Source organism: Bactrocera tryoni, chromosome 2 (assembly GCF_016617805.1).
Source record: "Bactrocera tryoni isolate S06 chromosome 2, CSIRO_BtryS06_freeze2, whole genome shotgun sequence".
NCBI classification, from domain to species: domain Eukaryota; kingdom Metazoa; phylum Arthropoda; class Insecta; order Diptera; family Tephritidae; genus Bactrocera; species Bactrocera tryoni.
In genome coordinates, this window is record NC_052500.1 from 3177775 (window position 1) to 3321953 (window position 144179).

Below are 144179 nucleotides of genomic sequence, written 5' to 3' on the forward strand. Positions count from 1 at the left end.
GATGCGCAAGCAGCCGCGTTGCTGGTGACGATGATGGTGGCGATGATGACGATGTCGCTATTGCAGTTGCTGTTGTTGCATGAGCTTTGCTGTCGTTGTCGGCGGTTGGCGCGCTGCCACGCCACACACAAAGTCACAGAGTTATCACGCGCGCGGTAATATAGGCGAAATTACCGAAAGCCAAAGCAGAAAAATCAATTCGGCAAAAACAATAACAGCGACAATGACTATTACAGTAAACACGCACGCACACACATACACAGCTATGAGGCAGCAGTTAAAAGCAAATGCGCGTATGCGCGTAAAGGCGCACGGACAGACAGTTGTTGCAACGTCTCGAATTAGCCAAAGGTGTAGGCCGTGCAGCGGCATCAAATTCCCAGCAGGACCCTTGTCGAACCACAGATAAAACAAGATATTCGCATCGAGTCAACGCGCCGCGCCGCACCACGCTTTTGTAGTCGGCAATTGACGCGTGCGAACGCAAGGCTGCGCTGCTGAACATGATCAGCCGGTTGAGCGTGCGCTTGGGGACATCGGATATGCGCTCGTCGGCCCTGGAGCCGCGCCGTGTGCAGCAGACCCGTTTAAGGATATTGCGGTGAAGCAGCTGTTTGCGGTTGCATTCATTACGCAAACGCTCTGTCAATATTTGACATTCATATAAAGTTATGTTTGCTTGTATGTATGTTGGGGACACGCTTAGCCATTTGGTGGCACATCATTAAAAAACTTATGGCTCTTCTTACTTTCATAGATCGCATTTCTTCGTAGTATGTGAGAATAGAAATGCTTTAGTGCGATTATGAATGGAAAATTGGTGCTGCAGATTATCTTGAGCTCTGTTGCGCTTCGGGTAGTTACCGAAGTGGTAAGGAGAAGCGGTATTCTGCTTGAAAATCAGGCTCGACAAGAAGCCGCGCGCTGATATTGGCTTTTGGCTGATGTGAGTTGGCTGGGAAGTGTTTCAAAAAATTTATGATTTTATTTCTGAGTATCTAAAAGTAAAGTGATGAAAATTAGTCGGGCCTCTGCGAATATCAGTTACCTATTGGTTACTGATTCAACGAACCCTTCGGCATATACTAGTACCATGAATCGTTCAGAAGTCTCCGCGAGCTTGGAATAATATAATTTCTTTTTTTATATTTGATCAAAAAATGGCTATCGTGTAAATTATGCTTTGCGTCTTTAAAGAAATCTATGGATGGTTATAAAAACCAAGCCTACACCAAAACATATTAGGTAGTCGAGAAAGTCTTTTCGCATTTTCTCAATAGATGTCGTAGCAGTCGTCTATCTCCAGTGCTACCAATCACATTGTGTCATACCATATGGTGTTGGAAAGGTGAGATTTAATTTTAAGCTTCATTTAACCAAAATCATAATCGGAGAAGTCGAAAAAAAGTTAGAGCTGTTCATGAATGAGTGAAAATAATGAAGAAATTCTCTATATTTTAAAATTTTTGTATAAAAAAGGAAAGAATGCCACGCAAGCCACCAATGAAATTTGTGAAGTTTACGGAGACGATGCTGCATCAGTTCGGGTAGCAAAACAATGGTTCGCTAGCTTTCGTTCTCGAAATTTCGATGTGAAAGATGCACCACCTGGTCGACCTATCGTTGAAAAACTCGATGAAATTATGGAAAAGATTTACTAGGACCACACTTAAGCAGCCATGACATCGCTAAGGAACATTCATCAGCAAACGGTTTTGAATCATTTAAGAAAGCACATGACATGAACTGTCTGTGAAAAATTTAATGGACCGAATTAACATCTGCGATTCTTTGCTGAAACGAAATGAAATCGAACCATTTCTGAAGCGAATGGTAACAGGAGACGAAAAGTGGATCAAATACGACAATAAAGTGTCAAAAAGATCATGATTCAAGCGTGGTGAAGCTCAACAAATGTTTACAAAGCCAGGATTGACGCCTCGAAAGGTTATGCCGAGTGTTTGTTTTTATTGGAAAGGAATCAACCACTAGGAGCTGCTTCAGCCTAGTCGAACGATTGATTCTACATTTTACTGGCTACAACTGATGAGATTGAAGCAAGCAATCGAAAAAAAATGGCCAAAACTGATCAACACTAAGGGCTCCGTCTTCAATCAGGACAACGCAAGACCACACACATTTTTGATGACTCCGCAAAAACTGGGAGAGCTTGGCTGGGAAGTTTTGATGCATCGACCATGTAGCCCTGACCTTGAAACATCGGTCTACCATTTATTTCGGTCAATGCAGAACTCCGGCAATGGGGTAAAGTCGACTTCAAGAGAAGCCTATGAAAATTACTTGTTGCAGTTTTTCGCCGAGAAACCAGAAAACTTTTTCATTGATGGTATAATGTCTCTAGCGGAAAAAAGGTAAAAAATGGTCGACCAAAATGGTACATATTGGGTTCATTAAAGTTCATTATAAATATAAAAAAATAAGTTGAAGAAGAAATACCAAAAGACTTTTTTGACTACCCAAAAAAATGTTTCCTCTATTTGCTCAAAAATTCTATCTTATATCCTACTTTATATCAGGTAAGTTACATCAGATCATTTGGGTTCGTACTCTTCCATATCTTTGACTACGAGCAAGCTACCTTATCGTACATTTTTTAGGGCGTCAAACACATCAAATTTAACGCCGAATTCTCCCGCAATTAATTTATTTTCTATTTGTGGCCGCAAGCGAAACATATAATACATATAATAAACAAAATAAAACACAATGAAAACATTAAGTTTCGATTCACTTGCTGAATTGTTGTGGAGTTTGTGCTCAATCGCTGTCGAATTGTGTTGATAAAGTTCCCAGAAAAGGCCATTACCACCTTTCTACACTTTCTAGATGCGAAGCGCATTTTCCATGACTCTTTTATTTATTGCCAATGCGTTGTTTTTATTGTTTTTGCCATGTATAACGCGCTTGGTGGGGGCGAATTGTTGTGATTTCGTACATGGAAATCCATTGTTGTACGCCAAGAAACAAATTGTTGACTAAGCATGAAAATAATGACACAGCACATTCCGCAGATTCAATACAACACAGCACACCGCGCAACACCACACCACAACACACTACAACAACACACAGCAACACAATACGCCAAAAGAGCAGCGGAGCCAAGCACAACTTGCTGGCGCGCTCAAACCATGGCCAAGTGGTCATTGATAGGTGGTATAATCGCAGCCGCAATTGCAAGTATCACTGCCATATCGCGTGCACACACACACTAGTACATGTGTAGAGACCGCAACTCAGAGCCAAACAAGCGAGCAAAACAGCCTGCCATCGATCTATCCATCCATCGACGCATCCACCGCTCGACGAATGGATCCTCGCCGGTGATGAGTACTCGATAATCACAAAAGCGTAGCTACGGACACAGCGATCGACAGCCACTCAGCATGGGTCCGCGCTCTCAATGGACATTCATAAATTAGTGAGATTGCAGATTATTGCGCTGCTGAGTCGCACATACAGCACAAACAAACAGAAACAACACACACATGCCTATACCCATAACGAAATGTGTGGACTCATATGACGTGTGTGTGTGTAGCATGCGAAATTATGTGTGTGTGTTGGTGCTACCTTAGCAATCAGAATTGGCCGCGGCGGCAGCCCTGCGCACGCAACCGACAAAGCGTGGGCGGTAGGTGGCAGCAGGGCGCGGTGTTATGCATAATATTTTTTCAATATCAATTTATTTGTGCTGAATTGTTGTCGCCGCTCGTCCCGCTACCATGAGCGGTGAGCGCTTTGGCGATGGCAGTGATAAGCCGTCAAATATCAACATCAACATCAATAAATGCAATAACAACAATGGTAATAACATCAAAGTCAGCAGCTACAACAACAATAGAAAGATAACAATATAAACGATAGCGATAAGCTCAAGTTTACAGCTCTTGAATGAGTCATTGTAACATTGGCTGAGTAGTTTCGCATTACTAATACAGGGTGTTGCTTAAGAGACAAATTTAACCTTAAGATTAGTAACAGAACTGCATAGAGCGTCGACGCTGCGAACAAACTTCCACGCAATGTAATCTTCTGTCTAAATTTTCTCATATCTGAGCGTCCAGAAGGAAGCCCAGCATCGACATTAGTTTACACTTAATATGGATATGACAAAGAGGCGTAAGGAAAGCTTTTTCTGTTTTCGCCACGAACTTCTTCTTCTTCTTTATTGGCGTAGACAACGCTAGCATGGTTATAGCCGAGTTTACAACAACGCTTTTCGTTTCTTCTTTTCGCAAATTGGCAACAATTCGAGATACCAAGAGCGGCCAGGTCCTTCTCCACTTGATTTCTCCAACGATGTAAAGGTTTTTCTCTTCCTCTGCTTTCCCCGGCGGGTACAGCGTCGAATACTTTCAGAGCTGGAGTATTCGTCCATTCGGACGACATGACCTAGTCAGCGTAGCAGCGTCCATGGCTCTGCACCATATAGCAGCTCGGGAATAATGAGTGACTTATAGAGTTTGGTCATTGTACGTCGAGAGAGGATTTTACTTCTCAATTGCCTACTCAGTTATAAGTAGCCCCTGTTGGCAAAAGTTATTCTGCGTTGGATTACGAGGCTTACATTTTTGTTTGTGTTAATACTGGTTCCAAGATAGACGAAATTATCTACGACTTCGAAGTTATAACTGTCAACAGTGAAGTGGGAGCCAAGTCGATACTGCGACGACCGTTTGTTTGAAGACAGAAGATATTCCATCTTGCCCTCGTTCACAACCAGACTCATTTGCTTCGCTTCCTTATTCAGTCTGGAGAAAACAGAACTAACGGCGCGGATGTCGAGGCCAATGATATCAATATCAGATATATCAACATAAAGGCAGCGTGATGTCAAAAGCAGCTTTAAAATCGACGTAGAGGTGGTATGTGCCGATCGTCTTTTCGCAGGTCTTAACCACGAACTAGAGTTTTAAATGATTGTGTTTCTCATCACCATCAAGAATGCAAGTCTAAATATAAATATTTCCAAAGCAAGAAAGTGAAATACAACCCTGTATATGACTCACAAAATCAAGTTCCTTTCTTTGGAAACAAGCTAAAGATAATTTCTATAAAACTCGTAGGCATGACTACAGCGCTGCATGTCGGGCTGCCGAACTTGACGCATTTTTGATGTTTTGGACAATGATTAATAATCAAGCAATCATCTTGAGAATCATATGCTTTGACGCGCAAACTTACTCCAAGAATTGGCTGAAGAAAGTGGACAACTGCAGCTACACGAGCAAGCCGGCAAAGACAGTTCGTTTGCCGCCACGAGCCGCCGTAACGGTCGACAGCAGAGCAAGCAACATCTCAACTGAACTCTACTTTACGCTGAGGATTGATCGTTTGAGTGATTATACAGCGTCAATCGTCAATGATGTTCCATGTACACCACAAGGGAATATAATTCTGGTGCTGCCTCCGTTGCAGCGGTCACAATAGGGCAAAGAGAAGCTACGTCATGGTTGCATGTAGCATGCGGCAATAAAAGCGGCAGCCGCAACAGTAAAAATAATAAAATATAAATGCGAATTACAGAAATCACAGTGAAGGCAGCAGCGTCAACGGCAGCGGCAGCAACAAGCGTACCGCCCCTAATCAGCCTGCATCACTTTGTGTGCCTGCAACATATTGATGATGCGCTGCTTGGTGTATGTGTGTGTTGTTGGCTTTTGAAGGGCTCTAAACGGAGGGCGGTCTAAAGGCCTACCGCTGCAACAATGACGCGAAGTGATCGCGTTACTCGGCGTTACGCTGCGATGATTGCTCGAAAATCGTTGAGGAATGTTGTTGCGCCACGCAGCGCGCTGCGCGTTGTGGCACGTCGCTTAAACACAACTACTTAAGTACCTAAAACTAACCGAAAATAAGTGAAACCCTTTTCTGCGTCGCTTCCTGGAATGCATTTAAGCTTTTAGAACCTTTCGGTAAGGGACTCCTTCACGCGCCTGTCGTTCATCATATCGGCTACACTTGATGGCAGCCGCCATGTGCCCAAATGGGCTGCGCTTCGAGTGAAATGGCGCATCATTGCGAGACTGCTGGATTGAAGTCCTTTGTGTTTATTACTCTGTGAAGTTGCGCGACCAAACAAAAAAAAATATTGACCGTATTCGGCGGCCAAGCGAGGCGCAGGCGTGAGAGCCTCACCATTTAATGGTGTGGCAGGCAAATTGGTGCTATTAGCGGCGGCCGAATTAAATGCCGCACAATGTGTTCCGCGCATGAGATTGGCAAACTTTCGACAGACGCCACTGCTAAATTTCCTGCGAAAAGAATCGATGTAAAGAAGAGTCTATTTATGGCGAAAAGTCTGAAATATTTGGTTAACTCACGTTATTCTTTACAGAATCTGGTCGCCTGCAAAGGAATACTCATTTATTTCTATACCCTGACCAGAATTTATATCTAAATGATCAGCGTGACAAGCTGTCTTCTTCGTCTGTCTGTCTTTATACAGGGTTTGTCCGGAAAGTAATAGGACTGAGTCGATTTAAAAATTTTATTGAACCAATCGTGACAGTTCTTAAAAAAACTTTCAAACTAGGCTCCCTCTGCGTCAATGCAGCGCTGCCAGCACGATTTCCAAGCATTGAAGGCGTCACGGAAGGCATTCTTCGGAATAGCCTTGAGAGCCAAGGTTGCCTTTTATCGGCAAAGAAAGAAAGAAGTTCGGGGGTGAGCCACATCTGGGCTGTAGGGCGACTGCGAAAGCGTAGGTATGGCGGCCTTGGTTAGGTAGCTGTTCACAAGAAAGGCGGTGTGAGCCGGGGCGTTGTCTTGGTGCAACTTCCGATCAACTGCGATGGTTTGTCGGACCCGATTTACCCTTCGTTTGAGTCTCTTGAGGACTTCCACGTAAAACTTGGCGTTAACGGTTTGTTCAGGAGAAACAAATTAATGGTGGACGATGCCTTTGACGTCAAAAAAGACAATGAAGGCATTTGCTCTTTCATCAGCGACCTCTTCCCGGCTCTCCAAAAAGACCTGGCGCCACCGAAAAACACCACTTCTTGCTAAAGCAACATCTGGGTAAGCCTGCTTGATCATATCAAACGTCTTCGCCGCAGATTTACCGAGTTTCACACAGAATTTAATCGCGTGCCTCGGCTGTTTTTGTCCTGACTCTCCAGGTGCTCGGAGACAACTAACCAGCCGCTAGCTCGTTAGCTAGGAACGCCCTCTACCGAATCCAGACGGGGCGCGCATGCTCCGAATTACAGTCGCGGCGGAAGAAAATTTGTCCTATTACTTTCCGGGCAAACCCTGTAAATTAGTTGATCTTTGTTGGCTAAGAATATATTAAAATTAAGAAGTGAATTTAGTTGACGAAATGGAAATATATTTCCACTTAAATCTTCAATACAAAAGACTTGTATGTAAGTTTATTCTGAGAAACGTTGCCTTAATCGCCCTGGCCAGTTCTTTTGTGCCCCTCAAATGCAATGATCCACACACTATCAGCCTCAATAATCTTCACATATAGATCGTTAATTTTCCCCACAATCAAAAAGGAAAAACTATGCGTCGAGCAGTCAAACTGGTCGTCTAGTAGTCTCGCCCTCTCCAAAAAGGACTACAGAATGTGTCGCGCTTCCAGCGAATCAAAGAAGGACACTTAATAAAATGATAAATCTAAAGTGGTTACAACAAACAACATTTTCTAATGACTATTTGTGTAAAGGCCCCAGCTACCAGGTGCTGCTCAACAACCGTGCAATGGTGTCAAAAGTATTTTCGAATTACGCCGCTGGCAGCAGCAGAAAGCCATAAAGGCGAAGAATAGAAAACGCTTCTTTCTCAACGATTGGTTGCGCCATAAAAATAACAAAAAGGACATTTATAAAAAATGAATAACCGAATTCCAGTAACAAATAATATCAATAATAATATGTAATAAAAGGCATACGTAAAATACAAAAAAGAACAAAAAACAACAAAAACGCTGACACCGTACAGAATTTCCTTGAAGCTCTTTGTCCTCACATTCAATATGCTTCATTTTCGTCCGATTACACGCAATTTTCTCACACGCTATCGAACCCCACTCACACACGAGAGCATTAGAAACACATTTTCAATTGGGCATTCGGTGCGCGTTCGACGCATTGCTCCTGGTAGTCCTGTGCGGGGCCACATTAGCGCACAATTGGATTCGAATTGACTTCTGTGTTGTTAATTTCTCGCTGCCAAGCATAAACTACGAAATTAATTGTCCTTTTGTTGCGCCCGTACCCATTGTGGGTGCATGCAACAAAAGTAAAAAAGCGACAACAACAACACAACACTAACAAAACTGACAATAACGGCAAGCGCATGCACAACAAATGGTTGCAATCTCTTCAATGGCATTGTGAGTGGCACTATATAATGCACTTTGGCTGTTTTGTTGTTGTTGTACTCGTTTTAGTTTGGTGTTTTCCTTTAGCAGTTTGAAGTGGACACTCAAAGGTGAAGAGGTGCGCATGTCAGGCGCTTTGTACTCACATTGCAACAAGTTGATATATGTGTGTACCGAAGCCGCTGAATGTGTATGCATGTGTGTGTGTTGGTGTTGGTGTGATCGATGCGCAGCGATAGATAGGCGATCGATGGTTCCATGGCTTGATTGTGCGATCGACATCGCAGCCATTGTGTCTCGTTGCATGCAAGTGATGTTATTGTTATTTTATTATTTCGTTTTTGTTACATTGCCCGCTGCTGTTGTTGTTGTTTGTTGTTTTTGTTGTGTGCATTCAAGTGGTTGGATAATCCATTGTTAACATCGTTTTAGCCAAAAAATGTTTGGTCATTTAAGCCGTTAAGTTGAAAGGAAATCGATTGATGGCATTTGTATACGAAAAGGATTAAGGTGTAATCAATTCTGGTGAAAATAAACGCAGCTAAGTGCATGCGAATGACTCACAGCTGGCTAGGAGACGTCGTGCCGAAGCGTAGGGGGATGAGTATTTGATAAAAGCACCTTTTCTGTGACTAAATAGTTCGTGTTTTCGCTGCTTTTGGCTTTTTTCGCAGCTGAGAGGGTTAGGTGAGCAATGAGGTGATAAGAATATTAATTAAGGTGGATTTAACTCGATTTTATTTAAATTGAAGGTATCCAGCCACTTATTTTTATTGGTTTTGTGGAGGCATTTTACTTGGTTATGCTCATTATTACTGTTATCACCTTGCTTCTCCTCATTGGATTTATGATAAAAAGCCATCATCTTGTGATAAGTTGCCTTTCTTTGTCATTCGCTCTTCCTAACACACTACAGCAGGGTCTTGAAGACCTTATAAAATGTGTATATAAATGATCATCATAATGAGCTGTGTCGTTTTAACCATGTACGTCTGTCTGACCGTCTCCCTGTATGAGGTTTACACAAGGTCGGCCATTTTGAATGTTAAGTTAATTTTACAGCTGCTTTGCTTGAACGCGTTTTGGTTCGTCTTCGATTTTTGCTAATTCCAAAATTGTGTTGATATTGCTTAGGATGTTGGACTCAGTCCACGACAATGTGATAGCAACGGTGGCAAACTTCATCTAAAGGACGCAGGACCTACAGACTAATTTCCGACATACATTCGTGGATAGAGAGACAACATGAGGACCTGGATTTCCACCTGACCCAAATACTCAGTGCCCATGGGTGCTTTAGAAGCTACTTTTACAAGTATCGGCATGACTTTAGTCCATATTGTTCAGCGTTTACAGAGTATTTAGGAGACTCTGAACACGTACTCTATCATTGTCCTAGGTTTTCAAGTAAAAGAAAGAAGCTTTAAACCCAAATTAAAGGTCTCACGGTGAAAAATTTGACTGCACTTACGAGTATGTGCGGTCTTCTGTAAAATGGATATTTGTCAGTGAAGCGGCAGTGCTAATTGTGAAAAGATTGAGACATTTACAACAGATTAGGCTTCAGTCAGTTCGTACAATAGAGGAGACTTAAATGTCTTCTTCTCTCCCATGAAGTAATATTTTGTCCAGTGGTTCTGTGGGAGAGACAAGAGATGGGGAGTAGGTTAGGTTTAGCAGATTAAAGATCGCACTCCAGCCTTCGGTGCCTCTTCCTACTTTAAAAACAAAGAAAAAGCCACGGTATTCCTTGGACATGGCCCCTAGGACTCTTTTGTTCCCAAAACTGAATAGGCTGCGATTGAGGAGATAAAAACTTCATCGAAGGAGGAGCTAAAATAAATCACAAAAATTACATTTAAAGTGCTTTGAGGATTGGAAAAAACGTTAACAGAAGTTTAGTATACCTCGAGGTGATTACTTTGGAGGGATTTGAAGGGACAAAATATATACATATTCATTAATAAAGAAAAACTCACGTAAGAAATAAAAAATTCTTTATACTTTTTGAACAAACCTCATATATAGACAAACTTGTCACACATTTTTTGAGATATCGATCTGAAATTATGCATCTATTTCTCTCCCAGAAGCTGCTTATTTGGTGGAAACCGCCGATATCGGACCAATACACCCTTCATACATTTGTATTTTTTTCATTTGAGGACATATGATCATGAAATTTGACACGAGTTATTGTCTAAAACAATGATGCGATCGCCGGAAAAAATATTTGGATCGGATTGTTAAAGCATATATGTACATAGCGGACCGATTAAAATCAAGTTATTGTAAGGAATTATTTGCTCTTATATGGGTATGCAAACGAAGTTAAGGTTTTCTAATGTATGCATAACAAAAAATATGTCCTATAAATGATTTTATCGAAAGCGTATTGGTTTACAAGATGTCGAGGACAATTCTGGATATCCTGGACTTGAACTTGAAGGCAGACGACTTTAAATTGTTATTCAATAAAAGAATGTTGGAATCAAAAATGAAAAAATAATAATTTTTGAAATTCTTTTTTCATAGCTCACTAAATTTATTGTTCAAAGAATGTGCCAACAAACAAACCTGACTCCATCAAAACTGAATTAAAATGTTACATATAATTATGTATGTCTGTACACATTGAAATATATACATATGTATGTAAATTGGTACATAAATGGGCAAAGATATACTAAATTCATTAAAAAGACAAAACGTTCATATATAATTGTGAACCCACGCACATGCGCATACATACCGACGTGTATATAAACACCATATGACAGCTTTGTGGCACACACACACAAGAAGCGCACAGCTCCGCCGCAAGAAGGATACATGAGAACGAAGTATATTAACTTGTATGTAGAAATTGTAAAAATTGCAGTCAAGCAAAATTTAATGCAAGGAATTCGGGTTATTAGCGCCAAAGGATTTTCTCATGGTTTAAAAATACTCAACGTGCGACAAAATTCGCCCGCGGCCAAATGCACAACAAAGCACAGAACAGCTCAGCACAGCACAGCGCAGCGCAGAAAACGTTACACGCGGCAAGTTGCACATCTTGTGCTGCTGGTTGCATGCGCCGCGCACAGCACTTCAACAAAACGAAAACAACAAGAAAACGAAAATAAATTAAAATAAACTACTAAAAGACGAATAAAAGGAAAATTTAAATAAAATAAAAACGCAAAAAGCAGAAAATCATCAGATTGTGGCCGCCACCGACCCGGGCTGGCGAATGTTGCAGCCACGCTCGCCGCGGCAGTGGCAGTGCAGGCTGATTACTGATCACTTATTTGTGTATATGCACACACACACACACACTTGCATGTTAATCGCTTGCCAGAGTGAGCTTGCGGTTGGGCAAGGGGTTGCGGGGGAAGGCGCGGATTGCGTGTTTTACGATGGCCAACCAAATGCCTTTGCGGCGTGGAGGCCAACGAACAACGCTAATCAACAACAACAACAACTACAATAATAATAAATAAATAAAAGAAACAACGGCAGTACCGGCAACAACAACAACAACAACGGCTAGTAAAATTTAATATTAACTTGATAAATATTTTGAGCTTCGCAGTTAGCAACGGCCTGTGCGTTCCACCTACTACAGCAACAACAACAGCAACGACTTTCGAGTAGCAACAACGGCAGCCATACTGAACATGGAAGTCAAAGTCGTTGTCGTTGTCGCTGCCGCTGTCCGCTTCCAACAGCAAGCCACCACTTCACGGCCGCACCGTCTGTCCGTCCGTCCGTTCCATCACACCGTCGTCAACTGATTGCCTGCCCCGTTTGCATACCTGACTGCTGCCGGCCAGCCTGATTGCCCAAAACTATGCTAGCCAGCCCCTGGAGATTAGCTGGCACCTCGGCGATGCCACTTCGGCAGCCACATCCAACAACATGACGACTAACCGCGCTCCGTGTATACAATGTCTGCGTGTGTGTGTGTGTATGTGCGTCAGGCTTAGGTGGGTGGGCAAAGGGGCTGGGCTGCATTTGGTCCAGGGTAGGTAAAAGGTAGTCAATACTGATGTTATTCTTCTTGTTGTTGTGGTTGTAGTTGCTGATGTTTATGCTGTTATTGGTGCAACAATATGGCCCTGACTGCCGCCGTATGCCAATTGCCGTGGCTGCTGCGTGATTTCATGTCCGCTGATTACACCTCCTTTACCAGTCTTCGCATACATTCAGACGTGTGTGTGTATGTGTGTGAGTACATATGCGCACTTATGTTTGTAGGTCTGAGCGTATATTTTTCGTAACGAATGCAAAAGTATTTAATAAATTCACAACACGGCATCACCATCAACGCACCCGTCCCCCACCTGCGCCCTTTCAACCAACGCCCGCTACTCCTTCGCAGCCCCTCCACCGTTCGGGGTCACTAATTCGCGCATTGCTGCCTCATTGGCCGCGTTCAATTCGCGCACATTCGCCAGCTTTATTGGTCTGCCGCTGTTGTTGTTGCTTTATTGCTGCTGTAGCGGTTGCGGTGGCGGCTGCTTGCCGCTTGCTGCTTGTAGTGCTGCCAACCGACCATCAGCCATCAGCCACCAGCAGCCAGCAACCAGCATCGGGTGTTTATTACGTATTGTAAAGCGCCTAAGTGAGGTAGGTGCCTTATGCTAGCCGCGTTGTTGCTGTTGTTGTGTTGGCATGTTTTACAAGCGTTTCCCAGGCAGGCGAGTCGGCCCAGCTGTAGCCCCGGCTACATGACTGGTGGTGTCTGCAAATATTTTTGTGAATTATTACCTTCGTATATTTTTACCAAGTCCAGCTTTGGCGAGAAGTCAAATTGGTCGGCACACGCTCCAGGGCACACGCCATTTCCCACGGAGGAGCAATCCCAGTGAACTTACGGCGTCGCGCAGAAACGCCACAACGTTCAGCTGCCGTGATTGCCTGCTCCTGCTGCTGCTGCTGCTGTTGTTGTTGTGATTTTTGTTGTTCTCTGACAAATGAAATGCAATGATCAAATGCCGACTGCATATATGCCGGGATCGCGCCGACCAACTGAACAGCTGAGCAGCGAGTTTCGCTTGACAGTGGCGATTGAGCGCGGGGGGCGGGCCGCGGCCAGTGGTGGCAGGTGGCAGCTGGCAGATCAATTAGGTGTAAAGTCTGAAAATTCTCACTATTTTTTTAGTGCTGTCATAAATGTGTAAAGTGTGTTATGACGTTGTTGTTGTTCCTACTAGCATTGCCTGGTCCTACCGTCGAGCTTTTACTTCCTACCATATCCATGTGAATTTACCTTAAATATGCATGGACAAGTGTATTTACGTGTACGTTATTTGAATGCGCTTTGACTGCTGTGCAAGTCTCACCCTAATGCTAATGGCGTTCGTGATGTGCTTGAAAGTTCTACCTCTTTTTGCTTTGAAGGTGTACGTATGTTTCTATGAAGATTTTCTTAATCGATTGTTGTATTACTTATAGAATTCTCTAAGAAAAGGGTTTAGCGTTCTAAGTTCCTTACTAGAGTTCTAATTTCCTTAATAGTCCATTAGTGCATCCTTCAGTGGTGTTTAGTTGTCAAGTTTTTACAGAATTTACATTTTTCAAAGACCTGAGCACAGACCAAATTTGGTGTAGGTCTTTAAAGAGAATAAAAAATTAAATCTGATAAAAAATCAGACTTGGATTCTCTTGAAAAAGCTAATATTTGCTTAACTTATTATTCGATAACGATGCAAAGCGTGATTCAATTCGAGGTTCACTACTTTTTTAAACGAAAAAACACAGAAACTTCAAAGTTATTTATTTAGTGTTTATTATTATTCGAAAGAACATTCTTTGGCATTTATTTTTGAAGATTTTCTCTTTGAAATATTGGTCGCAACTACGTCTCAGATGTTCCATCCATTGAAACCAATTTTCGATGACTCGATCGAATATTTCGACTGATAACTGGCGAATGACACGCGTGATGTATTGCTCCAAGACCTAAATCGAAGGGGAATTGCTCGCATAGACTTTAGACTTTGTACATTCCCATAGGAGAAAGTATAACGATGTGATATCACACAAACTTGATGGCCAATCGACCAGCCCAAAACGTGAAATTATCTGCTCACGAAGTATTCTCTCAATAAATCCATTGATTGATGCGATGTGTGGGAAGTGGCACCGTCTTGTTGAAACCAAAAGTCGCCGACGGCCATTGACGGCTATTTTCTCACCGACATCATTTTTGAAGAAATATGGACCGATGATTCCCCCGGACCACATACTACCTACCACCTAACCGTTGTTTTTTCTGGATGAAATGCCAGTACTTAAATCTCTTTAGGTTGTTCTTCGTCATAAATCTAAAAATTTTGCTTGTTTACATATCCATTGAGACAGAAATGGACCTCAACACTGAACAAAATTTGGCTCAAAAACGTCGGATCTTCTCAGAACTTTTCAAAAGCCCATAGAGCGAAGATGTCGCTTGGGAAGGTCGAGCGGCTTCAGTTCTTGCACAAATTGTATTTTATACACTTTTAATTTAAGATCTCGACGTAAAATGTGCCAAGTCGTTCCATACGTTTGTCAGAGTTGCTGTGGACGGCGCCAAATCAACTCTCCACGGTCTTCGTGGGTCTGAAGATGGTTGATCGAGTTGCGAATAGTATGCTCAGTACGCCGAATAAGTTGACCATAAGTTGAGCGAAGTGCGCGAAGTCTTCCCATACTTAGATCAATTTATTATTATTTATTATTTCCAATTAGAATAATTCGAATTGCTGAACAAGCAGGTGATTATTTGCCAAGCCCTTTTTCAAAAATTCTTTAGTTAAGATGGCCTTAAGATCACACAATTCTCGTCAAACTTTTCTTTTTTCTTAAAGTCTCAAAAAAATGTTCAGTATGGATATATGTACATATATAACACGTGCAGTCATTGTTGATTTTGCAAAATGAAAATCTATCCACGATAAACTTGAAGGATTTTTCAACAGTCTTATAAAGTGTTCCTCATTTTTATTAAAGTTTAAAACATTTTAATATGTTATAGTATCTTTAAAGAGTTACAGGGATATTAGATGAAGAAAAAACAAAAAAGTAAAAATTGCATTTTCATCAGAAGTATTTGCAAAAAATGCAAATTTGGTGAAACCCATATAACCCCTTAAACGGTTCGCGAATTACTAATATCCGATCTGGTCTAATTGATTTACGGTCCAAAGTGGTTAAGTCGTCTGAGAACAGCATGAATAAATTGTGTATCTTTGAAAAAATCAAGGTTTTACCCTATCCTTTCAACAGGCGTCCACTACTGGGATTTAAAAATCGTTTATTATTTATTTGAAAATTGAATTGGAGCCCAAATTTAATAGCGAAGCTATTGTTGCTTTAATCACTACGGCTAAAATTGTACTTGAAAAATTATACACAATACTATATAAAAATATGTTTGTACCATATACAAGTTGTGGCACATATGTATATAAAAAAATATGTAATAAAACGAAATATTAACAAATAATAATGAAAAAGAGAACATTCAACCGTTATCAACTTTGACAGTAGAATAACAATCGCCATGAACGCAGATTTTGAAAGACAACACTTAAAAGTAAAAACTGCTTGAAAATCTGTTTCAAATATTCAATCAAGGCAGCACAAAGCTGAAAGCATGAATGGCGGACATCTATCTCATAGATAAAAACAAAAAAACAAAAACAAATAACAGCTTCGAGGCATGTGTACAAAGCGGCAATGAATTCATTCAGTTAAATGGATTATTACATACGCACAAGTCTATGTATATGAATACATATACATATGATTAGTATGTGCAGCAAAAAATATAATACAGTAATGCCTCTATCTAATGTACCCAGATATTAATAATAAGTTCCAAAAAAATAAAAATAAATATTCTGAATAGAGCGCTGTTTTATATATTTTTGTAAGTGCTGTGTTGTTGTAACTACGAAATTTTTACAAAAATATATCCCATGAGGTGTTGTGATATCAATATTTAACCTAAGCCTCAACGATGTTTGCTCTCAATTTTTTTATAAAGGGCTTCACTTTATCAAACTATATATATGTATTAATATACATATACAATATGTCTATGTAGAAATCTGCGTGTGTTGGCTAGCCTTAAAATTGAAGCTTCCAGCAACTGTCTATACGTTAAAACCGAAAAATTAATTATCAATTTTTAAAGCGCGCATGCTTACATAACTAAATATGTCTGTTCGTAGAGCATTCATAAATATATCAACTTTCATATACACACAGCAAAACATATACACTACGAATATATTTCGAAGATACATATTTAGACACACACATACAACTTAATATATAAAAATGTAAGGAAGGGTTAAGTTTAGGTATAACCGAACGTCTTATACTCTTGCAACTTGCAAAAATCAAAGTCTGAGAAATTTCTTCAGGTAAATATGGGAGTTCTGACCCGATTTTATCTATTTTTGTCATACTATTCATAAGCCACATACTAAAAAACGTTCCCTGGGTTTCATTAAAGTACCTCACATACTATCACCGATCATATGGAGTAAAGTCACCTGGAAGTTTGAAAATTCTGATATTAATTATATAGGGGCTAGATGCTGTTCACGTCCAATTTTATCAAGTTTAGACACAATTTCGGAGGTAAATTCCACTCTCGACGAAAAAAAACCAAACTCTATAGGTCACTTATTATTCCCATCCTGCTATGTGGTGCAGAGGCATGGACGACGATTACATTTAATAAGTTGACGTTACGAGTTTTCGAGAGAAAGGTTCTGCAGAAGGTTTATGATTCTTCATGCATTAGCCACGGCGAATACCGCATTCGATTGAACGATAAGCCGTATGAGACATACGACGACATTGACATAACGAAAACACTCCAGCTCTGAAAGTACTCGACGCAGTACCCGCCGGGGGAAGTACAAAAAGAGGAAGACCTCAACTCCATCGGAAAGACTGGGTGTAGAAAGAGATTGCTTCGCTTGAAATCTCCAATTAGGCCACATTGCGAAAAGAAGAAACGACTGGCGCGCTGTTGTTAACTCGGCCATAACCGCGTAAGCGGTGTCTACGCCAGTAAAAAAGAGGAATATCATTCATATATATATAAAACCTTATATTTACAACAGTTAGGTGAATAAAACTATATACTCTGTAGCAACATGTTGCAAGAGTATAAACAAAAACACACATTATATATACAAGTAGTATATGCATTCCACAACGCTTGTCTCACAGGTGGGCCACAAATTTCAGCGAATCCAGCGCTGAGCCACACTCCAATGAGCACTCCAAAGCAAACTTAACTAAACGAAACAATGCCAATTGATTACATTGATCGATTGATTTCAGCGCTTATTGTCCAAACGAAAAAAACACACACACACACAAAATATAAAAAACAATAACAAACGCAGGCAGCGGACGTGTTGAGGAGTGAGTAAAAAGTGTTGAGTTGAGGCATTTTCGGTGAACGTTTGGCGTTTCTGATGCAGCCCCAACTGCGATGCTCCAAGCGAGGGCGAAACACTTCAGCGCGCCTTTTGTTGTCATTCGATAATGACTGTGATGGCGGCGCGCGGTTTGCGGCTGCTCGTCTGCGGAAACCAAAGCTCGCTCCGGCACTCATTCACTCGATGGCTTCCACCCACACGCACGCGCACACACACATGTGCGGTTGGATTTGAATGTTTGCTTAACTGCAGCACGTCGATTTTCTAATGAATTATGAGTGGAGAAAATTGAAATTGGTGCTGCGTCAAGTAGCGACGCGATTTAAGCATAAATGTCGAACGATTTTTCAAAATTTTGGGTGGTAATTTTTGTATTTTTTTGCTGTAATTCTGATGAGCTTTTGTTTTTATGAAGGAACTCTCGACAGATTCAATTTGAAGTCAACGAGCATTTAGCCACGTCCGTCTGTGTGTCTATACGTGTTTAGTCTTCAGATTTTGAGATATCTAATTGAAATTTTTGCACACTTTCTTTTCTCTCAAAAGAGACGCCCTTTTACCAATAACGGTCGATTATGAGATATAGCTGCTCTCAAGTCTCTCTATTCTCGAAATTTGGTAATGTTTACTGTAGCGCTGTAATTTCCGAGAAATTTTTCAGATCGAACCACTATGCATATAAGTAAGTTAAGGTTAGTTTAAGAGATTGATCTTAAGAGGGATCGTTCTTTTGTGCTGAATGAAAACTCCTATATACTCGATCATAAGATCCGTACAAATCCTTTCAGCGTATTACAAATTTGGCCGAATGTAAGACTACCGATATGTTTCAGCTTCAGTCTTACAACGGCTGGCTTAAAGTGGAGAAATTATGGGGATACTGTCATACACAACAACAACTTTGACAAGTAGCGTCTAACAAGATATTTACCTTACCAGAGTAATACCTATTGAACAGTACTCGGTAAAAACGCCTACAATTGCAGCTATATAAACTTTTGTCAGGCAAGTAGTTCAGTAGATTTCCTGCGTTCTAGTCTAAGCCAAAGAAATGTCGCATTTGCACGAGAACCCATCAGTGGCTGTTAAGCGAGGTTCATTGGTCCAGTGCAAGAACTCAAGACGCCAATTGAGATCCAACTCAGTAGGATTTTGAAGTGAGCGGTGCAATGGGGTCTCTTCTGGTTAGCTCAACGGTTTTACAGTTGCCAGCGAAACCGACCAAGTCTGACCAGTCTGATAGTGAAGTAGCTTGAAGCTTTTTCTAGTATTTCTAGAAGAAACACTCCTTAAGCGCCCAGTTAGCGACTAAGCGCTAGTATAGCCGCTCTGTTGTTGGAGCTTAAGTTCACCTCAGTGAAAGGGGCTGCACTTCATAACAGTAAGGTAGATGATTTTTGGTTGTGTGAGTAAAGGTTAGTTCGAAGTAGAAAGTGCTTTACTTAGTACCTCCAGTTCATGTTTAAGATCACGGTTTTGCGTGTTCCAGCATTTTCGGACATTTTAAGTAGAAGTTTATGTGTTCCAAGTTCACTTTTACTACAAACATCACTGTTCTCCAAGCACTTCTTAAGCACTTTCATAAGTGTGTCGTGCTCATCTGTGTATTCTTCCAACGACATATTTACACCTTGCCACCTGGCCACCTCGGTAATGCCGGCAGTCTTTCATTATTTCACTTATTTAAGTTAACAAATTATTTTCAATTGATTTCACGTACGATCAGCACACGAACATGCTTCGTTTTACGAGTAACACGTCCGCATGCCAACAAACACCGCAATGTGCCAAAGTTGTTGTAACTATTATTGATGCTACTATTGCGGGTAGCATTGTAGTTGTTGCTGTTGGCATTGGTATTCATTGCTCATGTCGCTCAGCGCTCATTGTTGTAGCATTGTTGAAGTATTGTTGCCACAACGTGCTGTACTGGCGTTGGCAGACGCGCATGTTGCTGTAGTTGTTGTTGTTGGTGTTGCTGTCATTGCTGCTGGAGCGCTGTAGCGCTGGCACTGTTGTTGATTAACCCCTGGCTGGGAACATTTAATGTGTAATAACGATTTGTAGCAACATGGAAATATGTTGAAATTCCTCGTAGCCGAATCATTAATCATAAAAGTTGTGCGCGCTAGGTGTAGGTGTAGCTATGGATGCACAAGCCGACGCACGTTTGTATGTTTTTGTGTATATAGTTATGCGTGTGAATTTCCACGTTTTACTTCTGCTTTTTCCCAACAACTTGCCGTTTACACGCCACAAAATGCACAAAAGCGAATTGATAAACCGAAGCATCAACTATTATGCGTTGTTGTTGTTGGTATTGCTGTTCGTGTATATATTTTATTAGTTAGTTTTTTTGGTTTCATCATAAACGCTTTGTTTACTCTATTTGAGGGCAGTCTGCCGCAACCACCAACATAGTGCAACCACAACAACAACAGCGCACATCAAATGAAGAAATGGAAAGAAAAAAGAAAACCAAAAACGAGCATAACAATATTTCATCCGATAAATGGGATAATATAGACTGTTTGTTTCTCCCAAAGCCTGCCAACATTGTGTTCATTGAAGAAGTGCCTCAGCGCAAGTATTTGGAGAGTTAAGTAAACAGATCAATTGCGTCTGCATTGCCTTCGTTCTCATTCCCAATCGTAACATTATAATTATGACATTTTTTTCGATTTTAAGTGCACACTTATTGTGCGCCCCTGTCCCCCGTCTACCACCGGCGCGCATACATTGCGGGCAACTTTATCTGCGATAGTGCTCAGCACCCTTTTTTGCTGCATTTGCTGGGCCATTGTGGGTTCTCATGTCCCAATATCCCAGCAACACGCAGACAATTTAATTAAACCGACTAACGTCTCATTTATGTCGCCACTCGCGTCTTGCCTTTGTCACCAAAAGTGTTAAGAAAGCGATCAAGCCATGGCGCAGCTGCAGTTTGCGGGGCGCCCGGGGGGGAAAGAGATAATTGTGGCGCATCTGTAGCATTGAATACGTCGTAATAAGTCGCATTGTATGCGCGCATGCGCTTGTGTGCATGTGTGTGCGCCTGCTGTGCGCTCGCCTATCGATCAGCTGACCACCGGCGCAGCAAGCGCATTAAAATGTCACAGCGCGCACACAAAATACACATTTCACGATACTTAGTCGTTGGCAATTGATAGCGAGGCGATGCGCGTTGACATTGACAGCTTACGTTTGTATATAATATGTATGTCTGTATGTTAGTGGACTAAGTAGACAGAGTTGCCATGTTTGGGTAAAAAGTGGGTATCAGAAATTCAGGGTACTTCAAAACCTGGGATGAATTTTTCACATAAATTTTTAGGTTATGTGAAAAAAGCCCGTAAACAAATATACATAGATCTTTTCGCTACCTATAACATTACCATACAGGGTTTGTCCGGTTTTCATCGAGGGGGAGGGGAAAAAAAGTCCGGGGGCCATTTCTGGGCTGCAGAGCGGCTGCGGAAGCGTTGGGATGCCGACTTTGGTTAGGTATCTAGTAACAAGAAAGGCGGTGTGAGCCGGTGCGTTGTCGTGATGCAACTGCCAATCGGCTGCGATGTCTTGTCGGACCCAATTGACCTTTCATTTGAGTCTCTTGAGGACTTCCACGTAAAACTTGGCGTTAACGGTTTGTCCAAGAGGAACAAATTCATGGTGCCTCTGATGTCAAAATAGGCAATGATCATCGTTTTCACTTTGGATTTGCTCATTCATCAGCGACCACTTCCCAGCCCTTCAAAAAGTTCAGGTGTCACCGAAACACAGCACTTCTTGCTAAAGCAATATTTGGGTAAGCCTCCTTGATCATATCAAACGTCTCTGTCGCAGATATACCGAGTTTTACACAGAATTAATTGCGTACTTTTCCTCTAACGAACGCTGTATTTTCGGCTTACACCACTCACAGAAACACGTCGCGCGAAAATGTTTGTCCTGATTCTCCGGGTGTCCGGAAACAGCTGATCAGCCGTTCATTCGTTAGCTAGGACTGCCTTCTACCGAATCCAGTACCGAAGTACAGTTGCGGCGGAAGAAAATCAGTCCTATTACTTTCATCATCATAGTCATCTTCCCCTTCCAAACACATTTATTTTTAATTACAGCTCAATGGCAACACTGTCGCCACTTTGATCCTCATGGGAAATATGATCTGCATACTTGCTCGTACACGGTAACCGATATGGATACGGTTGACATGTACATGAAGTCAAGGCAAAACAAATAATAAAAGCAACATAAACAAAGCAGATAATTTCAATTAAGTTCTCAGCGCAGGCGCTGACTGATCGACGCATATGTATGTATGTATATGTACTTATGTACACAGGCCAAAGCCGTTGGTCACGGCGGCCGCATGGACCTCCGGCGAGGATGCTGCCACTCCACGCAGCCACACAGCCAGCCGCCAGGCAATTCAACACAGCGCGCTCATATTTAGCTGTTACAAATTTTTCACCTGACGATGCATGCCAGCGATAAGGCGTAGCGCGCACCAGCGGCGTAACGCTTTCGATGCCAAATTGCATCCAAATTGTTTGTGTGTTTGCTGGGAAGCAGAGGGGTAAGGCAATAAGACGGGGTGAGCCAATGTGCCACCACATGCGTGCTATGGGACGCGGCAGCCACACATGCGTATTTCTTTGTGTGTCCATGTGTGTGTGTGCTGGCCGCTAGTGTGATGTCATTAAGGATAGCACTCAGCGTTGGTGCTATTGAAGTGTCGTCAATTAACTCGGCCTCTGATCGGGGCAACTGATAGCGGCGGTCAGGCCGCAGACACCCAAATAGACAAATAGACACAGATAAGACGCACCGCGCGGCAGTGCTATGCCCAGCAGCAGGGAATTGTGGTGTACGTGTGTGAATGTGACAGTCACCAGCGAAACAGGATCGAGTTGTTACTATTTCTTCTTCAATTTTTTTCATTATTTTATGCCTTTTTTATAGTAAAGGTGCATAATTTAGTGATACACATGGAGGTGTCACTCACAAATTGGTCTTTCCTGGAAGCACCCAACACGCCAGAGAACACACGCATGCTGGTAGACAATATGCGAGTTATAACACACACACACATGTGCATAATCGTACATATACTAGGTAGTTTAATGCGTATAAAGTCATAAAATTAAAGGTAATACGAGTACTTAGCGACTGGATTTGGCTGCGGCTCGGCTTTTAACGCTGTCGTTGCAGCGTCCACAGCTCAATAACTCATTGATAAGTGCATTGAAGGTTTTGGGAAAATGTCAGACGAGGTATTTTCTACAACTGATTATTCGTAGAAAAAGTTTACAATAAAAATTCATGCCAGCTATGGCGTTTAAACGCAAATAAATGAGAATGAAAAAGGTTAAAGAGATTTATGTTGCTTTATTAATTAGTTTACACTAACCAGAAGCAGCTGCTTTCTCCTATGGCAACAAGTTTGCGGCTTAGAAGATGCACACCAGTCAATGGTATTGCTTTGGAGGTCCTAATTATTTGAAATCCTTTTGGTAGTCTTTCTGCAGATTGTCGTTTCGAGCGCTTCGCTTAACTTATAATAATGTTTAGTAATCAGAGAGTCGATTCTGCGCCGTCCTCAGCAACTCGGACTGACGTATGGAAGAACTGAAGCCGTTCAACCTTCCCAAGCGATATCACTTTGCTCTATGAGCTCTTGAAAAGTTCCAAGAAGATCCGACGTTTTCGAGCCAAATTTTGTTCAGCCATGATGACCATTTCTGGTTCAATGGGTATGTAAAGAAGCAGACTTGCCGCATTTGGGACGAAGAGCAACTTGAATAGGTTTAAGAGCTGCCACTTCATCCAGAAAAAACAACGGTTTGATGTGGTTTATGGCCGGTGAAATATCACGTTTTTGGCCGGTCGATAGGCCACCAAGATTGTGTTGCTTCGTTTCAGGCCTTGGAGCAAAATTTCACGCTTGTTATTCGCCAGTAATCATTCGAAATGCTCGAACGAGTCATCGCTAAGAGAACTCAACAGATGGACCATCGGAGACGTAGCCCGACCGACATTTGAAACAGATAATCAACGATTTCTTTCTAGTTGGGAAGTGGATATAACGCCTCAACTGATAGTAACTTTCCAAGTTAATGATGAGAGTCTCACTCGAGAATTTTTACTCAATAGCGCTCTCACTTAGTATTCGGTACTCGATATTTAGGAGCTCATATATTTAATGTCTTTTTATGTATCCCATGTTTTCATAATAACACCGAATATTTTTCTAAAAATTATGTCTAAACTGTCACTGAATTACGAATGTACCTATACCTAGGGATGACGTGATTTTGACAGCTCGTGGCGACCATTGTTCGTTTACGGATTTGTGTCAAATTTTCATAATCTCAAGTTTCTCTTTGATGCAACGCCTGGAAAATATCCAAAATTATTACGCAAATTCCCGTTCCTGGAAAAATTTACAAATTCACGTTCGTCCAAAAATCATATTCTCAGATGACACTCATTTCTGTCTTAAAGGTTCTGTCACCAAAAAAACTGGGTTGAGTCAAACCAATCCCGTTACTATCAGTGCCATGCATTATAAAAGCATATTGACCGACTTTTCTTTCCCGGAATTTAATGGAACCGATGAGGGCGATATCAATTTCCAACAAGACGGGGCGCTGCATCGCGTTTCACGTCTAAGCGTGTACACATTGCGCGCAAGGTTTGGCGAATCGTGAATTTTGAGAACTGGCCCAGGAGAATGACCGCTAAAATCATATGATTCAACGGCTCAACATTATGTTCTCTGGGAATATGATAAGCCAAAGCTTTAAGCCAATCAACCCGCAACACTCGAGGAGCTCGAAGGCAATATTCAACGCATTATAGCTGAAATTCCAGCCTAAACGCTGCACCGAGTCATCGAAAATTGGCATAGTGGCCGAATGACCATTTGGCTGTGACCCTTTTTTTCGAATCATACATGGCGTAAAAAGTAAATTCTCGACATAGCAAACAAAACCCAAAACCATTTTGACGAAACTTGAGTATTTTATTTAATTTTAACATCAGGTTGTTGTTGTTGTAGCCGCAGAAAATCTACCTCAAATATTTTCGAGGCCTAGTGCTGGGTTGACAGTACTTGGTCGGATAAATATAATAATAATATCACATTCATAGATCCGACTGTCGTGGGTCTAACATCAGGTCGTTCTCGTTGGTTGACCCTTTACATAAACACACAACCTTCAGTATGAAATTTATAAATAACTGTTATTACAGCAGCATGAAATATGATATTAAAATTTACATACATATGTACTTCATAACAGTGAGTTCACGTACTTATACATATGTGTTGATATGTGTGTCTGCCGCAAATACGGTCGCTTGTTTTATTTTGAATGCAATCGCTTGTCCCGCGCAATTAGCGATGTTGCAACAAAATGTCATGTGCTCATGGGTGGGGCAATGTTCAACTTCGATTTTCAATTTCATAATGCATTTGTCGCATCAAAAACTACAAGTGCAGATATATGTATGTATACATATATGTATGTATGTATAACCGAGTTTGCCTCTAAACAATTTGACTCAATAAATCGAGACATTTGAGTGCATGTGTGAGTATGTGCCTCTTATAACTGTCCGAATTGTCATATTAGTTTGTATTTATGTGTGGTTGCATTAATGGGGAGTGCACTACATACACACATACTTGTACAATATATGGGCTAATGAGGTTATGTCTAACACAAGCACTTGTTGCACATTTTAATGTAAATTCAAAATTGCCAGATTTCGTGTGAATTGAAACAAAGCATCGAGCAGATAACAATTTAAGCTTTTTAGTTACACACGAGTACATATGTATGTATGTAGGTTCCCAGAACTCATACTAAGTTTAACGCTTATGATAATATCACTTCACATGCCATGTGTGTGGCATTCATGGAACCATGTTTACATACATACATATGTATGTTTACTTATGTGCACTCCACACTGCAAAGGATGTATGTGTGTATGTGTGAGCATTTCCGCAATCGAAAGATAGCATTTGTCACTTCGAAGTTTCATTGAGCACTTTATCAATTAAACGGCGAGGTGTGGCGATCGTCGATTCTATATTACAATATTTACCGTTTCAACTGTGCTACACATTCGCTAGTTAACTTGTGCTAGACCTCGAAGCTGCCGCGCGCTGTATTTGCACAGTGATGCGCCTTCGACTGTTCGATTGTCGTTGAATGCGGTTGAATGTCGTCGATTGTCGCGTAAACAGTAGTGAGTCTTCATGAAATGCTTGCTCTAATTGAGATACGTCGTAAACATGTTTTCAAACACGATTTCTCAAGTGAGCACTAGTAGAAGTGGTCGAAGTGTCGGCACTGATAAAAGCTCCCAGCCCTCTATAACAGCGTACAAGCTGTTCAACAGAACTTGACTGGGTGCAAATGTGTCGGCGATCGAAACAAGTGTACTTACAAATGTTGCATAACTCGGTGATAACATTTCTGAGTGCGTACATAGCCACATTACGATATCTGACTGAACGCAGTATATATGAATGAGAATCTTTTTTTAGTAGGTGGTTATCTGCAGAAAAGTTCTCAAGGTATGCAGCACTACATTTTGTACAAATAACTTGGTAAGTAACTATATTTGTAACTTGGAATGTAAACATGTCGTTGATAAGAAATTCTGTGTGGGAATTTTATTTCACAGATTCCTTGAATTTTTCCTTATGTTAGCTTTTCTTAAGAGTTTTCTGATATAGAATGGTTTCTACGATTTTTTACGCATCTATCTTTATTTCGATTTTGATAGATCCGTTTTTGTGGCAGCCATATGCTACGGTCTTCCAATATCGGCGCTTCGGCCAAATAAGAAGTTGCGTAGAGAAAACAGCACTGAGAGACTAGTTCGCATTTATACATAGAGATGTCAAAATTGTTCCAACGTCGAGAAGCACAAAACTTCGCCATTTTTTCCGAGGGCGCGCCAATTGTACATCCAGTTAATTCGCTGCTAATGCAAACAGGTCGCTCTAAAATTGATCTTTCCAATGGATTCGGCGCGCTTGCTTCCGTTGTTCACCCATGGGTCTCGAGTCGAAGGAGATTTGCACTAGATCATCATCTTTCATGCGAACGCGATGACCCAATCAGCCCATTCGTTAGACTTTTAGGCGCTTAACTATACCTTTGTCGCCACAGAGCTCATACAGTTCGTGGTTCAATCTTTTTCGATATTCATCGCTCACGCGCACGGCTCCGAAGATCTTGCGGAAAACAGTTCTCTTGCATGCTCCTAATGCATTCTCATTTCGGATCGTCATCTTCCATATTTCAGCGTCGTTTAATGGGACGGGAATATTGACGCACTTACAGAGCGTAGTTTTTGTTCGTCGAGATCTGGGATCAGGGACCTGCTTCTCAATTGCCAACCGATCCCAAAACTTTGTGCTGGTTCCGAGATATACAAAGCCCTTAACTTGTGTAGCTGCTAACAGCAACATAGTTCTTTAGACACAAAGAAGTTTTGTGTGTAGTCCCTAGTTACTTTTTTCCTGCCCTCGTTTTCCACAAGGCGAACCTCTTTCATTTCTTTTTTTTCTCAATTTTTACGGAGCTGATGGCTGTGCTCAACGAGTTCTTCTTCATCCGTCGCAGCACTGCTCTCGCCATATAGCAGTTTCGAAAAGTTTTCCCTCCACATTTGGCATGTAATCAGTGTGTCTGTTATCAGGTGTCCCTTCATGTCTTTATAGAAGCCGGCCCCAGGCTTGAAACCATTTCTTTGCTGTCTTATTAAGACAAACAACCAACATATTTACCTGCAAATGCTAATACCCTTACATGGATATAGTCATTTCACGTGCAATTAAATGTTCATCATTCCCAAGTGACCATCGGCCAGGTGATATTTCAATTTCCAGAGTTCCATAGTTGAACAAGCTACGACAAATCAATTTCTATGCACAACAAGGCTTTAACTGCATTCAAATTAAAATGTGCGTTGACCATGTTCTGAGGCCTCGAGTGAGAGGTGTTGGTGGTTGGTTGGTTGTGGCCATTTGATGCTGAGCTCGTTGAGGTGGTGGTGTGCGTGAAATTATTTTTATTACTCTTCCAATCGAAACTGGGTGGTCAAATAAATTAGTACGATCTTGTTGAAATTCTTGCTAATTATGTTATCTCGCCATTGTGTGGCATTCAAGGGCACGCACCAGAGGAGCCAGCAACAGCCATGCAGCAGCGTGGCTGCGTTGTGAGGTTGTTGCAATTTTCCAAACGGAGACAACAAATTGCGGAAACGTGCACTCGACAATGTGCTAGAAAACATATTCAGCTATTATTAGTGATGTGTTTGTTGTTGTTGCAGCGATTTTCTTTTATTTGTTTTCATGATTTGTCCTGATTTTAGGGCTGTCACTGGCATTGTTGGATTGAACATGTCATGTCCTTGTTGCATCCGGATTTCTCTATTGCTGCACATGCGCGAACACTCTGCACGTCTGTATGTGAGTATGTTTGTATCTATGTACATATGTATGTAGTTGCAGTCATTAAAGCAACGGGAAACTTGTGTATGGAGATCTCGAGTTGGCATTTGGCATTTGGCTCGCTTTCTGTAGTAGGCATTTACATTATTTGCCAACGTCAATTTCACATTCACACAGACAAACACACATACTCGGGCGCGCGCTCAGCATGCGATGGCCAACAATGAACTTTATTGTCGATCTATTTACGTACAGTTCGTCTGCCGTCCGTCCGAGCGGCCACCCTAGTTGAGCAGCGGAGGTTCTTTGCAACATCCAGCGAAAAGGACTCACCACTCAGACACCATCAATCTCTCGCCTAATCAGGCAGCATCGTTTCATGCCAACGCAGCGATTGACCGCCTAAACGATCGTCGTTGTCCTGTCGTGAGTTACGAGCCGTTCTACTGTTTCTACATGTATCTATTTTTAAAACTATTCAGTTTTGTATGTTTGGCTTCTGCTTGCAACAAAATATAGCTCATCTCCTCCGCCGCCCGCTGTGACTTTCACAAAATATTTTGGTCAGTTGCAATGCGCATGCGCGCTAACTGATTGCCAAATACAACACAACTGAGCGTTTATGGTGTGTGTGTGTACAATTACAACAACACAAACTCATCGGCGCAACAACAATCAAATGAAGGCCCAAACATCAGCAAGAAGTCAACAAGTATTTGAAAACTAATTCCGAACTGAGCAGCAAATAGACCAGCCTCAATTTGGGCACCCTTCTTAGGCACGTTAGGCCAAAGAAAGACCTTTTGACCAACGCAGTCATGCCATCAACCCCGATAGCGCACAGCTAGAGCTTGGACATGTTTTTGGCCAATATTTGCGGGGGAGATATCACGCCGTTCTGGTCAGCAGTTGGTCGGCTCGGTCAATCTTCGGTTGACCGCCTCACCCTCAGCCGCGATCAACCCCCAAAAGAAGACATTTGCCAAATGTAGACAACCTGCGTAGCACGTGATTTGACTTGGCCTCAATTGAGGTAATGGCTGTGACAGCAGGTCCTCATAGACCTTTATTTGGCCATAGGCTTGTGCGTCAAGCCAATCAAACAAAGCGAATGGATGGGCAATCTGTGCGCAAAATAACACATCAAAATTTTGCAAAATAAAGAAAAATATTTACTTTAATTCTTGTTTGGCCTGCCGATAATGGGCCGTATTTTCATGCCCGGTGCAACGCGGTGGGGCGTGTGGTGCGTGCAACAACTCATTCAAATCATAAACAATCGCAAAGATCGTTGATTTCGGCGCAGACGCGCCTTCAGCTATGCACTCGCTTTGTGTCAAAAGAGACATCAGCCGGTTGTTGTGCCAACAATTTGTGTAGCACGGCAGTTACTTGCAACATTCGCTCTTTTTTCATGAATTCATTGTGTCTTTGCGGCATCTTCATTTACATCCAAAATCATTTACATCGAAAAATTGTGGCAAGAAATGTCACGCACTGCGGCTGACCACACTTCTGCACTGGAGCAACAACAGCAACATACAATTTGACAGTATTCATGCAACAAATTTGGCGGCATAACTCTCTTACAGCTGCCACCTCCAGCAGTGTGGCAGACGCAGCAGTAATGGAAATCCTATTTATTAAGCAAACAATTCTGTTTCATATATTTTATATAAAAAAAGCAAAAGGAGGTGTGTCCTGTTTGCAAAATTGCTAATGGCAGGCGATATTCGTTTGCAACCCTCAGAAAAATCGACAAAAATCGTGGCTCATGTAAAAATTATCCTAAGATGGCTAGGTATTCATTTACCTAAATTCTTCACTTGTGAAATAAAATAACATAAATTACTCGACTATTTCTGGCTCCAAAAGGAGAATCTATATTCACTTATACACCCCAAAATGTTCTAATATTTTGAATTTTATTCACCCCTGTACAAATTGAAGTATGTTACTGATAATAAGGCAACCTTTCTCATCGCTCGTTCGCTCTGATCTTCTCTGGCTTTTAGCTTTGATATACCGACATAAGTTCTTCGTTTCCGAAACTAATTTTAGCTCCATTTGTTCTCCGTTAACATCTACCACCTTGAAGCTTAGGTAGGGAGGTAGATAGAGTGGCTGTCTGACGACGTTTTATAATGGATGTCTGTATATCAAAAATGGTTACAATACTTCCCTTAGCCCACATATACTTAATATAAGGCTTTTCGAATTTCCGGGTGAGCTCATACCACATATACATATGTATGTATATAAAGTGAACGAAAACTTGGCCTAGCCCCTATATAACTAACCGGAAATGGGAACAAGTCTTCGACCGGAAATGAAATTATTACGGTACTATACTTCCGGCCCGAAAACCTAACAGGAAGTGATAAACCGGAAACGGATGTAATTTTCATTTCCCTTTATTTAATTTCCGTTTTCTAACATCCGGTCTATAAATATGTACCGTAATCTCAATTCCGATCCGGGTGTTGTGAAACGGAAATAATGACAACAAATGGAAAAGAAATTTACATCCGTTTCCTGTTTATAAGATCCGACCAAATGTCCAAAACGAAAATACGTAAATATAATCTCACTTCCGACCCGGATGTTGTAAAGCGGAATTAAAATTTGCTTCCGTTTCCATTTTGCGACTTCCTATTAGGGTTTGGACCGGAAGTATAGTACCGATTATTTCATTTCCGGCCGGTGACCTGTTCCGACTCTAAATCGGCAAATAAGCCTGCTCACTCCCCATATAACAGTACTGTTCAAAACTACTAAAAGCGCTTTAAATCAATAAATAATTACGCCGGAGATATTAAATTTTAAATCCACATATGTATGTGGACCCCAGTATCCACATATAGTTGACTTCTGACCGAAAATATCGGTCAATGTGGGAGATATACAATTGAAATTTAGACATCCGTATTTCTGGGTATCCAAAATGGATTGAATTGGCGATTGTATATGAGGTGCCTCGATCAAGGCAGTCTTTCAATATTTTTGATGACGCCCTAAGAGACTTTAGTGATTTCAAAAGCGCCTGCTTCTCTGTACATATAAAACTTATTCCTTGTTATGAGCACACACCTAGTCAGAACCAGACGACTTTTTTAATTGCTGTGATCTCCGCTTGGAAGTCAACACAACTTTCCCACCATTCTCTGGAAAGGACATTGGAGACCGAATTTAAATTCAAATATTCGTTGAAACGGACACTAACAAAGTATCGTAGAATGTCCTCTGCTGCGGTCGACCAATAGGGTGTAATCTAGTTAAAAGACCGCGATCCCTTTGACTCTCAACGCAAATCCTTACTCTTTATTAAGCATTTCGTCATATACATATATTGGTTTAGTATGTCGATAAAACAGACTCCGTCTTCTTAATAGCCTATGCGATCTCTTATCCCAAGTAGGACATATGTATCCCTGCTAAGTCTAGTGAAAGAACTTGGAGCCAGCCGAGAACTTCTACAATCAGTTATAATAATTTTTTTCACTATTTAAATTTCGCTTAAAATTTCGCAAGCAATTTTATCTACTCACATACATATGTACATATGTATATAGTATGTAATATTTGCACATAGGCAACTCAGAATGTGTATTCTGTATGCATTAGTAATGAATAGTAATTAAAATTAATCAGCTGCTAATGGGAAAATATATGCAATGTCACGACTGTTGCGAGCGAAAATAAATTAACGCGTGTCATACATATAAATGTGTAAGCGCAGTAGTGCATATCCACATATCCAATATACTTTTATATGTATACACATATGTGAGCGCACACACACTACTGTATAAAGAAAGGCACCGCCATAATCTAATCATGGCGGATATATTGAAGCATTTAGCTTCAAGTCAAGTTAATTTCCAGCCATAAACTTTATAAGCGATTGGCATTTAATTTGAAACAACAAGTGGCTACTGTGGAAGTTTAATCTCAAGTGCCAGCAATCTCTCGGTGATTAATTGAATTTAAAATAATCTATGCTTAATAAGCATAAACCCTGAATGATTAGACATTAGGCATACGTGATTAGATACATATTTTTATTATATAGATATATACCCATAGGCGTGCGATTTCGTAACCACATTCGTTGTTGATAAACGTCACAAAGAAATGAAATATGGGTATGTGTTAATATATAATATGAATGATTATTTATACAGTATTTGATCTAAAAAAAAAAGAACAAACTGAAGATCTTAAAAATTTTGAGCTCGAAGTCAGTTTTATTGTCTTTTTCATAAGTTTTAAATTGAATGAAGATGGCATTATTCCACTTCAAAAATCAAAAATCTTCAGTTTCGTAAAATCCGCAAAGAAATATGCGTATTCTGTCTGAAATTTTGAAAAAATCTATTTTTTTTTTCATTGTTCGATAATTTAGATATTCAAAAACATATTCTTAAAAGAATTCTTCCAAAAGTCAAATTATTTCTGAGGTTTCTGTGTAGTGGCAGTTTATTATTTATCGGTAACGCTGGCTGAAACTTAACAGTTGTATGTTAAGTACTTTTTTCTCGAAAATACTTTTTTCCATGTAATTGCCACAATATCTCAAGTTCTACATAAGCAGCCGATATACTTGAATCACGGCTTGAATATTCTTTAAACATCTCTCTATCACATGAAATATCAAAATATTAAAAATTGAAATTTGTTATAGTGTACATTGTGACAAAAAAGTACCCAGAAATTATATTATTTATTTTATCGCCTTCAAAGCAATCCCCAACAGCTGTCATACACTTATGCCAACGATTTTTCAAGTCTTCGAAACACTTTTCATTAGCACTTTTTGAGATGGCCTTCAACTCCTTCAGCGAATTTTGTTTTCACCCTTCGATCGACTAAAAATTGGCGCCATTGAGCGGCCATTCCAGTTTGAGGAACAAGAAAAAATCACACGCATTCAAATCAGGTGAACACGGTGGTTGGTTGTTGGTATTCATTGAATTGAGGCTGAAAATTGGTCACAATCGTACTCTTTTTGAAAAAAAAATCAGCTTTATCGAGATGAGTTGAACAAGGACGCATTTCATACCAAAAATATCCACCAAAATCATTCGAACGGACTCGCCAGAAATGTCCAGTTTTATTGGCATCTCTCTAACACTTGCCTGACGATTTTCAATCACCATATTGTTCACTTTTTTCATATTTTCATCGGTGGAAGAGGTCGAAGGTTGTCCAGAAAAGAGGCATCAACGATCTCTCGACCATCTTTATAGGCTTTGTACCACTCGTAGGCTGTTATTTTGCTGATAAAAGTGAATCATTGTAAGCCTTTTCTTACATACCCAACTATTCCACACACGAAATTTAGTTGGAAATACAAAATTTGAGACAAATGCTTTGTTGGATATTTTTATCCAATGAAAAATCTCAACACACTACTGATGTGTACTGAGTTAACCAGTCTCTGTAAACAAACTGGCTGACGGATCGCGCTCATATTTGGCATAGTTATTAAGGACAGTTCTACCAACGAATAGGAACAAGTTTTTAGAAGTATCATTTACCCGGGGTATTTAATTACAATTTCTGGGTGCTTTCTTGATCCAATGTATTTCTAAAAAATTCGACAAACTTAAAAAAATAGCGAAAAATCGAAATTTATTTTCTTCAGTTTTGCAGCTTCTTGAGTTAGGGACCCGTACTAATCAAGAATCCATCGTTGTTTTATTTTTCAGATGAACACAAGCGTAGAAATCATCCCGACGAAGACACAGCGTTTTTCCCCTCTCTACTTCAAGGACGCATAACTCAATAAAAAAATTGTCTAAATTCATTTTGTCTGTTTTTCAAATATGTATAAATAAAAAAAATTATAAAAAATATATATAATTACCAATAGCCAAAAAACGCTCAAAATTCGGGCCTCTAGACTAGAATACCACCTTCAGCAGTTGGTTCACAGCAGCCAATGCCAAGAAGACTTTATCTAAAACTTTCTGTATATCCTATTACTTGCTTAAGATGTTAATTATTATGTAATTAATTACAATTATGACACACTTTCCAACCTTGCAAGCCTTCAAATAGAGCGATATTTGGTATTCTAAGTTTAGGATCCCAGAACTATATTTTGATAAACCGAAAATTTTTAAGTAGAATTAGCATGAGTGTCGGTAATAAAATATGGCTACGTTTTTAACTCAGACTTGCTCTCAAATCACGTCTTGCGTTTTAATTTCTAAAATATTAATTTTCAAAAATTTTTCCATATGCCTATAACACGCTCAAATTGAATTCGTTTACTTTTATGCGGACCTGCTTACAAATTTATTAAGCAACTTTGAGGCAAAAGCTATTTAAATTAGACCTGTCTCATAAACGACACCCACAGCCTCCACAAATATGCAGCTACAAACATAAAAATTCAGAACACAACCGAATTTGTTGTCATAAACATGTCACTTATATATATCTATTATTGTTAAATACGATTATATACTTAAATTTATGCAATTTATTCATAATGTACGCCAAACGAACTCGCCAACTCACGCGCTGACCAACTCCCATACAAACACACACAAGCATTCATACATACAAACAAGCGTGTGATATATGCCCAAATAGACGTAGCGAGCTGACAATGAGATCACTGCGTCTTCGAGCGCCGTCGCTTTGTTGCCTAGTGCCACAATTATAAATTATTCAAGCCACCGGCGCACCCAAAACAGCAGCGCGCCCGACTCCGCCGCGTCTGAGGTTGCGCTGTGGTTTTTTATAGTAAAGACCATTAAATAAAAAATGCGTATTTTTCAGATTTCCAAAAACATTATATTATTTGATTTGAATATTTTCAATACATACATACATTTAAGTATAAATAAAGCAGTCTATGAAGCCGTGAAATCGGCGATTTTTTCTAAATTACAACCTACAACTATTAGGTACAGCAAAAACTGGAGAAACAAAAAATTCGCTAATTTATCATATAACAAATTACATACAAACATTTATACAATTTAAATTAAAATAACTTGTACCTACTATAACTGGCCTACGTACATACATACATACATGTATACATGCATACAGTTGCGTGTGTATTCATGTGCATTTGCAAAGGTGCTTGGTGCGGTGTGTTTATCTCTTGCGCCGACGACGATCGCTTGTGTCGAAGACGCTCATAAATTAAGTGAAACGCGCGAAACGGCCTTTCCATAAATACTTTTGCTTTGGCATTTTTACTTTATGTTGTTGTATTTTTATTTTAGTTTAAATAAATCTATGTGGCTAAACCTAAACATTTCTTCATGTTTGTGAGTGTGTGTGTTTGTGATTCACTATGCATTTAACTAATGGTAATGATGACTTGAATTAAGTTGTGTGTATGTGTGTGTGTGTGTTAGTGTCTCCAACCATGAGACAAAACAGCCTCTTTACGGGTCATAACTGGGAACTTTTGTTGTGAACACTGAATGGCCGACAACCTGCAGCGGATCGGGAATCCAGAAGCGCAGTCGCCATGCGGCCCTTTGTCGCCACCGCTCGTCCAGCCGCGGGCTGTGGCCGTCCATGCCGGAACGTAACGCGCCGCCGCCATATATATGTACATGACAAGCCAACTGCCTTCTGTCGCCGCCGCAGCGCTCGTTTGGGAACTTGCAGCCTTCATTGCGAACTTTTCACAGTCGCTGCTGCCGCGCTCTGCTAACTTGCACCAATATCTATTTGCAATTGCTGCGACTGTGACCGTCTACCTGCTCATGATTTCATCAATGCTGAAACCAAGCGCGCGCTTCGGTCGCTGACAGCAATTGATACGCTGCACACCCGAGGCGGAGAGATCAAGTATGGGTGTTGTCGCGGTGCTGCTGGGCGCGGTGTTCAGCGTTGTTGTTGGCACATCATCCGGTGACATGGTCAAGTCACTGCACTTGGCATCGCTGCTGCACTGCTTGATCGCGGCCAATTGCGCCTCGGTATGGCTGTGCAAATGACTGCGCAAGTTGGCGCGCTGATTGAAGCTACGCTGGCAGATGGGGCACTTGTGTGGCGCCTCCTCCAAATGCGTGACCTTATGCACGGCGAGCGTGCGCGACTGGCAGAAACCTTTGCCGCAATCGCTGCACTTGAACGGCTTCTCCTTGGAGTGTATGTAGCGGTGGTCGCGCAAGTGATCCTGTCGCCGGAATGCCTTGCCGCAAATGTCGCACGAATACGGCCGCTCATCGGTGTGTGTACGTTCATGTATGAGCAGGTTGTACGACTTGGTGAAGTGGCGATTGCAGTACTTGCAAATGAACTGCTTCTTTGGGCGGCTGCCGGCACCGGGTGTAGCGCCGGCCAACTTCATGGCCGCGGGCAGGCCGAGGCGTGCGGCGGGATGTAGTGGGTGGAGCGCGGGATAGGGGCGCATATGGGGTGCAGCAGCGCCTGCTGGCATTGCGTGTGGATGCGGTGCGTGCGGGTGCTGGTGGTAGAGCGCGGCACTGCGCAGCCACTGGTTCATGAGCAACGCCTGATGTTGTTGCACCGCGTCGGCGGCCACCGTTGAACCGGGCAAAAATTGCGCCGCATGACCGTAAGCATAGGCGGCAGCGGCTTGTTGCTGCTGATGCTGCTGCTGCTGCATGTGCAACCACAAGCGATGCTGTTGTTGCTGCTGCTGCTGTGCCGCCTGCTGTTGCTGCAATTGTTGTGCTTCTAGCATGGCGGTGGGATAGGTGCGGCGCTGCGGTTGTGGCGGCGGCTGCAACAGTGGCATCTGTGGGTGTTGTTGTTGTTGCAACTGCAGTTGCTGTGACTGCAATTGTTGTTGCTCCATCTCGTAGAGCGTTATGCTGCTCATGTGTGTTGGCTGTTGGTGGCGTGCGCGTGTGTGTTCTTCCGTCGGCGTGTGCGGCGGTGTCAATATGGGCGAAATGCTGCTCTCGCGTTCTTCTTTGATGACCAGGTACTCTGGGGCAAAATCTATTGGGAAAATGGTAAAAATGCTGGATTAGTTATGACGAATAAGGAAAATCAACTATAAAGTAAAGTTATCTGGCAGAAAAGTGGCTGGTGCTGTGTGTATGTTTTGCTCTAATTTCGACTTGCCAAAACAAGGTCTGAAAACGATAGGCTTTCAAAAACTTTTGTTTCAGGCTGTATAGTTTGCCTTGTTTAAAATGATTTATGGTTTTGAGTACTCAGTCACTGAAGCATTCTGCCGTCGGCAAATTAGTTTCATACCAACCACCAAGTTCTGAAAATGTCGGTACTTTGTCACTTAGCCGTCGCTATTTGGAAACTTACCGTGCTCTTTTATGCTTATCTCGTCGTCCACCGTCACGTTGCTCAGTGGCGAAGCCGATCTGGAGGACATATTTGTTTGTATATTCACTTGTTTGGATAAACTCTGGATTTTCTCCGCTTAAATTTTGTTAGCTCACTGAACTTAGTTCTTAAATTTCAAATTTACGTCTTTGCTTTAACGAGTTGATGACGACTCTTGTTGTTTTTATAGAACACTCGACGTCCGCACTTGCTGTCAATGTTACTCGGACAACGTCTCGACTCAAACTGATTTCTGGTTTGGCTGCTCGCGAGCAACTCAATTTCCAAAGGGTCTTTCACTCGACTTCCCAGGCACAAAAGTGGTGCTGACTGTATCTGTATGCGTTCGGCCTGTGTATGTGTGAGCGCGCTCTTAACCTTATCGCACTAACACTTAGCTAGTTCTGTGGTGTGTGTGTGTGTGCGTGACTCGCTGAGCGTAGTTAGTTTGTGTATATGCTGGTGCTAGTTGGCTTCTGATGCAGTGACTTCCGCTTGATGGCTCGCTTACTTGTACGCTGTTTCTTTGGTTTCTGGTGTGTCGTCTGTGGCAACTGCTCCGTTGTTGTGAGTAGCTCGAATGTGACTGTAGCTGCTGCCGCTGTGGCAACTGGTTTTTGAAGCCGTCGATGTGCGGCGCAGGCAAGCGGCAAGCGGTGGCACTATGCATATGTGTGTTCGGCCAAACCGCCACCAGAAAGTAACGCACAACAACAACTTACCCGCTGCCAATGTGGCGGTATGTGTGGCTGTGTGTGTGTTTGCGTATTATATTGCTTTTGTTTGTTCGCAGCTCGCTTTGTCTGTGTGTGTGTGTGTGGGGTGAATTATTTGGAAATGGCTGTTTGGTATACGCCCACCATTAGTGCGCGGTCTGCGATTGGCTATTGCCGCAATGCCTGCTGGGCGCTATTATCGGCGTTGTTGTTGCGTTGCTCACTATCCTGTAGCCGTAGCCTGTTTCGGCTGCCTCTTCTTCAGCTGCTGCTGCCGCTGCCGCCGCTGCTACCACATACACACATTGTACGCATATTTATTTGTTGTTGTTTTCTGTGCTGTGTGCCACCACAGCAGCTAGCGAGCGGAAACTGTTTGCTGACGTTCGGCTTCTGACGCTTCGTTCCTGCCACCAACGCGTCACCGCGCGAACTGCGTTGCTTGCTGGCTGTGGCAAAGGTGGGCCGAAGTGGGTGTGAGGCCATGTGAAGCTGTGATATTCATGCGTGTGTGTGTGTGTAGACAAGCAGGCAGTGCTTCGGCGCTTCTATTGGTCCCACTGGCTCGGCGGTACTTTTTTCTGCGGTCTATTTAATGTGCCTGTGTTGAGGTTTTTTACTCTTATCACCAATAAATGCGATTTTAAGCGCTTTTTGCGCGAATATACATACATACATATGTAAATGTAAACGGTTTTCTTCCATGCATATGCTTGCCTATATACTCGCGCGTTCTCTGGCTTTCTGGATACTTTGTAGTTAATTTAATTTTTTGCTCATTTTAATGGCGTGCCACATGGCACGTAAACTCCCTTCAAAAAATGTAAGCAAGAAACGATTTTAAAGCGTTTAAATAATATTTGGGATACTAAAGCTTATCGATTTTTCGATAAAAAGGAATATCCACCCAAAAAAAAAACTAAAGCAATTTAAATATGAAATCTTTTTATATGGATTTAAGTAGCTTTTAGTTGAAATCAGTTTTTCTAAAGAAAATATAAAATAATATAATAAAATTAAGGTAAAATGATGGAAATACTGGGCAGATCCCATTTTATGATATTATGCTATTAAAACGTCGATTTTCGGGATTAAAAAATAAATAACTCTAATGATTGTTTTGAAAATTTCAGCGTATTTTTATACATTTTCTAGAAATGCACAGTGAAACTGAAACTTCTCGTTCAACTAGAAGATATTCCTTCTGCAATGATCAACGATTAAAAACATCAAAGATTACCAAAATGGCGGCATTTAAAATAAAATTATTTTTACCCCAAATTTTGGTTGTTTTTGGCCTGCCAAAATCAATTCTTGATCAGGTCAAAAACTGATTCAGTCATTATACATAGAATTATATACAGAAAGGGCAGAAAAAAGTACGATGATCCGAACATTTCCTTCTAGTTATCACTGCAACAAAATCGAAAAAGTTGCTTCGAGAAAAACTCGCTTAAAAATAAGGTAATAAAACTAAATGAACTCGACGGCTGCCATTTAAAGGGTTATATTCAGTTGAAAGACCGAAAAAAACCGAATTTTCAAGATTTTTTTTCTAAGAAGACTGTATCTTGAAACTTAGCATTAGTAAAAATATTTATTTGGAAGAGAACTAGAGTTGATCTATGAGAGCTCCTCTCAAAAAAGACGTTTTGCGGTGACCACTATATTTCTGAACTGAATCCTCTGTAATGTAAGTAATAAAGTAATGTTAAATCCAGTAATTAATTGATGGAATACGCAAAATAAAAATATTGATTTTTGACACAAATTTCGGCCAAAAATTATTTATAAAAAATATATATACACTCGTAGCCACGCAAACCTTCCCATTATACTTTCTTAAATTTTTTTTCGGGCTATTTCGTTCGTTCGGGATTTTCTTCAATTTTGTTTTTTTTTATGTTTTTAGTAAGCATAAGTAAACTAAATTATATTATCTAATTATAATTATAGTTTCTAATTTATTTTAATGAGTAAAACACAAAATAGCTTTTCTGTGGTTATACAAAAGCGGCCGATTTTATTGTTTTCAAGTGATAAACCTACTAAACCACGTATTTCAACTAAAAAAAAATAAAATAAGATATAAATTTCAAAGACAGTGTAAATGAAATTAAATAAAAAAATAAAAAATGTTATTCTTTTATCGCATGTCAGTCTCGTATATTTTGAGCTCATTTTGTGAAGCTCACTGTCACTATTCAATTGATTTATATCTATCTATGGCTGAATGTGTTTTGTTTTTAATTTTAAATATTTTTTAATAATAACATGGCATTAACATATTTCTAAATAAAAAATGTCTATACCGCAAAAAGTACCGCTAAAAATGTAGTCAAATATGCATAATACTTGAAAATTTTTAGTGGTAAGGTTTACGTGGCCAAGTGTGTATTTCTCTATGAGAAAATAATTACTAAAAAATACATTTAAGAAGCTCGTGTTAAAATTTGAGACTAATCGATTAAGCCGTTATCGAGTAATATTGCTCAACTTTGAAAACATTATTTTGAGAGAAACGTGCTGGCCGAAGGCCGGAGCTTGTACTTCCAAGCACTCTGAAGCGCCTTTTCAAATTTGCATGTAACTTCGAAAATATTCAATGGAACGATATGAAATCTTCTTTTTGTATTCCTAAATATATTTACATTAAGAAAATAAAATAAAAAAATCGATTTTTTGAAAATTCTAACTGTATATAACCACTTAATGGCTGTAACTCAAAAAATGTTCGAGATATCGATATGAAAATGTTATTTTTAAAGGTATAAACTATAGAAATATGAAAAAAAAACAAAATAAAAAAAATTGATTTTTTCAAAATTTCACAATAAGTGTGTCTGTTAAATATAATATTTTTTTTTTTATTTTTATTTTATTCATTCTCTTAAAAACATAAAAATAAATTATTTCAATAAATTTAGATAACCAAACAAAAGAGTATTATATAATCACCTAAAGAATAAAAACAACAACAAAAAACTTAATGAGTTTCAGCTACCAAAAACCTCTAAACCCCGATGTTATCCTCACAAAATAATGTTTACCGAAGACTGCTAGTGTTACCTGCCTTTAAAGTGTTCTTTCGCCTTAATAGACTTGCGCCAAAATTAAAAAGGAAACAAAGGCAATTTAAGGGAGTTAACTGCTTAACTGCTCAGCAAGCAAAACACGGCTCATAAGAAACATCGGTAACTCTAAGTCTTTCATGTTTCTATGATTTTTATGGGCTACGAAACGCCTCAATTCAGTTTCACGAGCCTTCAACTGTTTTTGTGCACCTTAATTGCTATTTTCACCTTTTGTTGTAAATTTTCATATTTTGTAAACCGAACAGAAACGAGATTATTAATTAAAAAAATACAAAAATAAACATTTTTTATAAATTTCCCAAAGCAAAGGTTTTGCAGGAAACTGCGCAACTCATTTATAGAACAAAGCTGCTTTGTCAAAGCAGCTGCCATAACTTCATCATAAACCTTACTATCTATATGTATACAATGCAAAGAAGTATGTGAAAATGTGTGTACATATGTATATGTATATCCCTGCATGAAGCCAGAAAACTGACTCCATTGCCATCTGCATGTTCGAGCAGCGAATTATTGTCGAGTAAATTGCGCAAACAGGAAAATTGTTTTAAACTTTAAATGTAATTCCATATCGATATGGCAGCGTGCGCACAGCAATAGTCGAAGCATATGTGTTTATGTGTGCGTGACGCCGCACATAACCTTAATTTGCTTTTTCCGGCTGCGGGCGATTTTTCGAAGCTGCCAAACGAAATTCAATATTCCAAGTACAATGCTGACTTTTGCGGCACATAATGTATATGATACACACACACATATGCAAATGTAATGCATAAAACTATGAAAATTTTGCCCGCTAATTGACTTTTGACCCTTGTAAAGTTGCAAAACGCGCAAAGCAAAAACAAAAATCCGCCCTAACCCCATTGCCTCAGCTGGTATGTGTGTGTGGATATGAAGTGCATGTGTTTTTTGTTATTGGCAGCGTACTTTTGGCTGGCTCAGAAATGAAAGCACATTGCCAGTGGCCTTTTGAGCATGTGTGTGTGGAGTTGAGTTAATGATTTGATTATTTCATAATGGAAAAGTTTAAAAGCGAAAGATAATTTCTCCATTATCTCCAAATTGCCGGATTCATTTGCATGATTGCATGATTTGTTGTAGTCAATATGTCACTGCGATTTCATGGAGTTATATGGAGGCATGTGCAAGCACATTTAACTACATACATATTTACTATTTATATATACATACATACATATATTCATAAACCAGAAAGTTTCGCGAAATGTATCACTTCGTTACTGTGAGCTGTGATCTAGCGAAGCATTGCCTATAAATATTGGTCATGTTTGATATTTTAGTGGTAAGCGTGAAATTATAGCCAAAGTTCGGCGAACACAGAAAATATTGATTAATTAAATTCAAAGAAGCCTAGTATTTACTAAGATAATACTTAGACGCTATCTATATATTATTTTTTTTTTATATAATAGAACCTTTTGTGTGAAAATCCACTTCAATCTCCCTCAGAACCCGACTAATTCAAACAAAAAGTAATCATGACGAAATTCAAGAGTGTCTATGTTTCCGTTATCAACTTGGCTGGATAAGCATATCTCACTTTTGTCACCTTCCAAAGCATATTTACATGAAAGTGGTCCTTACCATATATGTAGAACATAGTTATATGAGAACATCAATCCTTCTATAAACAAAGGGCTTTGCCTCTTTCGAATGCTTGAATAAAATCTCGAATGCAGCCTAGAGGTTGCGGTACTGCATTTCAGGGTACTTACAACTCAATTTTAATATTAATATTGGTATAATATTTCTGGAGATCCACTTCGAGGTTCCCTACTTTTTTAAAGAAAAAACACAGAAAGTTCAATGGGGATTTTTTATTATCATTCGAAACAACATTCTTTGGCATTTATTTTTTGCCGACGATCCCTTACAAATATCGGCAGTAGCTACGTCTTAGAAGGTCCATGCGTTGAGGCCAATTTCGATGACTAGTTCGAGCATTTCGACTGGTAACTGGCGAATGACACGCGTGATATTTTGCTCCAAGACCTGAATTGAAGCAAGAATGTCCGCATAGACTTAAGACTTTACATATCCTCACAAGAAAAAGTCTAACGGTATCATATCACACGATCTTAGTGGATATTCTACCGGCCCAAAACGTGAAATTATCTGTGCACCGAAGTGTTCTCTCAATAAAACCATTGATTGAAGCGATATGTGGGAAGTGGCGCTATCTCTTTGAAACCAAATGTCGCCGAGATCAAGAGCTTCAATTTTAAGCATCAAATATGTAGTCGGTTATTGTGGCGCGATAACGGTCGCTGTTAAGGGTTACGTTCTCACCGACATCATTTTTAATAAACTAAATATGGATCGATGATTCCACCGGCCCACAAACCACATCAAACCGTTGATTTTTTGAACGAAATGGCAGCCCTTGAATCCTTCAGATTGCTCTTCGTCTCAAATGCGGCAATTTGGCGTGCTTACATACCCATTGAGCCAGAAATGGGCCTCCTCGCTGTACATAATTTGGCTCGAAAACGGCGGATCTTCTTGGAACTTTTCAAGAGCTCATAGAGCTAAGCGATGTCGCTTGGGAAGGTTGAGCAGTTTCAGCTCTTGTTAAATATAATTATATATTAAAAACGTTAGAAACCACTTATATTCAAGGATTTCATAACTAAATGGAGTCTGCGAGTTAAACTGAGTTTTAGTTTCTCTGTGTCTGCTGTTTCAAGACCAGTTCGCTGTCTTATACGGTATATTTTTTGTTATGTATGCATTTCCCATCTCTTGCACGCTTTTCCCACATTTGGTTACATCAGTCCAGTCACTTTGGAATAATCCTTTCGGTAATATTTGTGTCTACATTTATTTATTTTAAATTATTAGCAAAAACTCTCGCAAGAGTAGCCGAAGTGTTTTGACTTTAAAAGGTCTTATATTTGCAGTTATGCTTAGGCGAGCGAGTCATGTTTACGCGCATCTGAGCACACTTCGGAAATTCCGAAACGGCAGCCGCGGATTAACTTAATGTTATTTACAAATATCATATTGTTCAAGACTCACAGGTATTGTGGCCGTGCGGCAACTTTCATTTGGTTCGGCGAGCGCAGAGAACGGCACACCAGTGTTTGCATAATTGCATATTTACATACATACCTGCCGTCGGTTGGACGGACACACTAAACAAAACTCACTTTACGCACATATGTATATACAAACGCATATGTACTCAAGCATATGTATGGAATTTTTAAATACATAAGTACACTAAAACAGCATGTTAGACGCTTGTTAGCTGAGGCACATGCAGGCGGCATTAACTTTTCAAATTTCCATATTTTTATACGCTAAGCCACCATGCCACCATGCCACACATGTGACAATAGACACTAAAACAACAAATTAAGCGAGCAATAAAAATATTGACCGCGTGTGTTGGGACGCCGCGCTTTGGAAATTATTTTCAAGTCGAGTATGTCTTTGAGCCAAAATATGCAACTACAACAACTTGAAATCCGTTTTTATTCGCAACACGAGCTCTAAGCATAAGCGAATGTAAGAAACAAATTTCCAAATTTCCCTAAAGATTTCAAACGATTATTATAAAGAACTTAGTCCGATTAATGGTAACTCTTTCGAAAAAACTAGGTATCTCTGGAAAGTCCTCACAGCTATAATGTGTTCACCATGGTATTTTCGTAATCAAAATATTGACAAAGATCTCGGTGTTCCTATGGTAAAGAAAAAATTAGAGGACAGCATATGGAACTATAAACGTAAACTCAGTAACCATCCAAATCCATTAGGTGATATATGCTATAGTCCTGTAAAGAGCAACGTATCACCAAAAGGGCTGAACAAGAAGCTTAAGCTTGTATAGTTTTTTTAAGATTTAAGATTATATTACATATTGTTAGGCATTGAACACGCATGTTCAATAAAAAAAAATGTTTTAACAAAAAAAAGCTATGTAAACACTTCTAGCCATTTAAAAATGTCCAAAAGTAGGTATGTAGGTGTAAGTTACAATACACAGTCAGTCAGAAACTGTATATCTTAGAGGCACTGCAAATCGCGAACCTGTTCAAATAATCTCAAATTATATATAAAAAGAGAAGAAGAGACATTTTATATGGATATTTTTTAAGTAATAACCTTCATGGATATGTAAATGGTAATTAAAGTTGGATTAAAATCGCCGTTCTATAAAATGAAGACTATTCAAACTATTATTGTATCGTAAATGAGGTATCTAATTTATCTGTTGACGAGTACGATCTTGAAAATCCAAAATAATGCAAAGACAGAATTATACTCAATGAAAAATAACACTGGTGAACACTTGCTTCAATAGTCTTTTTTCGACAAATCGCGCGTGTGTCGTGTCAAGCTGTCATGTTATTTTTGTTCAGTATTGTTTGGCATTTCATCATGGAAAGCCTTGCGTCTGAACAACGTCTACAAATCATTCTTTATTACGAAAATTCACTTTCTGTAAAGAATGTGCTTCGCGCGCTTCGCTCAACTTATGGTCAACATAATCGGCGTACTGAGCGTACTATTCGCAACACAATCACTCATCTTGAGTAACTCGAGCTGACGTATGGAACAACTTAGCGCATTTTACGTCGAGATCTTAAATTAAAATCGTACAAAATACAGTTCCAAAAGCGATGGAGCCCATTTTTGGCTCAATGAATATGTAAATAAGCAAAATGACGAACGAAGATAAAACTTTTCTTGAGAACAAAAAACTTTAAAAATTTTCAAGTCCTGTAATTTAAAAGCAGAAATATACTAGCATTTAAAATTGCATGAGTGACGCTACTATTAGAGAAATGCAATAAGATTCCTCAGGAGAACGAACTCATCATTGGAAATGTTGCAATGAAGTAATCATAAGTTTTTCTTGCAATGGACCAGAACATAAGCAATTTGTTCTAAATTGTATCTAAAAACTTTTGGGATGAATTCAAAATATTTGAGAAAATTATGAAAAGTTACCATATTATTACTTTTTTCCATAATTACCCATAGTAAGCACTTCTTTGGCATATAATATTGGTAGAATAAAATCAGTGACATACAGACGACTACAACAAAAACACTTCCCGTATATCATAAACATGCCAATGATATATAAAATAGTACATAAGTCTCCTTAAATGTTTCTAAACAAATTTCTACAACTGAAAAGAGACTAAAGGATACTGGAGGCAAGGAACAATCCCCAAAGAGCTTCATGTATAGCTTAGTATAATATAATTGAATTGCAGACATCGAAACTTTACAACTTCTGTTCTTCCTTACGTAATACTGACTATATATCATCGATTTAAAATGATAAACACAGTCAACTTTTCGAATACAGTTTTGCTGTAATATTGGCTTTAAAAAAATTTACAAGGGACTCTTCCAACTTCTATTCAACGCCACCTTCTAAAGTTAAAAAAAAAAGATTGTAGATTTGTTAAGACCAGGAAGGAACACATTTTTCTCTGCTCTTTTCTTAAAGTTCTTAAATGCAAAATCACTCATATTGAAGTAGTTTTTGTTGTAAAGTTCCATGATGAAGGCTAATCATTTCACTCACGATGTAGATGAATCAAGTATTAAGCATAATAGGGATTTAAAGACCAGGAAGTTGCATTAAAATAGTTTCTGACTTAAACTCTCACAAATTGACATGCAAATATTGTTTTAGCCAACAACAGCAGAACTTCACTTGGTCCCTGTACTGAGATCTGAAGAATTATTGCATAAAATAAAATATTCACACAGCAAACTTAATCCTTATGGGGAAGTAATTTTGGCAATTTACACTTGTTACAAAGATAATTGACACAGACACTACTCAAATGAATTTGTTTAAAATCTATTTAAATGAAAAAGCAGGGTTAGTTACAGCATTTATAACTTAGAAACGAAATTTGGCATAAATAATTATAAATACACTCAAATATATATATAGAAATTCAATTAGTCTCAATCACTCCTTTGACCGACAACTAATTTTGACTAAAAAATTATATTTATATTTTTTTCTATTGAAAAAGGATTTTTTCAAAACAACCATACTTTTGCAATTTTGTTAAGTTCATCAACTGCAAGTTCTTCTATATTTCAGAGATGGTCTATATACCCATATACTATATGTACATATAATTGAATATACATATGTAAATATGTGGCATGCCAGGAAATGCCGCGCCGGTAAGTACTTGCTTCCCTCAAAAACTATTTGAGAAATTCTAATGGCAGCAAAACAACACCGATACGAATAAAATTTATTTTCCTAGCAATTGCAGCCTGGATTATTTTTGGTAAAACTTAAATGCTCTGACTTTCCCACTAATTTCCGCAAAACAATTCTTTGACTTGAGAACAAGCAAACTATTCTCCCACTTTTTCGCTTAAGCCGATTTTCGCATTGTTTAACATTTTTTGACATTCGCCAGTCGGCTATTGCTCTAAAGTAGCAAATAGTCAAATGAGTCAATGTCCTTCAAGGACGTTCAGATCGGCAAGGACGCGAATAATATACGGCTATTGATTCGAATCCGCCGTTTGCCATACGGATTAAACAAATAAAGGATCCCTAAAACGATAACGCCTAGTTTTAAAACATAAACTTTAGTCTTGGCAATATGACACTAGCCTAACAAAAGCCACAACAGCACCCGCTTAACTACAAAGTCGCCTTCCGGAAATGTAATCAACGCGTAAAAGGATTAGCGGCAAATTTTCATATGACTGTAGCGAAGACAAGAGCAAAACGATTTCGTCGCGAAATGAAAGCGAAGCCGAATGTTGGTAAAGTGGGCCGTTACAATGGGTGTCAACGTTTGTCGCGCACAATTAAAGGGTTCATCAGGTACCGCGACATGGCATACACGCCTTTTATTCAATTCCTTAAAACAACAAATACGAATAAATATGGAAGAAGCATAAGCCAACGCGTCAGCGAAGACAAACGAAATGAATCTGTGCCATTGAGTGTCCTTGAATCTAAGATTAGGCGTATAGTTGTACTCGCTCAAATACCGTCTGGCTGCTAAGCATTACATGCCAATCGTAAAGCGTAATAAACAGTAAAATGGCGAAACAAACGCGAATCTACCTTTCACTTAATTTTGCGCTGGCTGTTGGGATGAATTGGGGACGCATGCGAAATCGCTAACACAAAGAAGATCTCAGTTTGTAAACGTAATTAGAGTAATCCCTTGGCCTATCCGCAATTCACGCTTAATACTAATTATGGAAGCCAAACCACGCCCCTAATGTAAAACATTGCCGCTGTTTGGACGCGTTCGCATGGTGAATATACGCCAGCGCTTGTATGAGTGCGTGTGTGTGTGGGTAAGGGCAGAGTGTTTATCAGCGAAAGAGGTGGGTATACTCTTTGCTATGCTTTCAGGCACACACACATGCACATTTATATATACTTGTGACATTGCCAGCTTATCAGCGAGGAGCTAGCAAAGCGGTGCCGCCATGGCAAGCTGCAGGAAATGTGTGTGAGTACATACATATGTACATACATCTATATATGTATATAGTATAAAGGAAAGCTTTTGGTGAATGCGCAGGAAAAATGCTAGGAGGCAGCCACATACATATGTATGCACATGCACACTCTTATATACTTTTTTATTGTTTCCGTGCAGCATTGTGCGGTAAATATTTATAATTATTTATTTACAAATATAGCAAATAAGTACAAACACACACACAGCCGCACTCTTATGTGGAAATAGTACGCGCAGTTTTGCATGCCCATATACACCTTATATACATACATACATACACATGCAGGTGTCTACATATGTCACATAAGCACTCTTTCGTTTGTGGCATACTCAAGTGTAAACAACAATAAAAATATGAGTTCGCAAACAGCGGCTTTGACTTTGATAAATTGCCGTTGCGCTTTGATCTTCGCCGCCTACAACAAATACGTCAAAGACAAATATATATAAAAGTGAGTTGTAGTATAACCGCCAAAAGGCGAATGTCGCTTGTTTACTGGTAGACATAAAATTTGATTTGCCAATTGATAAGTTACCGATATTTACTGCAAAGATACCGTTAAAAGCGCTGTCATGAAATGACGCAAAGCGCGGCCGGTCGTGTGATGAGTGGGGCGGGAGGTCGCATATATGTACATAAGTGTATTTATCTAGTGCAAATAAGGGCGCATTGGCGAGATGTGCACTTTTGGCATTATATAATTCGTTCGCCATTTAATCGCATGACTTTCAAGTAGACTTTATGGTAGCAATAATGCCCAGAAATCTTAAAAATAGAATTCTTCGTGAGAAGTGATAATTATTATTACCCTGGAGAGGCCATAAAAGCACTGAAAATGGTGCGGAAAATGGCGTGGTATTCCCACTTAAGATAAACTAAAAAATAATTATTATTACTTGTTATAATATAATGACTAGAATTTTATTAGCGATTCTAAAATTTAAATATAGACAATGCTTTAAATTATTTAAAATTATTACATATGTAAGTAATGCGCCACATGTAAATCGCTAGGAAATGGCAGAATTGCATAATGTTATTTTGGTTTTTATGATTTTTGTATATTATTTATAAATATTTATGTTTTTATTTAGAGGTTTATTGTTTTCCTGAACTCTGCACATTTCATAAAAATCCATGTATACCATATATTATCTAAAAAGTTGGCGTAAATCTTTTTTAAATGTTTGGTAAAAGAAATTTCTTCTGTTTGAGTTCTTAATGTCAGTTGATAATGTTCTAGTCGTTTTTGAAGAACAGGAAAAGATATAGCTCCTGGTGGAATTAACTCGTTCCAATTGCGAGGGTAATTTTCATTTTATGCATTTGATTGGGTTAAGTTAAGAGGTCGTTCCTGAGAGGGATCTCACTTGGACTTCTTAGTAAGCCGTTCCATTGTGATGCCTAAAACCTCCTACATTCCATCATAAGAACCTTACAAATCGACAAAGTGCTTTGAGCCTATCACATATCTTTTCAGAATACTATGTCTTCTGATTCGGCGAAGGAAATACTACCGAGTTGATTGAGTTTCAATCTTGTAAAGGCTGCATAATGGTGGAGAAAGTATTTGAATGCTTCCACCGCCCCCTCTTCCGTAAAACTTTGACAACTAGCTTTGGACAAGATTTTTAGCCATATCGTGTAAATCCCTATTGGACATGGCACATAGTTCAGCAGATCTCATCTCTTTCTACTCTAGGGCAAAATGATATCACAGTCCTACAGAAACTGTGACCAGGCACCCAAATGAGACTGATGATGAACATGCTTGATGCTATTTCTAGTGAGGGCATACATTCCTTGACTATGTAGCTTTGAACTCACAGTTGTCGCTTTGCTGTCGGGGTGAATGCTGAAAGAGGCAGAATGCCCTAAAAAAGGCTGTACTTCGTAGCAGTACGCCCACTGCCACCTTGATAGCAGTCACTTCTGCCTGAAAAACACACCAGGGTCCGGCAGTAAGATAGACGGAGAGCTCTTTACATAAAACTCCCAATCCAACTTTGACTTCTAGCCTCGATCCATCCGTGAAAAACCTTACTGCACATCTACTCCAGCGAGTTCTACCCTACATCTCCCTCGGCGGTATGTGAGCATGAAAAGCCTCCATGAGTGGTCTCTCTCGGCCGGTGATCCAAGTTTTCAGTAATGCAATTGAAGGAAAAGAGAATTTCGGCGGGTCCTTGTTTGGATTCCTTCAAATACTTAGCATCCCTAAGCCTTAGTGAACACACTTTATAGCTATTCCCCAGACGGTAATGTCCACGAGCGGTATTAATTGCTATTGTTGGTGCAGTCGGTAGTGGACCGGAGATGAAAAAGAGAGCCGCTTTTTGTACACGATTAGACTTTTTAGCAAGTGTAGCCTTTTCGAGCACCGTGCACCACATGAATACACCTTAGAACATTAATGTCTTAACTACGGTTTCGTAGAGCCAAAAAACTACCTTTGTGAGGGTCCCCCCCTTTTTTAAGGTGAGCTCACTCTCTCCTCAACATTTAGCTTGCATGGAAGTTTTAGCCCTACGCCTTATCAAAAGGTTAAAAACGCGAGCCTTCGAATAAGCCCTCTATTTGCTATTTGAACTGCACTTAGCCATTCGAGATTTATATTCATTTTCTCAGAGTCGAACGATTTTTAAATTTCTTCGCTGCAATTCGAAAACTTTTAGTCTAAAGGGACTAACTTTGTAAAGATGTAAGATAACCACAAGATAGCCGAACGATCATCAAGCGAATCGCACGTTTGGTTATTGGTCTCAACACGATTTTCATACGAAAATTTTGTTCAACGGTGAAAGTCTCAACCTAAAAAATCGTTACGTTAATAAACAAAATAGTCGCATTTGTACCTTGAAATGTACACCTACAGGTACACAGCTCCGCATGTCCTTATCCGACGCAAGCATAATTAATATTTAGGCATTTATCATTGCCCACTTACTTCAACAATTCGTGCATTAATCGATTGAGCATCGGTGGAAATCAATTTAATTTTCAATATTTTCCATTGTTATGAATGAAATATGTCTGACGATTCCTTTCTACACGCGGGAGTCCCTCCAAGCATTAGTTGCGCTTTTGTTGTGATCTTAAAACTTCAACGCAAACGGCAAGCGGACAAACAAAACGCTTACACATGTAAGTACAAATGGTCGCGAAGCGAACTTCAATGCTTTGGCGGCATCGCACCTTCATTCATAGATCACAGTTGATAAATGACAAGCTCCAGTCCGTTGTGGTCCAGTCGTGCGCGCATCGAGATCGCACACGCTTGGGTGGCAAATGTGTTTAATGCGTTAAATGAGGGCAAATTGATGGTTGCACGGCTAGTTGATGGTTCTACACTCATTTATATATTTATATATATGTATATTTATGTATATATATTTAAATACAAATATAGTCTGTGGCAAGCTATGCGTTGCCGCTGCGGTCAATCAAAACATAGTCGAGTGCAAAGCGCTTGAAATTAATACAAAATCAACGGCGTCGCACACCCATACACATACATACGTACATAATTCAACGCATGTGGCTACAATTCATTTATTTAAGCGATTTTCGCTTTTTGCGATTCGGACGCATTGTGTTGCCGCTTTCAACATTCAAGCCGCCGTTGAGTGGCTTTGTTTCTCCGGCTCTGTTACAATGTCTATTAGTTTTTGTGTTCATACATTTTCAATTAGTCGGTAAAAAATGTGTTTTTGAAAAGCGTTTCGGCTGCGACTTTTGCTATTCACGCTCCGCATGGTGAGCGCGCTCGGCCGATTAACACATTGCCCCCCGGCGTTTTGGCTGCGCACTTCAGCGCACTAATTGTGTGTAGGTGTCAGAGGTGTTTCAGGTGTTGGAGGTGTTGTTGTCAGCGTTGCCGACCGCTGGCACCTTTGAATTTGATAATAATCCATTAAATCGCACCACTAATTGATTCTCATCTAGATATGAGATATGGATAAACACACGTATGTATATGTTTGTGTGCGTGCATGCATAATGTGGCATGGCAGTGAATTGTGTGACTTTAATTAATAAACTATTAATTAACTACGCACACATACATATGCATGAAGCGGCCGTTGTAAGTGAGCGCTTATAGTTTCACATGCCGCTGCACATGCCGCATGTAGTGGCAGCGTCCGCCCTAGCACCCTGTCTTTGCCGGTCACCTTTGGACCCGCTTTGCCTTCGAGCTGTCTTCGGTGAGCCTAATCAACTCACCATGTGAGTCAACGCGTCATTAATTATGTCCATAATTCGGAGAAATTGCCAGCGCGTACGCGCGCTTAGACCAAGGCGCATGTACTTGCACATATATGTACATATGTTTATAACCACCTAAATAAGTGCATATGATCAAACGCGTGTAGTTATGTGTCAGACCGCGCTCGCCATTGTGTCTTCGAATTTCATCGGCAGACACTTTGCTGCCAGAAAAGTGTGAAAATGTGTGCTATAACACGACTACATACACACATACATACTTATATAATATGTGTTTGAGTGCGCATGACATAACTCGCATAACATTTCTGATTTATCACCACAAACACATGCGGCCCACAATTTTCAAATGGGTACCTAATGAGCGCGCTGGCTTCCCGTAGGCTGCAGGACACAACTGTAACATAAAACAAAAACCAACAAAAACCTTCAAAACTGCAGTGCAAGCAAAAATTCAAACGAAAGTGAATTTATTTTTTAATCCTCAAACGAAAAAAACACTAACGCTTGGCATCATTCAACGCCAGTTGCGCAAGCGCCCAAGTGTCAAGTGGATACTTTCGGAAATTGGAGTGCCGTTGTAGCAAGGCACACATATGCACATGTCCTTGCACCACAGTTCCTCGACAAGAGCCCAAACAACACACACACACCCGCATGCGCGCAGGAATGTCCTCGAAAGCGGAGCGCTTGCGGCGCGTATGGGCCGCGCTCCAATTTCACGCTAAATCTTGTGTACATTGTGTTTACTGGGAGGCGCTGCCATAAATTACGTAAATGTTTTGCTATGAACGCATCACACGGCCGCCAAGTGGCCATGAAGTGACGCGCATTCAAGTGAAGTGCAGTGAAGTGGCGCGGTGTTCTGTTGCCGACATTGTGGTGTTGTAATGCGCACTGTGTAAGTCGAGCCGAAATCCTTTGCTGCACTTTGCTACATTTATTACTTCTGGTTTCTTTGAATTGGCTACTTGAGTGTCCGTTCATACGTGCGTATGTGTGTGTGTACGTGTGTCGCAATCATTTGTTTACATTTGAGGCGCGCACTAATTGCAGCAACAACAGCCAGCAGCAATTGACGGTGTTGGAGTTTCTGGCAGCCAAGTCGGCTGCTTCGTTGTCAGCGGCAGAGACTTATCGGCGCATAACGGTGCACTAGTGTATACACACACACTTGCGTCTTGCGCCACATAATTGCCGAGCGGCGCACATGTGTTGACAGACGCGCAGACATTGTGGTACCGACCCAACACGAAGGGGCTGGCGCTCAGCGCGAGTGTTGCACAATGCTCCACTTTGATTTGACGCTGCAATTCGAGCGCGTTTTATTGCATGAAGACTAAAGGCGAGCCCTTTTCTTCGAATTAAAAAAGTGCAGGCAATAAAGTGAAGAGTCTTTAATGTGTCTTACATTCCGATTATTTGGTTTTAAATATTTACATTGTGCATTTATGTAATTGCCTTGCGATGACAGCCAATAAACGGAAAATGTGATTTTTCCATGAAAAATCAGTGAACGCTGACTCTTTGGTCTTTAAGTAAAAATGGAGTCAGCGAAGTCAAGGAGGCTAAGTTCGAACGAGGACTTGTTGATGTAATTAGAATTAAATCTAAAAATTGGAAGGGTGTTATTAGGAGTTGTGACGTTTTAATAGGGCTCTCAAACTAGCAATCCGAAAGTATTTTTGCTCTGATCTTGGAAAGTCATATTCCTCTAACACCCGCCTCTTTGTTGTCCTTCAGTTCAATTTATATGCTTAGGTACAAATTTCATTTGGATTTGGTTTGGTCCTCCTTATTTGTAGTGAAATACTGATTCCTTCACCAAAATGCTTTTTCAGACATAATTTTCCATGGATGTACCTGACGTTGTGCTAGACGCCGCTTCTGGGTGATTCTTACTTTCAGATAGTCCATTTGGTGACAGTACAGCTCCGAATTAAGAGTTTGGCCATTGGGGAGTAGCTTATGGGGGATTGTTCTCTGTCAATCCATCAAATGCATACCAAGATCTTCCTATCCATCAATCCTTGATAATCGAAAAAGAGCTCAAAATCACCGAAATCGAGTCGACGAAACCAAAATTTCGAGTTATTGGCTGTATCAAGACCATAAACACTATTCGCATTTCGTCTTCGAAGAAAGCAACAACACTACACTACAGTACATGCTTAATTGGCCTAATTGTCGACAATTGGCAAATATCTCAATTAAATACCATTAAAGTCTTCTTACACTAACGGCATTTTCAAGGTTCCTGCAAATAGAATAGGCAATTAAGTTGTCACGCTGCAAAACACCGTTAAAGGTGAAAATTCTGTTTGGTTCTAATTTCACCAAATACTAACCGTTATTGAAGGTTCGCTCATTCGAGCGTAACTAACTGTGCAATTACAGTTAAAAGTGGCCAAGAACATAATCTCAGAACGAAGGGAGTCCACAGCGTACGCACACAAACACACTCAAACCAATGCGTAAAAATTTGCGATTTCTACACACTTACACACACCTATACCGCATAGGTGTGTTTTTGCGAGCATTCGCACTTGTGTTGGTAATGTCATTTGTTGGCAAAACAAGATTTAGCGCTACACGCCCGCTGGAGACTAATGCCGTGATTAGCATCTGCGTTGACAAACGCAGCTGGGCGCCCAAGCACACTGAACGCGAACGCGAACCGCCGACTAAACCAGCCAGCATACACATACAAACGCACACAGACGCACTGGAGCACTACAGCGAGCCCACAAATTCGGCGAACCTACGCAGCGCGCGCCTATCACTTTGCACGCCCCATTGCCAAACGCGATGCAAGTAAGTCGACCAAGCGATCTGACAAGCCAAGCCATTACCAGGCCAGCAGGCATAATTATGAAGCATCTTTATCCTCATTGCGACTCCCACTGCGTTTGCTAATGCCCGCACATTCCGCGCGAACACGCTGCGCGCACTTCAGTCGCTGAAGAACGTCGAGCAGCGTTTCCTGCGGTGCATTCCGATAATTCCGATTTTGAGTGCGTTCCGACGCAGAACGGCCAGGACAATAATGTGGGGACAACAAGACATTCACGCGTTCGCTGCCATCGTGTGCTAATGGCCACATTAACGAACCAGCAGCAGGTCCGGCGTAAACACCAACAACAACAGCCACTGCTGCTCACGATGCGCATAAACATTTTTGGCCAAGACGCATCAGCGCGCCTCAATGCTACGCATCAGTCACACTTCCAATTCCTGCAAACTAGAGGTAAATACTTGTAACGGCAGCAACATACTGGAAGCGTAAAGGACGCGCTGTCCGCTGCTCGCACCACCGCCTGCGTTATTAATGATGGAAATTTGAAAATACAGAAGGTCCAATAATTGCACGCTGATTGTAGGCCAAAGCGAACGGTCGCGGCAGCCTGCTGATCAGCTCATCGGCTCATCAGCGCTGGGTGCAGGTCAGCGGCGCGGCAGCGGCAGCGCACTCGAACGCGTGAAATGACATTCTGACTTTGTGTCAGCGAAATAAAAAGCAAAACAAATCGAAGGCTTCCAATTTACGGCGTGACAATCACACACCGTCCTCCGCCAAAGGCGCGCAACACACAATTGCGAGGACATTAGTGCAGTAGGTATGCGCTCTGCTGGGACACTGACAATTGCATTATACAAGGCATTACGGACAATTGTGCATAACAATGCAAAAAACGGTTTTCGAAAACTTCTGCTTTGAGCGCTGAATTTCATAAATGCCATTAAATGATCGTAAATGGCTGTAGCTGCCGTGGCAGGAGTAAAGCGAGTACGGCGCGCTACCAAACTGCATTCAAATATCCGTACAATTGGCTTCCGCGAAGTACATTGGGAGCGCGCTCGCGACTATAGAGCACATCGCACCGGACCATGCACACACACACACTTAGAACAAGGACACGTCGTATAGTTTCCGAATGTTTTATGCCGAAATCGAAAAGTGCGTGAATGCAGCAAAGTCAGGGATACTTGTTGAACAAAAAAAAATTAAATGAGAAAAATAAACTGAAATGAAATAATAGAAATATGAGAAAATTCTAACACAAACAAATTGAAAAGCTACTCTCAAAGTCATTAAAAAGAAATGACGCGACTTCTTGCAAAATACCAGAAACAATAGCGCTAGCTTACTTTTGACGCGCGTCCTGGCAATTCACACTTTAGCACACGAACTGGCCTGTTTGCGCAGCCATGAAACGGCAGTGGCAGCTTCCATTAACTGCACACGCGCCCGACTGTACAGCACCGACTCAAAGGCAGCGACAATCGTTTTGGGATCACTCCCGTCACAAAAACGCATTCAGAAACAAAAAGTGCCGCTCGGGCACAATGCAACACGTGAAAAGTCAAAGTCAGTAAAAGTCACATTATGACCATTCTAATTGCTTTTCCCAAATTCTAAGACTCAATATCTACGTCAAGAGGCTGCAACGTCCACCAACTGAAGATTTAATGCGCGCATGCCTCTTTACATATTGGCAACTCGTATAATTGTCGATACTAGTAACTCCCATTAAGGAAAGGAGTTCAAAATTCTAGACCGAAAACCAGCTGTACCCTCTTCTCGCTATAGAAATTTCAAATATGAGGTTCATACCCTATAACTTTTCCTTTTCAGGACCAGATTTTAATCTTGAGATACCAGTATATCATACTATTAGGTCGTCATTAGTTACTCAAAACCGAAGATACTAAACATTGATACTCTGAAAGAGTTTCTCTAGCATATAGAAATATTGAGAATTTCAACAATAAATTGAAATCAATCTGTGAAAGATAACACGGGTAAGTTTTGGAGGCCGATCACGACAGAGTATATCTTATCTAAAACCTTGCAGATAGATAGATATTTGTTACTGAGGTGTTGCACTGCGACCTAGGGTCTATTTGCCCTCTCCCATACGGTCACCAAGGTCCAGCAACCTGAATAGTTCCAGGAGCCTGCTGAGCGCTACTGAGGTGATGTGATCCCTGTCCATGTAGATGGAACCCAGGACCTTAAGCCTTCTTCTGCAAATTGCTGGACAATCCAGATTCTTTGCAGATAGAAATTAATTGAAGTTTTGCACTTCCATCTATGGTCTACTGTGTCCTCTGCTATTTCACATATGGTCTCAAGGGCCAGCACTTGAACAATTGCAGAAGCTTGCTGGGCGCGATGGAGATTATGTGATACCTGTCCACGTAGCTGTATCCAAGAGCCTTGAGTTTGCTTCTACAAATTTTTAGGCAATTTAGAATCAGTTATTCTGGAGTTTCCGATTCCATGCCACAAAACCGGCAGTTTGCACAAGAGGCTATACCCATGTTGGAAAAGAATTTCTTGAGACCGCAATGCCCAGTATAGAGCGCGACAAGGAAACAGAATATGTCTCGGGGGTGATTGATCACATCTCTAAACCTTACTATAGTGTAACCTTCTAAAAGCAGCTTGGCGTGGCGCACTCCTGTTGCCTGCCGCCAGTACCTTTCTCTTGCCAAGTCCTCCTCTATGCGGGGCTACTCCTGTGTGAGATCTCTTCGCAATGCATGGTTGTGACCACGTCATCCTAGAAGCCGCCGCTGAGCGAACTAGTAAGTCGGCCAGTCCATTGTCGGCTACCTCTTGCCCCGTCACCAAGATTCAGTGTACACGGTTGCAAACTGATAGGTGGTTCAGCCTTTCTATACACTGCTCCATTTATAGCGATTTGAGTTCATAAGATGAGATTGCTCTTAGTGCCGCTTGACTAACGCTGAGTATAGTGATACACGGGTAGCGATAGTTGCGTTGAGGATTAATTTCTGTTTTAAAGCAAAGTCTTCTACATGAAGGATGCTCGGAAAACATCCCAACCAACCTGCTCGACTATGTTGATGCTAACAGAGGAATGTGCCTTCCCATCCTTCCAGCTTCGGAGTGATCTCCGCTATCCAGGTGGCCGTCTTTTCATCCGTATAGTCAACTAGGAGCAGACGTGACCAGAAATAGACACCATGGAATGAACCGGTGTACCGGCAGTCCCTGTATATCTCATCCCTAATGCCATCCTGCAACGTAGTAAGCTCCTCTGACCGTAGTTGCGGGGCAGTACCACCATTCATATGCTTTTCAAGGTCTCCGAATATTTGCGCTGACCGCAGTTAGCTTCTGCGCGTCTCTTAGTTGCCGCAGAAGAGTTGCTGTCCCTGCCCCTGCTTAGAGAGGTGCCTCAGGTATCACTTAAGAGTGGCACCACCCTGCGAGGATCGTCAGGGCCACCGGAACATCTAGCTTCTGGTGTGATGAGCATTTTCCCTTATACCTTATAAGAGTTTATGTTAAAAAATATTTTTTAGATAACCCCGTTAATATATTGTATCCAATTTCGTGTAAAAATACCTGTAACTTTACTTTCTGGACTTTTCTTCAGTATTGGCACTTGGAATCATGTCTCCCAGACCTTACACACTTTCGAAATCTGCGATCCCACTAACCTTAAGTAGTTGCCCATTAGACTTAGTGGTCGTGTTAATCTAATATTGCTCAGCGCTTTTATAAGTCTGCACTAAGCCTTTTTAAGCTCACTGCTTGAAGTTGATAAGCGATAAAAATAAATGTTAAGATCTACAGAAATATCTATAGATATATATTTATTTGTTTAGGAGCACTTATAAGAAATATATAACTTTTTGCGTTTTGCTTAACTACTGGGCAAATACATATAATGGCTCGAGGTACTTCCAATTGAACTGCAGTGCTTGCAAGATAAGCGCTGATAATCTAGAATGCCTCTGTTCAGCGAAGAGCATGCAAAAGCGGCAAAACACTTCGGTAACTGGAGTAACCCTTCAGTGTGAGCACAAAATCCTCCACTTGAAGACGGTAAATGTCGCATACGCCAAGCCACTGAAGAGTCCATGCACGTGCATACGCTTTTCGATAGTTGACTTACAAGGGGACTGCGCCAAGTGCCACTTTTCTGTCCATTGGAGTGGTGACACAACGCTTGGAGCTGCCGTTTGTCGAATCGCGCAGTGCGACAGACGCTTCATGATGAGGCAGCCAGTGGTGACATCATGCCACTGGCCAACGGCTGCGACTTAACTAATGCGCCCGTATATGCAGTTAAATAGCGAATCGCAAGCAAACAGACTATAAACGGCAGTTGACTTTGATTCAACGGCGCACGCACCACGCGTTCTGCTGCCCCTCATGTCCTCGTGTCCATTGCGCTGCACACACTTGCCCTGCTCTCCACCGCTCCATTAGATTTAGTATTCGCCTGCGAACCCTTGTTTGTCTTCTTCATTGTTGGAGTTAATTGAATTCCTTGCTGGCTCGTATGCCGCAGCTGTTTTGATAGCCAGCGCTATCACACACACTCACACACGCGCGCATGCAATTAGCACATTTGTTGCAACAAATGCTGGACAAATAGGGCGCCCGGCATGGGTGCCTAGCACGATGGTACACATTGTTTATGGCACAGTTCGCACACTCGCGTGCAAATTTACGAGCGATTGCCGCATTAATCCTGCCACCAACGGGCCGGTCATGCTGCTGTGGCACTGCTGCCGAATCGGAGGCAAGCCAGCGCGGCCAGAGCGTGCATGCCACAAACAAAGAAGCTGCTCAAACACATTTTCTGCGGAGCGCCGTGCAGGTGGTGCGCGGGTTGGGGAACAAGTTGAATGTAAACATAATCTGTCGGCGTCTATGTCGCCGCCATTCAGGGGAGGGTCGTTAAAGTGGCGTAAATTATACCATCACATCGGCAATGAATCAATGAATGAGGCGTTAACATCGATGTGCGTCTCTGCGCAAACACAACATTAATTAAGCGACAACGCTGGTGGACAAATAACTGGAGTAAAATCAACAACTAGTCAAAGTGAATAATAACATATCACGTATCTATTTTAGTATATCGATATGTATGTGTGTACTATATACATATATCTATATGGTGGACAGTGATGGAGCACAGCAGCAAGCTCGATAGCCCAGCACGACTTCTAAGCAAACAGAATCTGTGAAAATCACTGCGCTTCATTTAGTCTGCCGTTAGAAACACTTGTCATAAAATTGAGATACGAATAGTTGTTTACACTTGGAAATTGAGAAAGCTACAGGGTATGCCCCGCATGCTTTTGGGATGACGTGCTGATTTTCACTTTTGCCTTAAAGGAGTTGACTAGGTTATTGCTAATTTGAAGAAAATATTTATACTAAGATGATGATTTCATGAGCTTTGAAATCGAGGAAGCTTTAAGCTTCAGCGGACGATCTCGAGAGCTTCAAATCTGATATTTGGAGATCACAATAATTTTAAAATTGATAAAAGCTTTAAGCTTCAAAAGAAAGTCACAAAAGCTTTGAAACCGATGTTATTTTTAAGCTTCAAATGATGCTCTTAAGAGGTTCGGAACTTATAAAAGCTTTAAACTTCAAAGAATGATCTCAAGTGCTTCGAAACAAATGTGATCTCTAAAAGCTTTAAAGCTTCAAAAGATGATCTGAAGACTTTCGAAATCGATGTGAGCTTAAACTTCAAATAGAATTTTCGAAAGCTTCGAAAGTGATGTTAGCATTAAACTTCAAAGGATGATCTCAAGCGCTTCGAAACAAATTTGATCTTTAAAAGCTTTAAAGCTTCAAAAGATGATCTGAAGGCTTTCGATGAAGAAATCGATGTAAGCTTAAACTTCAATTGGGGTTTTTGAAAGCTTTGAAACTGGTGTTAGCTTTAAGCTCCAAATGAAGTTCGAAAAAACTTATGTGAGCTTTAAGATAGAATTATTATTTTCGTAGAAATACACATTATAACTAAATTGACTTACATTTATAATCTGATAAAATTTGCCACATTGTAGATGCTCCTTAGATAGTCACATCTAAGAAATCGGAACGAACAAAGTGGCTCATTTCACTATTCTTTCAAAACGAAAACCTTCTCAAAAAAGAATCAGTTTGGTTATGCATTTAAGATGGAAACCTATTCCTCCAAACTTTTCCCGACATCGGACGTTTCTTTCGAAAAGAAAGTCATATAAAGACACTACTTTGATGGCATCTTCCTAAACGCAAAGAATCCTGGAAATCATATAATTTTATTTCAGTGACAGAGGGTAATTCTCTATGTAGTCTTTCCATGATATAACTTAAAACTTGGGCCCAAAGAGGTTCAGATTAGAGAAATATTTTCCTTGATCAGAGAAACTATTTGAAGTGCTCTATGATGCAATATATGATAAGAAATCAGGTTCAATATGAAATGGTGTGAAAATAGTCCGAAATGTATTGAGCTTAGAGCTGAATTCTACAGTTCTTAGAGTAATTTACCCACATTTTTAGGTAAAAAATTTCTTAATCCAATCAGTTGACTACATACACCTTGAATTTTGTCACAAATGCATTTCTTTTTCGAGCTCCCAGTCATCTTTGCATTACGCCAGCTGCATATCAACTCAAAAATAATGCAGAAGACCAAAGGAATTGTTAAAAGCAGACGCTTTCATTTATTGGCTCGGAGCATGGGAAATTGACTTTCGAAATCAATATCTTCCACGCACTCCAGCCATTTTGCGTTACGCCCCTTTCGATTTAATAGCCGATCACTTTAACGATGCGTTAAATGTTTATGCAAATGTTTGCGATAAGCGGAGTGACAGCAACAATAACACCCACACACACACACACACACTCGCACATATTATACAAAAATGATTGAGGAGCGGTGTCCATTAGGATATACTATATGCCACAATTATTCCCCAAAGAGAAACAATTGCAGTTTCAGTAGTGATGACACAGTCACTTAGGCAGCGCACACACATACATACATTAGTCTGTGCATTTGTAGAAATGTGCATTAGACAAGACATGCCTCACGGCAGCCCCACTGCTGCAGTGGTGGATGTGGCAAGTTGCTCCAGCAGCAGCTCCGCGGCGTGAGCAGCGAAACAGCAGTGTTGAATATCATTTGAACGATATGTCAATAAACATGTATGCGCTAGTGTGCATGTGTGTGTGTTTGTGTGAAAATGTGCCGCTTCGCCACTCATGCTTATCTAGTCAGGAGTACATATGAACACATGTAATGCCATTGAAATGAACAAGTGGTCCCAATAATTTCCTTATCACTTTAACTGCGCTCGGCTCTTAGCTTATCTCGTTTGCGCGAAGTGAGGGGGCGTCTGCATGCAGTGGCTGTCAAGTGCATCTGGTGGCAAACGCAATGATTAAGACGACGCTCTGCGCCAACCTACCCATCGTGTCGAGTGTGAATTTTCCAATTTCAATGGTTCGACAAGTTTTCATGAAGATCTGCAGACGCTTCCAATTGTAGTGTGGCATTGATTTCAAGTCTATTTATTGGCGTCGCAAATTAACTTGATTACCCAATGTTTGTACGAGTAGTAGCAATTCTGTTATCAGCTTTATTTAATAAGACACTTTCGAATTATGTGAGGAGCTCAGCGCAACGGCACTTTCGCCTGAGAGGAGTGCAGCAACTTTGACTTTAATACTCGTATTGTAGTGCTTTGGAGTTTTCGTCTTGGGACAAAGGGGAAAAGTAACTCATGGGAATTGGGCTAGAAGTGATAGTGACTGATTTCGCTAAATTGAATTTTTAACAATTAAATTAAATTGTTATGGAAATAATTCTTCAATTTTAGGAACTTATTTACTGTTTACTGAACATTTGAAATTTTATTTGATGACGTGTCGTTCCGGCCTTCTTCTTGATCTAAGTTATTCTCATGAACTCCCTGCTTCTATGTGATCAATGAGCCAAGCATCATAGAAAAGAGACTTCTAAAGGACATAGGCAGATATCTCCGCTGCGATGCTAGAGAAGTGAGATCGTGGCAGGTAACCAACGAATGGGTTATCTGAATTTTCTTTTACATACGCAAAAAGAACTGATTACTAGCCGGTCTTCTAATGGAAGATTTCAACAAAAATTGTTTAAGCAAAATAATAATATTGGCAAAATTTCAGACTGAAAAAGTATACGGCAATCCCTGAACCCGAATAACACATTTTTGTTGAAACATGATGAAATAATATTGGATTGAAAAACAAAATGAATAGTACTGAACTATTCGCATAACATTTATATTTGAACACATACCTCCATTAAGTTCGTACACAAAAATCTTATTTGACAATAACTGTTAAAAGGTCGATGGATCAAAAGTGGGTCGGTAAGTGTCTCGTCGGGGCTGAATGGTGAATGTAGAGCGTGATTTTACAAGTTGGTTGGTAAAGTACTGCAACGTGGTTCCATCATCTTCAACATTGCTATGCAGAGACACCCAGTTGAGCTTGACATCGCCACATATGTACACCGTATCCACCACTTCTGGGCGCATGTGATACCGGAATTCGAGCAGAAATTTGCCATTCAAATACACCTCGTAAGCGTTTTCCATGCACACAATAGCCAGTCGAAATGTTTTGCCCGGCAGAAATTCCGTATCGATATCCGAGCATTCTTCCGGTGACCATTGGCCATCGTACCAAGCGCAGCGCACAATTTGCGCTTTCGATATGTTTTCGCGTTTTTTGAAAAAGCACGAAGCGAAATGGAAGGCGATGATCGGATGTGGCCAGAAATAAACGCCATTTTGTAAGTTTATATAAAAGGACATTGGTAATAATTTGACACGTCCCTCGATCTTGAGCAGACGACCCGGCTTCATCATATTCCGCGGTAAGCTGCCCACGTAGGGTGCAGCAATTTCAGCCTGCCAACGCAAGGCTTTCAATACCAAGCTGAAACGCCAACCTGAATCTCTCCTCGTCAGCTGAGCATATCCAGATCTAGTCGAGCGGGTTGAGGCGAGACTACTTCTGAGTGTGACTTCCACAGGTCGTATTGTATCGATGCGATCGGGATATGTGGCGACCTCTGTATGCGTCACTAAGACATCTGTGACCTCACCTATCACCACCACAGAGCTAATCAAGCGATATGGTATGCAATGTACGTAGGTGGTGAAATGAAAACCGTTCACGGATATAAGAAAAGCGGTTTCGGTGATGAGAAACTGCATGAGGAATCTGGTGCCACGTCGCAGTGTGAATGGTATCGCGGAGGTGTTCTGCTCAACTTGCCACCGCTTGTTGACCCGACTGTTGCGCACGATATAATTCTGCGGTAGACGCGCATTAAGGTGTAACGCCACGTCGCCCGCCGCATTATCCACCAGAAAATTGATGAAGAAGCTGCGCGGGTTAAAGATATTATTACGCTTTTCGCACAATGAAATAGAACTGGTTCGACACCTACCGTTCACAAGTTAACAGTATTTGACCGGTGACTCTAAAGCAAACACCCTCTTTGAGTATTCCCAGCTCATGCGTTCGGTACACCGGCTCGAAGTCATCTATGACATAATCGAATTCGTTCTACTAAGATTAGAAAGATTTTCAATTATTTTACACGAGAAAATGAAAATATTTTACTTCAAGAATTGAACGTTTCGTAGAAGTGTAAGTATTTCCCATTGTTTCAACAACTGACAGACAAGCGATGGGAGAGTCGATAGAACTTCCAGTGGCATTGCAAATTGTTAAGTTTCACGAAAGGCTAATAAAATCGATTTTTATTATTAAATAAGTTAATGTCATAAAATAGTGACATTTGAAGACTAGTTTTGAATATTCCTAACAATTTTCTTTAATGCTAAGCAAGTGAACTTGAAACCAAGTTTAATATGAAGCGTGAATGATACTTACCGAATTCTTTGAACGAATCCCTCCGCGAAAGAACAGCGATCATCGACATATGGACGAAACCAGCTTTATCCGTTACAATTCTACTAACTTGACTAGTACCGCCACATATTACTTGCATTACCTTACAAAAAGACGTTAATCAAAATAGAAGTAGCGAGATGTTTCCATCTTATTCAGAAAACTTTAGATTGAAGTTCAAACAAATCTACATTCCCGACTAAACATAAGTACATTCTTAGACCGATTCACCTCGGACCTTAAGAACTTGCGATCACTCAAATGCCTGGCACTCACTTAAATACCGAAAATATTTCACTACCATTTGAGGAGAGGTCACACAATCTTTAACCAGCTGTTCTCACTGAAAGTGGTGAAGATAGAAGCACTGGATCCACTTCCTTAATGGCGAGCGCCTCTACTTGAAAAATCACCAGCAAGTAATGAATCTTCGCATGATTCTATCCACCACTTAGAATGTTAAGCGGACTCCACTCATCTAACACTCCTCTTCCTATGGTCCGACCCCGTCGAAACAGTAGGTTTCCTGGGCCAACCGTTCGATGACTTCGATACTGGAGTCTGAAGCTATCAACGAGTGCAAAAGACTGTGCCCCAAACTTTCTATAGTGCCTGCAACAATTCGTAAGAAAACTCTGTACCACCATCCACCAACCACATATCCTGCATGTGTACGAGTATAGAGAAAACACTATTCGGGGAAATATCGGCGATGCTACAATGAATTTCGAAAACTTAGATCGAAGCTCCCACATACCCAGCGATGTCAGAGGCATTTAATTGACAAATCAGTCAATTTCTCGATGTTGTTATTGTTGTAGTCGATAGTCCTTGACCGTATAAAGATTCGGGGTCCGTTCCGGTTACGTATACCCGACTGTCGTGGGAACGGAATCAATTTCTTTTTCTTCTTCCCTGGCGTAGATACCATGTTTACTCTTTTCGCTATTTGGGGCCAATTCGAGATACGAAGTGCAGCCAGGTCCTTTTTCACTTGATCTGTCCAACGGAGTGGTGTGGTCATCCTCTTCGTCTGCTTTCACCGGTGGGTACTGAATCGAAAACCTTCAAAGCTGGAGTTTTCTTTTCCATCCGGACAACATGTCCTAGCCAGCGCAGGTGCTGTCTCTTGATTCAGTGAACTGTGTCAATGTCGCCGTTCCTTCGACCGCAAAGGACCGCAGAATCTTTCTCTCGAACACTTCTGAGGCCGACTCATCAGATGATGTTATTGCCCATGCCTCCGCAACAGGAAGCAGCACAGGAATGATGAGGGATGTGTAGAGTTTGGTCTTTGCTCGACGAGAGAGGATTCAGTCCGAAGTAGCAACTGTTTGCAAGAGTGATTGATATGTTCTGAATCAGTTTAAGTTCATAAAATATTTGTCTATTATAAATATGAAACGTAAATTTATAAAAAAACCGGACTGAGGTCTAAAACAAGTAATTCCAACGGTATCGCACTTCCACAATTTATTATTTTCGTTGGAAGCCAATTTTCCTAGAGGGACAACACGTTTCTTTGCTTGTGCGCTGCTAGCACGAATGTGAGAACGGAATGTGGCAACTCTAAGGTATTAATGTTTTCACTTAGTAGTGACACAAACCCTATAAATTTGGGTTTACATTTTGACTTAGCAGATACACAAACCTTTACATTTTTGGTACAGTTTATACACTCTGTTGCCATTTCCGTTATTTTCACAAATTGTTTCAACGGTGCTATTTTATGAAATGGAATAAAAGTTAATGGTACACTGTGCGCCATAAGTATGTATACAGAAAATTAATGAAAATGTGAAATACAATAAACAATATTCTTCTTTTTAAATCTTTTTTAAACTATTTTCATTTATTTTCCTCATTTAAAGCATTAAACTATACAACACATTTTTAGAAAAAAATAAACAATAATTTTAATAATTTCCCATATTTCAGCGCATCTCAAGCAAATGCAGTTTATTTATTAGTACATAGTGTATATTATATAAATTGGTACATAGCATAATTATTGAAGACTAACAATTAGAAATACAACAGATATAGTATATATACATATATGGAGTATATAAAGTTTTCACTCGGTTTGTAATTTTTAAAGTTTATTCTTTTTTCTTATTTTAGATTTCAATTAGCGTAAAACATCACAAATCCATTAAGGTAACTTCAAGTTAGGAGCACGAAATTTCAAAAATACACTATAGAATTTGACTACGTACATACGTGTATGTATGTATATGTAAGCGCTGTACTAACCGACGCCTTCATTGACTGGCCATTCGACTAATACACTGACTAAGTTAATTATTGTCATGGAAAATTAATTTTGACATGAGTTAGATTTGGAAATATTTTAGAAAAATATTGTTAATGTCTTTTATTCAAGATTTGCATAGGTTTTAAAGACATAACAGTAGGATTAAACGCGAAAATGCTTGGAAAACACTTGCAACAATTTGTGTCTTAAGCAAGTTTTATTATTTTATACAATATATTATATACTAATCTTTGATTTAGGGTAGGTGTTTCGGGTAGTGTGTTAACTAAACCGCTAACCAATAGTAAAAAGAACTTTACAGCGATGATATACAAATATACAATTGAAAAACCAAAAACAAAAACTTAAACATTAAAAAATCTATTCGCACAGCCATATTAAATATGGCTTCTTCGAATCTGATCCGACGACAAAAGCTCTACATCTTTTCCATTTAGGTTCCCAAGGACTATGAGTTACCGCAAACCGCACGGCGTAGCGGAATTCAGAGTTCTCGTTTTCACTTATATACAAACTCAACCACATCAAACTCAGTCGCTTTCACTTTAGTACCCTCCTTTCTCAATCTTCCGCCCATTACTAATATCTGAATAGCGGATTTGTGTAAATGCGTCTCGTGCCCTTCGGCGACAGGTTGGTGAGCAGCACAACACTGCGCAATTTAATATCACCCTGTATGTACACCGTGTCCACCACATCCGGCTTGATGCGGTATCTGAAGTCGGTGATGAGCTTCTCATTCAAGTACACCTCAAATGCATTCTCCGCGCACACGATAGCCAAACGGAAGGTTTTGCCCGGCCGAAAGTCCGTGTCCAATTCGGAGCGCTCCTCATCCGCCCAAGCGCCATTGTACCAAGCATTTCGACACACAATCGCTTTGCCTATGGCGCCGCTCTGTTTCGAGAAGCGCGGGTTAAAGTGAAATGCGATAATCGGATGTGGCCAATAGTGTTGGCCCTTCTGTAGGTTGATGTAGAACGACTGCGGCAGCAATTTCACACGCCCCACAATCTGCAGACAACGCCCTACTTTCAGCGAGTCCGGCGGCAGCAGACCATAGTAAGGCAGTGGTATGCCACAAGCGATATTCTTCATTAAGGCAATCGAACTCTTTATGCCCAGCGGTGCCCAATCCAAATTCGAACTGTCCACTTCGTCGTACGGCATAAGCGCTGTCTTATCGCCATTGGGCTGTTCATCGAAAATGTCCAGCGCTGTGCGTATCTCTTTGGGATTGAAGCCGGGTATGTGCTCCGGGTAGCATTCCACCTCGTCGCGCTCCATGCTCACGTCCTCTACGTCGCCCTTCACCTCTATCGTCGAGACCGTTGTGTAGGGTAAGCGATGCGCATACTTGGCGAAGTGTACGCCATTCACCGAGATCAGATAATCGCTATCGGTGATGAAGATCTGTATGGCGAATTTACTGCCGCGATGCAGTGAGAATGGCAGTGCTGATGAGACCTCCTCCTTGCCCCAGACGCCTTTCACTTTCGTGTTGCGCACGATGTAGTTTTGCGGCAGCCGTGGATTGATGTGCAGAGCGACGTCACGTGTTGGGTTCTCAATGACGAAATTTATGGAGAATCTGTAATGGTAAATGTGTGTATGAATTCAAGTTGTCTGACTGGTGTTAGAGCTTGTGGTGAGCACTTACCGCTCGCAGTTGAGCAAAATGCTGCCGGTCACTGTGAAGCTGATGCCCTCCTTGAGGGTGCCGATCTTTTCGTTCTGGTACACGGGCAACGGTTCCACATAGTCGTAAAAGGAGCTCTGCAATTGCAAAAAGAATAAATATTTGAATCCGCTGTTAAGAGACGTCATAGATTTTGGTTAATTGTAATTAATATGTTTTAAACTTAAGAATCAGTTGTCAACATGCTTTTCGATAGTTTAGAATCAGACGAAACATAACGATGAACACTAGAACAACAAAAAAATAGTTTTTTTAATTTGAAAGGTATTATTTTATTTTATTTTGTTTGACATCCGCCTAGAGCTTGTATTCATTTATGTAATTTACATGGGAACCCGAGAACTTCTGAGTACAGAATGCTTAAGTTGAATATTTTTTTCTAATGCATTATGTTAGACTAGGTTAGGTTAGGTTAGGTTAATCTGGTAAGCCACGCATAGACCAGTTTTGGTTCTTTGCGATGCCAGATGGAGTTCAGTTGCTAGGTCGAAGAGGTCCAATTTTAACAAACTCTGCGGCTCCACTATCGATACCTCCTCCAGTGTGTCATACTGTGGGGGTGCTTACAGCGTAATCTTGCCAATGCGGGACATGTGCGCAAGAGATGCTCCATTGCTTCACTGGTGCCTTGCTGTAGACATTTCCTGCAATCTTCTCAATCTGTCGGCCCCATTCTGCGGGCGTGTGTCGCCACTAGACAGTAGCCAGTTAGTATTGCGATCATGTTGCTACAGTCTCTTCTATCGAGTGCCAATAAAAGTTTTGCACCCAGGTAGCTCGTGTCATCGGGCCCGGATTTTAGCTCCAGGCAACAGGGTTCCAGGCCACAATGGAATTGCGGGAAACGAAGTAGCTAATGAGATTGCCAAAAGTGATATCCATCTGGCTACCGTACAGGAAATTTCCGAAAAGGATCCTAGGGGCGGATCAGGGCGAGATGGAATGTCTTAAGTACTTGCAGAATCCCCAAAACTTGTGCAAAATCCCCTTAAGAAAACTGATACAACACTCTTTTTCTCACACGGTCACGAAAATACTGCCGGCCGATTGTTGACCTCTTGACAGGTTACAACCTACTTGGATCACATGTGAGCCGGATGGTATAAATAATGACGATGCATGCAGAAAGTGCGGGAATTAGACATGTGAGAGACACTGGGACACCATCTATGATTCTGTTCAGCATAATCTAGAAATCGGCTTAGATACCTAGAATCTGCACAGTTCTAGTGGCTAGATGAAGTATCAAACTTATATTCATTAAAGTTTGCAAAAAGCATTGACGTGCTGTATGAGGAGTACTTCTTTTCTGAGGATCCAACTAGCTCTACTAAGGAGCAGCAAGTCTATGAATGGCGTTACAGCCGGCCAGTATAATTTAACCTAGCCTACTTTTATTCTAAAAGAAGCTGAAAAGAACTTTCATAGGTATCTAAAAAACATTAGTACCCACTTATAACATGGGAACCAGAGCTGCGTGCTATGAACTTTCGGAATCAAGTTATTGTATAGAAAACTTTTTAATTTGACGAGATAACTTTATAAATTTCCCAGAGATTATTATCCAATACATAGCTATAATCTTCGAAGGAATTTTTTCAAATCGGACTACTTTGGTATATACTATATATAGCTGCGATACAAACCGGCCGAACAATATCAATTTCATGTACAGAAGGGTGTTCCAGCTTCGGTACAGCCGGAGTTAACGTTATTTCTTGTTTTTGTAATAACTAAGTGAAATATATTATTCGATTTAATAAAAACCCCAATTATCAGATTTTGGCACTCGCCAGCAGTACGTGAATAATGAGCGAAGTCAAAAACATGTCATCAGCGTACAAAAATTTCAGTCTGACCCCGTGGCTCCCTAATTTGGTGTGTCAATTACTGTGTGTTACATAACATATACATACATACATACATGTGTACTTATGTGAGCCAACGTTATAATAAATACCAACACGACACAATGGCATACCTTTATTTGGGTTTGTGTATATAAGTAAACGTCTAAATATATTCATAATAACAGCAACAGGCATTTGATGAAGCGTCTGCTGGAATCCCATGTATAAATATTTGTTTTAGGAAGTTTTACGAACTCGCTAATGTTAACTAATTGAACTTTTGCTAATGGACAACCGACAATCAGTGCAAAAACAAAGTCCAACAAAGGTATGTGTACCTTATACACACGTGGCCACGCAAACCTTACCACTATATATGTATTCTTAAATTTTTTCCGGACTTTTTCGTTCGTTCGGGATTTTTTCAATTTTGTTTTTTTTATGTTTTTAGTAAGCATAAGTAAACTAAATTATATTACCTAATTATAATTATAGTTTCTAATTTATTACGCTAAATGAATAAAACACAAAATAGCTTTTCAGTGCTTATACAAAAGCGGTCGATTTTATTGTTTTTAAAGTGATACACTTGCTAAACTCCCTGTTTCGATTAAAAAGAAATAAAATAAATTATTAATTTCAAAGATAGTGTAAATGAAAATTAATTTAAAAAAAATGAAAAATATAATTTTTTTCATCGCATTCCAGTCTCGTACATTTCGAGCTACTTTTGTAAAGCTCACTATCACTATTCAATTGATTTATCTAAGTATAGCTAATTGTGTTTTTTTTTTAATTTTTATATTTTTGATTAATAACATGTCATTAACTTATTTCTAAATAAAAAATTTCTATACCGCAAAAAGTACCGCTATAAAATGTAGTCAAATATCTACAAAGCTTGAAAAGTTTGAGTGGTAAGGTTTGTGTGGCCACGAGTGTGTCTTTATATGAATGTACATACGTATAAAAATTGAAAAATGCCAAATTATTATTATATATAATTGAGGAATTCTCTAATATTTAGCTCAGGTGTTGATAATAAATGCGTTCATGTAAACATATGCCAATGCACATATTTGTACATATACACAAACATACGCAATTATTTTAAAAATAACATTATTTAGTTAAAAATTTTTTATCGCCATTGAAATGCTTGCGAGAAAATGCTTTAAAACTTTTGGGTGTGGTAAAAATGCGATTACAAAAATACTGCGTCTTGATGCAAAGGCTCATTATCATATCATATACATACATATGTAAGTATGCATGTATAGAAATACACTCATCGATGTACTTACATTCATACATATGTACATGCATGTTCGTGTGATTAGCATACCAATTGTTCATTTTGTCAATCAAATTATATTCGCAAGACTTATATGGAAGAATTATTTATACATACATACATATGTATTCATTGATATTATTAATTTGCGTACATTACTTTTCTATACAGGGTGCTTGAATAGGAATGCGCCATAAAGGGTTTGTACTACATATGTAGGCATTGACTGCGAATCATGTAAAGTTAATAGTAGTTTTGAGAATATATTTTATAGGTTACATTGAATATGGGAGAGTATTTCTTCAATATAACAGCATATACACGAGTAATACTCCGTAGAGCTTTGAAATATAATTGCCAAGGAAGTACATTTAGTGGCGTCACGTTGACATTTTGACACAATGTTACTGTTTGAGATAGATTTCAGGTCTCTCCTAAGGACCAGATCAAGTACCTTGCGATAGTCTTAGGCAGCAAACTGCTGTGAAATCGCAACGTGGAAGAAAGAGTGAGGAAAGCGAACAATGCTTTATATGTGTGTAGGCAGATGCTCGGCACATCCTGGGGGGTCTCTCCCTCTCTCATGTCATGTCCTGGTACTACACAGCTATTGTTATACCAATTCAGCTCTACGGTGCAGTAGCATGTTGACAGGAGTACGGAAATCCACCTACTAGAAGCCAATGGAAAAGGTTCAGAGAGGGGAGCTTTAAGAACAACTTCAATGGCGGCTCTTGAACTGGTACTAAACCTGCCACCTATAGACCTCTTCGCTGAAAAGTGCGCGGTAAAATCAGCGTGGCGACTACTGGCTGCAGGAGAATTTACATATAGAACCTTTTCAACTGCGAATGAAGATGCAGAGTAAACATAGAAAAAGATGCCTGGCGTAAAGGTGTGTTAACTACGCGCAACACTTTGGTGCGGGAATATACTGACCACAGTTAGGCATAAGGTAACCTTTTAAGTTGCCAGACCACTGCAATATATATTAAGCTGAGGTCTTTGTTATTGCGAAAGTCACGGAACAGGCCTCCAGGCAATACCAGAGTCACTTATTTAGACAGCCCAGCAGCAATCAAGGCAGTAGCCTCATATCGCATATAGGCAAAAGTGCCTTGGGAAGCAGGACAACAGTAGAAAGTGTTGCCAAAAGTAAGCAACTTCAATTCTACTGGGTGCCAAGCTATAAATGCATTGAGGGCAATGAAATAGTGGACGAAATTGCCAAGAATGGCGTACGTCGAATACCCGAAAATGTTATCAACATTGGGAAACCCATGCCAAGAAAACGAAAACCCAATGGAAGGAGATACGGGCCTATTGGCACTCGATAGAAGAAGCAATGGAGATTCTCTTGTGCAATTGTCCTGCATTGGCAAGACTACGCAGTAAGCATTTGGAGTCTCCACAGTATGAAATGCTGGAGGAGGTATCGACACTGAAGCCGCAGAGCCTGTTCATATTCGCGTCAAGCGCAGTCATCCTAAAGGATGACGACTACTCTTGAATTTAGCGATTGAACTTCATCTGGCATCGCAAAGGACCAAAACTGGTCTATGAATGACTTATTGGCCTACTAGATTAACTGAATCTAATCTAATCTTAAGCTTTTGATGCTAATCATTGAAATTTCCAGAGAAAATACTAAGTAGTATACCAACAGATGCAAGTTTCACATACGTACATAAGTATAACTTCCCAGCGAACTTTGCACCAGATCTAAATAACCTCCAAAAGCCATACTCGCGGTAATTATATATACATACATATAGGCATATAAAGAGACGTCGCTAAACACCCTGTTATGAAATTTAATAGCGCCAAAATAAATATATTTATAGTACTCATGCGAATATGCATAGCTTGCACACTAGTCTCCAGTTTTTTGGTTCAATTATTCGAGAATTCCGCAAGCCGACAGCCTTTTAATTAAGTATTTCGTTTATTTGGGGATATAATTTATTAACAAAATTTATATTTTTTTTTTGCTATTTTAAAGTCTTTAGAAGAGGCAAAAAAATTCAAAATAATTAAATTTTCTTAATTGTATGGAGGAATTAAACTAAATGGGGTCAATACAGAGTCAGGTATGCGAAGTAGCGTTAAAAACAATTAAGCAGAAATGAGTCAACCTGCTAAGTAAATATATACAAGTAATATAATATATGACAATCAATATACAATGGAATAATTTTAGAATCGCGTATCAAATTCGCACATGTTTGTAAGTAAGTATGTATGTGCACATGTTTACTTTTGCAAATGAGCATTCAAACACAATTGCTCAGAAAGCAACAACATTTAAATACGTACAACACATATAAACCCAGCACAATGTCATTACAAGAAAAAAAAAACAATTAATTCATATATGTGTATACATATATGTATATATATAAATATATTTATTTATTTAGTGTTCGTATTATACGTTGCATTCATTTTATTATTAACCGCTAATGCCGTCATCTCAGTATAACGCAGCTCAACTGACAGCGCACACGTTCACCTTTATTTATAATATGTTCGCGAACAGTGTGCAGAATATTAATAAGAACGCTTTGCAAGGTTAGAAGAATAAAAAAAAAGTTGAACAACTTGTCTAAGTAAAAAACTAGCGCTATATGGCGCATTTTGAACACTGAAAAGTTATGCATAGGGTTGCCCGGGCGTATACTCAACTTGAGCAAACTTCTCAGAAAACAATAAGAGAGGATGTCCGGTGTTTATGAGGCAGTGTTACGGCTACTCAAGGTGGTTATTATTAGAAATACGAAAGGACTTTTTCGACTACCCAATATTTTGCCATAAAACTAAAGATTATTTTCCTAGATCAGAATATGGTTATAAGAAAATGGTATAAGAAGAAAAGTGTTGTACCAGAGACGCTTTAGTTACAGCGATCTCAGCAGCAAGTTTGATTGGAGAATTGGATTTCAGTTACTGGATTTGTAGCCTTTGAACTCTTCTAATACCCGACTTCAGGTGCAGCACCACCTTAAATCATGCTCAATTATAGTTAGTCAGCCTACCTCGCTGCTGTTGTGCTCATGCCTTGGGAAACAAACAACTTACGTCTATATTGCTTGCTAAAAATGTGGAGCATGGAAATTAATTATTACTAGAAATGCACTTAATTGAAAAGTTTTAATTACGAGCGATGCTTTTGTCAGTCGTTGAGATGAAAATAAGCGTTTGTCGACATAAAACTTTCTATCTTCACATCAGCATGCAATCAAACCGTTATAAATAATAAGCATGTGGTTGAACTACAAAGTTTGCAGCAGCACTTGTTGTTGCTGTCTGTAATTAAGTATGTAGAATACCCATATTTGCGGCTTACCTCATTTAGACCATGTGTGTTATTCGACTTACAACAGCCGAAGAGGCAATCGAAAATACCGCGAAAGCACATTTTTAATTTTTTAAAATTTTGTAAAATTATTTAAAATTTTTTCTGTTTTGTTTTTACTTTTATTTATTTATTTTTTTTGTATGAAAAAAATTATTATTTTTAATTTTAAATTAAATTAAATTTAAAAATTTTTATTTTTATTTTAATTAAATTAAATTAATTAAAAAATTATTTTTTTTTTACTTTTATTTCTTTTTTTATATTTATTTTTGTATGTAAGCGATTATTTTTTGTTAGTCGTGGAGGTTAAAAACACAAATTTATTTAGACTTAGGAATAGAAAAGTAGAGCAGCTGCCTAAAATCGTCGCGGTGAAGGACTTTCTAAGTTTTTATGTGCATGTACGTGTGTAGAGCTTCAGTTGCGAGTGTGAACACAATATTTTTTTATATTATTTTGATTTTCAATCGCCACTAAACAGCTTGGTTGAGCTGCTTGAAGACGGTTTTCGAACGATGAGATCTCCGTTTGATTTAGTTAAGCGTTTTTGGTAACAGACGTGTTGCTTAAGGAGATTTGCTTTTGTTTTTGTATTTTTATGCGTCAATAAATATTAAATAAGCTTTGCTTCCCAATATCACGCAATTTATGTATGTATATATTTACACGTATATTCTTTGTTGTTCTTGGTGTGTCATCACTTAGTGGCCATGCGGTGCTTTCCCTTCAAGGTTTAGCTGCGCTGCGCCAAATATCATTTATCAACTTTTCTTTTTCAAGCTTTAGCTCATAAGGCAATTTCAGTGCGCTCGGCAAGCACAAGCTGCCAAATATTCCAAATATGAAAATTCACAAACGCTTGGCGTTGCATGAATCACAGCAGCGCGTTTTGCCGGCTTTCAGCGACGCTCACGTACAACAATAAATTTCTTTCGGTTTCTGCTTCGCAATGTTATTCTAACCTATTGGACTGGCTGCCTCGCTTGATCTTGGCATTTACGTTTGTTTTTTTTGTTTATGTTATTTTATCAGTTGTTGTTGTTGTTGCAAAGCTGTGCTGCGCATATACTTTATAGTGTGCTCATAAAGTTAACGAACATTTGCGTTAGTCATTCGCTCGCTTTTTGTTTATCTTCCACTTGTTAATATCAACAAATCGAAGAAACAATATTGTTGTTGTTGCTGCTGTACAGCTGTTTCTCGCGTGTGCTATAAATAAATTTCACTTTTTTATCGATTTCATTTCACTCTCTTTGGTCGTATTTGATTTACTTTGTAATATTTGCTTAGCAGGCGTGTCAATTCAAAACACTGTAACACACACACGCACAAACACACGCATACATATGTAACTACTTATTGGCAAATTTCCTAACTACGCGCTGTAAAAGTTTGAAAAATTTAGCTACGACTTAAAAGTGTTTGATTTGGCGTAAATTTGCCTTTTTTGTTGAATCACAGTCGCGCCGCGTGCTCGAGCCGCAATTTGCGCTGAGTTGCGTTGCTTTTCGCGTTCGCCTTCCACCGATTTCTACCAAGTTTGGCTGCCAAATCGTCAGCATCGAAAAAAATCGATTGCCATTTCGTTTGTGCTGCGATGCCACAGCTTTTATTTTCGTCTTACAAATGTGCTTTTGTTCGCTAGTCGCTTCGCGTTATAAAATTCCATTTGCTAGTTTTCTAAAATTCACTAATTCACGTCAATATTTTTAACGCTTTGCTGCTATAAAATTCGTCTAATTGTCGACAAGGTGCTTGTTGTGTTTTTCGACAGTTTTATTTTTGTTATTGTTGTCGATTTCATGCTTTCCATGCCTTTACGACATGTTTTGCCGTGCAAATATGCAACTTGACTGAAGATAATCGCTTTGTTGAACATTGAGAAGCTCCCATGCGGAGCGGCTGTTCAATTGAATGTCATGTATGTGTGTGTGTGTGTATCGTAGCAATGAGACAAAAAGCTGTTAGGCAGCAAGAAAAGCTTCACTTACTCAGGTCTCTTACTTCGAGCAAGCGACGTTGTTATTTGCAATTACAAATACATACAACCATACCTAAATCCATATATGTAAACATACACACATAAGTAGGTAAGTGGAACAACCCTTACCACCGCTGTTAGGCATTTGAAATAATAGTCACAACGATTTCATGATACCCTACTTTGAGTATTAACAAAGTTTTGTGTAAGCCATAAGACCTTTGCCATCAAAGAGGCGGTTTAGGTCTTCTTCTATATAAAAAAGTATGTATTGGTGTTGCCGCTCGAAAACACTGACACAATAAGACTCAATCCAAACACAGGACATACATATGTATTGTATATTGGAAATGTCGGGGTCTATTCTAGATAGGCAGGACTTTAAACTTTCTCGCGGCAACTCGAGCTCTTTGTCCACAATGGGTAGTGGTTTGACTCCGCTTACTCCATTCAGTGGAAGAGAGTCGGTGAAGGTGTTGATGGCTCCACTGCGAATGGTGGTCAGTGCATGTCGAAAGTTTGTTGCGTTCGAAGTCTGGTCTGCGTACTCTACGAGGTCGTCGACGTCAAGGAAGCACCTCTTGTTGTTCCTAAGAGGCGGTACCGCTCCAAGCAGGTGATTACAGAAATGATTTCTGCTGGCCTCACTATGCAGGTGTTCAATAGGCGACATCAAGTGGCACCAGTCGTAGTCCGGAGTGCAGTATTTTGACAGGTCTGAAGCTTCCACGTCTGCGTTTCATTGCATCCAGGCGGCCATTTTTCTAGATGTCAGACTACCAAGTGTGTTTAAGACAAGTAAAAGTGTATCCTAGACTATAGTCATCAATTTTTTAAGATTATTAATTAGCAAAAATTTTCAAGATGAGGTTTTCTGCTCAGGTTAAGGGGTTTTGATGGATTTACGGTTTTCAAAAAATCGATTTTTTATTTTCTTATTAAATTCTACAGCACCTATAGAATATTGTTCAAAATTTTCAAGTTGATCCGAGTAATAGTTCCGCACATAGAGCCTTGAGAACTTGTCATCCAAATTTTCAAATACGTTTTTCTCGAAACTGTGTTTTTGAAGTTGGTTGAGCAGATTTCTCGAGAACTACTCCACCGATCTTCATGAAATTTTACACAGGTCTTTGAGACACAATTCTTAAAGACTTGGATAAAGGATTTTCTTTCGATTACAACTATTTGAAAAAAAGTGTCGTGAAATTTTTACTGAAATTTTAATTTTTTTGTAAAAATGTCTGCCAAAAATCCAATTTTCAGTTTTTTTCCCTTCATCCAAGTTCTAAGTTAGGGTTTTAACTAAAACACGTATTCTTTCACATTAGATGACCCTGTAAGGAGTTATCCTATCCCTTCCGAAGGGTCACTAAAAATGGCGTCGCAATGGCCGAGTTTTAAATATATGTATATTTTTTTTTTATTTCAAAATTTCTTTGTTAATAATGTATCATTGTAACAATAAAAAATTCTAATAAAATATTTCATTTATATGAGAAAAAAATTGATGTAAAAAGGCTGAGGAAGCTCGAGAAACCCATGTACATCACTTAAAAATTACAAAATAGCGATTTCCTGTTAATATTTTTTTTTGGTTTTTGCAATATTTAATTTTTTAAGTACCGGATGTAGCGTGCCTAATCCAAACAAATTCATTTAAAACTATTGCATATGCTAACGAGTACAAGTTTTCGCTATTGTTTTGATTCCAACATCGAATTTTCTAATGACTTATTTTACAACCGCAGCCAGACATTGAGCGCACACACTTGTATGTATTAAAATAAATGTTTTTGATTAAAATATACATATACATACATGCATACATACAAATGTATGTGTATATGTAAGAGGAAACTATAGTACGTATACGTGCTCTAACTTACTTTAAGCGTTCTCAGAGAGCTATTGCTTAGCAGTGCTAGCTGTACATTTGCAGGTGTGTTTACAGGTGTGAGTGCTAGAATTTACATACATATGTATGTATGTATGTGTAAATTGTTTACCAGCTGATAAGAAAGCTCTTCAGACTTTTGCTATGCGTGGTCTACTCACAAAGCGCTGTTGGCGTCTTATGCTTATCAGTCTGCTGCTTCTCTTTTCATTCTGCAATCACTTGTAGTTAAAGCAACAACAAAAGCAAAGTGTTATGGCGAGTGGGTGACACTTAATCAACAAGTGTCAAAGGTCAGGGATTGTGTCTCTCTTTCGCTTTTTCGAAGGATTTACAAAAATATATAAATATATACAAAAATATTGTTATCAAAACTGTATTTTTCATTGCCGTTGACAGCATACACATATCCGTTCACGAAAAGAACTACCATTTTTCTCTTGTTCTAGGTTTCTTACATTACCCTCCTAAAAGTATGTTAACATATTTTTATATGCATGGCGTACAGCACTTCATATATAAAAAGCAAATTGACAAAAATTACAAAATGTACACAATACTGCACAGAGATGAGAAATCTTAACAAAATACTCATTTTCCGTTAAATTTTAACTCGTTGTTTTTATGTAATTTTAAGTAATTATGAGTTATTAAATCAGTATTCAAAATACTGAATTTACATTTCTATGTATTATATGGCAACACTATTACGAAGACATACATCAAAAGAGAAATCAATAATTTGACGTTTATCACACCAGCAGTGAAAAAAAGAAGTACAAACAAAAACAAAAAATGTAAAATCATATGGGTGTCAAAAAACTGCAATATTCTTAACGCCAGAGGGGTGGAGTGTACTAAAATCCATTAAAAATGTATAAATTGGTTGTAACTACGTAATTAAACAAGCTAAATTTGCTGATGAGATAATTGTCTTTTAACCTGAGCGCAATACATCTACAAAACATCTATATTATCGCCTCATTCAACTATACTATGATATACATAAATACAAGGTACATACATCAATTTCATCACCACTGAGCACTTCAATGTCATCATAATTATCCACCATGTCATAGTCCCGGTGTCCGCCATCCGTTGAATCTTGACCTGCTAAAGACCGGCGTTGCGCCGCAAAATTATCAATGGCCTCGTAAGCTTCGGCAGATGCCTCGATAGCGGCAAAATCGATGCCTCGTCGATGCATATCTTTTTTAACTAATTCGATTGTATGATCTACGTAATTGGCACTAGTCAACGGTATACGCACACGACGTAATATCTCGTACACAACTCGCACTGATAATGCGTGTCTGTTGGATAACTCTTGCAGCCAGATAGCACGACAATTTCGTCGAAATTCAATTTGATTACGTTTGGCACGCAGATACTGGAAACTTCTACTTGCACTTAAACCGAAACGCACAAATGCATCCGCGAATTCACAGAACTGCTCTAGTGCACTGCACACACAAAATGCCAGTGCGGCCATAATGGAAGTTGCGCTTTAAACTGTCTATTTTTTTAGCTCTTGCTTACTGTTCCTACTCAGTACACACAGTCTCCTCGCTCTCATGCCGAGCAGCGCGTTCATTAATTTTCGCTTAGCTCACCTCTGCTCAACATCTGTACTTTTGCTTACATGTTGTTTATCACATTCTGTTTTGTTTTTGCTTTACGTTGAGCAAACGTTGGACCCTCTGTGGGCAATATCCAAGTTATACGTATGAGCGCCAATGGGGGTGTTGAGGTCTTTGCACTGCTATGCGCGTGTGCGTATGTATGTATGTACATATATGTGCCTGCTTTTGTATAGATTTTGCGTTATGTTCAGCTTGAACTTGTGCGACTGACTAAAATTAATGTTGGCCGAATTTGTTTACACTGCTTTGGCCAATTCAATGACGTCCCCTCCCAACTAGCTGCGGTTTATTATTGATAAGTGTGTATATACATACACATCAGTTATTTGTTGATAAGCTTTTGGCTTAATTTTAGAATATGCGTGTTGGTGCACCAACAAACATATGTATATATTGTCTACTATATTTTTCCAAATATTCGAACGTATATACTTAACAATTTTTATATATGTACATACATTATGTACATATGTATATGTATGAGCAGACTGTTTAGTGGGAGTCACCTAAAGGTGCTATAAAACAACAACAACTACTACATTATGAAATAATGTTAATTCATGCTTCCGTCCATAAAAACTGTTCGCTTTAATATCGCTTAATGCTCATAAGCAACGAATGTTTGTTGCCAAATATTTCAAAATCCGACAAATATTTCCTCGCAAAATTAATTGTAATATGTACATACATACATGTGTGTATGTAATTAATTAGTATGTTTACTTTGATTTCAAACTGAATATTATCATTTCAGCCCACTTCGTACTCACCATGTTCTCATCATCGGCATCTGAGCCATTGCTCGATTTACATTTCTTATAGCAGGGCATTTTCACTTTCGTTCGTGATATATTATTGTTGTTATTATTAACACTGATTGCTTTTATCGTACTTGTACTATTTGTTTTTATTATTTTTTTTTTCTCCGCTAACACAATTTATTTTTTAAATTTTTTAAGGAGCCAAAACGTCACTTTGGTTATCTCTGCAAAAACAAACCGAAATCAAAATAACACCAATGACTAATTCAAATATATATGTACACTAAATTGTATATGTACATAAGTATTTGCTAGGTGCGAACGCGAGTTGATCGGTACCCGCACTATCACTGTGGTTGATCGTTGCACCGATGCGCACTTTTAAATTTACGGCACTTGCGTTACGGAGTTGTGGAAAAGGTAAGTAGATAGCAGTAATTTTTGTTTTTGCTTCGTTTGCAAGCGCTAATGAATTCGCACCTGTGAAGACGGCCAATACGGCGAAAAATGTTTATTACTTTTTGCTTTAATTTTTATATTGCAATTTACTGTCTGCAGTTAAGATTTGATTTATAAGGCATAGGTGCTACACATGCACTAATGTTTTTATAAATAATTTTATATGTGCATACATATGTATGTATATATAATATATTTATGTACATATTGGAATATGTTGCGACCGTTTTTCCTTTGCCGTCTTTTCGCGACGATCAATTCTTGCAGACTGTTTGGTTGGCCTTTGGTTTGGTTGCTAGAAAAGTCATGAAAAATTTCTTACATATTTATTTGCATTAAACCAACCACATACAGTTCGTCATATAGAATGTTTATTTAATTTATGTACATACTTATGTATATGGCAGAATCGTCATTGAGAAAAAATGTTTCTGTGTTCATTTATTTTCTTTTGGGCGTTGTTTAATATTTTTGGTTAATTTCACTTTCACACGCAGTGTTTTTTTGTTTATATGTATATTAATTCATGGTAAAATAAGCTTGGTTGTTGCGTGACATGCGTGGGTGGCAAACACTGATAAATGAGCGCTGATAAGGGAGTACATACCAACTTTTGTGTAATGATGTAAATATGTACACTCAGATATATGTATGTACATATACTATGAACTTTCATAAGCACATATAACATTTCATACGATTAGTTGTTTATATTATTATTTTTTTTTTTAGTTTTTTCATTTACTTTTTTTTATTTATTTTATTTTTTAATTTTTTTAATTTAATTTTGGCCTTTTAATGAAACAATTTTAATATTAATTCAGCAATTCATTGTATTTGTAACGTAAACTTTCTTATTTATACAAGTAAAAGTGATAAAATATAATATATACATACATGTATGAGTGTGTGTGTTAAATATATTTTAAGTGTAATTAATTCAAAATAATTTTATAGAATTTAAATAATTTTATATTTAATGAAAAAAATAACTAAAATATTTATTTAAACCCAAATTTTTAACTAAAAAGTAAACTAAAAATACTTCGAAATAAATGCTATGTCACACTTTGGATTTTTAAATTCACTAAATCTGAAATGTGAACATATTTTGAATATTTCACTACGAATTTATTAACTATAATTTATATTTATATATACATACATACATAAGTATACGTTATATACATACAGAAGAAAAAAATAAGCTTTATAAAGGAGAAACAATTTATACACAAGAGAAATATACGCAAAACATAACGTAACATAAATAGAATATGATTATTCAGCGCTTAGCGTGGAATTCGGCTTAATATAAGAATCATTCACTGCTGCTGATAAGAGAACCCTTTTCTCCAATTTGTGTTGCACACAAAAAACCGCTTTACGGATGACTTAACTTCTGAAAAATGCAAGAAAAAGTTAAACAAATATTTTTAAATTAAAATTTAAAAAAATTCCACGCAATTTCTCACCGCCCCCTACTGCTGCGCGTCGAGACTGCGGAACGCCGCGTTGTGCCGGGCGATTTATCTGGACCCTTGTAATATTTAGACATCGTTTTGCTGACGCGTGATGGCCGCGTGCTGACACTAAAAATATAACAGTTTTTTAATTAACTTAGACGGCCAAAAGTTATTCTTCTTCTTCAACTTACACTGTGCTGGTGGTGCTTTCGTTGTCATTCTTGACGCTCGCCGTGTCGTCGCTTTCCTTTTCGAAGTCACGCTCACTGGGCGCTTTGCGTCCATTCGCCGGCGGTGGTCGGCTGCGTTGACGTGGTGCCGGCGTACGGCTTCGCGGTTCAACTTCTTGCCTGTCGCCGGGGTTCTTTTCAGTTTTGGGTTTCAACGGCTTATCGTCCTCGTCATCATCCTCATCTTCCTCTAACTCAATTTCCTCTTGCAATTTTCTACCACGTCTACGCGTTGGTGAAGTACTCTTTGCATCCTTAACGTCAGCTTTGTGTAGGCGCTGTAACGATGCTAAGGATGTGGCAGTTAAGTAGACGTCGGTTTCTTCCTGTTCCACATTTGAGGAGCTATAAAAGCAAATAAAATGAGAATATCTATATTTTTTAACCACAATTTTACTTACAGTAAATCCTTGTCCTTGTTTTTGGCGACACTTTTGCCCTCAGCTGCATCATGATTTTCTTCGTCGTCGATGAGATCCACTATTTCATCCGCCACAAGTGTAACTGTCGACTTGCGATTGCGTGTGGGCGGCAATAGTTTTCGTCTGATACCAGGGATTCTGCTTGGCGCCGCCGCGGTCAAACGTTTGTCTGCCTCTTCGATTTTCTTATCTTCCTTGGCTTTGCTCTGCAATACCAATGTGATTTTATTGATTTCCTCCTCCACATCTAGGGGACCGCCGAGTGTATTAGACGCTGGTTTGGCGCGTGGTTGAACCACTACTTCCTTCACAACATTCACCGTCTCTTCCGAATTATCCTCAACTTTTTTGGTGCGTTGCTGTTGTTGCTCCTGTGCTTTCTGCAATGACTTTTTCAAGGCGCTGCGTATTTGTTGTACTGAACCACGTGGCGCTGGTGTGGTTGCAGACACTACAGCGACATCTTTATTCTCCGCTGCGACCTTCTGCAGTCCAATCGCTTCCAGTAACTGTTGACCAAGCGCTGATTTGCTCGAAGTTTGTCTTTTAACTGCATTACTGTTACGCGTAGTCGTCTTGCCGGCTGCGGCAGCATTCGTTGTGACAGCCTTGGTCGTGCTGGTTGTATTGCTTCCCGCCAGCGAAGACACACTGGTAGCCGCAGCTGCGGTAGGTGTCAGCATAGTCTCCGTTGCTTTAGTTACAATTGCGGTTGGTGCGGCTTCGCTCACATTCGTTGTGTTTGATGGTACTTGTGTGCCAATTGAGATGATGTTGGAAGGGAATTGGGTGGCAATTGTGTTGAGGCTGTCGAGGGATTGCGTCTTGGAGGGTTTCTTTGGCGGCGGCGCTGCTGTCGGTTGTAATACATTGGAGGAGCCCGCCGCCAATTTTGTCGTTGTGGCAGTGTAGGCTACGGTCTCAGTTAGTGTTGAGGTTACAGGTGTTACTTCCTTAGTGTTTATGGCAAGATTCAAACGCGCTGGTGAAGCCTGTATAACGGTTTTGCGACGTTTTATAATTGGACGTGTTATCATGGGTTTGGATACCTGTTGTGGAACTGGAAAGGTGACGGACTCGGTTTGTGATAGACTTGAGGAGCTACCCGCGTTTCCATCGCCATTATTTTGCAAGTTTGATGTTGTGCTTTCAGTGCAATCATCCGGTTCCATCAATATAATGTCATCTGTATCGAAAACAAAGTCACTTCCGCTGGCGGGCACTGTAATAATCGAGTTGCTACGCTGGCGTCTGGGCTGTGATTGTGACTGGGGCTGTTGCATGCGGCTAAGAGCGGCACGTTGCCGTTGTAGCAGTGCCAGCAAGGCATCATTCGAGCTGGTGGCGCTGAGACCGCTTAGCATGTTCAAATGTGTAAATAATGCCGCTGGATCGAGATCGACGTGTATGTCGGGTGTCGACTTGGAATTCAAATACTGCGAATTGAGTGTAGAATTCAGAGCAGCGTATTCATCGCTGTTAAATATCGACGCGCTGCGTCCACGTGCCGACACTTTTCGCACCTTTTTGGGCGGAGCTAATTTCATATTATCATTCTCGCCATCTCGCTTCAATGATTGATTCGAAGCACTTGCCTTCGGTGTGACGTCGGATACTTCTGTTTCTTCTTCTGGGCTTGCTGGCACCAATTGCACAGAAGTCTCTGCCGGCAATTTGTACGGCAACGCTGTTGTTATGCCTGCCACTTGCAACTCGGTTTCTTTGGTGACAGCTGCAGCTGCCGCAGCTGCGGCTGCTACCTGTTGCTGCTGCAACATTTGTGCCGCCTGCAAGACAGGACCCAAATAGGGACCCATTATTTGTGTAAGATCGGCGTCTTGCAGCAGATTCGGATCAGCCATTATGGTGGCAAAACGTGAGTTACGCAAACGTTCCAATTGCGCCTCCATTGTGTTTTTATTTACCGGCCATTTTAGTGCTTTCAATATGAGTTTGAGGAGATCGCCATCTTTGATTACTTTACCGAGCAAGATGTCATCAGGAATACTAGGTCTGGCCGACTGTGACAAATCGGTCGGTTCCGATTGCATTTGTGGCTCGGATGTTGGCTCGATATGTGGAGTGGACTGGGGCGCAACTTGCACTTGATGTTTTTGTTGTTTTGTAGCGGCAATTATCATCTTCTCTGGAAGCGGCTCTGCCGGTACATCATCTTCAACCAACAAAGTTGGCGGCTCGACAGTTTTCGCTTGTGCTTGGCTACCCTGTGTATTTTGACCGAGCTTTTGTGAGACCTTCAGCAGGGAAACTTGTCCAGCATTAACTGCTTTGATATTGTTTAGTGCATTTTTGAGATTTTTACGCTTCTGCTGCAAAATATTGGCTTTCTGTGTAGGCTGCTCGGCTGTAGTTTTGCTTGTGGGCAGGGTTTCAGGTGCACAACCGATTACGTAACCACCGCTTGTGACTGTCGTTACCTGTTGTTGCCGATTGGGGAAGAAATTTATGACACCCGACGTGGTTGGCTTCTTGGTGGGAGCAGCAATTTCTGTCTGCTTCGGTGTGCTGGCAAAACCGCGTTGTGCAATAGACTTCGGTGTGAAACGCGTGTCCAGCGAGTTCTGACGACGCGATGCCGTTATCATCTTGTGCTGGGTTTCACGTGTCAGCGGATCGTTGACAGACACATTTAGGACGACCTCGTCTTTGTGGGAACATGTCGACGATGCGGGCAGTGATGCTGGTGGTGTGGATTCAGCGCTCTGCACAACCAGTTTCTCGCGCTCCTTCGGTTTCGGCCTCTCCGGTACTTGAGCGACAGATGCACATTCTTTTGGAGACTTGGATGCGGGAGCTTTACTGGTGGGGTTGTTGCTTTCACTGCTCTCAGCTTGCAAACACGACTAAAAGTATAAAATGCCGTTAATTAGTGGGTGTGTGTTGGATTTTGGGTTAACTTGTGTTGGCAACACACCTTTGTATTGAAGATGAAATCACGGAAAACCTTTTGTGTGTGCTTGGCGATTTTGGACAGTGATGCTGTGGCTTCTACTTGGCGGAAACATGCCTTGCATAACACCTTCGGCAGTATATCCTCTTCTGAAATCTGTAAATTGAAATGCAGATGATTAGTTTTTCGATTTTTTAAAGATTGTTCGTGAATGTACATATGTATAATACAAGGTTAGGTAAAATTACCCCACATCCCGTTTCTCCACAAGTTTAGACAATGTCATTGTGGCATAAAGAACTTCATCTACATTTAGCTCCAACTCTTCCAGAGGAAATCTTCAGAGATCACAAAATTTGTACATACATGTAGAAATGATCCACGTGACGAACTAAGTCCATTTACCAATGTCCATCTGTCTATATAGACACGAACTAGTCCCTCAGTTTTTAGATATCTGAAATCCCTCTCTCCCCAAGAAGCTGCTCATTCGTCTAACCGCCGATATCGGAGTGCTGCCTTACAAACTGACCGATCAAAATCTAGTTCTTGTCTGGAAAACTTTTTTTTTATTTACGAAGGGTATTATGGCTTCGGTATAACCTAATCGAAAATTTTTTCTTCTTTTTATTTTATATTCTGCTGCGTTTTTCTTATGTAAGAAATCTGTGTGTACATACATATGTATATAGCTCTCTTATAAGTACATATGTAAATATGTATTAGTGAGCTCACTCCTCACGCTCTCACATAGCAGCCGGTCGTAAATTTATAATATTACAGACTCAATAAGAACGCGTGAATTTTGTAAAAACGTTTTGACATTGACATTGCAAAAGCGCAATTTTGTTAGCGAATGCCAATTGCAGCGCCTCTAGCTGCTTAGAAGCTTATAAGGAGAGAAAAGCAAAAAATATTCTGTGCAACATTTGAACGCTGCTAACCTGTTTTCATTGAGACTGTATTGATCAAAAATATACAGGCAACTTATATGAGGAGAAACACATATAGAATCATATGTATATATGTATGTATATGCATATAATATCAGGTAATCGTATATAATTTTAAGTAACACATACATAAGCATAAAAGGGGAACCTGACAGGACTAGTCCATTTCAGAAGATTGCAAGCACATTTTATATCAGTAATTTACGTCTAAAATCAGAAATACCAACCAAGATGCCACATATACTACATATATGATGACATAACGAAGCCTCAAGGATGTACTATATATATATATATACCGGAAATTAGTTTATGTACATATATAACCATATGTATATATATACCCTTCAGAAAACCCTTAAGTGGGGAGAACCATCCTTCGTTCGTAATTCAAATTTCATTCATCATGATTGGTCTCTGGCTGAATAAAATTCAGAGTTAGTCTATTAAATTTGACTTCTCATATCTCTTTTACGGTTCTTGAACTGCTATCTCGGTTTTTGGATTTACCGTCTAATGGTTCTAATGAATTTTAATTTGTAAGAGTATTTAAGTAATAAGTAGAGTTTTATAGACGTATTTTACTAGAGCGAAACTCTTCATTATGATCATAGTTTTTCTTAAAATCTTTAAAACAAATGTCAAGCCAATTAAAAAAAATTCAAGTATAAAGATTTTCATATTTCGATAGGTTATACTGGGTTTGTCCGGAAAGTAAGAGGATTGAGTTGATTTAAAAAATCTTATTGAACCAATCGTTACAATTCTTTAAAAACTTTCAAAATAGGCTCCTTCTGCGTCGATGCCAGCGTGATTTCCAAGCGTTTAAGGCGTCACGGAAGGCATTCTCCGGAATAACCTTGAGAGCTGACGTGCATGCTGCTTGGAAACCCTTTGTCGTCTCAAAATGCTCGGAAGATTGCCTCTTAGTCTTGATATCATACTCAAAGATTCACGAATCGTCACCTGTGATTACGCTATTCAAAAATCCGGCGTCACTGTCAGACATGTTCAAATTTTCTGGCACAATTCCACTCGCCGTAATTTCTGGTTGTCAGTAAGCACTTTTGGAACCATTTTCGCACCCATCTTGCGCATGTTCAAGTGCTCCGTCACAATGTCCTGAACCACAGATTTTGAAAAATTTAACATCTGGGCGGTTTGAGTTCAAACTTTGCGCACACAAGTCATATTGTCGGTATTTGTCGAAGTCGCAGGTCTCCTACCACGATATTCATCAGCGACCTCTTCCAGGCCCTAGAAAAAGGCCTGGTGCCACCGAAACACACCACTTTTTGCTAAAGCAACATCTGGGTAAGCCTGCATTTTCGGCCACTCACAGAAACACGTTGGGCTAAAATGTTTGTCCGGACTCTCCAGGTGATCGAAGACAATTGACCAGTGGCTCGTTCGTTAGCTAGGAACGCTCTCTAACGAATCCAGTCGGTGCGCACACGCTCCGAAGTACTTTTCAGACAAACTCTGCACCTTTAACTTTAACTCAAATTTTAAATCGATACCTCAAAATATTTTTGAGTTACAGCCTTCTAAAGTGTAGCCGCTCAGTTCAATCAGATCCATCAGTTTATCTTTAAATACATTTTTTGAATCATCATTTTTAAAATTTTGTTTGAGTGATTACACGGGCAACAATGAATGCAATGAGCCAGAAACACCAATGTAAGCTACCACGAAAGAGATCCTTCATTAGTTTCGTTAGGTTACACTGTCTGCCTTTCACACGCCATACATACATATATATGTAGACCTACTGGTCCTTAGTAATGACAGATGAAGCTTTCTTATCTATGCGTGCTGAAGCTGACGTCATGCAGGACGTCAACGCTTTTTGCAAGTTAAGTAGAGAATTTATATCTAATTTTTATACTTCCACTAGACACTTGAAATGTGAACCTCCTAGATATCTAAGCCGATTTCTAGATAAGGCCGGACATCAGCAGAAGAGGTGTTCCAGCGTATCTCTCATGATCACTTCTTTGCATTTTCTACACGTCTTATAGTTAATGTTGACCAAGCGGCTCACATTTGATGCCAGTAAGTTGTGACCTATGACTAGGACAACAACCATTTTGCAGTCTTTTCGAGATCGTGTGAGTAGAAAGCGGCTTCCTTGCACATGATTTTGGCGTTCCTGCATGCCCTTAAGGCATTCTCTGACGAAATGTGATGTGAAATTATTGCTTTTATTGCCCCTTGGCTATCCATTATACTCTTTACGTGATTTCTTCTTGATGCTTATCTCAGCAGCTTTCCTGACCCCAATGACTTCTGCCTGAAAGATACTGCAGTAACCGGCAGCTTGAAAGGACCCCTGTGATCCAGCGCTAGTTAATTTTGGAAATTGGAATAATCACCTCTATAAATCCAAAGAAAACTTTCATATTGTACAAATGTATTTTAATATTCCTACAACTCAACTTGGCTTATGATCGTTTCCACACACGGGCAACACGAGCAACATCGCGCATTTGCGCGTGTGTATGTATGCCAAGGCATGCACTAACACAGACACAGTTTTACCTTTTGAAAGCTTTGCAGTAAATTTAATACAAATTCTATGTTCTATGGCCTCAGAGCGAGTCTACACAACGTTAGCCAGCGTCAAGCATTGAATTTTTCCAACAATAACAAAACACATGCGTATTCAAATACATACATACAAATATATGGTAAATAAAACTAGCGTATGCGTGTGTGTGTGCGTACTTTTATTGCCTTTTCCACTGAATTCACGCTTTCTGCTTCTATGTTTGGTTGTTACATGTGCAAATGTATGTTTGTGTGAGTGACTAATTTTGTTTTGATGTATGCGTGCTGAAGTCTGTTTACGAAAGCTAGAACAATTCTAGTGGCTAAAAGCGAACTGTAAATATTTTTTTATAAAAAACGAAGTGTTGCGAAGTTCTGACTCTGAGATTTGAAGTGCTGTACTTTTTTGTAGCTTGTTTTGCTTTTCCCCTCTGCTTTCATTTTAAGCTTGAAACCCACACAGTGCACCAACACACACGCACACACGTAAAATTTTGCGACTCGTGCCAGTATCACGAATCGATTTTTATTTGCTTTTTAATTTTTCGTTACAAGTTTTAGGTGCGTGTGTGTAGGTGCAGTCAAACGAGATTTACGCACACTAGTGTAGGCGCATAGCCTCTGCTTGCGGCTGTGTTTGTGTGTGTGTGTGTACATAAATGAGAATCTAAGATTGTGTATAACGCACAAGTTATTTCAGCTGATTGTGATGTTTTTGTTATTGTTGTCGATTTTATTTTTATCAGCATTTTCTTGGGTAATGCTTTTCGCGTCGCTTTTCTGTTTTCTGTGTTAGTCACATGTGTCTACTTGCTTTAAAATTCTCTTTTTGTTATCTGCTCGCTCGTTCAATTTATTTCTCATCATAAAATTCACTAACACAAGCGCAAAAAATTCTGGCATTAATTGTCACGCTTTCAGTGAAGACAACACTTTGATAGTATTCTTTGTGTCCTTAGTAAATCATGGCCAATTTGATTTTATTTGAATGGGAATAGCACCAATAGCAGATAGGAGAACCTCAAGCGCTGACCCTGATACATTTTGTAAGCGATTTTCTTTATCTTAGTAATATAACGGGTTTTGCAATAAGAACGAATATTTAAATAAAACAGAAACGGTTTGGGATATCAATGAAATTCTTGTGAAAGTATATTCGATGCCATTATGTTTGCAGAAGTTCAGACACCGGTACTGCAGCAATTTCTCGTTTGAATTTCGAACGAAGTTCATCAACCGTCGCTGTTTTGCTGACACAGACCATAGACTTGACGTAGCCCCACAGGAAATAGTCTAGCGGTGTCAAATCGCACCATCGAGGCAGCCAATTGACTGGGCCATTTCGTGAGGTAACACGTTCACCAAACTTGGTTTTCAGTAATCGACTGTGACATTCGATGTGTGGCTTGTGGCGCCGTCCTGTTGGAACCACATACTGTGCAAGTCCACATCACCCAATTCGGGCCAAAAATACTCGGTTATCATTGAGCGGTAGCAATTCCCACGGAAGATACGGCCCAATAAACCGCACCAAAAGTAATTTTTCGGGATGCAATGGTGACTCAAGGTATACATTTGATTTGCTGTCTGACCAATCAAGTATATTTTGTTTATTGACGAAGCCATTCAGCCAGAAATGAGCCTCATCGCTGAAGATGATTTTCCAATGAAAATCCAGATAATTTTCAAGTTGTTGCTCAGCCCAATTCACGAACATAGGATGATTCTGGTGGCAACCGGCTTCGGTTCTTGCGTCAATTTGATCCTGTAAAGAAGTAGGTCAAGATCTTTTCGCAAAATTCACCACAATGACGTCACGGAGATGCCCAACGCTTGCGAACGACATGTGAGACACTGATTTGGGTCTTCCTCAATTAATGTGCTAGCGGCAGTAATATTCCCAACACTACGGGCACTTCTTTGTCTCACTGGCACGGGAACATTTTGTACTACGCCTGTGGATTCAAATTTCTCCACTAGACGTGCAATTTTTGATCTCGGACGATTAAGACGACCATAAATTGGATCTAATGCTTTTAAAGCTTATATTGTAAGTATGTACATACATATGTATGTATGAGTATAAGCCCATTAAAGTGATACATCAGTCAGGGGAACAAACCTTGAATGTCTCTATCTAACATGACACATTAAAAATACCTTCTTCCAATAAAAATTTCAACACTAAAAACTCCATCTAGAATCTAAAATATTTCTCTTTAATTTGCTCAAAATCAAATCTGGGGTTTTATATACTATAATAAAGATACTATGTATATACATATATTTAAAATATTACAAAAATAATAATAATTTATGATCTTAATATCAGCTAAAATGGATTAATTTTTTGTTGTTGGTGTTCAATAATTTTTCTATTGTGCACAATAATTGGTCCATTATCCTGACCTCACAGCGCCCAATACTATCATAACTGTGATCATTCTAATTGGAAGGAAAAATCAAACAAGCTGCACGCATTCTCAAAATTCCACTACACACAACTCCCAACACAAAAAAAGCAACAGGAGAGCAGTCACCAATGCACACAGACATCGCTCTCTCTCTCTGCGCACACATGCATACAAATGTATGAGAAATCCAACACAGCAACACAATTGCATTATTTACATTTTTTCCACACTTTCCGCGATCCATGTTTACATAACACAATTTATAATGAAATAGTCGCATATTTATTAATTTTAGTATTTATTTATGTATGAATGTGTTTGCAAGTAGATATGAATGTATGTATGCATGTATATAAAAATGCTAAGCTTACCGTCAAATACAGGTATCGCTCGATTTTATCCTTCAGTGCTGGCGTCTTCAGTATATAAACACATTCGGCCACGGAGTTTTTGCCTTTCGTGTTGGCGGCGCAGACACGGCACAAATATTCAAATGTTGACTGGGGGTTCTCCATTTCCTTGCTGTTGTTTTACTGATTTTTGTTTTGTATATGTGTTAGATCGTTTATTTTGGAATTTTAAGCAGACACTTTTTAGTTCACTAAAATTTTAGTTGCACTTTTTATTGTTGCTATTTTTAACTGATAATTTTCTGCGTCCTGTAGCCTTCAAGCTATTATGCAATCAATTGCAATTAAACTTACACATTTTTCTACATATAAAATATAAAAATATTAATTTTTTTAGAATTATTAGAGTTTTGAATTTTTCAGTAAACCAAAAAATAAATGAAAAAAATTCATGCCTTTGACAGACTTTACTGAAGTTTTCTTTTTGTTATTATTTTTGCCAGTGTAAACGTTGTTGTTTGGGGGATGGTGGGTTACATTTTTTTTATAAACGAACACACAGTTTTATTATTTCTTGGTCCCTGTTATTTATAATAAAAACAAGCGACTTTCTTCAGTTCTTTTGGCCTTTTCCTGAGCTTTTGAGTCGAAAATTTGCTCTATGGTCATACATATTTATATCAGTTCTTAATGTGCTTGGCGAATTCTGCGCTTAATTAATAAAAGAAAAATAACTTTATTCATTGCACTGAATTCTCTACTCTTCAAATTAAAAACATTGGCATGTTTGGAGCCACTGTGTCACCACTAAATTTCAAATTCCGCACGTTTTTCTTTTCTTTTTCTAATCAGCGGCCAATTACAGAACACACACACAGACACTCTAGTCAGCGCATACACCGACGATAAACCAACACTTCTCGGCTAACAAAACAAAAACAACAACGCGAAACTTGCAAAAGAAATATAAAAAAAATAACAACAAAGCTGACGCTACCAACGAAAAGGCAGAGGCAACAGATATTGCAGCATAGCTTTTGTGAGGTTGTAGAAAAAAAGAATAATTTACAGCAGCAAAAAGAGACAACAAAAGCACAGCATAGCACGAGCGAAGCAGCAGCCGCGCTGTTGGCGACGTCAACTTCGTTTCGGTAGAAGGCGAACGCGCTTCTCGCTATGCGTTGTTTTGTTGTACTACATTTCGGTATGCGTGCGTGTTTGTTGTTGGCATTACACTTGATGTGCCGTTGCTTAAGGCATTGTTGTTGGTGTTATGCTCACAATTTTTTTACAATGTATTTTTGTTTTCTGATTTATGGCTATTTGATTGAAGTGAACGCGAGCTTTTTTTTTATTAGAATTAACGAAGGCGTCGAGCAGTGAGATTGTCCCGTTGGGTATGCGCTGTCTTACAGACGTCGGCGCCGTCGCGTACATCTCCCGTGCATGCATTCATGGAAACATTGCGGTGCGACGCGAGCGCTTTGAGCGCAAAGCACAGCTGAGTCTAGAAGAAACCCAATTGCAAATATGCGCTAAACGCTACGGAGCACACACACAGCGTCTTAGAGCACAGCAACAACAGTACACACTTGTTCTGGCAATATTTGGGAGCACAACACGTAGAAAGTCGGCGCGCTCGTAGTCATTATATTTTTTATCAAAACACGCGAGTGTAGAAAATAACAAAAAAAACGCATTTCGATTAACACACGCTGCGACCGTGTTGTTGTTGGTGGCGCACCAACCGACGTCAGCGACTTCGCTCGCGCCTATTAAAGCACACAGCAGCCGCCAGCGCCATCTAGCCGCAGCCATTGGCATTAAACGCACCATAAGCACAAACACACGAACACTTGCACATACATACACTTGTATGCGCTGCCGAACAATGCAGCGACCCAAGCAACGGCACCAGCACCAGTGCCAGCGCCAGTGGGCTTCTTGGTTTAGCGCCACTAGTGGTTTTATTGTTGTCGCTTTAAACTTTCACTTGGATTTTGGCGTGCGAGACAGTTCGATTCGTATTCCTGTGTTTTGGTTTATGTTGTGGCCGCTAATCTGCGTAACGGTATTAGTACGCTGACTGCGCACAATTCATATATTTACAAAAAATAGTATTTGCACTTCACTTGATTTTCCTGTAAAAGTTTTCCTCTGACTAAAACACACACTCGCGCGCGCGACCAAGTACAAACGAGAACTGAACTCGAAAGCGACGAGCGCAACACACACGCTCGTTTCGATTTCAGCATTTTGCACGCACACAGCGGCACTCACGATTTTTACATGCCCACACACACAATCACACGGTGTGCACACACATCGGCACAGACATTTGTATGTGCGAAGCAGTTGTGTATGCGAGCGAGGCGCGACTATTGTTACCACTACACTTGCAGTCGGGCAACTCGCCGCACGCACACTGGCGCATAATTCAGCAGGCTGACGCTGCACAGTGTGTCGAATTGTGTGAAGCACGAAATAATTTTGCTAATATGAGATCCTGCAAATTTTGAGGAGCATTAAATGGATTGGATTGGATTAGAGTTCGGGTGAATGGCAATATAAGAAGTTCGATATTATTTTGAACCTTCATATAAGAAAATATTATCGAGTGTAAAAATATACATAAATTGAAAAATCTTATTTGCTGTAATTTAATCAATATTTTTGAGTTTATATTTTACAGTTTAGAATTATGAAATAAATGTGACTTTCTTAGTATTTGGAACTGTTAGTTAGTTACATTGAAAAGATGGAAAGTCAGAAAAATAGTTTCAAAAGTGGAACATAATAAAGGCATAACCCCTTAACACCTTAGTTCGTAATCAACTGCAATTCTGAGGAAAAAAATTTTAACCAAATTATATGAAATTGGCTAGAGGGTATAGCATAACGTTTATAAATTTAAGGTTTATAAATTACAGAACTCAACAAATCTGAGGTAAAGTTTTGCGACTGATATGCTAGGAAGTCAGTGGGTTGTTTGAGGTGTCCTGATTAGAAATTTACAATATGACTGTAAGCTAATATTATAATTTTTATAAAATCAAAATCGAAAAAAAAATTTACTGAACTATCATTTCTTTTTATTTATTTTGTTTTTACTTTTATATTTGCTTCATTTCATTTTTCTTAAGTAAGGTAAGTATTTTTTAAGTAATTTTAAAAAATTTTAAATTTTCTGTAACTCTAATATTTCCATGGAGATTAATAGTCATCCCAAAAGAAATTGAATTTTGTGAAAAAAATTACAAACTTGGCTCTACTTTCATACAATAATGTCATATTAGTAGCCTTCAGGTATTTTTAAATCTTTTTACCAAAATAGTTGCTGAAAATTCGGCTCAAGACCGACGTGTTTTGATATTAACCTGTATATAACGGTTCGTAAGTCAAAAAGTCTTACTACTGTGATCAAATTGAAAGGTGAAATTTGTCTAATTCATTTACTTCAAAGTAATCCCCTCCCACTGCAATACACTTATGTCAACGAATTTTCAATAATCATAGCTCTTGGAAAAATTGTCCGTCGTGATGGCCATCAGAGCCTTCTTCGATACAGCTTTTATATCCTCAATTGAGTCAAAACGGTGTCCTCGGAGTGGTCATGTGAAGGTAAATTACGCGAATGCGGTGGTTGCGGCTCGATATTTCTTGAAAATGTGGCGAAATGATCACGAATATGCAATGCAGGCATAGTAAAAATCGAAGAATTCACTTTAGAGCCTCAAAAACAGACGCGTATCTCAAATTCATCCGATTAAAAAACACACGATGTATAAATTAAAAATTCACCTTTCAATTTGATCACATGATGTAAACTTTTGTAAGCTCGCCCTTATATATCTACAACAAAGAAAGAGTTAATCGCTTTAAAAAAACTTAAAAGAAAAGCTTACCTCATATTTATTAATTTTTTGTACAGTTTATTTCATTTCTATAGTATTTAAAGCCACCTTTATACATTCTTCAAAAAAATCTATATTATGTGACAAATTTTTGCCTTAAACCGTCATAAATAAATATAAAAATAGTAACCCACTAATATATAGTAAGTATCAAGTATTATTTTTTCACAAAATTTCCCTCAAAATTTTAGCCATAGAAACTGCAAATAAAACACTGTGTAGTAGTCGCACTTCGCCGGCGCGCTAGTGTTGGTGAGCCAAATCGCCGAACTTTGCCGCTGTGTGCGTTCATTTGTCAGCCAGTTTTCGCCAGCCCATTTAGGTATTTGTGTGTGTGCGTGCGAATACAGGCACAAATCAACTTTTACGTGGGCAAGTGTGTGTGTGCGTATGTATGTTCAACCATTTTTTTCACGCCGTATTCTCGCTATTTTCGTTGTTCGCCATAAGAATTCTGTTTTTGAATAATTACTTACGCAAATAAGCAAATCCGAAAGCGTGTACGCGTTTAACGTGCGGCCCACGCACAGACGTGACGTACACTAACACCACTGCAGCGACGGTCATCCGGTAGGCGCTGCGTGACACTCAGCCATCAGCCAGCGACCATCTTGGAAATATTCTTTGTTTTTTTCCGCTGTTAATTCTGTTTTGCCGCTGCATGTTGTTGTTGTTGTTGTGTTGCGTGTCAGTGTTTTCGCACCCCATGTCATTCCACGTCGCGTTGGCAACACACAGTCAACAGTTTCGCCTTTGCGACTCTTTCAGTTAATCGTTCGTTTAATTGCGTTCGTGTGTGCGCCTGTGTGCTGTGTGTGTGTGTGCAGTCGAATGCATATTTGTTTGCATGTATGTATGTATGTATGTGCGTTGGTGCGCACGATTTATCGCCTATGTGTGCGTTGAAAAATTAAGCGCACTCAGTTCCTCTCCACATCGTTCGTTCCAGTCCCCCTTCGTTCCGACGTCGCCAGTCGTGCCGGCCGCAGTCGCTGCTGCCCAGTTCGTGTGTTTTGCGTTCTATCTCATACTCACATACTCTCGTTCACATATACATATGTGTGTATGTTTGTTTGTTTTCAAGCACTCACTCATAGGCATGTGTTCAGCCGATCGGCCGTGTGAGTGAGTGTGTGCGTGCGTGTGTTTGCATTTGCTTGGCCTGCTTGTCGTTTCTATGCCTTTTCGCCCGGTTGACTGACTGGCTGGCAGAATTTGACTTTTATTTGCCTCCATTTGACTGCATTTCAGAACGATTTTTTGTATGCAAGCTCCGTACCTCTACGCTCATGCTTGTGTGTGTGTGTGCTTGGTTGTGTGGGAGTATAAACAGTTTTGTAACTGTACTGCAAAATTCGTTGGGTCTGAAATTCGAACACAAAATTCGGCTTTTACAATGCAACAGTCTGCTATCCACACACACAAACATTGCTACATTTATATGGACGCGTATATATCTCCATGTACATATATATGTATGTATGTATGTCAACGCATACCACCACACAACTGTACGGTCTCCTTTGACCGCTCAGCACCACACAGAGTGGGGGGAACTTTACCAGTTGGGTCTCTTTTTATTTTTAGATCGCACACTCTTCGCCTTGCACACATTCACACTGGTGCGCACCAAACTGGTTCCGGTTTTGCTGGTTGGGGATAATGAAACTGGCAATGCAACAAGCTTTGTAGGATGAAATATGAAATAGCGCTGCTCTATGTAGTGGTGTTGCTGGCAAAGTTGGATTATTTCGGTTATTGTAAAACTGCATACAAATGCAATTGAAACTGGCTTCCATAAATGTGCACTTGCCACCGCATACATACAAATATGCATATATGTGGGTACATATGTATGTACAAATACTTGTGTCCCACTGTATACACAACCATTTCAGCGACAGCTTAGGCGATGCAAGCGCAGATTAGAAAAGCATTGAATGCGAAATATCGCTGCCCAAAACTGCAAATTTACTTATCTACATACATATGTATGTATATACAAGTGCCTATACATATGTAAAGCTTGTGAGTATATTTGTTAAACTGTAGATACTTTATATGCAAGAGTTCGATCTTCTTTTTTTGTCAATGTACATATAAGTAACAAACCAAATGCTCACTCAGTGAAAAGTTTCATTTATTCTCAAAATCTTATTCCTGCCTTCTCCTTGGCTCTAGCCTACTCTTGTACTCTTGGATGTAGTACCATCTGTCTAACAGGCACCGTCATGCATTGACAAGTGTCACTATAGGTACTCTCTAGAACCTATATTTAACCACAGAGCACCAGAAAGGTCGAAGATCGAATAGTACTCTCCACATAAGAACACTACTGAGGTATCTGGACATCATATACATCGACTCAAGACTTTCTATAAATTCAAAGAACATCTGGCGTACACGTCAGGAAAGTCAAATTCAGTACATAACGTCTCCTTAAGAATGATGGTAAACAGAGGCTGCGGCCGTTCCAGACGACGATTCCTAATCGCAAAAGTGAAAGAGCTCAGTAATATTGTATGCGGCTCCAACATGGTTCCAATTCTATACTTCAAATCCTGCGCAAGATTAATAACCACAGTGCATCAACATTCAGCATTACAAATAAATTTGTGCTTTCCTGACTATACATATAACCCTAGCTGCTGAAGTATTAGCCACTATGTCGCCCATTGGCATCCAGGGAGAAGAATCCGAACCATCGAACAACAACTATCAGTAGCTAAAACAATATCGACAAAGACAGCGGAGAGAATGAAGCTATGCCAATCCCCATGCAAAAGGCGCTGGATCCACAGATTGATACCGAACATCCGATCATGGATAGACAGACGAACTGGGAACCTGGATTTCCATCCAACATAAATACTTAGTGAACATTCTGGCTTTAGAAGCTACCTCCATAGATTCCACAATGACATTAGTCCGAAGTGTTCGACACGTACAGAGTATAGAAAGTATAGCTGACTTTGAACATCTTTCAATGTCCTCGCTTTTTAAATGAAAGTGATAAACTAAAGAATTTTACGCTGGAAATTTGGCGACATTCATGTTTCGGTCCATTTAGAACTGGAGAGCTGTAAGCAAAGTGTCAGCTTTTATAAAAACAATACTGAGACTTTTTCAGCAGATTAGTCGTCCGTCAGTCCACACAATAGAGGAGAAAAGTGCATCAGAGAGATCAGAAAATACTCTTAAACATCCTCTGGATTCATTCAACTTCAACTTCCCCGAATTTATTTTTCTTGGTTAAGTGAAGCTTAAAATCTCACCTCTTCAACAATATATGGTATGACGCAATGTGATTGGTATCACTGGAGATATACGACTGCAACGACATCTATTGACGAAATACGAAAAGACTTTTTCGACTACCAAATATATGAACTTCCAATATATTTGAACTTAATATTTTTGTAACCTCATTTTAACTCGTTCATTATTTGGGCATATAAACCATCGTCGTTACTTGTTCTTCTGCGAGTTGGCAACTGACAGTTCAGCGAATATTCTCCATAGTGGGCGTTTTGATAATCTTGGATCGGTAGGTAAAAATTTGAAGTAACTTTTAAGTACACCCGAAGTACATATCTCCTCATTGATCTAGATTTTACTTGACAGATTGCTTTCATTTGCAATGAAATCAATGCTTATATTTTGTATATTATAGCAAATAATAGTACTATATAGTGATTTTCCAGTATTCGCAAGATTGTACTTAAGATGTTCGGATTTAAATTAATTCAGTGTCAAGCGAAACTTTTGGCTATCAACTTTTGGCTATCTGTTCCAAAAACCCGTGTTTCTTGCGCTAACCGGAACTTTGTCGGATCACATTGGTTTGATCTCTCACCGAATTAAATGCGCACTTCATAAGAGTTGATGTCTGAAAAATTCTTGTATCAAAATTTGAAGAATTTTCTTATGTTATGTTGATTTATAGTAGTTTTGTATTGATGCTACTCGCCACACAGTTTCCCATTGTATGAAATAATGATTCTTCTTGATCATCGGCCTCTCGTATTGAGGGAGTCTGCATTTTATAACTATTTGCCTATCTAGTCTTACTTCTTGCTTTGCTGGATCATGGAAAGAGAGAAATGAGGAACTATATATATGTATATAAATAGGATGTAGAAGTGAGGAGTGAATATTCCCTTGCAGATTTGATCTACATTATTTTGCATTACTTGAGTTAACCTAGAAAACTATAAGTACCTCCTCAAATGGCCTATCTAAGGCAATGCTGTAAGTTGCTACGAGAGTTTTCGTTCAAAAGGATAGGCTATACTGTTGTGTTCGTTGGTTAGGTTAGGTTGGGTAAGTTTTAGTTAGATGGCTGATCAAAGATCACACATGGACTGCTATATGTAGTCCCTTGTGAAGCCAAAGAAAAGAAGAACTCCTGTGTTAGGATTTACAAATTAGCAAAACGCTGAGTGTTTTCATTGGTGCTCTTCAGAAATATAATTACCTTCTACTTTTACTATGGGGACTTCAGGTACTTATTAGCTCAACCATCCTAATAATAGCCTCAATATTTCGCTTGCTTCTGGTGAAGGAGTAAATCTAAGAAATCCTAAAGGTTGATCTACGTAGATCATAAGATTACAATTCACTGAATATCTTCGATGTCATTTATCAGGTTACGATTATATTTGTACAAAAAATAATTTGAGATTTGAAAGTATATGACTTGAATTCACACTATTCTTCTGCATAGACTTTAATCAGATTATCATGGCACAAAGTGACATTCAGAGGCAGACGGAAGAGATAGATAACCGTAAGCACCACCCACAGACTAATCCCGGACATTCATTTGTGGATAGATAGACAACATGGGGACCTAGACTTCCGCCTAACCCAAAACCTACCGAGTGGACATGGGCCTTAGTCCGTACTGTCCATCTTGTATAGAGTGCATAGAAGACTCTGATCATGTATTTTTTCAATGCCCTCGTTTTCCAAATGTAAGGGCAAAGTTAAAAATTTCATATAGCGGTAGTTTTTCGGTGAAATTTGACAGCACTTATTTGTCAGTCTTCTGATCAGCGAAGCGTCTGCTCTAATTACAACAAAACTAAGCCATATACAGTATATTAGGCGTCAGTCAGTCCGTATGATAGGTGAGACTTAAAGTCTTTATCTCTCCCATGAAGTAATACTAAATCCGGTGGTTCCGTGTGGGAGATATGAGTTGGGAGTAGATTAGGTCTAGCGGATTAAAGTTCCACATTCAAGCTTTCTATGTTCCTACTATAAAAATAAAAATATACTTAAATTACAGCTTTGACCAATAAAGGTTCAGAAGTAGTCTCAGCTTTACGGAAGCTATTTGGGAACAAACTTTTCCTTTAAACTCGCTTCGTGAAAAATTACCGTGCAAAATCAAAAAGTCTTGAAATTTCATAATATGTACGTGTGTGTGTGTGCAAGCAACTGTTTGCACTGTGGAATTTGTATATTGAACCCTTAGCGCTCACTCACACGCAGGAAAAGAAAACAAAACGGTTCGCGTTTGCAACCCAAAGGAAAATGAATAATGAAAGTGCAATTTCTCTGTACGTGTGTGTGTGTTGGTGTTGAATTTCGCTCGATTGTTGCACAAACACATACATACCCACCGGCCTATCGATGCATGACGGCGATCTCACGCATACAGCGCCAGCAATGCGCTGGTGTTGAGTTGCGGCGAATTCGCGCTTACACAAATACAAAGGCAACTGCCGCAGAACGAGTTGAGCGAGTGGCGATAGAAAATGTGAGAGTGTGCGTCTTTTAATGAATCATTGTGTGGGCTCTAGTTTTTTCTAATATTTGTGTGAGTGTGTGTGTGTGTGCGTTAAATACTCGTGGAAATGCTTAATTCAACCGACTCTATTGTCGACTTTTATATAAACTTAGGTGCATGTGTGCGTGTATGTGTGCAGAATTAGTAAATGTGGCATTTGTGAAAGCTTTTCTGGTTTTGTGGCAATTATTTATGAATGTTTTTTTATTTTATTATTATTTTTTTAATAGAAAAAATGTTATTTTTGAACATTACAGGTTTTTTCATTTAATAAAAGCCATAATTTGTTTAATAAATAATGCTTGTGTGTGCGTTTATATTAATTTCTGAAATAATTTACGTTTATATTTGTTATTGTTGCTTCACAAGACAGATTAAATAACACTCTAGATTAAATAACACTACATATAAAATTATTATTTTTTACTATTCAAAAAAAGATTTTAAATATTTTTTTCAACTTGGGCTACTCATAGTTCCTTTTGTCACATATTTTTCCACTTCCGTTTCCGTTTTTCGTACCAGCCCAAAACTTTTAGCTTTCTCTGAATTTTGACTTTAAGAAATTCTTTTACACAGGCGAAAACGAGAAAAGATCGTTTTGTGAAAATTCAAATTAAATCATTCGAAAATGATTTAAAATATTTGCGTCAATTTATTTAGAGATTTCTGAAATAAAATGCGTCATAAGCACGAAAATTGCGTGTGTGAATGTGTATGCTGTCATTCACAGGCCTCGATTTTTCCTACAAATACACACATACATTCGCATTAATAAAAAATAAATTTCTACCAATACACACACAATCTGACATTAATAATAAAAAAATTTCTGCTAATACACACACACACATACACCTTAATAATAAATTACAAGCTTAGCGCTGCTGTGTGTGCCGTTAAGTCTTTTTCCGCTGTATATAAATGTTGGGCTTCCAGGCACAAACATATTCACATCAATATTTGTATGCATATGCATGTGTGTGTGTGAGTATTTGTGAAGCTAGCGCTCGCCTGCATTTGCATTGCACTCTCAATACTAGTTAGTAGTATGTAGTATGTGTATATATATCAGTGTATAACAGCCTCAACACCTACATAGTAACTTTTCGTAACATTAGGGTGATCCAATTGGTTAATTGAATTTTCATAAAAAAGAAAAAAAACTGACTTATTGGAAGAACAACCTTTAGAACGGTAATTGGTAATATTTTATTAATTTCAATTTAATTTTATAAAATTAATGGCAAGAAGAAAGCTGCTCCAACCTAATGTGAAAATTGGAAAAGTAAGCAAAATTGCTATCATTCACGAGTTTGACTGATAGTACTTGTGATAAGTGAAAACACATAGGCACCCTAGTAGTAGGGTTGGTACAAAAAAATCGAAAAATTTTTTTCGCTTGGTTCGCTAGAAAATAGTTTCTTAGACAGCTGTACAGAAATTTCTTTAAGTATGAGTTCGTAATGGCAACGGCAAGGTTCTGAGACTTACACTTTTCTGTGATTATACATGAAGAGGGTATATTAAGCTTGCTGCGATGTTTGTAACAGCCAGAAGGTCACATTTGAGACCCTTTAAAATGTATATCTAAATGATGAGCTGAGACGATTTAGCCACGTTCGTCTGTCTGTCTGTCGGTATGTACGCGGACTAGTCTCTGAAAGTTTTTTTTAAAGGCAATAATATAATGTTGGAAGAAATTGTTGATATCCGATCACTATAGCATATAACTACCAGACAAACTGAACAGTCGGAATCAAGCTTTGTATGGAAATCTTTTTCAATTGACGAGATATTTTTACGAAATTTGGTACAATATAATGCTAACATACATATCTGAAGAAATTTTTCAGATCAAACCACTATATCATACATACATATGTATGTATCTACATAAGTACATATATGTATGTAGTTGTTACACAAACCGAACGGTGAAAGTCAAGTTCTTGGATAGAAACTTCGTTTATCACTGAATAGAAAAAATAATTATTTTTATTTTTTTATTGTTTTTATTTTTTATTTTTTTTACTATTTTTTATTTTTTATTTTATTTTTATTTTTATTTTTTTTTTTTAATTTTTATTTTTATTTTTTATTTTATTTTTATTTTTTATTTATATTTTTGTTTCTATTTTTATTTTATTTTTTTGTTTTTATTTTTTATTTTTATTTTTACTTTTATTTATTTTAATTTTTATTTCTATTTTTAATTTTGAATAGTTTTCGTTTATTTTTGATTTTCGTTTGATTTTTTAAATTTTTTCATATGCAATTCTATGTACATAAACATACATACTACACAGAGATATATACTGTATGTAGTTTAATTTCATTTCTGCAAGCCGCAGTGCCAGGTGTACATTATTGTTGTATTCGACTGGCGTTTATGCGCAAATTTCACCATTTTCTTACATACATATGTACAAATATATATATGCAAATATTCACACAAATACATACATAAATATATTTTCGCCTCACTGAGATACAACTACATACTAGCAATTTGCTGCACGCATACCGCGCCATATTTCACTCACATATACACACATATGTATGTACATATATATGATGTATTTACCTCAACCATATATCTACATACATACATATACAAACTTAATCGCTGTATCCGCTTATATTTGCATAACGGTGTGTGTGTGCGTGTTTTCGTGACTTTTATTTTGCTTTGCCACTTCAGTGACAATTCACCCTCACGAAGCACAAACACACGCGCCGACCCACGCCAGCACGCACACACATACACACGCGCAGCAGAGAACTCGTCCGCTTGCCTTGCCGTCAGCTGGGAAGGCAATTTCCACCGCCCAGCCGTCAGCCTGTTATCCAATTTGCTTGCCAGCGAAAAACAAAAACAATGCACGCATACACACGCGCGCACAGACACATACAAACACACATACAGAAATATTTTGTGTGCCTACGACACCCAGCCGCCCGTTTGGCCGCGCTGACAGGGCTTCGCGCGTTCGCAACATGCAGCCATACATACAGACACACGCGCACACACCTCTATGCATAATTCTTTTTTGCCCCGCGGTTGTTATTGCAATTTTTCGCATTTCTTCATTTCGCGTTCAATGTGCGTGTCAACCACTTCGAAGGTGGTATGTGTGAGTGTGTGTGGAAGTGCGCATTGTTGCTGTTATATCGTGTCGTATACGCACCGCGCAAAGTGTTTTCAGGCAGACAAACAAACATACAAACATATACATACATACATACATATATGTGAGGCGCAGTGTAAGCGTTTATTTTAATACCAAACAAATTGAGGAAGTCTGTATGTCTGTGTGCATAGATGCGATGACAGCGCTGTCGACGCCAGCTATGCACTGCACACCTCCCCGCTTCGTTACGTCGCACCCACTCGCTATTCCAATGCCAACAACAACGCCGTACTCGCCGACGCTTCGGTCTACTCCACGCGCTCACTTGGCTCACTTGAATTCACTAAAATAGCTATGAATGGCGGCGTGTGTGCGCGTGTGCATGTAAAAGCGTTTGCGTGGCTGTGTGTGTGTGTGCGTAGAAGCGCTGTTGTGCTTGCTCGTGTACTTTGTCTGTTTCGATGCTTTTGCACTTTTATCGGCCTCATTCGCTGCCACTGCCAAATGCTGTTATTGTTTTGCTTTTCGCTTTTTTGTTGCTGTTTTTGTTTTGTGTTTTCATCGCTCTGCCTTTGCCAACATTTTTATTATGTGTTTTTTTTCTTAACTCGCCTGTTTGGTGGTTTTGCTTTGCTTGCTGTTTCGCTGTATGTTTGTATGTATTTGAGCGCAAGTTTGCATGCAAGCCTAAATGTATGCAACATAAAAGTCGATTGGCACGAGCAAATGCCTTGAGTCACCACCACCGTCGACTGCTTTGGTTGTGTATTTTGTAGATTTCTTAAATATGATTTGGCTGTGTTGTTCTTGTTGTTCTTGTTGTCTTTTTTCTATTCTTTGCCAAATCCACAAGTAAGTTTTTGTACTTTGAAGTATTCTGTGGATTTCCTTTTTAACTCACAAATACACCGACCTTGCTCAATGTAAAGATGGTGCTTTCTTATCCCAACAAAGCAAAGCGTTAATTGTCCTTAAATTTTTTCCTCGAAGATAGCAAAAATTATTTGGAAAAGCTTAGTCGACCTTAAATAATTATGTCTTGCTTGGATAGTTTGGAAAACCTTTAGGGTTTGTTTATTGGTAAAAATAATAAATACATTTTAATTCAGTAAAGCTTCATTCATTGTTCATCATCATCACGCGCTAGTAAGTTTGCTTAGATTGAGGTTGTAAAGCCGATAAGCTTGCTAGAAAAGGCAGCAATACCCGAATTCCCTGGGAATGGGAGCGAGCATTGCCTTCGTGCATTCGGGCGCTGGATTTCTGGACTACGCGCGAGATCAGCTCTTGTTGGTCAGAAACCAGCACTTGTGGGGTTGCGAACACCTTCTGGCCAAGAGTAGATCGTAAGGTCCATTAGATCTTAGTTTTACTAGAGATCCTAACTAGACATAGCATACTTTTTACGAACCCGAATTGGCTGGAATGGCTTTTAGCCGCCTTAATAAATTTGTGGCAAGCTACAGGTGTTTTGTCGATATGCGACGGTCTTCTTCATCCATTTCTAGGAGTTCTGGTTATCACAACGGAAAACCGTCTCTAGCAATCCAAGTGGGAGAAATCAGCATTTTAACCTTACCTAACTATAGAATTGTTTAACGATGTTTACCCTGAGAAAACACGGTTTACTTTAAGAATTTTTGGAAAAAGGAAATATCGCCTTTCAGATAATGTCACATAAAATTCAAGAATACATCTCTTAAAATCCTCCCACTTTCGTTTTGATAGACAAGATTATCTGACAACTGTTTTAATGTAACATTATTTCAAACAGTCAAAATAATAAATTTAGGTTAATTACTTGAAATCATTTGATTTAGTTCCGAACTATAAGGTAACTGCATAAGAACCTTCCAACCAGCGCTCGAAGCTGCTGGCGAACCACTATTGATGTTTTGTTCGGCGTTGTGCTGACGGAACCTCTTCTCTTGGCCAAAGCTAACCGCTTCAAGGTGATTGCTTGTTCGAGGCGGTTCAATTTTTGACAGTACGGTTCCGAATTCTGTCATTGGCCTTCATTTTGTCGGCTCAACGCAATTCTACCACGACCGTTTTCGCTTGACGTTGTCGTTGGAGATATACATTTCAACACCAGTAACCAATCGTGAAAATTCGGCTCATGAGGTTTTTTTGCGTTAACTCGTGCGGCAACTATACATAAATGATTCCAAACTTATGACGCTCGGACTCGACGTTTTCCATTATTTTATTGTTATTGGCGATAATAGGCCTTCCAGAGTATCATTCCTACGTAGTATCAAAAGTACTGCATACAGGGTTTGTCCGAAAAGTAATAGGACTGATTTTCTTCTGTACTTCGGAGCGTGTACGCACCGACTGGATTCGGTAGAGTGCGTTCCTAGTTAACGAACGAGCGGCTGGTCAGTTGTCACCGAGCACCTGGAGAGCCAGGACAAACATTTTTGCGCGACGTGTTTCTGTGAGTTGTGCAAGCCGAAAGTGCAGCGTTCGTTAGAGCAGAAGTACGCGATTAAATGCTGAGTGAAACTCGGTAAATCTGCGACAGAAACGTTTGATATGATCAGGTAGGCTTACCCAGATGTTGCTTTAGCAAGAAGTGGTGTGTTTCGGTGGCAACAGGCCTTTCGGAGAGTCGGGAAGGGGTTTTTGATGAAGACCGGACTTTTTTGTTTACGTGCCTGAAAAGGCCGATGAAAGCCAAGCATTTTGAGGCGATAAAGGGGATCCAAGCAGCATGCACCTCGGCTCTCAAGGCTAATCCGGAGGATGCCTTTCGTGACGCCTTCATTGCTTGGAAATCAGCGCTGCATCAACGCAGAAGAAGCCTTTTTTGAAAATGTTTAAAGAATTGTAACGATTGGTTCAATAAATTTTTTCGAATCGCCTCAGTCCTATTACTTTCCGGACAAAACCTGTATGTCTTTCGTATAATATTTCTAGGTATATGTATGTATGTTTGAGGGATCTCCTTTTTGTATAAGAGTTACAAAGGAGCTTCTTTGAAGTCATCAAACGTTTTTGCTTCCTGGTACTCGTACGGAACCTGAAGCCGCATTCAAACTAACTGTTCTCACCATTCTTTTAACCTTTAAGTTGATGAAGCTTAGTTTTTCTCATCGTCTAAAACTTCTGGTGATCCACTGATGGAATACTATGCATATTTATTAAACGAAGTACAAATCAACTAAACTATTCCTATGCCACAAACAATAATTGCTTCTCACAGCATTCCATATTGAATTTTTACACCAACAGGGCTAAACAAACACCACCGCTGATGTAGTACTTATGAGAGCAAATGTTGTTGTCCCATAACTCCAGCTCCACTTCACCCAAATTCCAGAATCGTTTAAGCCGTAACAAACTCAGCTGTCAAAGTGATTAGGAAAATCTGAATTTGCAACGCCAGAATCGCCGGACCGACAGTCAAGTGCTGCACTTTTGGGGCGTTGTGTCACAATTGTTGCACAGTCATTCTTGGTTCAGTGCCAAATATGACAATACAAACAATTTTCCACCAATTAAATCCAGAACGAATGCATAATTCATAACAATGTGGCAGGCAGCGGGGTGCTCGCCGATCAAGTGGCCATAAATAATGCAGCACAACAACAATTAACAAATTTACAGCAACAATTAGGGCTACATTAGAATTAGCATGCAATAACAACTGCACAATAATAACAAGAACAACAACATTATGCGGCGTGGCATGCCGCATGCGCAAATATGCTTAGTCATGCGGCAATAATGTGACCCCAGCAGCAGCAGCAGCTGCGCCTGCAGTGGCCGCATTCACGGCGGCAGGCGCCCAAGCGGCAAAACGCCACTAAACGATGTTGCCGAAATATCTGCGACAGACATCGAACGATCAGCGCGATCAGTCAGTGGCGCATTGGAGCCAGCCACCGTTGTTGCAGCCGATGCACGAGCGAGTGTACGCCGATTCATGGACAGCTCGGTCTGAAGGCATGCATGTATGTTGGCGCGCGTATTGGGCTGGTGGCAGCAATAATACCGCAAAAGTAGGACAACCTGTGTTGAAATCGCATATTAAGTGCGACGTGGCAGCAACGTGGCAAAAACAACAATGGCGGCAACGACGCCCGGCACGACAACAATGGACTTGCAACAAGAGAACCATGAAACAGCGCTGCCACATAACTTACTAAAGGTGTTTGCTGTTGTTGTTGTACTAGAATTTTGAATTTTGAATTCCGCTTTGAAAGGGTACGAAAACATTTTTCGGCGGCGAACTTGTAGATTTAGCGAAAATGGGCGAGGAACTAGTCATAAGGCATGTAAATGTGCGCGCTTCGCTGCCGCCCCCGGCCAAATTGCAGGGCTCAGTGCTCAATGCCCAAAAGGTGAGCGGTAAGTGGCCAGACGAGGCTCAACAACTGCTTAGCTGCGCCGTTGGACGCGTCCGCGGGTGAGTGGCTTGCAGTTTGGCGCAGTGCGACGTCCGCATCGCGGCTCAGCCAGAGCTAAGCGGCGCTTTGGCGCAGTCGCAACTCAAACAGAGCTTGGTCATGTGCATTGCTTGCATTCGCTTGGTGTAAGAGACTCTACACATGTACTTATATACATATAATATACGAGACAATATATAAAGATTTTGGCTTGTTTGTTTACTCATGCCTGTTGTTGTGCATTTGAATATTGCCACTATTTGTAGGGCGCGGTTGCACTGGTGCTCCACTCACACACATAGACCGAATATAAATCATTCGCGCACACATTTACCGGCGTGTAAGTGTTGGCCGTAGAATTGTTCGTGACTTTTTTCGTAACTGGCCTGCAGTGGTGGCCATTTCTGGCACGCCATTCGAAACGTGACGCTGCGTCGGCCGGTTTGTGGGGCTGCGGCATTGTTTTGAGTCGTGGGAGGTGCTTGAACTATAACACCAACGTGCTTTTTAAATATTTTGCATTTATTGATCCAAGAATTGAAATTTGGGTTATTTTTTTACCTCGCCGATATACAACAAGCCTCAGTTGGCCAGTTCGGTGGACCTTATGGTGATGAGAGAGAAGGAAGAGAGATTTCGTTAGAGTTGAGAAATGCTTAACTTATTCGAGCAATGTTTAGCTCAACTAAAGCTATTGCGTCATAGAACTGGGTCTGGGGAACCACATTTGATGCTTTGCGATGTTTAGGGTTAGCGATGGTAAGGATTAGCTAAGTTGTCGTCGACGTTATCCAACGGAAGGCCCAAGAAACGTGCTGTTTCGACTGGGTCGGACCAAAGGGATATGAGTGTTAGATGAGTAGGGTTGGTGGGGCATGCAAAGAGATGGCCAGTGTCATGCGGAGACTTATTGTACGCAGGACATATATTGGATATATCGGGGTCTGTTCTGAATAAGCAGGAGTTTAACCTCCTACAGTATCCAGAACGAAGCTGGGAAAGTGTCACTCTCGTTTCTCGCGGCAACTCGAGCTCTTCGTCTGCAAAGGGGGGTGGTTTGACTGCGAGTACGCCATTCCCTGGAAGTGAGTCGTTGAAGGTGTTGATGGCTCCACTGTGACTGGCGGTCAGTGTTTTTCGGAAGTTTGTTGCGCCAGAAGTTTGGTCGACGTATTGCCTGTTGTCGTCAACATAGTTGAGGTATGACCTCTTGATGTTTCTAGAAGACGGTTCTGCTTCAAGTAGGTGACTGCAAGGATGATTTCTGCGAATGCATCCCAGCAGAAACTGCCAGGAGAGGAGTTCATTATACTCCTTAACTGGGAGCATACAGGCCTCATATGCAGGTGTTCGATAGGAGACATCAAGGTCATCCCGTCGTAATCCGGAGTGCAGTATTCTGACAGGTCTGAAGCTTCCTCGTCTACGTTTCACTGTATCCTGGCGACCATATTAATGTGGCGTAGTTAAGGAACAGGCAGCTAAATGCTATAATGACTCGATCAGAACAATGTCTTCCAATATTGCTATCCGCCGCACATACCACTCCACTCGCTAGATAACAATAACAAAATTGAACAATTATCAGAATCCTCAAGTCTTTCAAAATAAATGTTGATTATGTGAAAGCATGTAAAGCAATACGTTGCATACTTGTCGGCGCTAACGCCTGACATTGACCCAATTCGAGCGAATGGTGACTTGCGTGTTGGCGATTAAAACCGAAATTTCCGATTTTGCTTGATCATGCGCGTGAAAGGGTAAAAAGTAAAGGTGCGATAATTAGATTTAGCGTGAAGTGCGTATTTCAGGTGTGAAGCTTTCAGCAAAGCAACAAAAAAAAAAACAAATACAAAATCAAACAAAAAGAGCCGCAATATCGACACATGTGGTGTGAAATGAAAACAAAAAGGCCAAAGCGCCAGCAACAACAAAAGTGCGCAGTTCATTAAAATGATAACGGCATAAATATTGTAGTCAATCAATTAAAACGCATTGTTACTTAAAAAAATATAAAAGCTTTGCGCTGGTGACTGACAATTGTCAATTATTTGACAGCTTGAATGACACGGCCGCAGGCGAAGTGCGCGGCTATGTTGGTGGCCAAATTGATTGCCGCGCTGCAGCAGCTGCAAAAGCCATTTGCTGTCGCTGCTACAATTAATATTAATGAACTAATTCTGGCATTTGAACTTCAACTTCACGCATACATGCTTACATACATGTATACGCAGACGTTGTCAGCAGTCAATATGCTTACTTCGGCTGTGTCAAAAAATAGATCAGTCAATTACTTTGTGGTAGCAACGTTTCAGTTGTCACACCTACAGAACATATAAGTATATATATGTATATATGTATTTACAATGCTTGTAGTCCATTGAGTGTCACTTACATGACATAATACATAAATAATAGTGAGCGTGTGGGGAGCGTGGTGGCAAGTGGCTGTCAATGCCACCTGCGGTTAGGTCGCAGCATCATGGCTTTAGCTTGCATTTGTGATTTTCGCGCCTAATTCATTATTTCAATATTTTTCTCTTTTTACTGACACTTATCGCCTGCAACTAGTTACAGTTATTTGTGGCTGTGCGATCGATAGAATTTTCTTTCAATATGATTTTGACCCAATTTCCAAGGAGCGCGCAAAGCACTTGAGTTGACAGCCTCGCTTGGAGCGTGTAATTTGCAAAGAAAATAAAAACTAAAAGCTGCAAGAAAAGCAAACACGCTCAAGTAGCGATTGCTTTGAGCTACCGTACGCGCTGTGCGTAGCTGAAATTCAAAATAAGCGCAAAATTGAAAGCTTTTGTCTCTGACACATAATTTGCTTGCCTTTTGTTAGGTTATAAATGATAGCGGACCAATATTTTAGACTTTCTTGTATTGCGTAATTTGAAATAAATTTTTTTTGCAATGAATTTTCGGAAACTTTACCGTTATATCATGCTTGAATATATATATCAAAATTTCGGGGTTTTATTGCACTTTTCAACCGCTGTGCCATAACAAGTGTCACGTTTAAGGCTTTTGTTGCTGTTGTTATAAAAATATTGTCACAAAAATATGCAAATTACCTAATATTGCATTGTAGTATTTCATTTTATTGGTTGTTGTCAAAAATTAACTTTGCTTCAATAAAAACGTTTTTTCGTGTTGTTGCAGCTCATTTACTTAATAGCTGGAATTAAAACGAAATAAAAGCAATTTTTAGCAAGGGAAGCAGCTTTTGATTATAAAAGCTGACGAACATTGCGCTGTAAACTTAACATACAACAAATTGAATTGTTTATTGCGCTCATATAAGTTTTATGGTTGAAGAGGGTCCACTATTACCGCACACCACGCTTCATGGCCTGGACATTCAACAAAGTAGGGGCATGCAGCTTAAAGTCGCTTACTTAGCAAACTTTGCTAAATAAGTGCACTTGCTGTAAGCAATTGTTACTTGAAGATGACTTATATTACGTCAAAAATATTTTTTGATAAAAAATTTCAACTTTCAAGACTTTTATAAATGTTTTTAATTTGAGGATGCTTTCTTATCTGCTCTAGGTGGGCTAAATTAAATACATGTGTAGTCTAAAACAGTCTGATAATTCTGCTTGGCTTTCTTTTATATTGAGCACTTGGGAAAGGGATAAGCTAACATTTTTTTTGGGCGAAGCTTGTCGAGTTTTTGACCAGCATCGGTGCTCAGTTGTCTACCAATAAATTTTTGGAAATAAAGGGAGAGAAGAGTCATCTAATATATTTAGATATACTAAAGTTGAAAGTTGATTCAAAGCTTAAGTAAGAACCACTGTGTTATTAAGCTGAAAAATAGGTTGTGTTTTGAAAAATCCGGGATCGTTTAGAAAACATCTGATATCTGCTGGTAAAATCCGACATATTGAGACATTTTGACCTAAGTTAAGCAATATTTAATAAAAAATCTATATTTATAGTACCTATATCATTTCAAATGTCTCTAAAGATTAGTATATTTAAACTCTATTAGTCAGTAGTGATCTTTCTAAGACTTAAAAAAGTAAATTTTAAGCTGTAGACTATTTTTCGTAAAGTTGCAAAACCAAATATTCCATCATATCTCATTTAAAGTTTTTTCTTTAAGTTTTATGTCGTTTTTTCCACTTTTTCAAGCCGAATTTGACAGTATTTAATAAAAGCCGTGTTGGCTGTTCAACTGACCCAAATATACTATATTTGAAACAACCTTTAAATCTAGTTTAAATCGGGACATACACATTTTCGAGGTACGAGATTCACCTTTTTACCAAATCTTATATACTAACGGTCTCATAATAGCTACATTTTGGGACTTGTTTCACAATGTTCTGAGTATAGATGATACTCATATTTGAAGGTTTCTCTGCAACATTATAATCTTCACATTATTGAAAAACACTGATTAAAATATCTGGCCTTCAAGGTTTGGTTCTTTTCTTTTTTATAGATCCTTTTTTATATGTAAGCCTTATTTGCTTTTTTTAATAATTAGTCTAATATCTCTACTACCCCATTCATGCCTAACGAATGTTGTAAAATTAAGGAGACATAAATTGTAGGTATCCACTTTAAATTATGCAAATGGAAAAAGTATGTATGATACATAGACCAACAATTTGTGGCCACGAAGCTCTTGAATAGACGCCCTGATTCATGCAGCCAACTACGGCAGTAATTACCCACAAATGACTAATAAAATAGCTTACAAGTATAAACGATCAAGATAATGAGAGAAGGTGAAATCCGTCTGTGCGTGGATATCTTGATGAAACATGGTATACATTTCCAACATTTTTGATCGGTCCGTTTATATGACGATTATGTGCTGTAGTAGTTCGATCTGAACAATTTGTAAAATGTTTATTGACTCCAAAAATTAACAATGGTTGTTATGGCTTAATGTAAGCAAAAGGATCATTGACCTCAAAAAAATGTGAACAAAAGCTTCACTGACTTCAAAATGTAAACAATGGTTTTTGACTTGGTTAAATGGAAACAAAAGGATTGCTAACAATATAAAATGTAAACGAAGTTGCACACGTTCGATTTTTCCCAGGAATTGCTTATTACCGTCGAGATATCTTCACGGAGTTTTCTTCGGATCAGTGTTGAAAGCTCCGCTACGATCTACCAATATATTGTTCTGTTCGGACAAGTATAGTATATAGTTGACATACAAACTTCAGTATAAATATAGTGTATTTTTTATACCCTTTTATACTATAAGATACTGTGTGAAGGGTATTAAAGCTTCACTTTTTTCTAGTTTAATACACAGAAGATATTTCCTCTGCTTTGATCCTTGCGTATAAAACATTCGGTTATATCCAATCATATCCCCACCTTACTTGTTAATATTTTTAAATATCAAATAACAATAATTATTTATATTTGGTTGACTTTATTAGAATGGACGAACAATTGAAGCAGCACCAACCGAGAAGCACAGCAAACGGCGCACACACAAACATATAAACAACCATACGACACATACATACATACAATTAGACAAGTGGGTTTGACAAGTATTTATCACCGTTTTAAGGCAAATTTATGTGCTGTTTCGACATTATCACCTTGTTTGTGTGTACGTGTGTGTGCTGTGTCAGTTGCTTGGCATTTGCCTAATTCCAATTGTTTCTGTGGCATTATGACGCAACTGTCGTTCGTTGATTGACTCGTGCCAGCGCCTGACCTTCCAACTGCCAACTACATACAAATCTAAGCACTTACATAAGCAGAAATACACCGCCCTGCGTTGGGCTATCCACACAGACCGTGCCTTTCAGCTCTTTTGGCAACAATGACTCGCTATAATTATTGTTATTTGCCCTTTCTGATCATTTCCACAATTCATACTTGGTAATGGTAATCGTAATCAATGTACTATTTACCGCTTTGCTTTGGCTTAAGTATGCACGAAGTCTTAAGATCGTATCGAACTTTGCGCTAATCAAAATTTTCTTCCTCCATTCAAATGCATTCTGTGTGCATTTGTCTCGCCGGCCGTCGGCCGTCGCTTGTCGGTCGCCATGCTGGTGGGGGCGTTCGGCGCGTTGAACTCTGTAACGGTGCTGGCAAGCGTTCGTACTTCGAAACCAAATCGAATTCAAACAATTTTTGGGAGTGGTTTGTTAAAGCAAAAGGTACGCAATTAATGACTTCTACGCGGTGACTTAAGTACCTCCTTTGTACTCTCGGCGACGGCAAGGAGTGTAGGAGAAAAGCTCGTTTTATTGAAATCGAAATGTAATCGAAAAGCAATACTTTGCCTAATCAGCTATTTATTTGTTTATTTTTTTTTTGTTTTTCTAAGTAAATTTTTGTTTGCATAAGATAATTGTTCAATATTTGAAAATGAAAAGCAAAAAAGGCGCACACAATCGCCTTTGATTGGGTAATTTAGCTTTTGATTAGCATCTAATGAGGTTCTAATGAGACGTTGCTGCCACGTGTTGTAATTTTGCTTACAATCACCATTGTTATTTAAACTAATAAATTATTGGTATGCTAATTATGATGGAATTTTTAAAAATTGCTTTAGGCGCTGCGCCCAAAGTTAATTCCACAGGCTTAAAGGCGTCAGCAGTTTTTTAAATATGTAGGTCACAATAGTAACTGTCCAAGGCAAAGATACCATATTTAACAAATCGTTCAGGGTAGTGAACCGAAACTGTGAAAGGTATTATATTTTCGGGCCGCCGAAGTTGATATTTTTCCTTGTTTCAACTTAGTTTTCTATGCCATGAAATTAATTTCTCTCGATAACTTAGAAAGGCTTTGAGAATTTCAAAGTTAGAAATCCTTCGGTCCAACGGAGAGATCACATTTAGACTCTTATGTTCAGTCCATTATCAAGTCAAACGAAAAAAACCTAACTACAGATATTAGCTATAGGCAAATCGCCCTGAACTTTCTTTCTTTTTTTATTTGACCTGGATGTCTAAGTGTGTGAGATCGTGGTTTATTTTTATTTGATCTGGCAACAGCGGAACATTCAAGGAGTAAGTGTTGAGATGTTTTTGAACCCTCTTCTTCCAAACAGCTGATGCAGGTGGCATCTGATAAATTGTTTTATCTAACTGCATGAGTGCCCATCGGACAGTGTTCAGTAAAAACTCCCTCAACCATTGAAAGGTGAACCCTGTTGAGATTGCAGAGCTCCCTAGATCTCTTCCTATTTATCTCAGGCCCGAAGGACCTTGTGACTGCACAGCTGCTGGTAGTAGACCAAGGGGGAACTGGTCTGAATCCCAACAGTCTAGCAGTAGACTTCAAGAACCTATACGTTCCCATTCCTCATTTATTGCGATTGAAGTACCTAGACCTCCTATCAAGCTCATCAGCCTTACCAGTCTAATCATAAAGTAGCTCAAAGCTAGAGATAAGCAGTATAGACATTCCTTCATTGGTTTTGGGTACTACTATCGGAGTGGATAGTCCACACTCTGAATGAGGCTGAGCTTCGGAGCAGTAAATCTACCGTTGCCTTTATGGCAACTAATTTTTTCGCGATTGTAGTATTTTTCTGCGCCTTCCAAATTCAATAGAGTATTTTGGGTTTAACTATTGTTTCAAAGAGCCAAGGATCTTCTTTTATAGATAGTTACCATCTTTTGCCAGTACTTCTTCTTCCGATGAATTACTTCCTATTTCCTCTATATAGGGTTTTCAAGAATGGTTCTTGTCTAGGATGAACCTAAATACAAGGCGCGGTCTCCTTATTACTGATAGTTGTGCCTCCAGGATTTTGTACTTCCTGGCGAATAAAACCAGTCTTGTCCTGTTACTACAGTTCAGTTGCTTGCTATGATAAGGTGCCCCTGACTTATGTCATAGACGGTATTTAGAAATTTTGCCTCAATCATGAAAGCTACCGATCCAGAGAAGTGTCGAGAGGACTACCCCTTGTGGGCTTCGCTGAGAAGTTTGAAGATGAGATGCTTAAGGTTCGATACAACCGCAAACCTATTCAAAGCTCTAATGATCGCTTATGACAATATATCTTTGAATGCCCCAACGACATCGTAGAAGGTCCCGAATGAAAACTCCTCGTTCCTCATGCTCCTCTCGAGCCGGGTGTGCAAGACAGTGTCCACTGACCTACCTACCAAAGGCGGCTTAAACGTATTTCTTAATAGAGCACTTTTCTGAGATGAAAGAAGTTGGACTACAAATTAAAAAAATATTAAACACTAGTCGTATATATACGTACTGCCAGCTACTATTTGAATAAGCTAAATTGCGCCACACCAATAACTTTCATTTGTGCCTCCGCTGCAGATCTTATCCATATGTTAATATGCTGTCGGCCACATTAGTCAAATTGCAACACACCAAACTATTTCTCAAAAACCAAAAGACAGAATTTCTCACTCGCTACAATATTTGCATAAAACCCAGTATTCATTGGGAGCTTATGCTGTATCTATATTTACAAATGTGTGTGCGTGTGTAGGTCGAGCGAATTCGTGTTGGACTCTTGCGCCTCCTGTTGGCTTTGTTACAATTTCGAATATTTCTTCTTGCATTTCCAATTGGTTACAATTCCTGCACGACTATTGCCCATTTCGGCGCAGATTAATTACACACCCCTGGGCATGGCCGTCCGAAAATCGTAAATGCGACGAATGGCAACTTCGTCACGGCGCGGCACTGGGTGACTGGGTTACACGCTGGACTAACAACCGAATTTAGTAACTAACTAACTAACTGGCGAGCACAAAAAGAGTTAAAAATAGCAGCAACACACAGCTGACACACTGGCTGGTTAAATGACCGGCTTACAGTCACTGGACATACAGACATGCAACAACAAAATGCTGCGAATATGAGTTCGTATGTGTGTGATTGGTAAGTGACTGTGTGGCATACAAGGCGACAACCAAAAACCTAAAAAAATTAAAAAAAAAGCAACACACCAGTCAACCACGACAAGCGTCGCTGCGAGTGTCGTTACTCCTTTATGACGGGATACCGAATATTATCGCTGTTATGAAATTACGAATGTGGCGATTTTCGGGCAGTGACAGTCTTAGCGCAGAAACTGCAATTCTACTTGGAAGGATGCTTTTCAGCTGCTTTATTTAGTCATTATGGACGTTAGCGCTCACTTCTAGTAACTAAATATGAAATTAAATGCTAAGAAAATGTGAGAACGCCAGTTGGAAACGTGTGGCGAGGTACACATTCATTTGGGCGAGGGTTGGTATAGAAAATATAGCCGCCACATATATTTGTGGAAAGCAAAAGCACGAACACACAACTGCTTTTCAGGCATGTGCTTTAGACGAAATATGGTTGGATTTTGTATATTGACAATTATAACTTTTTTTGCTTCTGAGCTTCTTGAAAGTTGTATAAAATTCACCAGTAGACGAGGAAATACGAAAATGTCGTAAGCCGTCTCCCGCGGTTGCCAATATAGCCTATTATAGTCAGAGTGCCAACATCCAGCAATGTTCGCTTTTTTAAGAATCAATAAATTTTTCTATTTTGTTTTCAAAGCGCTTTGTCCTTGCTGGTAGAAATATATCCGAACTATACAATTCCGCTACTTTCGACGTCGAAAATCGTTGACGTGGCAATAAACTCTTGATATGAGGGAACAAAATGAAGTTAATGCGTCTTAGCATCATATCGTTGATCTGGCAGGTCAAAATTCAGTTGCTAGCGTCATCTATGTTTCAGATGATCCATACGTTGAGTCCAATTTTCGATGACTCGTTCAAGTATTTCGACTGGTAACTGGTAACTGGCGAATGGCACGCGTAATGTTTTTCTCCAAGGCCTGAATCGAAGCGGGATTGTCCGCATAGACTTTAGGCTTTATATATCCTCATAGGAAAAAGTTTAACGGTGTGATATCACATCTGAATGCTCAATCGACCTGCCCAAAAGGTGAAATTATCGTATCACCGAAGTGTTCTCTCAATAACTCCATAGATTGATGCGATGTGTGAAAAGTGGCACCGTCTTGTTGAAACCAAATGTCATCGAGATCACGAGCTTCAATTTCAGACATCAAATAGTCGGTTACCATGGCGCGATAACGGTCGACATTGACGGTTACGTTTTCCTCGGCATCATTTTTGGGAAAACATGTACCGATGATTCCACCGGCCCACAAATCACACCAAAACGTTTTTTTCTTCTGGATCAAATGGCAGCTCTTGAATCTCTTCAGATTGCTTTTCGTCCCAAATGCGGCAATTTCGCTTGTGCACATACCTATTGAGCCAGAAATGGGCATCATTGCTGAACAAAATTTGGCTCGAAAACGTCGGATCTTCTTGGAACTTTGCAAGAGCTCATAGGTTGAAGCGATGTCGCTTGGGAAGACCGAGCGGATTCAGTGCTTGCACAAGCTGTATTTTGTTTCCGTATAAGATCTCGACGTATACGAGTATTGCGCCAAGCTGTTTCATAGGCCAGTCCGAGTTGCTGCAAACGGCGCCGAATCGACTCTCGACGACCTTCGTGTACACTCTCAGCTACGGCTGCTTTATTTTCTTCACTTCGTGCTGGGCGTGGTGTACTCTCTCGGATATTATATTATATTTTAAAATATCTCGTACAATATTGTTTAAGACTCTCACGAAGTGTAAGAAATTTAGCTCGAGTTCTGTTGAATCACATTTTTTTCTGATCAATCCGACCTAACCAGCCTGTGACCTAAGTATGTGTGTATGTCTGCATGAATGCTATATGAGCACCTCAACGCCAAAATTGTCAAGCGCTTGCAACGGTAAATTCGGTGCTGCAACGCTGACGACCGCCAAATGGCCTTCGGACGTTTTCGTTGCTACAAGCAACCTGCGCTCTGCTCCATTTCTGCGCAATGGCTGCGAAAATTTACGATTCGGTTTCTTAACTGCATTTTTCCGATTTGCATTTTAAATTTTTCTAGGCCTTCGTGGCGTGAAAAAGCGCTGGTGTTATGTAATTTGCTGCATTCATTGCCCACGTAAGGGAGAATTGATCATTTAACACTTTGCCGTAAAACGCAAAAACAACAAAAAACGGTAAACACACATACATTGATACATTCATGTTAAAAATGTCACGATTTCGCTTTTATGCCGAAATGTTTCGCGGCTCGCGTGGGTGTAAAGTGATCGTATTTGGCGTAATAAAAATACAACAACAACATCACAAATAAGCCATAAAATTACAGCAACAAGCAAAGTGTGACAATGGCGGCGCCGGCCAAAGGATATTGCTGTTGTTGTAGCACGTTTGTAATTTTAAATTTATTCCTTAAAAGTGTGCATAAATCGCAAGCGAATGTGGCGTTGAATTATTACCCGCATGTGAGCATACAAATATACATACATGCAGACAGACACTCGATGGCAACTCATATGGTTGTTGTTGTGTGTAGAATGTTTGTGCATTTATAGGCGACAATTAAGAAATTCCTAGCAGTTTGTTAACAACAAGTAATTAGCGCCGCACTTAACACAAAGCCACATACATACTGACGTACATACACACATGTCGGATATATTGCCTTTTCGGGTCTGTACGAAGTTGAGAAATACCTTTTTTGGCTTAAATAATGGGAAATATATGTTGTGTATGTGTGTGAGAATAGAAATCTGTAAAAGACAATAAAATATGGTTATATAAAACGCCTTCAACTCTCTGTGTAATGACGGGTCTCTTATCAAAAAATTCGCATCCGACAGTAACAACAAACTTCTTCAATTTAACCGAAAAAAAGTGAACAACTGAGCAGCTGATTTAAGTGTTAGAATGGCTTGCTCTTCGCTCTATATACGGTTATGTTATCATTGGAATATATGCCGCTTGTTTGTTCTATTCACCACTCGCTAAGTCACCGTAGTAGATTGTAAGCTTTATAGCTTTAAAAGTGATTATAAGAATTTGTTAATTTTTTTAAAGAAATTTTTCATAAAAATAGTTGAAATGAGAAGATTCATGTGTCCCTTCTATTAAGAGAACTTAAAATTGAAAAATGTGATTCTTTTTTGTTCATAAAATTTTATGAAGTTGAATCTACTTCACGTATTCTGAAAGCAAAATGCTCGCCGATGAGTCCCAGGTGCCGTAAGAATTCACTTTTCTTCATTGACATGCACATTGTCACTGCAGACAGGGTCTAAAATAAGTTTTTACAACCCCTTTGTAATCATTACCTTAAAACTTACATCAATAAATGCTCGGCACAACCTGGGGACTCTCTCCCTCTCTCATGCACTGGTGCTACACGGATATTGAAAGACCAATTCTGCTCGGCGGGACGACTACGGGTTGCAGGAGTATTTACATATAGAACCCTTGGGCATAGTTCGGTGGGTAATGGCGGTTTGTCAAACTCCGACTAAATAATCCCACTTTTCAATAGGAAAAGAAGGTTCAAAGCAATCATAGAAAAAGATGCCTGTCGTAAAGGTATGTTAGCTACGCGCAACACTCTAAATATCTATACGGATGGCTCGAAAATGGACGATCGAGTTGGTGCTGGAATATACTGTCCAGAGTTAGCCATAAGGCAGCATTTTAAGTTGCCGGACCACCATTCCAGTAAATATATTTCATGCTGAGGTCTTTGCTATTGCTAAAGCAGCGGAACTGGCCTCTGTAACTAACTGCAGGCAATACCAGAGTCAACATCTACGCAGACAGCCAAGCAGCAATCAAGGTAGTAACTTCGTATATCATATCGGTCAGAAGTGTCCCAGTGTCACAGTGGAAAGTGTTGCAAGAAGAAAACAACTTCACTTCTACTGGGTGTCATGCCACAAAAGTATCGAGGGCAATGAAATAGTGGACGAGATGGCCGAGAATAGTGTACGGTGAACACCCAAAAACGTGATCACCATTGGGAAACCCATGCATTGTCTATACGACGATCTTGATAGAAGCATGGTAAACATGAACAAGCTACCTAGGTGTAAAACTGCAAAAGTTAATAGCAAAACAGTAGAGTGTAAGCAAACAAAATTCCTAGTGGCACTCGATAGAAGAGACTGTAGGAACATGATCGCAATACTAACTGGTCACTGTCTGGTAGCGACACACGAAGAATGGGGCTGACAGATTGAGAAGACTGCAGGAAACGACTAGTGCAACGCACCAGGGAAACAATGGAGCATCTCTTGTGTACTTTTCTCGCATTGACAGGACTACGCTGTACGCATCTGAGATCCCCACGGTATGATACGCTGGAGGAGGTATCGAGGTAATAAAGTTGCAAAGTCTGTTAAAATTCGTGTCAAGCGCAGGCATTCTAAAGAATAACTACTCCTCATGGACCTAGTAACTGAACTCCATCTGATATCGCAAAGAACCAAAACTGGTCAATATGTGGCTCATTGGCTTACCAGACTAACCTCACTTAACCTACATCGATAGTATTCGAAAAATGTTTGGGTAGGATCTAAAAGATTCACAATATTTCTTTAACATATTTTTTTGTTATTGGTTCGTTTACTAAGATATTTCGTATGATGACAACGGCTGATCTTATTGAATTTTATCGCAGTCAATTTCATACTTAATCGCTTTACCGTTATATATTTGAACAGCAGAAGGCTACTACTTCTTGGTAATAAAATTTCTTAAATTTTGTAGAATAGTTTGGTGTTCTTTCGAAGATGGAAGCTCGCAAACAGCACTTTCGGTATAATATTTTACTGTTTTACCATCAAAAGGGTAAAAATGGAGTTCAAGCAAGTCGAAAATGATGCGATGTTTGCGGAGAAGATCTGTTGACCAAAAGCAATGCCAAAATTGTTGGCAAAATTTCTTTCCGGCAATTTCGATCTTGAGGTTGTAGTCGATGTGAATAAAATATAGTCGTTGGTCGATACAAATCGTAGAATAAAAACTCGAGAGATTGCTAAAATATTAAAATTAGTCTAACGCGACCGTTCGCGAGCGCGTTACACGTCTGGGATTAATTTCGAAGCTATAAAAATGGGTCCTTCATGTTTTTCCAGAACGAAATTTGATTCGTCTCAGACAGAAAGACAAAGAAGTCAAAGAAGTGATTCCTTTTTAAAGGACATCTTAAAAGTGGGTTGTTTACAAGAATGTGAGTCACAACAGACCATGGTCTAAATAGAATGAACCAGCTCGAAGTACTGCAAAGCCGATAGTGACCAAAAATAAGGTTATGTTGTCTGTTTGGTGAGATTTCAGGATTAATTCTGAAGTGTATTGTGATCAGCTGGACAAATTGAGTGATACACTCAAACAGAAGATGCCGGAATGGATCAATAGAAAAGGTGCAGTGCTTCACCAAGATTATGCGAGACCTCATACAAGTTTGCCAAAAGCTTTTAAAGCTTGAATGGGATGTGCTACCATGCCCACCATATTCTCCAGACTTGGCACCTTTGAACTATTTTTTGTTCCGGTCTCTGCACATTTTTTTCGATAGGGTAACTTTCACCACAAATCACGACGTCAAAAACCACTTGTCTCATAGTTTTGTCTGCAAGGAGCGAAAATTTTATGAGCATGAAATCAATACCTTGACTGAAAGGTAGCAAAAGATATTGGCTCAAAATGGAGAATATATATTTTCATATCTTTTAAACACAAACAAAAACTTTGCTTAAATTGCATTGAAAAACTAAATTAAATAGTGAACGACCGAATAGTATTTGCTAAACCAACAAGAAATATACATAATGAGTGCAGTCCATTCAAAGATCCTGTTTTTCCGTTTTTTCTTCCGTTTACTTTGATTTTTAAAAGAAATGTATATAGTCACGTAAATACTGTTTGTTTGTTGTTTAAAATACAAATTTACAAAAAAAAAAATATTGAAGTTGCAGCCAATCATAATAACTTTTACATAATGTTTTTTTGCGTTGGTAACAGCGAGTACATGGAAACAATCGAACCGGATTTAGAACCAATATAACAAAAAAAAACGGAAAAAAACGAAAAAATCCAAAACCGAGTTTGAAAGACATTCGCTTGTTATAGGAAAATTATGATATTTTGTGTGCCCAGCGCAATTCGATTTGCAATTATTTTATATTTATAACTCCAGGCCGCGCAGCTACGCCCTCATGCAAGAACAATGCCACACATGCGCAGCTGACAACAATTATGGCACTATCCCACGCAAAAGAACACGACCCAAGGTCGCTCACTACCACTCACAAACGCGCAAACGAGAATGCGCCGTTACAAAAAACATCCATACATGAATATATATTTTAATTGGTCATATGGGAGCTCGTAACTGTGTATGTATGTATGTGAGCAATCTCTTATAAACAATTACGTGAAATATTCACTATTTTTTGTTGTCAGGCAGGGAATTTGCGCTGAAAACATGTTTTGTAAATAAAAGTTTAGTTTCGGAAAGAAGGCAGCGCTCAAATCCGCGCAGTATTGCAGGATTAACGTCATGAGCGGTCGCGCATGCGCGGTAGCTAAATACGAATGCCGAACATTGCTAGCTTATTATTGTGGTGGTAGCCAATTGGTGTTATTAAGTGTTGCCAGCGCTTGCCGGAAGAGCGCTAAGCAGGAGCTAAATAAATATTCGCAAACACTCCCAGATAATTATAATTGCAACAATAATTTAGTGTTCGTTATTTATTGAAATGTCACAGGACTTAACAACAATAATAATATGTATGCAGAAGTATATATTTTTCTACCAAGTGAACTTTACTGCATAGGTGCTAAAAGATTTCAGATTAATTTTTACACTTCGTTTTAGTTATTGGTTAAGTTGGGGGTTTTATAGCGGCAATAAAAATTATTATTGTTCTAAATTATTATAAAATTAATTAATGAATATTCATATTTTTCCATTCCATTAAATTAATACTTAAAATTAAATACGCATTAAGGTGGGTCGGTTTTTGTGGGTAAAAATTCTTATATCATAAATATTAAAAAAGTAATTTTACCGAACCATTGTCACGCCCACAAAACGTCATTACTCGAAAACCTACAAATAAAGTGCCATAACTATGCTTCACAATAGGATACAAGGCTGTTATACAGTAAAACGAATTGCATTCGAATGTGTGCCGCCGTCTAATAAGTATAATATTTATATTTCTTAAAGCAGAAAGTGAAAGTAGGTCAAATCGGATGATAACCCCGCCAACTCCCCATATGACGATTTTCTTAAAAGCTACTAAAAGTGTGATAAATCAATAACTAATTTACGTGAAATACATTCAATTTTACATTCAGCATGGTACAAGAGGACTTTATGGGAGCGGGTATGAAAATTTAACGATGGGTGTGACACCGAACACTTTTAGGTAAAACCACACTTCTCGGGACCTGCTCCACCGATTTCAACCAAATTACCTACATAGCATTATTCTAATATTTCTATGTTACAGTGCGAAAATTTAGGAAATCGGACTACAACCACGTCTACTTCCCATACAACACAAACTAATATAATGGGATAAACCTTTCCAAAAATAGTGTGTTTGAGGTGTGCTACATTATGACCAAAATTTGCCCAAATCGAAAAAACTGTTCAAGCCCTTAGGTCCTGTATATGTGGACCCCAGTGCCCATGGCTGATTTTCTTACTGGAAATATTGATCAATGATAATAGTAGTTTTGATAATAGCTTGTTTTAATGTCAAAAATGGGTTGGATCTCATCGTATATTTCCTTTAGCCCCCATTTAGTCAACATAAAGACTTCCGGGTAACTTTATACCCCATATATCAATCAATATATGTGTTATCTCAATGAAAATCAGAGAGCATAAGCTTGACCGAGCCCCCATACAACTAATATTATGACTTTCAAGCACCTGGCTGACTTTACTCCATATGATTGGTGAATGCATGTGAGGTATCTTAAGGGGTTACATGGGTTTATAGGTTTCAAAATATCTAATTTTTATATTGTCTTATTAAATTATACAACACCTCTAGAATATTTTCCTAAGTTTTCAAATAAATCGAGTATAGTTTCGGAGATTCAGTCTTGAAAAGTTATGCGCTCGAGGAGAGCTAGGCTAAGTGCGACGTCTTTAAACGCATTTTTCCCGAAACCGTGCTTTTGAAGTCGATTGCCAAGATTTTTCGAGAATTACTCAAACGATCTTCATGGAATTTTACACAGGTCTTTGAGATACAATGCTTAAAGACTTGGGTGAAGGCTTTTTTCGATTACAACTATTTGAAAAAATGTGCCGAAATTTTCACCAAAGTTTGAGTTTTTTTTTCCAAAAATTTCAAAATTTCTTTGTTAATAGTGTGCGATTAGTCTGTGGCATGTAATTTGTGTGTAGGCTTGGTTAAAATAGATACAAGAAAGTAAATATTATCATCAACTGCCATAAACTACTTATAGTGCTTTTCGCGTTTTTGTTATTCTAACAAGTTTTATGCCGAATATGTTGTTCAGTAAGTATTATTTGTGTATAAAATTGCTTTAAAACAGGTGCTCGAGTATACCTGAGAAATTTCAAAATGAATGCAATCAGCCATTCCCTTTTCCTTTCTCGATAATGATTTCCGTCTTTTCATCTGACTTTAAACCGTTAAGGTAACCGTTAGTTCCGATCCTCTACTTGACGTTCTCTACATCAACAAAACATATATTAAATTTTGCCTCTTCGCTTGTGTTGTTATCATATAAACATATTTTATTTGAAGATTTTCATCTTCTTCTTTCTTTTTTTATATTGAAGCTTTCTTTAAATCGTTGTTTCTGTATTTTAAGACTCGCCTTAGTACATTGGCGCATACAACTTTTTGCGGACGTTCCAAAAAACCAAAAACGAACAGAGCGTGAACCCCATAAAATAACTGGCATTAATTACTCATGATTTCAGTTAAATACTAAAAAAAAATGCATGACAGATTAAAACCGTTAAATTAGCAAAAATAATTCTGACAAATACTCGAAACCATTAGAAGTTCGAAAACAATTAGAAGTTAATTTAACAACTATAATTACAAAACTAAAATAAAATCTTTTATATTGACGAATGGAAGCCAGAATCAGCGCGACAAAGATTAAAAAAATCATTTTATAAAAAACGATTCTGGTACTAAAAAATACAAAATTGTATGCAATAACCTAAAAAACAAATCAAAAAGGGTTATCACCAATAAGACGTCGCCAGTTGACGCAACTACAACTTGCCACAATTTATGTGCCTCGGCGACAATTAATTTGTTATTATTTTGAAGCCCACTTCCTTGATTAATAAGCGCGTGGGCTTTGCGTGCATAAAACGCCGCTAAAACTGTCACGAGCGTGTGTCCGGCAAAATGAATGCGTTCAGCTCTAGGCCATAAAATTTTACGCGGCAACACAACGGCCGTAATGAGTAAACAAAATCGCAGGCGAATCAATTAAGAAAAGCAAGCAGGACATCTGTTGAGATGTCACAGCTGAAATCGCGGTGATATATCGCATAAAAAGTAGCGGGCAATATGTTACATGCATGCAAACACAGGTGTGGTTGTGTGTGTGTGCAGCAGCAAAGTCTGTAGCTGATGGCGTTGCAACGCCCGTTTGCTGTTGCAAAGGTTCATTGCGGTGGTTGAAGGACGCATGCGCCAATGTAAAGCGCTCTTACTCATATGTATACATTTTGGCAGACAGACAGACAAAAACAACGCGAGCAACGCAGATTTATTGTTGGCATGAGGTCAAGTGAATGGACGGGACAACAGTTAGCGATCAGTGTTTCGCTTGCGTGCAATTTGCTGCTGCTTTTGAAGAATTTCCTTTGTCTTGTGATGATATATTTTTGTTTACATTAATTTTGTTTAAGCAACTACTGTCTGATTGGAAATATTGAACTTACATATCGGTAAAACTCAATAAAATTATTTATGGTTGAATTGTTCAGTCTCTGCTGTGTATTATAGTGTCTTGATGATGTAAAACTCATTTAATTAAGCTGAAATCAAGGTTTGCGTCGTAGAGTTGTTAGTTTGTAAGAATTAAGGGGAGCGAGAGGGTTTAGGGAATAGTCCTGCACGAGGTTCACGCATTTGGGTAAGACCTGCGATTAAAAGATCTACACAACTGATTTGTCTTATTCCCGAGTACCTATTTACATCACTGATTACTTATTTTTGTAGTCTCTACCAGCCGCACATTATTCAAGACTTTTTAGTAATACGTAAATTTAATTGAATGTTTAAAGCTTTTCGATCACAAGTCAAGCCAAAGATCTGCATTTCAGCATTACTTTATTTTGCATTATTGTTTTCAATTAGCAAAAGTGGATAAACTCGTTTATTGCCGCAGCGTGCGGCAGCAGCTACTAGTCATAATAACGGTCGTTGGTGACAGACACATTGCAGAATTAACTTTTTTACAAGCCGAGTGGCACTAGTGAACCACTAAATAATTTGTATTAGATTGTTAGTTGGTAAGTATTATCGATATTTTTAGCCACTGTAGCGACCCTGCAGGAAAAAAAAACTGGAAACTGCGGTAAAATATATTTTTGTTGATATATATTTTTAAATGAGTTTAGCCACTACGTGAGACACAATGGGAAGTCCATTGGAATTTATTGTGGGATAGTCGGAGTAAATAATATGAATTATTTTTTTTAATCAAACTTTCAACTATTTTTTAACTTTTTTTTATCTAATTTTAGTTCCTTAAGTGACGTTTTAAGAGCTTGGCATATATTAAATTTTTATAACTAAAAAATTTTCGCATATACTATACATATATTTTCTTTAACATTAGTTCTAATTTTTCCGACAGGGTAGCTCCAAGCTGCAGTGTTTATGAGTACAGTAACTGTGAATTCGTATATTTTCTTAATACTTTATCGACTTTTAAACAATGTATGCATTTTTTATGACATAAATATGTATTTAGCAAAGTTTTTACTCGCCTTCGCAAATATGTGGTGCGCATGCGTCGCACTTTTGTGTGCAATTGTGTGTCCTGAGCTCGATTTGTTGCCACAACTGTGTTTGCTATTCGAGCATTTTTGGTTTTTGTTGCTGCTGATGTTAGAATTACGGTATATTATGCTCGCTGATCGAAAATGGAACAAATTTTCATTCAGGTTTTCTACTCATTGTGATGACTGCAGCAGTCGAAACTCATTTAAAAATATATTCCCAATCTTTTCTCCTTAGATATCAGCGTGGGGACATAGCAGAGACATATACTTTATATAAAAAGTTACAAAAAAGTATGCTTTTATTTTTATGTAAATTCTTATGCCTTTCATTCACTTCATTCACATTTTTCCGCAGACAAAGATAATATAAGAGTTTATTTAATAATTTCAGTTCGTATACTAGTACAATAATAATAACAATAGCCGGCCTTATATTTTTCGATTTTAAACTTCAAATTTATGTGGGACCTTAAATGTAGGCATGTTTCAGTACTGAATATTTTCACTTCAAATTTATCTGGAACCCTAAGTGTGGGCAACGTTTCAGTATTGAATATTTTTACTTAAAATTTATTTCTAACCCTAAATGTAGGCAACGTTTCAGTATTGAATATTTTCACTTCAAACTTATCTGGAACCCTAAGTGTAGGCAACTTTTCAGTATTGTTAATTTTCTCATAAAATTTATTTTGAACCCTAAATGTAGGCAATGTTTCAGTGTAGAATATTTTCACTACAAGAAAGTGAAAACATAACTTAAAATGGTTCTTGAGATGTTACTGGTTAAGTTAAATTAGATGAACCTGAGCTCCGCGAAGAAAACCACAGGGATAGATTTTAGAAAGTCCAAAATTGTTTTTTTTTTGATACCAGAAAGTCTCTTAAATAAGTAACAAAGCCTTCACTTTGCTATTAAAGGATAATTTGGCTGAGAAACATTATAAAAGTTACCTATCGATTATAGAATACAAACGGCAGAATAACGACCTTATCATTCAGCATATGTACCTGTAAACTCAGCGAAATCTAGGATAAATTGTTATGATAAATATTTTTTTTATAGTTACTAAACACATGAGCACCCAACTCATATTATTTTTAATTAATTATCTGTTAGCTAATTTATTGCTTCATCAAGCACTTCAGATTTCGAATAAATTCCAATTTCTGACTTCAAATTTGGAACGCAGTAAAGTTTTGATTAATTGTGTCAAGCATTCACATTGTAATCGCGCACAAATTGTGAAGTCTTAATAAGAAACTGTGCATTTAGTTAGACACCACACACATACATACATAATTAAGTATTAAAATCATTCTCAACAATTAATTTATTTATTGGCAATTTATAAGCGCGCCATTCACTTCACAACTCCTGCAGTTTGCAGTTGGTTTTGCGCCAACACTCAAATTGATTAGACGGATTTCCAAATTCTCGCACACGCCGACCGCGCAAAGTTCATTACTTAATTACGCAAAGTGTAATGATTTCAAAAGTTTAATTACATTTACCAGCATCTAGATTTAATGAAATGCGCTGCCAACTGCCCCGCGAGTGTGTGTGTTGGCACATGTGACCGCCACCACGCCACCAGGCTATTATGCCATTATGCCACAATGGTGCACCCAACTGCGCCGCATTGTTGAAAATTAAATGAACTTTTCGAAAATCATTGATTTAGGTGTTACTTTGTAATAGCCGAAGGCGGTCAGGCCACGCAAGCGGCCGCCGGTGACCGGTGACCTTTCCCAGCACTTGAGCGCGGCCGTTTAAATTAGGTTAGTCTTGAGCCGCCAACATGAGGAATGGTATTTTAATTCGAAACGAGGCAGTTTCGATTACTTGCCTACTCATAATTATTTCCACACTTTGCGCTGATCGGGGATGTCGTGAATTGGGGCTTTAAAGTGCTGTTGTTTGTTTGCTCACCACTGTTACATTTATGGCTCTAATTAGGTTGGCTTGAGTGTGCTTGAATATGTGTTGGTGTGTGTGTACAGTAACGGGGTTGGGCAATTGCAGCTGTGCGGAATGGCTCTGTTAAATCGTAAGCTTCTGCATTATTGTTGCACTTTAAGCAACTTCTTCTGGACACTTGGCACCGCTCCCTGAGAATGCAATATTCGAAATATTTCAGCGCTTTCAATGTTATTTTGGGAACTCCGCTTCGAGCCATATTAGTCAGCGTCGAATATTGACGAGCTGTGTGTGAATTAGAAAGTATAACTATGTAATTAGCGGCAGTAAGTAACGGTTATTGTGCAGCAGTGTCCGTTTATGGGCATTTTAGGCATTGCCAGTTTGTCGCTTAAGTCTTTTGATTGGCGGCAGTGCGCTTTGTGATTGCTCACGCCGAAAAACAACAACGCAAAATTAATAGAGAGGTCAAAAATATTTATTTAAGCCAACAATTAATGCACTGAATATTGTTTCCTTTTAAATAACGCAATTATTCAAGCTGAAAGGATTAGTTTCTTTACAAGTGATTAATTATTTTCGATGCTAGCAATTTCCCAACACCTCATTCTAGCGGCAATTGCGAATTTAGAGCGGATATTGCTTTAATCTATAAGAATTTAATTGTTTTAAGTCTCAACAACAGCGCTTATGATTGCCACACCGCACACCATTAGCGCACCAATATCAATCAATAAGCAACACCAATTGTTCGGCAATTACAATTGAAAAGGTTCTAAGCATCGAAGCAAAAAATAAAATAATGAAATAAAGCCATAATTCATGCGGAATAGAAACAAGAGCATAGAATAGAAAACAGAAACCATTTAAGGCCATATTTACGTAACACACTTAGTATTGCGGTTAGTTCAAAGGCACACACACACCTCGCCAGCGCTTGCCTAGGCGCCATAGTGTGACTGATACATGAGAAAATTATGCTTTGAAAATTTGGTTTTGAAAGCCATCGATGCAGAAATACTGGCGATTGAACTTTTAACATTTTTCGCTGTTAATGGTTTATTTATATTTGGTAATAGGTGTTTCAATAATTTATTTAGCAAAAATTCCATTCAAAGTGCGTTAATTACGACAACTCTGTGAGCTAGAAAAATAACATAAACTTCATATCCAGCTTCCAATTTATATCTATCAAACTATACTACAGACTAAGTAGAGCTCTTTTTGTATTCCTGGACTTTATAAGTGACCAGTATCTGTCATTAGCACGAACGGTCGGGCGTTCATGAGCTCCCTATCTTCTTCTTCTTCAGACACCATAGACACCGCTTATGCGGTTACAGTCGAGTTAACAACAGTGCGCCAGTTGTTTCTCCATTATGCCATGTGGCGCCAATTGGAAATTTCTTTCCAACGGAGTGGAGGTTTCTCTGTTACCCCCGGCGGGTACAATCCGAATACTTTCAGGGCCGGATTGTTTTCGAATGGAATGTCGTCGTATATCTCATAGAGCTCATCGTTCCATCGACTGCGGTATGCGCCGTGGCTAATGCGCAAAGGAACATAAATCTTCCGTAGAACCTTTCTTTCGAAAACTCGTAACGTCGACTCATCAGATGTTGTTATCGTCCATGCCTCTGCACCATATAGCAGGATGTGAATAATGAGTGACTTATAGAGTTTGGTTTTTAATCGTCGAGATAAGGCTTTAATTCTCAATTGCCTACTCAGTCCGAAGTAGCGATTGTTAACAAAAGTTATTCTACGTTTGATTTCCAGGCTGACATTTTGGTGGTGTTGATACTGGTTCCAAGATAGACGAAATTATCTACGAATTCAAAGTTATGACTATCAACAGTCACGTGAGAGCCAAGTTGCGAGTGCGACGGCTGTTTGACAGGAAATATTTCGTCTTGCCCTCGTTCACTACCAGACCCATTTGCTTCGCTCCTTATCCATCCTGGAGAAAGCAGAACTAACGGCGCGGGTGGGCCCCCTATTCTAGCAACCAACCAGATTTATCATCACAAGGGTCCTCAAAGCCAAAATGGGTTAATTCGATGGTATTAGAATAACAATAACGGGCTTCCAACTGGCGAAGCTCCACGACTATTTGCTATTTGATTCATTGCCTTGAATTTGTCTAGGTTTACCAAATTCCACCTCTATAATCAGGTTAGGTTAGGTTCAATGACTGATCCAGAGATTGCACTTGGTTCGATGCAGTGCTTTGTGAAGCCATAAAAACCGAAAAGCAAAGCGCCCTGTGACTAATACAAGTTTGCTCAAGCTTTCAGTTTCTATTTTCACCAGCTCGGTGGGATATCAGAAGGTGTTTGCTAGAAGTGTTTAAGCTTTGATCTCGAAAACGTGGTGTAATAAAAAAGAAGTGTTGAGATGTTTTCATCTCGTCTTCTTACTATACATTAAGCCTCTGTAGCTGTTATGCGGTAAAATTTTAAACTTGAGAAGATGGACGCCGGTAGGGAAATGTTAGAACTCCCACAAGTAGGGCTTATATTGATCGTAAGAGATCCAGCCTTTAGAATCATGTAGGTCAAGCCCTTAGAATCTCTTGCACTTAGCATATGAACCGACGGTGGTCCAGCGCTGACCAAGTTCTCGCTCTCTACAGTAGTGTGCTGATCTACTGTAGCTCTAGCTAACCGCGGCACTTACATCTGCGCATCCTTACTGGCATTATTCAGATTTTATGTTCCCCATCAACGCCCAGCTTACATTAAAAAGTGGTATTTTCGATTTCTGTAGCACATACGAGGGAGTTATTAAAATTTAACTCGGTTTTGTTCAAGTTCCAACAATTCTGCATCACAAACAGCCTTTCCTCAGAGGTGGACACTTTCTGACTGTTGAAAAATGTACTACAAAAACGCATGACAACTTTTAGGTGAGGCGCAGCAGCTACAATTCGCAAGAGCCCCTTGTGTATACCAACTCAAACAATATTTACTTGGGAAACCAAAGTTCATTAAAATGTATGGAAATATTGCCCGCCACAGCGCCAGCGCGCAAAAACAAAAGAACCGTCCAGAACTGCTACACTTAAAGGTTCTCTGCAGCTGGTGGCGGTGACGACGGTGGAAGTGCGGTAGCGTCGAAGTAATTGCGCAAGTGCTGAAGTAAAAGTCGACGGCATCGAATGCGGTCAGCGGACGCAAAGTCGTCGGCGGGGAAGGCCGCGACGACTACTCAACACGCGCTGACGAGGTGTGGCACACTGCAGCGGCCTGCGTAGTGAACGCCTGCGAACTGTAAAAGAAAACTTGCGCCGCGGCGGTAACGAGCGGGAAGTGTGGTCGGAGCGCTGTTTGGTTGTTGTTGACGCAACAGTTATTCATTTGCGGAGCGCAAGGCTGTTTAAGGAGGGTGGTGGTGCTGGTGCTGGTGGTGTGATTTGTTGTAGCCATGCGGGAAGGTCAACTGGTCTGCGCAGCCGCAACGCTGATGAATTGACTGACGGCGGATGGTGATTGGCGGCCAAATAAACGAACGAACGAACAGCGAGCGGTGACTTGTTATTCGCCTCACTGGCTGAGTTGATTGTGTGGACTTTTGGTATAAGCGACTACAACTGCAGCTACTGGCCCGCATAACGCCAATTTGCCTCGGTTTTAGTTACTTGATCTAATAACAGCTGTTACCGCTGCTGTTGCTGTTGTTGTTTTGTGTTATTGCACAGTCAGCAGGCGAGAACACGCGAGCACTGCGCGCTTTGTTTCTGCTTTTGTTCCGCTACTCGCAATTCATTGCTGTCGTTCGGCCAGGGTGGGGTGTCTCGCTCTTCCGCCGCTGCCAACACAATCGCCAACAGCGGCGCCAACAACAATCCGCAATTCGCGGAAAGTGTTTTGTGGAGCCTTCCAGTGCTTGGCTGGCAGTTAGTTTGCGCCTTAGCTTTGCTTCCAGCGCACTTGTGGGTGTGCATGTGTGTGTGTGTGCTGATGGCCGCACCTAATCGCCGCTTTGCCACGCTTTGTTTTGCTGTTCTGCAGGAACTGAAAGTTGGCGTTGTAGCAATTTAATTTATGCTAATTTTATATATTCTTTTATTTGTTTTAGTTAAAAAATGTGTTTTTATTTTTTGCTTCGCGCCAAACGCTGCTGTTGTTCTTAATTTAGTTATTTAAGGCGGTTGGCAGCTGGCTAAAAAACTGTTTGTGGCTCAAGCTCTGTCTGCAGATTTCTCCGTGCAATTTTTGGCGCTGAGTTCGCAATTTTGCATGGCGGCAGCTGTTAATGCGCCGAAGTGAAGGCGTGTTAAATGCTGTAATTTTGCAAGAATGATAAAGTTGCAAAACAGTTCGTGCTTCACTTAGCCACTACAACTCAAAGTATTCTAATTTTTGTTCAGAAAGCTTTTAATTCGAGGTTTGAACACGTTCTCCTACATAGTGAAGTATACTTAAAAAATATTTGCACTGAAAGTTCTTAAAATCATTTAGTTTATTATTATATTATATATTTTCTGTGGTTTGCTGGCTGGCACAGTTCCTTTTCCATATAAGCTTGATGCCAAATCGATAGAGATCGTCCGAGTCGTGTTGTAACTTTCCCTCTTGATGGTAGCGTCATTTCCTGCTTCATAACGTAGGTAGCAGGGCCCGATGAGGCGGCCATACAACAATCTGCACCAGTGGGTAAACTTTTAGGTATGCAATAGCGTTTCCTCAACCACACTAGGTTTTGACTTACTTAAATAACGACAATTTTATTTGTTAATATACTTGTAGTCATTAAGCCAGAAATGAGCCTGATATATGAAGGTGATTTTTTGATGATGGCTTCCTTTATTTCCAGCGGCCAATAGGCAAAGCTAGGGCGTTTCAAATAGTCTGTCGACTTTAGTTCTTGTGCCGAAAGCCTTATCCGGATATCAAGTCCAACCGTAAAGTTCGCAGTTCGGAGAAAACGGAGTCGCGTAGTATTCTTGGACAACTTCCAAGCTTTTTTGCCAAAATGAAAGATGACATGGTAAAATGGCAAACCTTACTGAACACACTGACAAAACTTGACACAAGTCGGTAAACAAACATGACCACCAAGAGCTGTCAAAATCACGTCATCTCTATTCGCAGACGCTTTGCGCAAGGTTTTTAGCCACAAACTTTGAAAAAAGAAGAGCTCTTTGTATTCTAAGTTATCAAAAAAAGATTTGCCTACATCTCTTTTATCCGGGACTGTCAACTCGGCATCATTCCTCGAAATTACTTAAAGAATGCTTTCTGCTGCTACAGCAATAACAAAAAATTTTGTAGCAAAAGCAAGAAGTATACAAGTATGTGCAAAGTGATTAGACGGTCCTTATGTCAGCAAGAGACCTCAAATATATAGTATTTTTTTTTAATTCATATATTCAAGTATTGTGCATTCAGAAATGAACTTCAGCTTCAAATAATTTTATTTTAATAGCTAACAATAACAAAACATAATCGATAAACCTTGGCAGTGTCAGGTAATTAGCCGAAATGTAGCAAATTGAAAATCCTTTGCTGTGAAAAATTTCGGAAATTACACGCTAACGGTGTTATTGGCCACCGCCGAGTACGTGCCTGCACGCTCTGATTTGACAACTCATTTACCAGCCCGGCCATTAAGTGCGCAGGCAAGCAAAGATTTTCATTAGCTCAGCGAAGAATGGAAAAAATGCCAAAGTCACCTAATACCAGCAGCCGCAACCTTCGGCAAGGTAGACGCACTCAACACCGGCGGCAATCGAAAATGGTGCGAGCATAGCGAATCAGCAACTTAACACTCAAATCAATGCATTAAATGAACAATTTAATTTATGCCATTTGATTTTCATATGCTCGGCAGTGGGTTTAGCAGGCTAGGCACCTGCCAGCAGCAAACGCGACAACAACAACAGCACAGTGCGCTGGAAGTGCAGCGCAATCACCAAAGTCATCTGCACTCGAACTTGTACTCGCGCTTGCGTCTTCGTATGTGTGTGGTGTGTGCTGTGGGCTGAGCGCTGATCAATTGCCATCGATGGCGGTTGGCGTTGAAATCCGAATGCTTCTGACAAGGTTGAATGGCTCAACGCACTTTGTTGTCATTGTTTGAGGCTTTTGTTGCTGTCGCTGTTGCTGCTACTGTCTGTCCGCTCGTTCGTCCGTCCGTGCGCATTCAGCGACAAGTGTGTGCTTAGACACCGTTGAGCTCGTTAGTTACCGATTTGCTTATTACCAGCGGCCAGCGGCCAGCGTTGATTGCTTGCGAGCAGACACTGTTGACGTTGTTGTTGCACTGATTGGTGTTTATTGCGCGTTGCTGGGTCAGTCAGCGCATGCAGGTGAAGTGTGCGAAACACTTAGCCTTTTGGCATTGCACCGCTGCTTGACTACATATAATTGTTACTAATTTTTATTGCGCGTTGCTTCAATTAAACAACTTCTTAAGAGCGAAACGTAAACACAACGGCCTAATAGAGCTGTCTTCGTGGAGCTTAAGTGAACTTCCTAGACATTTTTGATTCGATTATTTAAAGTGTATGCTTTGATTGATATTCAACGCGTTGAGCTGCTTTTGGTTGCTACTGTTTCGAGGCTAATTCTATTTTTGCATGTCACTAATCGCATTTGCCGCAGAGCTCAGCGCTTCAAGCGGAAACTGTCTCAGCTCTTTGTCGGGAGGCTGTCGTTCTCTGTGGTGGCCTTTATGGCGATGATTCTGCAGTAATTCAGTCAAAAATTTTGTTAAAATTGACTCACTCTTTTATTTACTTGCTCAGTGCCAAGCCTGCTTTACTACGAAGGTTACTTCTTAGTCCATATAAGTTATTTTTTTATTGTTTACTGGAACGAATTCTTGAGCTACTTTTATTAGTGTTTTCTGAGTAGATTTCCGGTTTTCGCCTTTCAAATTTCAGTACGAGATGATACTTAAAAGCTCCAGCCGATCAAATTATAAACATTGAGGGCAATTAAAGACCAAAATTTTTAAGTTACAGTAGCCACAGAGATTATCTCATCTAAGCTATCACTTTCAATTAATGTAAGACACAACCGCGCCGTTAGTTCTGCTTTCTCCATAATGGATAGAGAATCGAAGCAAATGTGTCTGGTAATGAACGATGACAAGAGGAAATATCTCCTGCCATCAAACAAACAGTCGTCACACTCGCGACTACGCTCCCACGTTACTGTTGACAGTCATAACTTCGAAGTCGTAGATAATTTCATCTATCTTGGATCCAATATTAACACCAACAACGATATCAGCCTCGAAATCCAACATAGAATAACTCTGGCCAACAGGTGCTACTTCGGACAGAGTAGGCAATTGAGAAGTAAAGTTCTCTCTCGACGGACAAAGGCCAAGCTCTATAAGTCACTCATTATTCCCGTCCCGCTATATGGTGCAAAGGCATGGACGTTGACAACATATGATGACTCGGTTCTACGACCTTTCGAGAAAAAGTTGCGGAAGATTTATGGTCCTTTGCGCATTGGCCACGGCGATTTTCGCATTCGATAGAACGATAAGCTGGGATGAAAACAATCCAGCTCTGGAAGTTTTCGACGTAGTACCTGCCAGGGAACGCAGAGGAAGAAGAAGACTCCGTTGGAAAGACCGCGTATGCGGTGTCTACGTCAGTAAAGAAGAAGAAAAAGAATAATGCTCTGTAAGGTCCAAAGACGTAAATAAACAGTATTCGTTAGACGGCCTTCTCTATCCATGAATTATGTCGAACAAAGCTTAGGTTTTTCTTCGAAATCAGCACATAGTTATAGCTTTGTCTGGGTTCTCATCTAGCGGAGTGTGCGTGGAAGCAGAAAAATGATAAGGAGAGTTTAGCCGCAGTCTCTAAGGTTAAATTTGAGCTTTTTATCTCGCAATTTGCATTAATTCTTGTAAAAAAGGATTTTCAGAAGTCTTCACCGTTTTCTTTTGAATACCATAACAGTTAACCGTTTTCTTTTGAATACCGTAACGTGCAAATTGGAAATGTCGCAAAAATTGTGTTATCCCCGAATCAAACACTAAATTGGACCAATATCCGCTTGACAACATCGAGCTAAGTGCAAATATCTGATTACAATGCACTAATTCGCAAAGAGTATTTCGAAACAGTTGCAAAAAGGTTAGCAGCGCTGCACTCTATGGTCTCATTTGCGTCTTCGAGCATGTCCGCAAACACGAAATCCGCTTCGGCGCTGAAATCGAGACACACTTTTGCGCGTGCCGAAAGTAACGCGACGCAGGGGAGCAAGTAGAGAGCAGCACAGAGCTCAAAGCACACAGCACACAATTTACGATTCGTTGACGTCAGCCGTTATAATTGATTTTTTCACCAGCTGCTGTTTATTCGCTATAAGGTTTTCGCAAATTTTTCAAAATAAATTGATTTGTCATTCTTCAAAGCTTATTGCAGATCTCCTTCAACCGAATTGTGCCTAAATACAATTTAATGTTTTGACCATTTTGATTATTTGTGGCGAATTGCTTTATATAGGTATATTTATTATACATACTTGTATATGTATATTCCACGAACGCACCTTCTTCAGCCAGGTTTTTTTTCTCGCAAAAATATAGAATCTATTTGCAAATATGACAGAATATTAAGCATGTTTTTATCAAATAAATGAAGTTCGCATCATTGACTGCTCAAATTCTTCGCACCTGAAGGTCATTTCGACAAGTTGTTGTATTCCGGTTGAGTTGTTGTTAGAGTTAGCGCAGGAATTTCCTGATGTGGTTCTTTATTACATTTATTATTTGGTTTTATTAGCTTTTAGCTGATAGTAAAGACTCTATTTTAGGTATATAAAAGTTGCCATTCATGCGAATACTTATGCCAATGACTCATTTAGTCTAACGATTTGCGGTTACTCTAACGCGTTCATACATTTCTTGGGGATTTACAATTAATTAGTTAGTTTACTATATTATAATAACCACTCTTCAAATGAAAATGGTTTACAATCTATCGAAATTATAAAACAAACGTCGTACATTCATTCAAAGTATATAAAACAAGATATATGTATATATCAAGAAAAATATCGCGATATTTCATTATTCAATTTTAAGTTGCCTCTTTGTATTGCTAAAAATCGATATATACAATAATCTTTCGAAAAAGTAGTGAGGTTTGATTGTCTAGTTTAGAATAAGTGTCCATGTAATATCTTCAGGCTTGTCTTCTTGGGTCAGTTTGCGCATCCTCTCACCTAAAAAGTGTTGATAATTCTGTCCAGAAGATTTTGATATGTGATGTATGAAATTTTCATGTGTTATCCATCACATGTGTTTCCATTGATCTATAATTTTGAAAATTATTTGTGTTGAGCCCTATAAGCATGAAAGAATATAGTAGGGTCTACATGAAGCCGACCACCTTGCCTCACGCATTGATGTTACACAGCGGTAGCTAGTAAAGCCAATTTTGTTTATCGGTGCTTTGGCTTGATGAACCGCTGTCAGCAAAATCTCGTACAGAAAACCATTGGAGCCGTTACAGCGACTAGCTATTCTCTGCATAACGGGAGTGGTTCTTTACCACTCTAATGGCGACATTAGATATGTTACTCAACCTACCAGCAAACGACATTGCAGTGGAAAGCTTTGCAAAAAAAATGTTAGATTGCTGGCTTTAGGTCAATTCTAAACGAATACCATCGGGATGGATAAATTAGACCATATACCCTTACGATTTATTTGGTAGAGAAGGTTACACGTCACACCAAAATAGAACGGAAGGTGCAGGAGCAAGAGACTTGCCAGCGGAACTTACACAATTTATGCAGGCAGACTCAAAATGGCTAATGGAGTAAGAGCCCTTCAAGGTTCCGGAGTATTGCAATATTTTCAAGGCGTGAGGCCATTGCAGTCAGGAAAGCGACTAACAACGCAGGAAACAACTTCTAAGAGATAAATATTTACGTCAATCGCCAGGCGGCAATAAACTCACTTCGCATTACGTCAGAGAATGTCTTTAGAAACAAGGAGGTAGTAGATGTAGCGGCTTCCGGAAAGCCGATGTATATGTACTGCGTTTCAGGCCACAAAGAAATTCCGGGAAACGAAAAAGCTTATGAGATTGCCAAAGGAATATCCATCTCACTACTGAACTAGTACAGGAAATACGGAAGTCAGTAAAAAGGATTTACAAAGAAATTTCTGAAAGGTCTGACATACGGATCAGGGCGGGATGGAATGCCTTAAGTGCATACAGGATCTCTGAGAACATGTGCTCTCAAGAAAAACCTGCATGCTTTTTGTTGGTCTCTTGACAGATGCCCAACCTACTGGCATTACATGAAAGACAGATAAGTAAAGACAAGATATGCAGAAAGTGCAGAGAAGTCGGCATGATAGAGACGCTGGAACACCTCCTATGCCTCTGTCTAGCATCATCTAGTACTCGTCTCAAATACCTAGGAGCTTCGCAGTTCAATGCGTTAGATAAAGTATCAAAATTAGATATCAAGTCGCTCTTAAAGTTCGCAAAAAATATCCTACTTCATCTCAAATTAAACAGAATTTCCATCTGGCTTTACTAAGGGCCAGTAGGTCTATTTTGGCTTGACATCCGGCCAGTACAACTCAAGCTAACCTATATACTGAGGGTTATTAGTTCAAACTCTCATTAGTTCCAAGCATACTGTTAGATAAAAGTCATGTATTCATGGTTGTAGGCTTTCGAAGATGAAAAGGAAACGGTAAACATATTTTGAAGCGTGTTGCCATCTGTTAATTCTCAAATAGATGCTAAATTTCAAAAGTTTTATACATTGGGTTGGAAATGCGGTTT

The 144179-nt window shown here is 39.5% G+C and overlaps 4 protein-coding genes across 9 annotated transcripts; all 4 read right to left on the reverse strand.

The window, feature by feature from the left end:
* Positions 1–35291: 35291 nt before the first annotated feature.
* Positions 35292–38127, reverse strand: LOC120769102 (protein odd-skipped). The gene is made up of 2 exons (XM_040095963.1): positions 37541–38127; positions 35292–37216 (listed from the first exon to the last, which is right to left on the reverse strand). The coding sequence occupies exons 1-2, from the start codon at positions 37608–37610 to the stop codon at positions 36000–36002; spliced, it is 1287 nt and encodes a 428-aa protein (XP_039951897.1). The 5' UTR covers positions 37611–38127; the 3' UTR covers positions 35292–35999.
* A 26141-nt stretch (positions 38128–64268) lies between these two features.
* Positions 64269–65660, reverse strand: LOC120767598 (galectin-9-like). Its single transcript, XM_040093746.1, is given in 4 exon segments — positions 64269–65322; positions 65387–65508; positions 65563–65615; positions 65618–65660. Coding segments are annotated over 4 exon segments (1272 nt in total).
* Positions 65661–67767: 2107 nt separating this feature from the next.
* LOC120769664 (galectin-8-like) lies at positions 67768–82896 on the reverse strand. 3 transcript variants are annotated; one of them, XM_040096778.1, is made up of 3 exons: positions 82627–82896; positions 69792–69907; positions 67768–69722 (listed from the first exon to the last, which is right to left on the reverse strand). In XM_040096778.1, exons 1-3 carry the CDS (start codon positions 82684–82686, stop codon positions 68711–68713), a joined length of 1188 nt encoding a protein of 395 aa, XP_039952712.1. In that variant the 5' UTR covers positions 82687–82896; the 3' UTR covers positions 67768–68710. The 3 variants fall into 3 exon arrangements, with proteins under 3 accessions (XP_039952712.1, XP_039952710.1, XP_039952711.1); XM_040096776.1 differs by lacking the exon at positions 82627–82896 and adding an exon at positions 81235–82025; XM_040096777.1 differs by lacking the exon at positions 82627–82896 and adding an exon at positions 76321–76455.
* Positions 82897–84255: 1359 nt separating this feature from the next.
* On the reverse strand, positions 84256–96567 carry LOC120769663. Of its 4 annotated transcripts, none has more exons than XM_040096771.1 (7): positions 96243–96567; positions 94394–94734; positions 88130–88261; positions 85174–88058; positions 84734–85117; positions 84552–84668; positions 84256–84478 (listed from the first exon to the last, which is right to left on the reverse strand). In XM_040096771.1, exons 2-7 carry the CDS (start codon positions 94535–94537, stop codon positions 84472–84474), a joined length of 3669 nt encoding a protein of 1222 aa, XP_039952705.1. In that variant the 5' UTR covers positions 94538–94734; positions 96243–96567; the 3' UTR covers positions 84256–84471. The 4 variants fall into 4 exon arrangements, with proteins under 4 accessions (XP_039952705.1, XP_039952706.1, XP_039952707.1 ...); XM_040096772.1 differs by having other exon boundaries at positions 96239–96567; XM_040096773.1 differs by having other exon boundaries at positions 96505–96558.
* Between the last annotated feature and the right edge of the window lie 47612 nt (positions 96568–144179).

Excerpts from the sequence above, each read along its gene's own strand:
- LOC120769663 (XM_040096771.1), bottom strand. The coding sequence starts at position 94,537 with ATGGAGAACCCCCAGTCAACATTTGAATATTTGTGCCGTGTCTGCGCC. Across the intron at positions 88,059-88,129 it reads ATTTCATCTTCAATACAAAG|TCGTGTTTGCAAGCTGAGAG; the intron begins GTGTGTTGCCAA and ends TTATACTTTTAG. Across the intron at positions 85,118-85,173 it reads AACAAGGACAAGGATTTACT|CTCCTCAAATGTGGAACAGG; the intron begins GTAAGTAAAATT and ends TTGCTTTTATAG.
- LOC120769102 (XM_040095963.1), bottom strand. The coding sequence starts at position 37,610 with ATGTCCTCCAGATCGGCTTCGCCACTGAGCAACGTGACGGTGGACGAC. Across the intron at positions 37,217-37,540 it reads GATAAGCATAAAAGAGCACG|ATTTTGCCCCAGAGTACCTG; the intron begins GTAAGTTTCCAA and ends TTTTCCCAATAG.
- LOC120769664 (XM_040096776.1), bottom strand. The coding sequence starts at position 81,705 with ATGGCCGCACTGGCATTTTGTGTGTGCAGTGCACTAGAGCAGTTCTGT. Across the intron at positions 69,908-81,234 it reads TCAGTGGTGATGAAATTGAT|AGCTCCTTTTACGACTATGT; the intron begins GTATGTACCTTG and ends TTGCAATTGCAG. Across the intron at positions 69,723-69,791 it reads ATTTTGCTCAACTGCGAGCG|ATTCTCCATAAATTTCGTCA; the intron begins GTAAGTGCTCAC and ends TTACCATTACAG.